General features: G+C 39.6%; 1 protein-coding gene and 2 long non-coding RNA genes across 5 annotated transcripts; all 3 read left to right on the forward strand.

Moving 5' to 3' along the window:
- The first annotated feature begins 12,997 nt into the window (after nt 1-12,997).
- On the forward strand, nt 12,998-14,107 carry LOC129150358 (uncharacterized). Its single transcript, XR_008557087.1, has 2 exons — nt 12,998-13,086; nt 13,936-14,107. It is a non-coding gene; the product is annotated as an uncharacterized LOC129150358 (long non-coding RNA).
- An 81-nt stretch (nt 14,108-14,188) lies between these two features.
- Nucleotides 14,189-22,677, forward strand: LOC103290213 (protein S100-A7-like). Its single transcript, XM_054720824.1, has 2 exons — nt 14,189-14,267; nt 22,234-22,677. Exon 2 carries the CDS (start codon nt 22,270-22,272, stop codon nt 22,573-22,575), a length of 306 nt encoding a protein of 101 aa, XP_054576799.1. The 5' UTR covers nt 14,189-14,267; nt 22,234-22,269; the 3' UTR covers nt 22,576-22,677.
- Nucleotides 22,678-38,871: 16,194 nt separating this feature from the next.
- On the forward strand, nt 38,872-99,899 carry LOC114233181 (uncharacterized). 3 transcript variants are annotated; one of them, XR_008556942.1, is made up of 4 exons: nt 38,872-39,234; nt 40,356-40,408; nt 44,286-44,337; nt 99,643-99,899. It is a non-coding gene; the product is annotated as an uncharacterized LOC114233181 (long non-coding RNA). The 3 variants fall into 3 exon arrangements; XR_008556943.1 differs by lacking the exon at nt 99,643-99,899 and adding an exon at nt 62,133-62,163; XR_003619327.2 differs by lacking the exon at nt 99,643-99,899 and adding an exon at nt 47,010-47,094.
- Nucleotides 99,900-144,179: the final 44,280 nt, after the last annotated feature.

The following is a 144,179-nucleotide window of genomic DNA, read 5'->3' on the forward strand; positions in this document are numbered from 1 at the left end:
GCAACCTTTTGAGCTTGGTGTGTCAAACTTCGCCAAAAAACTGAGCATAACTCGGGTAGTGTGTCACTTTGAGGAAAAAACATTATTTCGCAAATGTTTCATCCTCAGGAGCAGCAAATGTTTCATCCTCGGCATGCGTCCGCCTCAGCGGCCGCGTGTCATAGGTTCGCCATCACTGGTATAGAGAATGGATTGCTGGAGGAAATAATTTGAGACAGAGAAACCACAGGGAGTTTTAGGGGAACTATGGTTCACTCAAGAAACCAAAAAGATGTCCTTCCTCTTATTTACTTGGCCAACAACTAAATCATCTACATCGGAGAAAGATAAATATCATGTGATCTCACTCATTTGTGGAATATGATGAACAACATAAACTGATAAAGAAAAATAGAGGCAGAGTCATAGAAGCATTGAACAGACTGTCCAACTTAAGAGGGAAGGCAGGGGAGGGAAAGGGAGGGTAAGAGATCAACCAAAGAACTTGCATGCATGCATATGAGCATAACCACTGGACACAGACAGTAGGGGGGTGAGGGCATGTGCTGGGGGGGGTGGGAGCAGCTGGGGAGAGGTCAATGCGGGGGGAGACTTGTGTAATACTTTAAACAATAAAAATTTTAAAAAGAACGAAGAAATGCTACTTCCTCTGAAAAGCCTTTCTTTTCTACTCAGACATACCTAGTCACTCCTATAGTTCTTTGTTCATATCTCAATTAGTATTATTTATCAGGGAATGTTGTAAGGATTGTTTTGTTGTCTATCTCCCTACTACAATGAGCTTCTCTAGAAGGTCAGGGCCTGTGTCTTATTAATCTTGGAATCCTCAGCATTTAGGGCAATGCCTGACACAGGGTATCTATGAGAGACAAGATGAATATTTGTCACACATGGATGTAACGCATGAGAAAGTTAACCTTTCCCCCCAAACTGAACATTCACTATTAGCCAAATTAATTTTTGCAAAATTCCATGCACAATCATTTAATCACTTCAATTGAGGAAATAAGGAAATGAGACTCAATTAAAGAAGAAATTGTAGGTCTTTAAGCAATTGATAAAGACTAGAATTGGTTATGACTAGATAATCAAAATTTTTGAGTTAGTAAAAATGAGAAATGTTTATGGATGAAAACTTGTTGCAGAACATATTATAACAATGATATTGTGTGATTTACCTCAACTATGTTATGTGGATAGAAATTTCTTTAGTTCTGAGGGTTATCAATCGGGGTCAAAATCTCTGTTGCTACTGGGTGTTAATTTTCTGGGAAAAGAACTCAGTTTAGTCTATTTGGATTTTTGTTGCCTAATTTATAGTCAAGTTAACCATGGGTCACAAAAGTAAATGGCTATAGGGGCCAGGCAAGTAGCAGAGTGAACAAAGGCGACTGGTATAATAAACCAGGATGTTGGAAAGACTTGTGAACTAGAATCGTACCTAACACATCTCAAAGTGACAGCCCTAACTCTGATTCAACAGATTGCTGACATGCAGAAACTTGGGGTCAGTTTCTAATTTTTTTTATGAGAAGCCAAATATCTCAGTTTTTATGGAAATTTATCTACTGATGGGCACTTGGACTGTTTCCAGATCTTGGCTATTGTCCATAATGCTGCAATGAACATAGGGGTTTTCTTTCGAATTAGTGTTTCTATATACACTGAGTGGCCAGATTATTATGATCTCTGAACGCATAATAATCTGGCCACTCAGTGTATATTCAGTGTGTGTGTGTGTGTGTGTGTGTGTGTGTGTGTGTGTGTGTGTATGTTAAGAGGCCTGGTGCATGAATTCGTGCATGGGTGGGGTCCGGCCAGCCTGGCCAGGGGGAGGGGACATGGGCAGTTGGCCGGCTTGCTTGCTTGTCGAACTCCTGGTCGAGGGGACAATTTGCATATTAGCCTTTTATTATATAGGATATACACTGAGTGGCCAGATTATTATTCGTTCAGAGATCATAATAATCTGGCCACTCAGTGTATATAAAACACATAGACGTAGACAACAGTGTGGTGATTGACAGAGGGAAAGGGGGTGAGGTCTAGTTGGAGGTCTGACAAAGTTGGGGGGAAATGGGGACGAAAATAGACTATGCTTGGGATGATGGGCACACAATGCAGTGTGCAGATGGTATTTTATTGAGTTGTACCCTTGAAACCTGTATGGTTTTGTGTACCAATGTCACCCCGATAAACTTACTTAAATAAATTGATGCTGTATGGGTGAATCCTCTTCCAGCAATGACAGCCTAGGTTGTTTTGAACTAATTGAGAGAGGCTAGAGAAGCTGGACTTAGTATTACAATTTTTTAAAAAATGTAAAATCATGCAAAGCCAGCAAACCTATGAAGAATTGTGAGGTCAAGATCTGGGAGAGGATGAAAGTCCCTAGAGGTGAACCTGGTATTTGGGTCCATTTTTCTCCTAAAGGTGATGGCTGATTCTGAAGGCTGTCACTCAGAGGATGAAAACTGAAAGAGCTTTGGACAGACTCATGGAGGAGGCACACCGAAAATTGGAACTGAGTGTTTGCCAAAGTGTAAGGCAGTCAGTTTGGCCATGGAAGGGTTATACTGAGCAGTAACAGTGAACTGGAAATAGACCAGTTCTCACAGGCCTGAAAATAGCAGATTATCTCTATTTTCGGATTCAGTTAAGGAATTTAGGGGTTATAGTGCCCCTAACCTAGGTGCCTCATAAAAGTCTACCTACATTCTCTCTGAAGGAATATAGAATTACTAGAGGCCCAATGCACGAAATTCATGCAAGAATAGACCTTCCTTACCCGAGCTGCCAGCACCGGCTTTCCTCTGGCACCCGGAACCTGGGCTTCCCTCGCAGCCCCAGCTTCGTCCGGAAGGCTGTCTGGTCTAATTAGCATATTATGCTTTTATTATTATACAGTCTTTTGACAATTTTCATATAATGTCTGATGATCAATAATAATCAGGAAAGCAAAGAGATAGGATGTGACCAAAGCCCAAAAGAAAAACAGACAAGAGAAACAGACTCACAGGTGATCCAGATAATGGAGTTTTCAGACACAGACTTAAAAACCACCACCACTTGTATTTTTAAAATATCAAAGACAAGATGGAAAATGTCGACAGGGAACTAGAAACAATAATAATTATCCAAAAGAAATTTACAGAATTAAAACTATCTGGGCCATAAAAAAAACAAAAAAACAAACAAAAAAAACAATAACACACACATAGGTTATCAGATTTTGATCATTGCTCTAAACATTCTGAATGCAGGTGTAGCCTAATGACACCAGTGCAATAAATTGAAGATTGCCCTCATTTATAGGATAGCATAAAGCATTTGGCAAAGGTAATGAATTCTTTGTGGGCCACAAAGGATAGCAAAGATTATAGATATCAAAAAATATTGAGAGAATTGATGAGGTTCAATTAGCTTCAACAATGAGTTGGACCTTCAGTAACTCTTACAAGTATGACTTAACCAATCGAGATCTCCAATCCAAAAATCATACCTGAAAAATTTTGACAGGGAAATGCTGGGAGATAGTATAGTAGGCCTACAGAATCAAATACATCCAAGTTTGAAACCTGGGTCTGCTTTCAGTGGGTCAGTGGGTTTGGACCAGTTACCAAACTCTCTGAACATCAGCGAGTTCAAAAATATGGGTAATTGATTTGTTGAAGCTGTTAAAATCAGAAAGTGGCAGATCAAATTCCTGAGCCCAGTAGACCCATAGAGTAGGGAGGCAGTTCACTTACAGAGTTATTGGCATGGAGAGGGTTCATTCCTCTGTGTAGCACCTAGAGCCCTTCCCGCCCTGGTGCCTCCAATCACGTGCATTTCTTCATCCTATCCATTTATTCGTTCCTCTCACTTTGTCTTGGAGAGAGACAGAGAGTCTATTTCATGTAATTAATTACCACCATCTGGTATTAATATATTTCAATATGTTATCTGGCATATATTTAAATATATATGAGATAGTATATTTTAAAACTGCATTGATTTAAATTTATTCTGAAAGTATTAAAAAAATGACCTTTTTACTTTTCTCACAATATGTCCAGCATAAAATATCAGTATGACTTGTCTGTTCACACTGAAAGGAGAGCGGGTTACAGCTTCGTATTTGTGTGTCTGATGGCCTCCCATGTGATAGGCAAGATGGCTTAGCAGAGTCCTCGGTCATCAGCAAGACCCCCAACTGCTTCAGTCAATGCACAGAATGCTGGCAGAGGAAACACTTTTAAATTCATTCTCTGAAACCTTTAGTTTTTGGTCATTTTTACACCTTCTTTTTTTAAGTGTAAATTTCTACTATACCTTACCATATTGAAAGACAAGTATCATGAGTTATGCAAGATTCAAAAATATAATGTCTATATTACAAATTATTTTTAAATACCCATAATAGGGGAAATGCTATTTGATAAGAGACTTTCAGTAAACTAAAGAAACATATTAAAGAACAATTTTTATATAAAGAATACATTATATCAGCACTTTTTATTTTCAGTATATGTACTTCAACTATTAGTACTTAGAAGAATTTTAATGTGTTCTTTCTTTTACATGAAAAAGATATTGAACCTTTCTTCTTTACTTAAAACTATGTAAACATTTTGTATATGATCTCTTTTTATGCATTTTTGGCCTCAATTTTAACATCTCCTTATTATAAAGATGCTTTTCCTCCAGATTAACATAAAAATGGCAATATTCTTAAAGAATGGAGTTTGTATTATTTTCTGCACTAAGATAACAGTTTATCTTACAACATGCTTTCTAAATGTCAGGGTAAATTCTGTTGAACGATGAAATTTTTTGTTAAGCAAACAAACAAACTATATACAGGATGTCCCCTAAAATGTAGACACACTTTAACAGCTAATAGCTCTAAATTCCATTACATTTTGAAAATGAAATATATTTTTAATAAACACTGTATATACACTGTATACATTTTGGGGGACACCCTATATATAAATAAATTCGGAAGAAAAATATTCTTTTACTACCTCTTGCTATTTCCTTATTGGAAGTAAATTGTAATTCCGTAAGTATGCATTTGACCATTTATTAAAACCAGGCCTTGGGGATGTCAATGAGTGTGACAGTCCTTGCACTCACGGTGCTCTTGGATCCAGGTGCCCTGGGCACTTCCAGTGTCAGGAGGATGTTGGAGGAGGCATTCTCCCAGGTTACTTTGTGTTTTTCTTTTCCTCCCCTCCTCCTTCTTAATAAACTTTCATTTTTCGAGCAGTTTTATATTTACAGAGTCATTGGCAACAGTACAGAGATATTCCATATACTGCACACCCAGCTTCCCCGGTTATTCATATCTTACTTTGGCATAGTATATACAAATATAATTAACGAACCAATCCTGACACGTTGTTATTAACTAAAGTCTAGACTTTAGTCAGATTCCTTTAGCTTTCACCTAAAGTCCTTCAATGTTCTAGAATCCCACATTACATTCAGTTGCCATGTCTCCTTAACATTCCTCTGACAGTTTCTCAGACTCACCTTGTTTTTAATGATCTTTGATAGTTTGAGGAGTGGTTTGTTTTGCTTTAAAAAAAGACAAAAGGACTTGATCACAGGATGAGAATTATACCTCGTGATTATTTGTGTAGTTGAGGCAGGACTCCCACCAACTAGATAGCCCTGTGGTGAGGGCTGGCAGTTTCTTCCTTCAGCTCCTGAGCACTTCCACGGTGCCCTCCTAGGCTCTTCCCGCAGTCCGCTCAGGGCACCTCCATGCAGCAGCTGTATTTCAGACCACTTTCCTGACTCTGGGCAGTGAGGTTTGGCCTCTCCAACCCTTTTCTGGTCTACCTCATTTTGATTCTAAATATTTCTTTATGCCTAAAGTTCTAACCAACTCCTTTTAACTAGCAACGAAGTCCACATTTTTATCAGTAGAAATCTTGTGCCTCCTTACTCAAGGGCAGAGAGAACTCAGTCAAAACCACAACTGCCCGGCCTCTGCTTCCCGGAGTACAAAGAGCGGAGTTGTTTGCATTCCATCCTTCTTCCAGAAAGAAAAAAAAAAAAAGACAAAACAGTTGAGTTTACATTTAGAAATAGATTAAATGTTCATATTCCACTAGACATAGTCACAAAAGCAGAATATACCTTGTTAACAGAGGGGTGTACAAAATGCTGGAAGAGCACAAAGAAGGGAGAAACTAAATCTGTTGCTTAAGAAAAGGAAGAGGGGCAAGAAAGAGACCAGCGGAGACTAGAAAGCTTCTCATAGGTAGTATCTGAACTGGGTCTTCAATAACGTGTGATGGGTAGTGCCAGCATCTCAGAAAAAGTAATGAACTAAGCAAAGACGTGGGGGCATGAAATAGCATAATGTTTAAGGAACTGCAAGTCATCCTGAACTGGTGCAGAGGGAATATGAGGGGGTTGTGTGCGTTGAGAATGGAAAGGTAAGCAGAAATCAGTCAGATTGGGAATGTTGAATGCTGTGAGGTTAGATCACCTTGCTGGCAGAGTAGTGGGGTTTAAGATCTAGACCAGAAAGTCTAGGATAAGAAGGTCAGGAGTTAGTGCACTCAAGGAAGATGTCTATCATCCCAAATGAACCATTTGGTAAAATGGTAAAAAAGCACATTTAAATCTTGACTTTTAAGTGTTCCTGGCTTGCTGAGCCTGTGGGTTAACTAGGAGTTGGCAATGTAAGATTTAAGACTAGGTTATGTGAGACCTTAAAACTTTGGCTGCCTGGACGGAGATGCTCCTTGGTCAAAGAGAAGTCCAGGAGGCTATTTGCCCTCTAGTGGCAACCACAAAGGATTTTCTGCTTTGCTAGAAATAAGAATAGAATATACAGTACAGAACAGATCAACTCAGGAAGTTAGGGCTCACTATAGTATACTTTATGAGCTATTTGAATTAGTACCTAGACTTGAATATCTAGCTTAATACCCAAATCTAATGTGAGTTAGTTAAACCAGAAAAAAAGGTAATGTTTAACAATAAAAATCCATCAGACATAATACTAGGCTATTATCACTCTCATTGAAATTATGTACTACAGTTTTCCAAAATTATGCTTAATAGAAATGTAGCATTGTATTATAAATTATATATTTAAGATTTTAAGTGTCATATTTAATTATTATTAATGTGCAATATAGGAAAATATTTGGAGGTAGAGGGATGAGTTTTAGGCTCTCTGTTCATTTAGATTTTACACTTGCCATCTAAAGAACTTGGCTACACATTTTAGCATTATAGAGTTTCCAGTTCATTTCTTTTTCTTTTCCATATAAATGGTTTATATACTATTGATGAATCTTTGGCATCAGTTTTTAATTTTTAAAATGTTTAGTCTTCTGAGAAGAAATGTTTTCTCCTGCCTTTGCTAAAGGCATTTTACAGAAACATATCATTATTTATTTATAAGGGTAAGTCTCCAGAATAAGGTAACATTACCACTGGCCTTCTATTGCCTGTACACACATCAATGCATTCATAATTGATGGAATAGTCTACACTAGTGTTGCAGCTAGAACAAACTTGAGGTCAGATCTCTGAGAGAGCACATATCATTATATTTACTAAGAAATAAATAAGGGCATCTGTTTAAAATTATCTAAAGGAGACCTGTATATCAAATGGGTAGCGGGGAAGAGAATGAGGTGTGGGAAAGAAGAGAGAAAGCAAACTAAGGAAAACTCGTCTAGAAGAATATTTTGAATCATGCCTTGCTAAGAAAGTGGGTTTTGTTTTCTTTCTGACTTGTCTCTCTAGTTGGGGCAGGTTAATGATTGACCACTATGTAGTCTTTCTTCCGCCCCAGCAGTTGGGCCATCAAAGAAACTGAAAGTCTTTGAGAAACAATGGTATTAAATTGCTTTAGGAAATTCTGATCTGATGAACATCAAACAGGCAGGTGAGGTTTTTCCTGGAATGCTTCTGCACAGGTTTCCTTCTCTGGGAAGTGAAAGTATCTCACTAGAGAGTTCTCCATCCAATGGATGATGAATGATGAGGATGTAGAGTGACTGACAATAGAAAGAAATTCACTCCATGTGGCTAAGGGGAGGGGGAGGGTTACAAATTTCATAGTATAATGCCATTTTTTGTACAAAAATATATATTTGTGGATAGAAAGCAATCTGGATTTGCTCTAAATGCTAATAGGAATTTTCTCAGGTTAGTGGAATTGTGGATAATCTTAGCCCCTGCCAACCCTCTTCCAGTTATCTATGTTTTTAGAAAGAATTTTTAGCCCTGGCCGGTGTGGCTCAGTGGATAGAGTGTCAGCCTGCGGACGCAAGGGTCCCAGGTTTGATTCGGGTCAAGGGCATGTACCTTGGTTGCAGGCACATCCCCGGTAGGGGGTGTGCAGGAGACAGTTGATTGATGTTTCTCTCTCATCGATATTTCTAACTCTTTCTCCCTCTCCCTTCATCTCTGTAAAAATAAATGAAATATATTAAAAATAATTTTTAAAAAGGATACAAATGTTTTCTTAAAACAGAAAAGATAGCTATATTGTAGGTAGCTAATATATTTATGTATGTATATATGATTGATTTGAGTTTTAAAACGTAACATCCTGCTAGAGCTAAAAAAAAATATCAATGCTAGTCTGACTTTAGAGTGGCATAAACTTTTTGAATGTGTTAAAGTAAACAAAGAAAAAATATTGATTTATTTTATCCAATAAGTTTAAAAGCCTCTATAGGGCTTAAAGTGGAAATACTGTTTAAATAAGGATTAAAGACACATACCAAACTCAGATAAAATATTTACAATATACAGGACCAATTAAAAGTGTTTAGCACAGCATCTGGAACAAGGTAGGGGTTTAATAAATCTAAGCCATTATTTATATTAATAAATATAATCTATTTTATTGCATATCTATAAGAACAAAAATTATTCAAAATTGGACAATCAAGATGAACTAACAAGTTCCTGATCATGCAATGGCTAATAAACACATGGAATCAAGCACAAACCAATAGTTATAGACATGCATGTTAAAATTATACATGTATATGCAATTTATGAATATGTACGTCATTCATTACCTATCACAAGAACAAAAATTATTTAAAAAAAGAAAAAATAGTTTTCAGTACTGGCAAGTTTTCAGATAAATGGTTACTTATATGATATGCAAGTAAGAAAATGAATCAGTACAAACTTTGTAGATGATAACTGGTCAGTAAATATCAAAATCTTAAAAATACAGGGTGTTCCAAAAATGTATACATACTGTAACACCAATTTTGAAAATGAAATGTATTTTAATAAACACTGACTTTATAATTATTCCAAGTGTGTGTATACATTTTTTGAGACATCCTATATTTATACTTTTCAACCCCACAATCCCATGCCTAGAAATGTATCTTAAAGAAACAGCCAGGAATATTAACATTTTCTCTTTAAAGACCCAGTAATTTCACTTGTAGGGATTTAGCCTACAAATAAACTCTCACTTGTATAAAGTGACACAGTAGTGGGGTTATTTTTCCAGGTTTGTAATAAGAGATTGGAAGCAACCTAGGTCACCATCACTAGATATTGTGGAAGAATAACAAAGTGAAAAGGAATATGGCTATATAGGGGGGGAAAAAACAAAATTTAATAATTTTAAATTTAAAAATATACAGAATAGTGTACAAATGGGGAAACTAGGAATTCATTTCTATTTGTTTGTATAGTATCTATTTAAAGAAATGCTCTGAAAGGGTACCCAAGAAATTCATAACAGTGACTTTTGTGGGGTATGAGTGGATTAGGCAGATATAGAACAAAAATGAGAGGAAGAATATTCTCTCTTATTTAATTTTTGAATATGTGAATACATTATTTCTTAACTAAATGAGTGAACTGGATTTTAAAAAATAGTCACAGAATGCAGCTGAAAGTGTATAAGCCAAGTACCTCTTATTTTATTGATTTTTAAATTTTATTCTGATCTATGCATCCTTTATTCCATGACCAAATGCTGAGCCGCATCCAAGCAACAGTACCCAAAGTACCTTTTAAATGTCCAAACTGAATAAATACAATACCTGAAATTAACTGTGCTTATCTTTCCTCTCTGAGGACAGGAAAAATCCTTTTCTTCTCTTAGCATCCTCACATGAAAAAATGCCTGAAACATAATAGATATTCAATTAATTTTAGAGAAATTAATGAATCAATAAACGTTTAAAAGTTGTTAGTTACCAAGGAAAAGGTCACAAGGAATTCTCACTTTTAGGAGATTTATTTTCAACAAAAAGTAAAAAATACTTTTGATAGAAGAGTGAAAAGTTCCAAGGGTCCAAATAGTTATTATAAGTACTTACCTCCTTCATCAGCTCTAATCCTAAAGAGGCTGTTCATATAGATTATTAAAGCTAAGATAAAATCAAGTAAAATAACTGCAAGGCAATACACGGCCCCACTATGGTACCACCTAGGTTCATAAACCACGTTTATCATTTCCATTCAATAATGAGACAAATCTTTTTTCCTTTTCTTGCCAATGAGGGATATTAGGATATGTTCACAACTCAGCCATGACAGTTAATGAGGGATGGAGGACAATGAGCTTAGAATATGTCTATACACCATCAAAATCCCCCACAAAGCACACCACGTATTAAAAATGATCTAGTGCTAGTGTAATAATTAACACTAGGGGAAATGTTCGGGGGCAGAAAGGCAGGCTATGGAATGAGCAGGTGACTATACATTAGATTAGTGATTCTCAACACTGGCTGCACATTATAATCAACTGGGGAGCTTTTAAAAATACTGATGCCAGGGCTGCACTCCCAGAGAGTCTGATTAAATTTGTGTGGAGCACAGCCATTCCTTTTTTTTTTTTTTTTTAAAGCACCTGAGGTGATGCTGTTGGGGAGTCAGGGTTGAAAAACATTGCATTTGAATATGAGGAGGATGGAGAGAATTATTTTACAAGAAAAGATGACTTAATCAGCTTGTTCCACCCACTATAATGTATTCAGAAACAATTTTTTTTTTTAGATTAAACCCTTCCCTTTATTTCCTAATCTCCCGAACCCAGACTTTATCCAAAACTCCATGTCTGGACTATTAAGTTATTTCCTATAAGTCTGTCTCTTGCTTTCATTCTTACTTCATATTTCCACCTTGCGTAACAATAACAAATGTTTTTCCTTACATCAACAACTCTGCTATCTACAGAATGTATGCAATCTAAATTTCTCAGCATGGCTTCCACGCTGAGCTCTGACATCACCTAATGAAATCATTTTTGCTGTTTAGTTTGCTCGACTACATCGAATTAGTGGGGATTGATAACTTCTAAAGTACTTTTCAGCTCTAAAGTTTCAAGTTCTCTGGTTCAGAGTCATACCACCCACCCCACCAGTAGAGATCCAATCTTCCACTGCCCTGCTTATTTCCTGCTCTTTTCCCCTGCAGTGCTGTTTCCTCTCCTGAAAGTGTTTTCTTTCCCCGCAGCCTAGTAGATCCTCAGTCACCTGCCTCAAGCTCACCTCCTCCAGAGGCTTTCAGGAAATGACATCACTTTACATCCATCATATTCTTACTTTAAGATCCCTTTATTACTTTGTAGTACTGTAGACTCTCACTCAAAGTTTGGTCCAGGGACCAGCATCACTTGTATGCTTGTTATACATCCCAGCCCTCACCCAAGTCTGCATTTCCACCACATGCACATTGAGAGGCAATGGGTTATAACAGGTTATTAGCATCTTTTGTTTTCTAGTTAAGAATCCTATCTTTTAACTTTAACAAAAATTCAACTAAATTTTTTTGTATTTACTATTCACATAGCAGGCGTCCCTGAACTGTTTGTTGAATGAATGAATGAATGATTATTGTGTTTACCAAATACTATGATAGGAATAGTAAACTCAAAATGTATTATTAGAAGTTGATAAATAGAATGATAGACTTATGGAACTTTAAGGGTCTTAAGAGAACATCTCACTAAGTCTCCTTTCGCAGATGGAGAAAAGGGAGACCATGAAAGGGAATTGACTACAGCAGGGAGGACAAATTCAACATCTTTATTTTCAGGCTACACTCCCCAGTGTTCCAGTTTCAGTAGCAATGTATCAACAACCTTGAACGCCGCCAAAATAGATGTTTAGGGATTCACAAGCCTTTACGCCAAGATTATTCGTCATATTTTAGAATCCTTAACCATGTGTCTGAGAGAGCGCTAAGAGCTGGGGACACTGGAATGACCATGACCTAGTGCTTAGCTTTCTGGAGATTCCAGTCTAACGGACAGCAAGGCAGGACAGAGGAAAACAAAACAAGTACTGAAAAACTGAAGCCCTTTGGATTCATTTACCTTCTAGACCTTAAAAGCACTGTATAGTACAGCACAATGGAAACATGTAATAAAATGTCCGAATCGTGAATTTGGTACACGTCTTTTTTTCAGTTTTGAGCTCTTTCAAGCCCTCTGATTTCGCGCGCGTGAGCGTGTGCGTGTGATACCAGCACAATGCAGAGCACACAGTGAGGCCGCAATGAATTAAATTAACACTTTCAAAGTCCAACTTTTCTGCAGAAACAAGTTTTGTTTTCCCTTTTTTCTTGAGTCAGTGGCACAGGCGCAGTGAGTGGAAAGCAAGTCCTCCCTAACGGAACCCGGCCCAGCTCCCGGGCCTCCCTGCAGAGCGCTCGCCCGCGGGGAAGCTGGCAGAAGGCAGAGGCCGCGGGGCTGAGCGCAGCCGGGGCGGGAGCAGTGGGAACCCAGCCGGGCTCCTCCGGGGCCGGCGGCCCAGGGAGGGGCGGGGCGGGGCGAGGCCGGGCCGAGGCGCCTCCAGCCGGTCCGCGGGGCCGCGCAGCCCGCAGCGCATTCCGGCGTCCTCCTCCCGCGCGCCGCGCTCCCTCCCCCGACAGCTGATTCATTGGCTCGGCCGCCCAGACTGCCTGGCGCCGGCCGCGTGACGTCACCCATTCACCGAGCCCGCCTCCCCCCTCCGCTGGCGCCGGCCGGGCGGTCGCCCTGACAACGCAGACGCCAGCCGGCACAATGACTTCCAGCTGGAGCAGCCAAGCCTGCCTGAGCGCTCTCTCGCTCGCGCTGAGTTTAAGATCTCGGGGGTGGGTTTCTTTCTTTCTTTCTTTCTTCCCCCGCCCCCTCTCTCTTTTTCCGGCTCCTGCGGGTTCCCCCTGCCGGGAAGTGAACTCTCTCTGGTTTTCTAGGGCTTTGGTCCCAGTCTCTTGTGAAGCGCGCTTGTAAGGCGCCCTTCCTCCGTCGCAGGCTCCCGGGGCTCTGTGTTTTGCTGGGCATCATCCCACGCTGGGCTCGGCAGGCCTTGCTGGCGGTTGGGTTCAGCCCTTACAGCGCTAACACCTGCAGAGCTGAGGCTGCTGCCAAAAGGCGGAAAGCAGGAGAGGAAAAATTCATTGCCATAATAGTGAAAATGGTAAACCTCAGCTGTCTTAGAGAAGAATGCCTGAGTAGGTGTTGATTACCTCCCACAATCACAAAACTTTCTTTAAAAGAATTTGCACCATCCCCTCTTAAAACGCGGTGGTTCTTATTTTGCTTTTTCACGACAGCTAGGGACGTAATGCTTCCAAATGGATAAATATTTCCAGAACAGAAAATAAATCTGGGAAGTTGTGTTGTAAATTAGAATAGAGTGTGTGAGGATCTTATTGGGACCCAGGGAGAGGGAATGAAAGGGGAGGAAAGGGAAAGGAAAAGGAGGAGGGAGAGGGGGGAAGAGATGGTACAGCTTTGGAAGTTTCTTCCCAGTAGGGCAAATAATTCAGCACACAACACTTTCCCACCCTCACTCCAACCATGTAAGAATCTTGAAGCCCTGAAGGAGGGGGGGGTGCTGAAGGGAGGGGGAGTAGACAGTGCTGTTGACTAGAGTTGGGTGGGAGGTAATTCCTTACGCTTCATCTTACATTTTTGCCAAATCTCTTGCTTCAAAACAGCTGCATTTTTGGATGTAAGTCCACAACTGAGAACTAAGCGAAACCCACCCATGGATAGCATAAATCTGCATTGTTGAAGCTGCTCATCTGCAGGATCAATGAGCCCAGATGATGCAAACTCCCAGCTCTTGCAAAAATACCTCCAATAAAAACAAGCACTTTGGCCCCCTTTCTACTTCCTGTTAGTCCAGATTTCAGCATATTCTTTTGTGCTTTGTTATTTATTGATAATAAATTTGGTCATATCCTCAAACAGGTTTACAGCCCTTTGAAGGCAGAGAAAGACTCTTCCCTAAACTTTCAATATTCTGGTCCATCTGAATAGATGCACAGTGAGTATCAACTGATGATGGTACTAAGGAATGATTAATAATCCCACAAGGCATTTAGTTGGTCAAGTTATCATTTATTGGCTCATAATAATCCTTGGCTTCTCTGTTTTCAACACACTAGAATAGTTTTGTATGAAGAGACCTTTCTAGGAAGTAGTTGATGACCATTAATAAAAGTAACTAATATATTAGGATACAGTCCATGGTCAAGTTAGAAATATTTACTGTTCACATATTTCCCAGGGTTAATGCTGGTAGTAGTTAGCAGTTTATTAAAATAAACAAAACAAAAGAAAAAAACAAAAAAACCTTGAGTTCCTTTTGTTACCTATAAGAAATGAGGACTCAGTGAAACATTACTTTTCTAAAATTGCTACATATTTAAATGTGATTGTAATTGCTCCTTAGCATTTTAAAATTATAACATTGATACCAAATGCATTAGACTCCAAAGAACAGTCTATCAAGGTTGGCATTTTTATTTAAAATGGTCTATAACATAATGATGACTGATTATCCCATCCACATTGTTTGAATTCACATAAATGCCAGGTTTCAACATTAGGGAGAAAAATACTCCAGAGACCTAAAATAGATATGATTTGAATGTTTTATTTTCCTCTTCTTTTCTACCTCTCACTACACTTACAGGTATGCTTCTCAGTTATGGTGTTGCGAGAGAAATCAGTGAGTCCAATTTTCCCCAACACTAGTGAGAGTAGGATGGATCTTATGATATCTTTAGAAAATGAATTTTCTAAGACTCGCATAGGAGAATGAGTGGTTTTATTGGCATGGGATTATATTTCTCGGATTTCAAAGTCCCATTGTCCTGAAGCCAGTCATGGAAAATACATAGCTGGGGCTCCAGCAGAATCACATGCAGGGCCAGTGTCCAGAGTGTCCATTCCATGGTGGTTTGAGTCTGGTACAGCATTAGCTATTCACTGTCCATTAGTCCACTGTGTGGAGCCCACATGGCTATGGGCCAGGTGGGCAAGTGCAGAGAGTGCGAGCCCCTCAGGGAGCAAAAAAGGGGCAAACTTCTTTGTTCTGAGGTTAAGAATCTCTGATTTCTGGCCCTTGCAGTGGCCATACTTGTTCTGGCCGCTGACTTGGCTCCCAGGTGTGACTAACAGATACGCATCTTCCTACATTACCCAGACCTTACTGGGCATGTGTCTATTATCTAGATCAGTGGTTCTCAATCTTTCTAATGCTGAGACCCTTTAATACAGTTCCTCATGTTGTGGTGACCCCCAACCATAAAATTATTTTCGTTGCAACCTCATAACTGTAATTTTGCTACTGTTATGAATTGTAATGTAAATATCTGTGTTTTCCGATGGTCTTAGGCTCTACAGCAGCGGTTCTCAACCTGTCACGACCCCACAGGTTGAGAACCGCTAGCAGGGTCGCCTAAGACCATCGGAAAACACAGATATTTACATTATGATTCATAACAGTAGCAAAATTACAGTTATGAGGTAGCAACGAAAATAATTTTATCGTTGGGGGTCACCACAACATGAGGAACTGTATTAAAGGGTCGCGGCATTAGAAAGGTTGAGAACCACTGATCTAGACCCTTTCCCCAGCAATCTGCGGGGAACAAACTTGGAGAATGTTAACTGCAGCTTTCTGGCAAAGCTGTACAAACGGCATGCCTATACTATCTAATCTCCCCTTTGCTCCTTTCCTGTTAAATAATAACCAGGTTATTAATGGTACCAAGAGCACTAGCTGCCAGGGGTTTGGAACCCAAGCTATACTTTAGAAGTACCCTGTAATATTTTTAAAAATGCAGTTGGCTAGGTCCCTTCCCTAGAGATTTATATTTACCTGGTCTGGGGTGTTGCCAGGGCATCTATTTTTTTTTTTTTTAACTTTTTATTTTGAATAGTAGATTCACAAGAAGTTGCAAGATAGTAGAAAGGTTCCATATATCCTTCACTTTGTATCCACTATTGGTTACATTATACATAACTATAGTACAACAATAAAATCAGGACACTGACATTGGTATAAAGTGTTCTTGTAATTCTGTCATCTTATCATCTATATATTTCTTGAAACCACTGACACAATGAAGGCACAGAACTATTCCAGCACCACAAAGATCTTCCTTATGTAATCTCTTTATAGTCATCACCTCCCGCTCCACACACAATATCCTAACCCTCGGCAACCACTATTCTCCACCTCTATTTGTCACTTTGAGACTGTTATGTAAATTGCTTCTTCCAAACTTGTAATCTCCTGATTGGCTTTTTTCACTTAGCATAATGCCCTTGAAATCCATACGAGTTGTTCCATGTATCAATAGTTTATTCCTTTTTATTACTGAGAAGTATTTTATCCTATGAATGTACAACAATTTAATTATTCACCTATTGTAGGGCATGATGGTTGTTTTCCTTTTGATGGCTATTACAAATAAAGCTGCTACAAACATTTCTGTAAAGGTTTTTGTGTAGATACAAGTTTTTATTTCTCTGGATGAATGCTCAAGGAGTGTGACTGCTAGCTCATATGGTAAGTATATGTTTATTTTTTAAGAAACTGTCAAACTATTTTCTACTGTACTTGCTGTACTATTTTACTTTCCCAACAGCAATGCAGGGGAGATCCAGTTTCTACCATTCTTGCCAATATTTTTTATTTTAATTGTTCTGATAGGTGTGTAGGGGTATCTCACCAAGGTATTACTAATTTGCATTTTCCTAGTGATGTTGAACATCTTTTCATGCCATCCATATATCCTGTTACTTGCCATCCATATATCCTCTTCAGTGAAATATCTCTCCATGTATTTTGCCCATTTTCTTATTGGATAATATTTTTTTGTTACTGTTGAGTTTTGAGTTCTTCATGAATTTTAGATATGAGTCCTTTATCAGACATGTGATTTGCAAGTAATTCACCCCAGTCTTTTCATCCTTTAACAGGATATTTTGGAGAGCAAAGCTTTTAATTTTGATCAAGTCCAGTTATTATCATTGGAGTTCCCTTTGAGTCCCCACCTGTTACTGGTGGAAGTAGAATTCTTGGGGTGCCACTGGGAAAATAATTTCTGGGGACCCCCATGGGAGGATGAGGTTTTGTGGAAAGCTTTACTGATGATGTAAAATTAAGGGAGTTCTCCTCCAAGGTCCCATCACCCTCCATCCCATCAAGGAAAAAGCCCCATCTTGTCTTCAGCAGGGCTAGGATTAAAGCCACTGCCCAGAGCCCCCACTCCATATTAAAGCACAGCTCAGTCCAGCATCTGACTAGCTGCAGCCCACGTGTGTGGGGTCTGCATGGCCATGGGCCGTGCGGCTGCTAAGGCCCGGGCAGGCTAGCACACAGGTGAGTGAGGGTTACCACGGAACGAGCCAGAAATGGGGGGTGGCGAAGGGCGGGGGGTGGGGGGGAGAGGGAGGCAGAGGGAGGGAGATAAACTTTTGTCTGGGCATTATAATCAGGAGTTTAACTCATTAACCTTCAGGATTTCATGGGCTTGCAGTGGCTCTTCCCCTCTAGCCAGTTATCTTTTTCCCAGGTTTTACTGACAGACAAGCACCTTCCCTATGTCATGCCGACTTCAGTGTGCATGCACCATCTCCCCCTTTGCTTTCTTCTTATTATTAATATTAACAAACTAGCTAATTATGACAATAACATAATTGTTCCATTTTTTCTTTTCTTTTATGGAACATTCTTTTGGTGTCATGTCTAAGAACTCTCTACCAAGTCCTAGGTTCTATAGATTTTCTCCTATATGTTTTTTTCTAAATGTTTTACAGTTTTACATTTAAGATTATGATCCATTTTAAGTTAATTTTTATATAACTTTGAAGTTTAGATCATAGGTTTTATTGCCTATGAATATCCCAATTTGTTGATAAAGACTATTCTTCCTCCATTGAATTGCTTTTGTTCCTTTGCAAGTATCAGTTGGTAGTACTTGTGGGGTCTATTTCTGGCTTCTCTGTTTTCTGTTGATCTGTATATCCATCTCTCCACAAGTACCACACTGTCTTGGTAACAGTGACTATGAAATAAGCCTTGAATCTGAGTAGACTGATACTTCCAATATTTTTTTTTTGTACATTTTTAAGTTATTCTAGTTCCATTCCATACAAATTTTGGAATAATCTTAATTTATATTCACAATAAACCTTACTGGGATTTTGATAGGAATTGTGTTAAAACTGAATATCAATTTGAGAAGGTTGACATCTTTATTATGTATGAACATAGTATATATCTCCACTTATTTAGATCTTTACTTGATTTCTTTCATTTGCATTTTGTAGTTCTAGCATACAAGTTCCGAGCATGTTTAGACTTATACCTAAGTGTTTCACTTTGTAGAGCAATTGCATATGGTATTATATATTTTTTTCTGTTTACATGTGCTCTCTGCTAGTATATAGAGAGTTACTAATTTTTATATGTTGAGCTTGTATTCGGTGACCTTGATATACTCACTTATTTGTTCTTCCAGTATTTTGTTAACAATGATGAGATGGGACATCCTTGCTTTGTTCCTAATATTAGAGGGAAAGCATTCAGTCTTTCATCATTAAGTATGATGTTACTTATAGGTTTATTTATTTTTTTATCCATTTGAAGAAGTTCCCCCTAGTCCTAGTTTTCTGAGAGTTTTTATCATGAATGGATATTGAATTTTGTCAAGTGCTTTTTCTGCATCAATTGATAGAATGATATGGTTTTTCTTCCTAAGCCTGTTAATATGGTAGATTATATTGATTGATTTTTTAATGTTGAACTAGCCTTGTATCCAGGAATAAACACCAATGGATCATGATATCTTATCCTGTGCTGACATAGTGCTGAAATCTATGTGCTAAGATTTTGTTAAAGATTGTTACTTTATAAGAGATATTAGACTGTAGTTTTTGTATTCTCTTTGTCTGATTTTGATGTCAGGTTCATATTGGCTTTCTGATATTAATGAAAAAGTGTTCCTCTTATATTTTAGGGAAGAGAATATGTTAATTTTGGTGTTAATTTTTCTTTAAATGTTTGGTAGAATTCTATAGTAAAACAATCTGAGCTTCAAGATTTCTTTTTCTGAAGTTTTAAATTTATATATCTACTTTCCTTAATAGTTACAGGGCTACTGAAATATTTGAGTTGAAGTACTTTGTGATCTTCAAAGAATTGGATCATTTTATCTAAGTTTTCAAATTTATGTGTTTGATATTTTCTTGCTTTCCTTTGATGTCTGTAGTGATATCAGATATTAGAGCTTCATTCCTAATACTATTAATTTGTGTGTTCTCTCTTTTTGCTTTCAGTCTTGCTAGAAATTGGTCAATTTTGATTGATGTTTTTTCAAAGAACCATTTTTATGTTTTATGAATCTTCTTTACTTTTCTGTTTTTAATTTCATTGATTTCTACTCTATATTTACAATTTATCTGTTTTCACTGCATTCCAAAAATGTAGTATGTTGTATTTTCATTCAGTTCAATGAATTTTTTAATTTCCATTGAGATTTCCTCATTGATTATTTAGAAGTGTGTTGTTTCGTTTCCAAATGTTTATTTTCCTGTTACCTTTCTGCCCATGACTTCCAGTTTGATTTTTATTATGGTCAGAGAATGCACTGTCCAATGTAATTTTTAAAAATCCTCTGAGCTTTGTTTTAGGGCTTTATGCTCCTGTGGTGTAAGTTCTGTGTTTGCTTGAAAAGAGTGCTGCTGCTGTTGGGCAGAGTGTTCCGTAAGTGTCAATTAGCTTCTGCTGGGTGACGGTACTGTTGACTTCTTTAATATCTTTGCTGATTTTCTGTCTAGTTGTTCAATCAATTATTGAGAGAGGAGAGTTGAAGTCCCTCTGTAATTGTGGATTTGTCTGTTTTTCCTTTCTCTTTTAAAAATACATTTTTTTATTGATTTCAGAGAGAAAGGGAGAGGGAGAGAAAGGGAAAGGGAGAGAAAGATAGAAACATCAATGATGAGAGAGAATCATTGATCAGCTGCCCCTGTATGCCCCAGACTGGGGATCAAGCCTGCAACCCAGGCATGTGCCCTGACCGAGAATTGAACCGTGACCTCCTGGTTCATAGGTTGACACTCAACCACTGAGCTACACCAGCAGGGCAGTTTTTCCTTTCAGTTGTAACAGTTTTGTGTCACATACTTTACAGCTCTATTGTTCGGTTCATACTCATTTAAAATTGCTATGTCTCACCCAGCCAGCATGACTCAGTGGTTGAGCATCGATCTATAAACCAGGAGGTCATGGTTCTATTCCCAGTTAGGGCACATGCCTGGGTTTCAGGCTCGATCCCCAGTGTGGGGTGTGCAGGAGGCAGCCAATCAATGATTCTCTCTCATCATTGATGTTTCTATCTTTCTCTCCCTTTCCTTTCCTCCCTGAAATCAATAAAAGTACATTTCTCTTGATCTTTTTTAAAATGACTGGAACAACACACCTGGGAATGCCACAAAAATGGGAAACTAAGCATTCAATATTACAGGATGGTTCCAAATTTTTTTTAAAAAGTTTGATTTGCTAATCTTTACATTGTAACCGCAGAGCTAGTGATTTTGAGTGCAGTCTGTTTGACAGCAGTGATACAAGCAAGGTACAATAGACAGTAGAACCAGGGGCCTAAAAAGATTGCAGGCAAGTCAGAATTTCAGTAAATACCCAAAGTGCATCTCATCATTTATTACATAGCTCTGGGGCACTTAAGCACTGTTATCAGTTGCATGAATCACCATGGCAATTGATGACTGTAAAAACTCAATATATATACCCTCCCCTGTAGTGTTTTAAAACTTTTGGTTCTGAAAAATACCTTTTGAACTGTGCCGTGCCAGCACAGCCAAGGGTTCGGCAAGCCTGAGGGAGGGCGGTGAAGGATGTAGAAAAGACAGACAAAGAGAATAAGCTGGGTCTAGGTGGATCTCCTGTGCCTGGCTGAGGCCACAGAGAAAAAGATCCAGACTGCAAGCTGATGCTTTACTTTATAGTCAGAGGTAAACAAGGTAGTGGTCACCATAGTTACAATGTTCTTGTGAGTTTCACTTGTTTTGGCAGCACTTGCTGCACCTCCCACAGCCCATTAGCTACCCAGGTAAGATCTAGGGGGCTCATAAGGTCAAGCTTAATTATGCTAAGAGGGCTGTGCCCCCTATAGCCGCTCCCTACATTGAACTATCTGTCTCATTCTATCTCTGTCTGTTTTTCTACTAAATTTAGGCAGCAAGGAAGCATTCTTTCTTTTCTGTAATTTAAAATCTTTTTGTCAGGTTTAAATTACTTGGGAAAATCTGAATATTGACTCCTGACAAAGCAGAAGTCCATAATCCATCCATTTTCTAAGCATTTATGCCAAACTAAAATCCTTTCACGTCTCCCTATTAGTATGTTCACATTCACTCCTAGGACTGTATCTCCAGAAGCGAGAGAGGGTATCTCAGCCTATGGTCAGTTTTGCACTGTGATGAAGAGAACCTGTCAGATGTGAACTGGGGCTACCAGTCTCATAATAGACCACTTACTAACATTAGACCAATGCTAAGAGTAAAGCAGAATGATAGGAAATGTTAATGATAAATGAACATATATGTAGATATACATGTATGTGTGTATTATATATACACATAAAATATAGATAAATATAATATATATGTGTGTGTATATGTGTGCATATATATATACACACACACACACACACATATATATATATATATATATATATATATACACACACACACACACACATATATATGTAATAAATATAGCCCACTTTTCCCCTATGTCCCCACCTCCACACACCTTCATGGTGCGCTCTCATTCATTTGCTACCAGCACTAGTTCATATTCATGTCCCTTCGACTCAGTGGGAGACTCCCAACCACTGGGCATGGGCTGAGTAGAAAGTTATCCTACAGCCATGCATTTAAAAAAAAGAAATAACCACACTCATCCTTCTCCTCAGTGACACTTTCTCAGCTCTGCTTCCTTGAACACCAAGATGAGCTACACTCACCCTGAGAAGTACGTGATGAGCATGGTCGACCTGTTCCACAAACACAGCAAACCGGACGACATGATTGACGAGCCGGGCCTGCTGATGTTGCTGAAGGAGAATTTCCCTAACTTTGTCAAGGCCTGTGAGAGAAGGGGCAAAAATTACTTGTCCCATGTCTTTGAGGAAAAGGATCAGAATAAGGATAAGAAGATCCAGTTTTCGGAGTTTCTGTGCTTGGTGGGGGACATAGCCATGGACTACCACAGGCAGAGCCACGGAGCCCTGCCCTGTTCGGGGGGAAGACAGTGAGCGTGCCCAGCCCCAGGCCGCCAGAAACCACAAGAAATAATAAAGTGTCCCTTTTGTCCAGAAAAAAAAAGAGAAAGAAATAAAGAAATAACCTTACAATCATTTGAAACAAAGCCAAGTATTACTTTTAAAAAGCTACCTGCTTTCAATTAAGCAGGAAATTATCTAAGAAGCCACTTAATTTGCTTTGGTCTGTAGTCCCGCAACTGCTTTATGCTGAGTGGAGCATGAAATTAAATATGTAACAACTATCCTAATGGTAATGTTTCAGAATGCTAGCGTTGGAGAATCTTAGGTATTCTGAGGGGTAACAAATACAAAAACATACAAATCATAGACTGTGGCTGCATTGGGTTTGAGAAAAACAAACTATTATTAATGTCCTCTATGTATTTATATATATATATAGTTATATAGGTTATATATATTTTAAAACTATTAAGTTTAAAAATGATTTTTCTATTATACATACAGGAAGGGTAGTCATACATGTATGGAGAAATCTCTCTGACAATAAAATGCTCCCCCAACCCCCACCCATGGAAATTCTTACACTATTTTCTTGGGTCCAACTGTAAAGTGGATTATTGAAGGATCTAGTAAAGGAGAAGGTCATAGTGAATTTTTAACATTTGTTGAATAAATGCTAATACTAATCCCTTGTTTGAGGTATTCATCTTTGTTAAGAGCCAAGAATACATACTGTTTGCAATGGAGAAAGTGTTTATGTAGACATATAAGGGCACTAGTTTATGCAGGAGATTTTAGAAGCATTACTAAAGTGACACTTCAATCCGTACTTAACAATGTTGTAAATGCTAGATGGTTCTCAGAGACTCCTATTTATTTAAACGTTTTTTACAACTTTGAAACTATTTTTATACTAGATAAATCTTTTCAAACACTAATCATATTACATGTAAACGTTTAAAAAATCTCTGTATAAATGCAGATAAAAGCATCCTTGTCCTTTTGTAGTTTGTATTCCAAAAGAATCCTTTCCTTTCTTTCTTTCTTTCTTTTTTTTTTAAAAAAAAAAAAACACCCCAAAACTAGGGTAGACATCCTGCCAGGTTTACCAGGAAATTTTGACAAACAAATAGAAGAATTTGGTATCTTTGTCCCCATGTGTGAAGCCGGACAAGGTTGAACTGAGATAGCTTGCAAAGTTCCAAAGTTACTCTGGCACTCATTAATTTTATGCTAAAGATGCTTAAAATTCTAATTTCTATCATTGAGTCTAACAACACTTGATGATATTGTTAAAAATACTAATAGTTTTATAAGTTATTATCTACAAAAATTCTCCGGAAACCTATATCATGGCGATTTATGGAGCTTTGGATATTTTTCTAGGACAAATAGTTTCCCTTCTTCTTCAGTTGTTCTTCAGCTTTTCTTGATCAGAGAAAGAGCATAGAGCTTAATCACATAGGATCCTTGAGCCAAAATTTGTGTGACCTGGTTTAATTTGTGTAAATATAGAGAGATGCTTACCTTCTTTTTTTTAAAAAAAGTACATTTTTATTGATTTCTGAGAGGAAGGGAGAGGGAGCGGGGGGAGGGGAGGAGGAGGAGAAGAGAGATTTGTTGTTCCATTTATTTATGCATGCTTGTCTGCGCCTTGACCAGACGAAACCTTGGAATATTGGTGAGACAGTCAGTAATCCAGGACAAGTGGAACAGGGAAACTGAGACAGACAGATGAACAAACTGACAGTTGTACTTTAGCTCCAGACCCAGAAAAGCAGCACAATCAGGTGGGCGACACCAGGACCAGCTGCGCTCACTGAGGACACGGTGCCCGGACACTAACCAATCAGTGGAGACCACGACCCTGGAGGAGCACAGCTAAGACTGATTACTCTTCTGCTGAAACCCTCCCCGGAGACCTCCCTAAGGTTCCCTCCTGTGAGAAAGAGAAAACGCCAAAACAGAGGACCCAGTTCACGCTCTTCCTCTGGGGAGCAGCCCCCATATTCCCTTTCCTCTCTTCTTCCCTCACTTTCCCCCACAGGCCTGCATCTCCTTATCTCTAAGGGGCCCCACCAGACTGCAACTTGGGGGGCAATGGGCAGTGGCAGCTCCCTGCAGACTAGTCCCCTGAACCTGATCCCTAGGCCCCCTCTTCTCTGACTTCCCAGAGAGCCAGGGCAGCCCAGCCTAGGCTCTCCTGTTGCTGCTTCTGTGCTACGTTCCCACATAGTCACCTGGACTCGTGTTGTGAAATTTTTCCTGCACAAAGTCAAGAACCCACACGCTACGAACCAACCTAGATAGACCTGCTCAGGGCCAGGTCCCCTTTTCTCGTAACGTTGGGCTGATGCTCTAACCAACTGAGTTACCCAGCCAGGGCAAAATACAAATTTAAAGATAAAAAATAAATGCCTTTCTATAGCCAGGGGTGTGATTTGTTTATATACACAGCGGTTTACTTTTCCAATTAATGAGTGGGCCTTTATGCATGAATGCCCATTAGTGTTAATGAATAATGCGTGTGTGGTTTAATAGATTGCTGTGCTGAACGCATGGCGCTCCCTGCTGATATCGTTGTAGTAATAGGTTATTATTTAATAGGAGAGGAGTAAAGGGGAAGACTAGATATAGGCATGCCATTCATACAGCTTTGCCAAAAAGCTACATTTAGCACTCTCAAGTCTATTCCCTGCTAATTAATGGCGGGAGGGGCCAGACAAAGTCAGTCTAGACGAGTGCCCAGTAAGGTCTGAGTGACATGGGAAGGTACTTGCCTATCAATGAAACCTGAGAGCGAGTCAGTGGCCAGAATGGATGTGGACACTGCAAGCACGCAACATCGACATATATAAACTTCCAAACAAAGGAAATGCTCGCGCTCTCACGGGCTGAGCCTTCTTGAGGCTCTTGTTGGCAGGGGCACCTCCCTGTGCCTGCCTTGTGCACCTCCATGTGGGGCTCCACACATGGACCGATGGGCTTTCATCTGGCCAGAAACTGAACCATACCCGTCTGCCACGTGGAACGGAAGCTCTGGACACTGGCCCTGTTTCTGACTTTGCTGAACTCCCAGCTGCCCCTCTTTCAGGAATGGCTTGGGGGAAATGGGGCTTTGGAACTTGAGAAATGTAACTCCATGCAAATAAAGCCTTCTTCCACTTTCCTCCCGGGGCGGGGGGCTTCTGAAGACATTTCTTTGAGCGGCCCCTCAAGAGCCTCATTCCCACTCATGTGGGGAAGTCCGGCCCTTAATTCCTTGTCATCACTGCCACAAAACAGACCTGTATGTTATCATTTGTACGTGTGACATCTCAAGAAAATGAATTAACCCAGTATTTAAGAAACACTTGGAGATAATGTTTTACTAGGGAATAATTGGGCAATATTTTTTAAAATCTAAACTTGGAAAAGAGATATTTAATTGAAAGGAGTGAATTTGAAGACAGGACTTAAAAACACATTCGGAAACTTGAAATTCTCTGGTCAAAATTGGTCAAATTTAGATCAGAGCAGAGATGCCATTTGATCTTAGGGATGTGGGACTGTGTTACCTATCCAGATATTCACTCCTGAGAGCCTGGCAGGCCCCAGGAAATATAGTTTCTTGTTTATTTTCATGGGAAGTTGCATGGAAAATATAATTAGAAAATAAAAATAAATTTGGTTTCAGGGAGGAGTAACCAACTCTTAGCTGGTAAAATGTACTAGGTTTCCTAAATCAATTAACAAAACCTTAGGGATTACTCCATCGACATGGCATGCCCTCTGACGAAAGGCCGCAGGAAATAAAAAACTTTTACTCTCTGGTCATTCCCTGTGGCTGCCACCCAAAGAAGAAAGAATAGAACCACCAAGCTATGTTCTGTGGAATTTGTGTGTAAGTTTTCTTCCTCCCTTTACCTCATATTGGGGCCTCTCTCTCTCTCTCTCTCTCTCTCTCTCTCTCTCTCTCTCTCTTACACACACACACACACACACACACACACACACACACTATTTTTTCTCCAACTTGGGAGATATGTAGGGTGATAGGCAGCAAATATTATTGATGTGTACTATACACATATTTTATGTGTATGCCCACAACTGCTTAAACTATATTTCTAGAAGACAGTTACGATGCCAGTGCCAGCTTCTCAATGTGAAGTTACTCCTTGCCAGCGTTTGAATGCTGGCCTTTCCCTACTTAGCAAAGTCTAAGCACACAGCAAATGAGCTAAAGTTTTTGAAAGGGAATTCCCTTGGGAAGTCACGGAAACAGAACATTATTTTAGGAAAAAATGAGAATGAATCACTAGTTTTCTTATCTAACTTTCTATAGTTAGAAAAACCTAGATTCAGTTCTCTTCTGTCTCTATTATGCTCTATTATGACTCAGTTTTGCTTATTTGTAAAACAGGTACAGGAATATCTGTCTCTTTGCAACTAATTGGAATCTATATATACCTATATATATAAAAGCCTAAGTGACCATTATGACCAGATGACCAGCCAGTAGCTATGACACACACTGACCACCAGGGGACAGACACTCACTGCAGGAGCTGCCCCCTGGAGGTCAGTGCGCTCCCACAGCCAACCTCCTGCGGTCCCTTCCCCTGGCTGGCCTGCCCTGATTGACCCCAATTGGCCCTGATCGCTGGCCAGGCCGAGGGACCCACCCATGCATGAATTCGTGCACCGGGCCTCTAGTGTTGTATAAGATAAATATTGTAATGTTTAAAAGAATAGTATTTTTAACAAAGACATGCACTATGAAATATCACTAATCAACACCATTAAAATGATTGCATAAAATGAGTGCACGAATTTTGTGCATTTGGGTGGGGGGGGGGGAGTTCCCTCAGCCCGGCCTGTGCCCTCTTGCAGTCCAGGAGCCCTCGGGGGATGTCCGACTAATGGCTTAGGGAACGGGCCTAAGCAGTCGGACATCCTTAGCGCTGCTGTGGAGGTGGGAGAGGCTCCTGCCACTGCCACTGCACTCACCAGCTGTGAACCCGGCTTCTGGCTGCATGGCGCTCCCCCTGTGGGAGCGTACTGACTACCAGGAGGCAGCTCTTGCATTGAGCGTCTGCCCGCTGGTGGTCAGTGTGCATCATAGTGACCATTCATTCTGCCATTTGGTCTATTTGCATATTAGCCTCTTATTATATAAGATTATTGTATTATTTTCCATATGTACAACTGTAAACCTGCTTTTGCTCCACCCTGAATATAGTATGCATACCCCTTGTCTATCCTCCCTTGCTAATTGATTACTCTGTCCTGCTGAGTCTGAAGGTAACCTCAGAATCTTTGTCAATATAGGACCCGTGATGTCCCTATCAGTTAACCTAAATTGCATTTTAAAGAAAGTGGGGCCCTATTAACCTTGGATAATCATGGATATTTATGCTTAAACTTACCACATAGAGGAATTCAAAGATAGAAGTTTCCCCAAAAGAGATGTCACTCTTATTCTGGAACACTACAATGTGTAATCTAGTATGTGATAGAAGAGAAAGTAGATATATGAGAAGAGGATTATACAAAGAAATCTATACTAATAAAAGCCTAGGCGGCCCTTGTGTCATCACAAGATGGCTGTCACAAGATGGCCACGCCCACGTTGTCACAAGATGGCTACCCCCATGTCGTCACAAGATGGCCACCACAAGATGGTTGTCACAATATGGCTGCCACAAGATGGCCAGCAAGGGAGGGCAGTTGGGAACAACCAGGCCAGCAGGGGAAGGTAGTTGGGAGTGACTGGGCCAGCAGGGGAAGCAGGTGGGGGCGATCAGGCTGGCAGGGGAGCAGTTAAGCATCAATCAGGCCAGCAGGGGAGCGGTTAGGGGGCAATCGGGCAGGCAGGCAGAGGCAGTTAAGGGCAATCAGGCAGGCAGACAGGCAAGTGGTCAGCCAGCAGTCCTGGATTGTGAGAGGGATGTCTGGCAGTTGGACATCCCCCGAGGGGTCCCAGATTGGAGAGGGTGCAGGCTGGGCTGAGGGACACCCCCTCCAGTGCACGATTTTGTGCACCAGGCCTCTAGTTGTCTATAATTTACATAGCAGTATTGTTGCTAATGTAGTTAGAAAGGGAGGGGATAAGGAAGGAAGGAAAAGAACTATCTTCTGACTGTTCGTCTGTACACTGTCAAAGTAGGGCTGGGCTTGAAATAAAGATCTCTTAATTTCAACTTATTTAATGACTTTTATTTATTCATAAAAAAATCTGGGTTTATATGTAATTTGTGAAGCTGGCAGTGGGCATGCAAAGATGGATAAGATGTGGTCCCTGTCCTCAAGGGGGACTCCAAGTCTAATGAGGAAAGTGGAAGGTAAACAGAGCATCACAATTCAATGTGGACTTGCTGCAGTAGTCAGGTATCTAGTAAATGTACTGACCACTAGACTATAGTGCCTCTCTCTTACACACCAGGGGACTAGAGTTTCATGTTCAAATACACCTTTTAATTTAGAAAATAAAATCTATTGATATTCAATTATTAAAAAGGTGTACCAGTATCTTGCTTTGTTGAAATGTATATGTTCTATGTAGAAAACATTTTAGAAATAGAATTTATGCCTGAAATTAGTTCACACTGTGCATTGTCAGCACTCCATTTTATCATAAATGCTTCACTGCTATAATGACTACTTAAAAAAAAAAAAAACACCCTGAGGTTTTAGGCTTGTTTTAAAACTAAATCATGGTTTTATGCACTCCTTCAACATGTAATTACCAATCACTTACTATGGCTAAAACACTGGTAGACTCTTTGATGGATATATTTATAGTCTAGTAGAGGAAACAAAATGTGTATCCTGGTAATATTATTACAAGGAGGAAAGTAAGATGTACCAAAAAGGAGTTACAAATGACTATAGATCAAATGTTTGTTTTCACCTAAATTTCATATGTTGAAAACCTAATGCCCAAAATGATAGTATAAGGAGTGGGGCCTTTGGGAGGTGATTAGGTCATGAGGATGGGGACCTCATGAATGGGATTAGTGACCATATAAAAGAGGCCCCAAAGAGCTCCCTTGACCCTTCTGTCATGTGAGAACACAGAAAATCAACCTCTTCAAATTCAGAGGGGGCTTTCACTAGAACCTGACCATGCTGGCACCCTGGTCTTGAACTTGCAGCTTCCCAAACTGGGAGAAATAAATTTCTGTTGTTAATAAGCCACTGTGGTATTTTTGTTGGAAGCAGCTTGAACAGACTAAGGCACAAATAGTATATACCACTGAAGTTCAAGGTAGGGGAGATTACTTCTAGCCTTGTGGAACTAGGGTATGGATTAGAGATAGTTCATAGAAATGGCACACGAGTTAGGACTTGAAGTAAAAAACAAAATCTATTATCTATCTATCTATCTATCTATCTATCTATCATCTATCTATCTATCTATCTAATCTATCATCTCTCTATCAATACACACACAGGTAGTATCCTAATAAAGAGGGAATATGCTAATTGACCCTCATGATGTCACAAAGATGGCAGCACCCACAGCCAATAAGGAGGGAATATGCTAATTGACTGCCACACCCTCAAATATGGCAGCACCTACAGCCACAAGATGGTGGCGCCCAGTCCCCTCAGCCCCACCAGGGCGGCAGGCATGCCTAGGCGGGCCTGGCTGTTCTGCGCGCCTGCTTCCAGAGTCCCCCAGTCCCGTCAGCCCCCCAGCCACCCAGGGCCGGCCCGAGGTGCAGGCAAGCCTCCGATGGCCACCCGAGGCTCAGGTAACCAGGGCAGTGGCAGCAGCAGAGGTGTGATGGGGTGTCACCTTCCTCTGATCACCGGGTCGCCTCCCGCCCCTGAGGGCTCCCGGACTGTGAGAGGGGGCAGGCCGGGCTGAGGGACCCCCCCGCTCCAGTGCATGAATTTTCATGCACTAGGCCTCAAGTTTTAATAGAAGTATAGTACACAAACAAAAAAGTATTGTGTACAGCTGAAATTTTTCACAGAATATATATATATCCCAGTAATGCATTCAGATCAAGAACTAGACTATTTATTATTAGCACTTAGTTTTACATTTAGGTCTATGATACATCCTGAGATTTAAAAATAAAATAAAGTGTAAGGTAGGAGTCAAGGATCATCCCCTCCCATATGTTTACTTAATAATTTTACTACCATTTATTGAAAACAGTTTCCTTTTCTAAATTAAATGAATGCAGAATATTTACCAAAATAAATTTAACTCCATACATATGGGTCTATTTCTGCACTCTGTTCTGTCTTAATGGTGTCCTTTAATGAACGTACATTCTGGATGGTAATATATATGTTAAAATACATATACATAACTTTATAGTTAGAAGTTATTGGTCCTATTTATGAGATTTTTGCTTACTCCAAGGTCATGAAGATATTCTCATGTATTTTCTTCTAAAAGCTTTTTTATTTTTATTTTACCTTTCACATTTAGACCTACAGTCTCTCTGTGACAGATTTTTACATGTGTATGCTATGAGGTAAGAACAAAGATTTACTTTTTGTTCATGCCTTATCCAGTTGATCTAGAACCATTTGTAGAAAAGTTTGTCATTTCCCCCACTGCATTGCAGTGAGTAGCCCCTTTGTCATAAATCAAATGACCACACATTTTATGTTTTTAGTTTCTGGACTCTGTTCTGTTCTCTTGATCTATTACTCTATTTTTATGGCAATCTATACTGTCTTAATGAACATAGCTTTATAATAAGTCTTGACATCTGGAGTGTGTCCAGCTTTCTTCTCGTTCAGGATTTGTTGAGATGATTTTTAGCTTTTAACACTTCCACATAAATATCACATTTCATTTGTCAATTTCAATGAATATACAAAAATCTGCTATTGATTTCATTAGAATTGTATCCACCTATTGTTAAATTTGGGAGCATTGTTAGCTCTACAGTATCGAGCCTTTTGATTCATGAACATGGTAACCTTCCATTTGTGTGTAAGTACATCTCTCCATATAATTTTGTAGTTTTCCACGCAGACATCATGCAGGTTTTTTTAGGTTTATGCCTAGCATTGGGTTTTTGAAATATTTATGATGATGTTTTAACTTGACTAGACTACAGTCCCTCCTACGCTGGACTAGCTCTTCAATCAAACACTCTCTGGGTCTTAGAGTGAAGGTGTTTTGCATATATAATTAGTCACCGTCATCACTTTGGCTTCAGTAAGGAAGACTGCCCTGGATAACGGGGTGGACCTGACTGAATGAGTTGGAAGGCCTCAGAATCAGGGCTGAGGTTCTTTCATAGCGAGAAGGGATTCTGTCTGTGGATATAGCTTTGGCCCTAGCCCATGAAGTTTTACTTTGCTCATGATCCTTCCTGACTGCCCAGCCTACGGATGGGATGTTGGGATTGCTTAGTCACCCCCACAACTGTAAGCCAATTTTCTGTAACAAATTACTTAGCTACCTAGCTAGCTATCATCTAACTATTTATCTAATGATCTATCATCTATCTCCTACTGGTTCTACTTTTCTGACCCAAATTCAGATTTTGCTACTGGAAGTGGTTCTAGAAGAACAGAATCTTAAGGATGATTTCTCTGAATTGTTGCAAGGTAACCCAATGGAATGGATTATATAGCAAAATAATTACTTATTTTTTGCATTTGGATGCCCCTAATCAAATACCACTACCTCAGAAATATTAAACGTTTTTAATCAAGGTCAGGGCAGATAGCACAGGGCAGAGTCAGGATTCAAACCCAGATCTATCAGACTAAGGTCTTAACAGCTATGCCATGCTGCCTTCCCAAAAGGCACTGGTGATTTCATTAGATAGAAATGAATGTTTTAATGCTCATACCCTATTGTAACGCTACATGTCTAAGCAAATGACTTTTTCTCATTTTGGTATTCTTGATTATATGGTTTGGGGGATGTTGGATAATGGGGAGAAATATAGTGGGATCGACCAGCATATTCTGATAAGGTCTGGAATATTTGGTTCTACTCAAATCTTCATCTACTTCTTTCTTAGTGTCTTGTTTTCACTTTCCTGATGTCAAAGAGCATATTAATTGGCTCATATTCAAACGCCAAAGAAACTTAAAAGCCAGAGAGAATGCATTTAAAAACAATTTGCTTGCTGTTCCAGCAGACTAATATTTATGAGTCTTCTCTTCTTAGAAGGCAGGATGAGCACTAGCTGCTCTAATGGACTTGATTTCCTTGGTCAGCGTGGGCAGAAAGTATTTGCATAGAGATTTGCAGAAACAATACCTGCTGCATTTTAATTTTTACAGAGATTGAAAGAATGTGTGAGCTGAATGCACCCCAGGTGAACTTCACAGCCCTAATCTCCAAGGGAACCAGGAACTTAATGATGCCTCAGCCAACTCGGAGCAAATGCACCCAGAGCAGACTGGGTCGGACCAGGCAAGCGGAGCACAGAGCTCAGTCCTCTGGAGAACGGTTTGTCTCTCTAATTCTACAGTGTAGGGTTTGGAGAGTCTGTTAGGGGGGGAAAAACAGCCTAAGGAAAAAAGAGGGAGCAAGAAATGGCAAAACTTTGAGTTCAACACGAATTAAAGGTAAAAAGTGTGGGAGTAGAGAAAGCACCAAAGATGTGGCCAGGAGGGGTCAGGAAGAGCGACAGCTTGACTCTGCTTCTCTGTATGGCAATAGAAAGATTTCTGGCTCTTTCACTGTGCCTTAGACATCAACCTGGGGTGCGTTCTTGGGAGGAACATTTAAATAATTAATGTACTTCCTTGTGCTGACCTTGGCATTTGCAGAAGGCTGAGCGCATTTGTATTTTCATATCTCACACGAATCCAGCGATGGAGTTGTGTCTATTTCCCAGACAAGCCGAGTCCAATGACTTGTCTGAGACCCCCAAGGAGCCTGAGAGTCACAGCTCTTGTATACTTCTTAAGCAGTGTCTTGAAGAAACATTTCCAAAATCAAATAACATTTGATTTCTGATTTCAAATAACATTTTGAAATAGGCAAGGCAAGTGTTATGATGGTAAATGTGCCTCGATGAGGAAACTGAGGCTTAGGGAGGTGAGTGACACCACAATTCAGCCATGGAAGGCAGAAACCTGGGGCCACACCCATCCTATTCCTTCTGGGCTGTGACCTTCACCTCCTTGCTCTCTCCCGGGAATGTCCACCTCTAACTCCAACTCCTGAGCTACGTATGGCTTCACCAGGAGAATGGAGGGAATCCCCTACCCTACAAGCTTTTGGGAGGAGGCACAAGGTCACCGCAGCCAAAGCTGAACCTGGGCTGGTACCTGCGGGGCTCACATCAGCCTGGAGCCACTAGAAAAGGAGCTGGCAAGATGCCCACCAGCTCAGAAAAAGACTCTCTTCCCACTGGACAAGAAAAGCTGCTTTGCAAATACTACGTATTTGGAGGGTGTGTCCTACAGATTCACCGGGTGAAAGTAATCCAGCCATCATTGTCTTTGGTTCAGCCATTTCTCAGTTTGAGAGAGGCCCTCTGTCTCTCCTTCATTGACAAAGCCATCTGCTAAACAGTCCTCTGTTAAACAAAACATCCACTGCATTTTGCTCTACCAATAGGCTACTGAGAGGTAATAATAATAATAGCTGTCATCGATTGAGCGCTTACAAAGAGAGGAAATGCTCTATTTACATTGCTTCATTAAAACCTCTGAGGTCATTACAAATTTACAAAAGGGAAAATGAGCCTGGGCCAGCTAGATGGAGGTGCCTGAAGTTACCTACTTAGCCATGAGCCGGAGCAGGGCCTGGGTGTGCCATGTAGTGTTGTGCACGCTTGACTTTTCTTAATTCCATGTACTTTTTGTCAGGGCAGGAAGGAAGGTCCTTTTATACTGTACTTAGAAACTGGTTGTTGCCCTACTAAAGATGCTTCTATTGAACCTTCTCAGGGAAGGAGCAGAGTCCTGTTTCCTTCTATTGACCACCTGAGCAGGCACCTTGCACTTTAATATTACCTCACACCTGAGGCTCTCCCAAGCTTATTAGACTGCATCCTAAGGTGAGGAAAATTCGTTTTAAGCATTGTTGCTTAATGGACTGCAAAGCAACAGAAACACCTACAGTGTGCCTAGCACTGTCTGGGTCCCAGGAAAATGAAAGTAAATTAAAGCTGACCCTATCTTCCAGGAGCTTTTAGCTTTGGAGAAAACATGACATTCAAATGCAGTAGATAGACATTTTTAGACAGACCCTACCTTGTGACAATAAATAGAATAAATAATGCAAAGCATAGATATTTGAAATAATTTGACAAAATGTGCTGTGTAGTAATATAGAGCAATGACCATTCGGAAAAAAGATGACAAGTAGGATTTGAATAGTACCAAGGAATATTTGATAACAACATTTACCCTCCTATTAATGATAACTTTGAAAGTTAGTTTGCTCCATGAAAGGCACATTTAAAAAGTGTTCACATTGTCACATAAATATTTTTTATATAGATTTAGGGAGGGGTGGTCAAGGAAGTCAATCATACAATTTAATAAATTCTGATAAAGTCAGATGAAAAATACCATTTCCAAGTGTAAATATTCCATGAACTAATATAAAACATTACTCCTTAGAATAGTTATTGGGAAATACCAAGAATTCACCAAATGTTAGATATTATTATTATCTCTTTGCTGAAGTGTCTATCTGCTGGGGAAAAAAAATTCACCAAAAGAAGTGCTAAATATGTTATATAGTGCATACTGTTCTGTGATTGAGTTAGATTCCATACAGTATATTACCTTTTCCATTTTGTATTTTTGTCAATAAAAGTAAAGTGTCTTTGGAAGGATGCATAGTTTTGTAGGCCAGCTCAATAACTACTAGTATACCCCCTCAGATAATTACCAGTAGTTACTTCACAAATTCACACACTTATAAAAGAACAGATATCCTTTTAAGTAATTAAAAATGTTTTCTAAATAGTTGTTTATATTCAAAGTCTGTTATCTTGCATGAACATTCTCCAAAAACATGTACCAGGCATTTTTCTTATATTTTCGGTTGTCAATCGGAAATGTACTTAGAATTTCCCACAGCATCAGTTTTCTTTGTAAGTTTTTCAACACATTTCATATCCTTTGATAACAAATAATGTCTTGTTCTGCATTTACTTTCAAGAAAATGACTTCTTCTGCGGTTTTGTACCTTTAACTCATATTAAAAATACAGTAATAAGCCTGTCACAGGAACTATCTGTGTGTCAAACTGAATGTAGCATTTGAAAAATTCATTTAAGTTGAGAAAGGTTTCATTCCTGACTGAGCACTGCTGACATTAAGTTGTTGAATTACCTGACCAGGTAACATTCTCAGTAATGGTTGTTTTGCTCAAATGACTTGCATTTTGTGGAATCTGAGTTACTCGGAGGTCAGACCATCACTTGCAAGGTGAGGAAACATTTTTGAAAAGTTTTTTCAATACCAAGAAAAACATGAACTGAATAAGTAGACAGTGGGGTGGAACAAATTGCCTATCAGGACAAATTTGCTAGCAGCCCATTCCCTAGAAAGGCGTCTATGTGTGTGATTTTCATTCCTTTTTGTATTCTTAAAGCCAATATTATGAAAGGAGTGCATTCTCATAAAAATTTGGAAATTATGTATTTTAGTGCTTCTAGTTTTAATTGTTTTTATTTTTCAATTACAGTTGCATACAATATTATATTAGTTTCAGGTGTACACCCCAGTGATTAGACATTATATAGCTTACGAAGTGATCATCCCATTAAATCTCATACCCATCTGACACCCTATATAGTTTTTAGAATATTATTGACTATATTCCCTATGCTGTACTTTACATCCCCATGACTATTCTGTAACAACCAATTTGTACTTTTTAATCCCTTAGTGCTTCTTTTGTTGGATTCTTTTCCAGCAGATATAAGCTACCGGTTTATTGAGATTTTATCCTGTAATTTGTTTAGAATGTATTTTCAGGTACATATTCTATTTGTAGATCAGACATTGACAGTTACAAGGCACTTAAATTATTTTATTCTGATTATCAAAATTTAAGCCCTTGAAATAGGATAGTGAGCTAATAATGCATTCCACATTCCAGCATCTCATTTGGTGATCAATGTAATCAGAATCAGTGATGATAGCCCAACTATATACTTGTCAAAATAAACTTATTAAAAACACATTAGTACTAAATGAAATTTTGTATTGATTTGTCATTTGTTTTATTAATAGAAAACTTTACACCTGCTCTCAAATCATCTAATAAAAAAAAATACCTGTTTCCCAGACAGATTGAAGTTCAATGATTAGTACAATTCCTCTGTGTGCATGGGTGAGAGGATACTAGCTCATCCGCATGCAACATTGGCATGCTTACTTTCAGAAAAACAAAGAGGAGAGCAGCTATGGAAATCAATTGATATTCCTGAACAGGTTGGAGTTGATATGCAAATGGGTAAACACAGTGTTTCCATTCTTAACAAGCTACATAGAATAACACCAGCAGGGGTTTGATACTGTATTTCCTTCTGCTTTAGCTTTGTTGTCATTTAAGAAGCTGTGAGACTAGGAATCTCTAAGAGATACATTAAGGGACTCAAAACCCCAGTAGAGAACTGTGTAACAATTAGCAATCATACAAACAACAACAACAACAACAACAAAGCATGTAATAATACAAGCAATACAAGAAGGTATTACAAAATGGCTTTACAAATTTGGCATGATATTAGTTGAGTATGACTTTGTTATATCATGAGTAATATAATGCTTACAGATATTTTTAAATAGTGTATAAATTGAACTGATCTGGAGCTAGTTAGGTAATAGTTTTTGTTTTTTAATTAATCACTGTCTTACTCAATATCTCCCCAGGAGTCTGATATACATTGGAATTTATTTGGGAGGGGAAGGATAGGGGGAGGTTATTTCTAATGGTCCCTCACTAAAATGTAAGTACAGAAAAATCCCTGGTTTATGTAGCTCTACTCTTTGGCACATCTCTGCATTGAGTTTTAGAATTGCAGGAAAAAACAGTCAGGAGTCAGTAAAATTAGAGATTTAAGGTCATTATTTTACCAAATGGAAACAGGCCTATCAGATCCTGTCTCATCTCCCGATGAGCAGTTACCTTCCCCTACAGCTTCACCAGCCGTCCCCCAGTAGGAGGCATACGGCCTCCCTGTGTTTAGAACTAGCCCTGACTTTAGAAAGTCAAGGTTCCGTGACATTAGATTTAACAAACCTAAAAGTTACACTTGCTATTGGTACTCTGACCTGGAACCTAATTATGGATTTCTGGTTAGCACCTGGTGTCCAAGTCTCACCTTGCTAATAATCCCTGTTATCCCTGACTAGTAAAGAGATGGGTCCTATTATCTCTGTAACCCAGAAGCAAAATACAATTATATGGAAAGGGAGGTATAAAATATACAGGAGAAGAACACAGGAGGTTTGGATGTCTCCTGGGTCCTTATCTATGGGCATCTGTGCTCAAAACATGTCCTCAACCCTAGAGAATGAATTTGGTTCTAGGTCCCAACTTCCAGTCAGCATCCTTTTATTGTAGTTAATCTAATCTGCTCATCTAATTATAAAAACAAAGCAAGTACCAGTGCCAATTTCATTAAATTATATGGCTTGGCCGTCTGAACATGAACCCCATACAGGACTTCACTCTAGTCCCCATGTATCTGTCCTCTAGCTTTTTGTTTTTTCTTACTCTGTTGAACCTGATGATGTAGCAAAATGAAGTTTTGTATACGTACCTTAGAAAATAAATGGTAGTGATTGGATGGTTAGGGTTGGTCTGTTCACTAGAATAAATACATTCAAGCAGGAATGATATATTTGATGGGATGGTCTCAATTTAGGAAACAGAAGGCCCTGAGCCTTCTGAGCCTTCTCTCATGATCCTAAATTGGCCATTGCAGTGTCAAAATTCACAAGATACAGGGCCTTTTCAAAGGCAGAAAATGGGGAGTGGTAGGGGGGGAGAGAAAGCTTGCTTAAGCCTTTCCTTTGTTAAGTAGCTGTTGCAACCCCTTTGTGCTTGTGTCTGTGAGAAGCCCCAGCAGACATTCACTTAAGCTCATTGAACTGGTCAGGATCACATGGCCAAACCTCTGCTCTAAAGGAGGCTAGAAAGCCAATATCCTGATTTTTGTCTTCATAGTAGGATGTAAGCAAGAGAAAAGAGTTAGGAATGGTTGTTGTGTCTGCAGCATGTGGTCTTCTCATTTCTGCTTATTCAGCCTTCAAGACAGGTCCTCTGAACCTTTAGCTCTTAATATTAGTTCTTCATATTTTACTCCCTTATGCTTTTGGTTATATTTTTCTGTGCATGTGTTTTGTTCCTTAGTATCCCTCCATCCCCAATGGGGTGAAGTCCAAGTTCCAGATCCCAGCACGGAGACCCTTCATGCCCAGCCCCTGCCGCCTTCCAGCTTCCTGAACTTCCATCTTCTTAAAGACACAGCTGTTCCACCACTCGGATTCTCTTATTGTTTTCTAACCGTGGCATATGGTCTCATGCCCATGTTGCCTCAAATGCATAGTGTTTACTCACTAATCAAGATAATTTCAATCAATATCTTTTCCGGGAAGCTTCCCAAGGGCCACCCTCTTGATCAGTGCTGACCTGCTGCCTCATAATGGTTTTCTTACATGTCAGTGTGCTTCCACACGCAAGCATTTCTTGGTCTAGTGCGACAGAAATATAGGAACAGTGCCGGGCACAGGGTAAGAATTTATTTATTTATTTATTTATTTATTTATTTATTTATTTATTTATTTATTGTTTATTGTTTAAAGTATTACATGTAGTAGTTCATATATCTCCTTTTTTTTTTTTTCTCCATTGACCTTCCCCCAGCCTCCCCTACCCCCTGTCGCATACCACATGATCTCACTCATTTATGGAAAATAAAGAACATTATAACCTGATGAACAAAAAGATAGATACAGAGGCAGTAAAGCACCGAACAGACTGTCAAATTACAGTGGGAAAGCAAGGGAGTGTTGGGGAGGGAGGGAAAGAGATCATCCAAAGGACTTGTTTGCATGCATATAAGCACAACCAATGGACACAAGACACTGGGGGGGCGGTGGGTGGTGGGATGAGGGCATGCCACAGGGTAAGCATTTAATAGGTGTGCAATGAAAGAGACTCTGGGAAGCTTGAGGGAAAGAACTATCTTTTAGGATTTCCTTGTTTCCCCCGACAGGAACCTAACACAGTTAATAATTAATAACCCAAGATCATTTGTTAGAACAAACTAATTTGATTAGTTAATTAGTCAAATGAGGGAAAACATTTTTAGCCTTACATTGATTGTGATTAACACTGTTGTTAGCCCGTTATTTTATTGGTTATGTAAGACACCAGTTGCCCTATACAATAGATTGAACAGGATAACTCTTTTATTCCTCTCCCAAGTATGTGCCTCTGTGTGTGTGCTAGTGTGACTTTCTTAACTTTATTTTTCTTTCTTCTGATTTCCTCACCATCAATGATGGTAGTTTTATATTCCTTATTGTTTGTCTGTTCATGTCTGATTAACATTACCACCTGGTATAAGACTTGTCTCTGACTCAGTGGAGCAGGAGCCGTCTTTATATCCAACAGCTGGGATAAGTCTACATATTCTAGCATGGAAGTCATTTAATATTCACAGCCCTCACCTCTGGCAGCAGCTATTGTTCATAATGCCATAAAGCTTGATTAGCCAAGGCATGAAGAATTATTTCCCCCCCAAAGACTTCTCATTCTATTAAAAATGACAATACTGAATTTACATTGCTTATTACATACTAATATAGATAGCAGAACATTCTCTGATTTGTTTTACCCCTTTCCATAGGATTTGATAACTACAGAGTGTCTATGGAAGTTGACACAGAGACTTACGGAGTAGTAAGTAGCAAGTCAGCTAACTTGCTGTGAAGTAAAAGAGTACCTTCAATGTAAGAGGGACCACCTAAATTGTGGCAGAAGTATTTATTATGCATATTTATGCTTTCTGATTGAGATATAACTGACATATAACATTGTATTACTTTCAGGTGTACAGCATAATGATTTGTTATCCTATATAATAAAAGGCTAATATGCAAATCGGCTGAACAGTGGAATGACTGGTCGTTATGATGCGCACTGACCACCAGGGGGCAGATGCTCAATGCAGGAGTTGCCCCCTGGTGGTTAGTGCATTCCCACAGGAGGAAGCTCCACTCAGCCAGAAGCCCTGAGCCGGGCTCATGGCTGACGAGCGCAGCGGCAGTGGTGGGAGCTTCTCCCGCCTCTGCGGCAGCCCTAAGGATGTCCGACTGATGGCTTAGGCCCACTCCCCTGAGGGCTCCCAGACTGCGAGAGGGTGCAGGCTGGGCTGAGGGACACCCCCAACCCCTCAGCCCACGAATTTCGTGCACCGGGCCTCTAGTATGTTTATATTGTAAAATCATTGTCATAATACATGTAGTTAACATCCATCATCACACATAGCTAAAAACTTTTTTTTATGTGTGTGATGAGAACTTTTAAGATCTATTCTCTTAGCAACTTTCAAATATACAATACAATATTGTTAACTATGGTCACCATGCTGTACATTATCACCCCAGGATTTATTTATTTTGCATCTGAAAGTTTTGCCTTTTGGTATCTCTACCTATTCTTATATTTATTTTTGTATTCTCAATATATATACATTTTTATGTTTGAGCTATTGATGCCTCTTGGGAATACAAGCCTGTGAAATTGCAATTACTTAGGTGGGCCATATTAGATTGTAAAAACAGCAACAAACCTATTCTGCCTGTTTTACTCTGAGCTGTTTATAAAGCAAAATTGGGAAACTGGTGGTTTACTATTCTTACTCTTTCAGAAAAGATTTAGTAGTAACTGCAAAAAAAAACATATCCTCTGGGAATTAGTCAGATGTAAGAATGAAGCCAGATACGGTTGCGTGACGTTGGGTATGTTGTTTAACTTTTACATCTATAAAATAGGGCTAATATTTCTTATATTAAGGGTGGCATGGGTGGTGCAGTCACTGGTGGCCATTACTGTTAGTATTATTACCACTTTTACTGCTTCTAATGTCCCTCAAGAACTGCCTGAGAAAAGGCCCACTCCTTGCTCACACAGAGCTTTCACTGGACTAGGGGTGGAAAACTAGGGGTGTTTTATACACTAATTATACCACAGGCAGCATAATTTTAGGTCAATAATCTATACTAATAAAAGGGTAATATGCTAATTAGACCAGACATCTTCCAGACGTCTTCTGGACGTCCTTCCGGACAAAGCCACGTTGGCGGGGCCAAGGCAGAGGTAGTTAGGGGTGATCAGGCCAGCGGGGGAGAGCAGTTAGGGGGATCAGGCCAGTAGCAGAAAGCATTTAGGGGGATCAGGTTGGCAGGCAAGAGCAGTTAGGGGGTTCAGGCCAGCAGGGGAGAGCAGTTAGGGCAATCAGGCTGGCAGGGGAAAGCAGTTAGGGGGTTCAGGCCAGCAGAGGAGAGCAGTTAGGGCAATCAGGCTGGCAGGGGTGAGCAGTTAGGGTGATCAGGCCAGCAGGGGAGAGTAGTTAGGGGCGGTCAGGTTGGCATGCAGAGTGGTTAGGGTGATCAGGCAGGCAGGTGAGTGATTAAGAGCCAGAGGTCCCAGATTGCGAGAGGGATGTCCAACTGCTGGGCCTAAACTGGCAGTTGGACATCCCCCGAGGGGTCCCGGACTGGGGAGGGTGCAGGCCGGGCTGAGGACCCCGGCCCCTCGTGCAAGAATTTTGTGCACTGGGCATCTAGTGAAAGTATAAACAAAACATTGTGCGATTAGAAAATGGGTAAATTTGGACTACACGAAGACATCAGAAAAAGCTTCATGAGGAAGAGTCTGTGCCGTGCCTTTGGAAATGAGCAGGACCTTACTAGATAAAGAGGAAAGGGGCTGATTTTCATGATCAGACCCCAGCCTGCTCTTTCTGTAACCTGTGTGCTCGCAATGGTTTCTACTGCATTCCTTTTCCTCTCTGTACCGAGTACCTTCACCAGAAAATGATATGATATTGTCTGTGGGGGAGACACTCTCCATGACTGTATTTGTGTGTAACTCTTGTGTGGAGGGCATGTGGAAGGTCATGTGGTGATAAGGCACTACTGCGTTATGTTCTGTTTGTAAAGGTCAGAATCCTACTGGATTTGAGTGAGAACCGGATGTCTTGAAAGGAGTGTCTCGGGCTGGACAGCCCGAAGCCAGAGAGTTAAGTCCAGGTGGGCTGCGGGATGTCTCTCTTGGCCTGGCCCATGAAGTGAGCCAGACAGTGGGAGGGTGATTCCCTTTGGAAGGCAGAAGCACTCTCCCCACAGAGACAGGTTGGCCGTAGGGAGTTAGGAAACCCAGGTGACGTAGAGTTGTCCTTTGATGCTCTGAATGAGCCGGCCCTTGATGTGAGTCAGCTGTACCTTGTAGGGCCAAGCACACCTGGGTTTGAATTCCTGCTGGGTCATTTACCAACAGTTGATTTTGGGCAAGTGACTAAATCCTCTGAGTCTTGTTGCACCACTTATAAAGCATGAATGATAAAATCTTGCTATGATTGATGTGAGGATAAAGTGAAATAGCTCCTAGACATGGAAAGCTCCTAGACACAGAGTCATAGCGTGTCAGTGCCCCTTACTCCTCCCCTTGCCCATTTTCTCCATTTGCTGTGCCCCTGCCAGCCTTGTACTTTAATCCAGAATAAAGACTTAAGTATTCCAGTCAGTATCAGCTAAGCTAAGAGACACTAAGAAAAGAGTTTTTAGCCAGGAATGACCCAGAATATTAAAGGGAGAGCACGCATTCCTGGGGGTCAGCCTGGGGTGGCTATGGTAACCAAAAGGAGAGAGCCCCAAAGAGATTAAACACGGGTAAAGGGGGAGGTGAGGGAGAATCAGTACCCTGAGCAGCCAACCTTGCTCACTAGGAGGCTGCCCGGCCAGTGCAAAATTTTAATGGCTCTGAGTTTTACTAGCGGAGGACATACATATCTTCATGTAAAATGAAATAAACATACAGCTTCCCCTAATGGCATTTTGAAATGGAAACTTTTGCCTCACATGAATATTATATTTTCATTTAGCCCCTCCTCCATGTCTACTATGTAAAACAAACAAACAAAATCAGAAGAGAAAAAAATATGCCTGGCTAGGTGGTTATTTTCTTTACAGTGAATCCGTCAGCTTCTGTGTGATTGAGATGCAATCCGTTTCTGCTACACCTCTCATTTAGTCCCAGGAAACAGTCCCAGTTGTCTAAGGAGTCAACACCTTCTGACAGGCACCATCTGGCCAGCCATTCATTGCCTCCCACAATGCCGCTCATGAATTTGCCGCTACCCATGACCAGTGACACTGTGGAGAGCTGATGTAGCTTAAAGCAATATTGTTTTCCCTGTTTGGGTCACCCCGGGATCACCAAGCATGAGTTCTATAGGCAATGTGCTACCTGGATTTAATACTTGAGGACATTTTGGAAATTTAAAGTTGAGGATTATAAATAGCAAAAGAATAAAGGTTTTAACTTGTAAGTAAATAATAAATTATGAAATATTTTTTTTGCTGGGTTTGAGGATGGAAAACAATGTAGAAAATTACCCTTTGGGAATACATTTCTTGAGGAGTGACTAACAAATGGAGAGTCATGATCTAGATTTATTTATTGGGTTACATCTGAAAATCTCTTCTGCTTTCTTGCTGTATTAATTACTTTTATTATTTAATCAGTTTCTCTTGTTTCATATCCTTATACCCAGAAGTCCCATGGACTAGTAAAAAGAAGAGAGAATCTGAAGACAATGCAAGAATGTAAGTAACAACTTGTACTATTTCTATTTACATGACCTTGCACTTTTGCTTCTGAATATTTCTTTTCTTTGGTTTTACCAATTGACAATGGGACAAAAGTCCAGAAATAACTCTCCTAATCTCACGTAGTCTCTGAAAGGTACAGTTTCTATAAATGTCAGATAAAATAACACATGTGAAAAAATATATACTTCTTCATTGAGCATGTACTTTGAGTTATGCAATATTACACCAAAATATAAAGTATTAAACTTGCTCACAAGGAGCTTGTGGTTCAGTGGAGAGATGGATACAAAAAGAAAAAAAAAAAACTATGACAAACCATTATGATTCCTAAAATCAAGGTCTGAGGAACCATGATAACACTAGAGGAGTCCAACAGAGGAGACAGGGTATTTTGGGCAGAGGGACAAGCATGTGGAAAAACAGAGAGGTGAGAGGCAGAGAAAAGGCAAGAGAAAAGGCAGGACCTGACATAATAAGAGTAATTCACTGCAACTGGGAAACTGAGGCAAGAAGAGGTTTAAGCAACTTGCCTAAAGTCACATAGCTGACAAGAAGCAAATCATCCAGTCTTCTGACTTCTTTATTAAGATCAAACTGCCTACCTACAGTTGGGGACAGCATTTACTCAGCTGATTTTGTGCAACCTCTGTATTCATGACCAGTTTTTGTTTGCTATGGAAAGCCATGTGGGCAATGGAAAGTGTTGTAGAGTTTTAAACAGGGGACCCAGATGACTAGAAACTCCATGAAAGACTCTGTCAGGGGAGGTGGGAGGAATGATAGAGCACACTGAGCCAGGATATCAGAAACTCACTCCAGATTCTATAAGAATAGACTCATGCTGGAGATGATAAGAAAAAACTAGAAGAGCAACAGTGAAGGTAAAGAGGAGTGGAACCATCAGAAAAACCAAGTGTGGAATAGCAAGGCTTGTGGGCATGAGAGTTAAATTAATTCAAAAGATCAGATAAATGTTCCAATCTGTTTCAGGCTCATGTGTTTCAGGTTCATTTTTTTTCCCTTCTAGTTTTCCTAAAAGTAAGGTCTTCTTACCCATTTTGTGAATTATTTGACCCAATGTGAGTCTTGGAAGAATTCTTCTGAAATGTTTCTGATGGCAAAAATGTTCCCAATAGCATCACATTTCTAGAGTAATTCTTCTTCCAAACTTTGAGCTCTATGAAGGCAGAAACCAGCACTACTTACCAACCCTGTTGTATCCCTAGTACATGTTTGTCACAGAATTGATGTTCAATAACTACTTGTTGAATGTATTGATTGATGATAAATTATGTAGTGCCATGCACACAAGGTGCCTGAGAGGTCAGGTAATAGATAGATCTAGACAGTAAAGTAAATAAGTTCCATCAATGTAAGCTAGTTCAATAATGGTAATAAAAATAACCTATACTAGTCAAAGAGAAATATGCAAATTGACCATACCTCCACAACGCCCATCAGCCAATCAGGCGTGAGTATGCAAATTAACCCAACAAAGATAGTGGGTTAATTTGCATATGCAGGTGCCCTGTAGGCCCACATGTAGGCCCTGAGCTGCCTTGGCTCCGAGCGGCCGGGGGCGAGGTGGCAGAGGCTTGAGCAGGGTCTGAGCAGAGCCAGGGGCAGGGGGAGGGCCCTGCCCAAGCTATAGCAGAGACTTGATTAGAGCCGGGGGGCCCTGCCCAAGCCACAGCGGAGACTTGAGCAGGCCTGGAGACAGGGGATATGCCAGCCTTGGCTTGCCAGCAGTCCTGCCTCTGCGCATGAGCTGCAGAGGAAACACCTTTTCTGACCGCTCATTGGCTAAGCTCCCTGTATGCCACCACTTGCAGTATTCTTGGTAACTTGGGTAATAAGAATCCAAAAAGGTAATCTAGGGTTTTTCCACCTCACTCCTGGAGGAAAAAAATGAAGGTCCACTGCTGGAGGGCTAAGAAATGTCATATCCTGTCTGAGCTGGTTTGGCTCAGTGGATAGAGCCTCAGCCTGCCGACTGCAGGGTCTGGGTTCGATTCTGATCAAGGGCATGTACTTAGGTTGCAGCCTCCTCCTTGGCCGGGGCCCAGGTCAGGACTCATGCAGGAGGCAACCAATCAAATTGTCCCTCTCACACTGATGTTTCTCTCTATCTCTCCCTCTCTCTCTAAAAATCAATAGAAATATATCCTCAGGTGAGGATAAGAAAGAAAGAAAGAAATGTCATATCCTATGAAAGACACATCTTGAAAATGCCTAAGAAAGTTGTCATTTTTTCATGGTGAAGGAACTGGAGTCCATGTTGATGAAAACACCTTGGTGGCTGTGGTGGCTGGCAGTGGCTGTAGCAGCAGGGGATGGGGCTGGCGCCTTCCCCTGATCAGCCTGGTCGCCTCCTGCAGAGGGAGGCCAGACTGCAGCTTAAGCCCGCTCCCCATGTCCTAAGCTGTCAGTAGGATATCCCCTGAGGGCTCCCAGTCTGTGAGAGGGGGCAGGCTGGGCTGAGGGACTCCCCCACCCCAGTGCATGAATTTCGTGCACCGGGCCCCTCGTAACAATAATAATAATGGAAAACATTTGTTGCATTCTTGTTAGTACCACACACTATGATAAATGCACGTTGTTTGCCATATCTGATTTAATTATTATAGCAACCCTTTGTGGGTGCTGTTTTTATTCTCATTTTGCAGATGGAGGAAAATGAACCTTAGAAATTACAGATCCTGGGTTATTATTTAGGTGCAAAAACCCACATTCTAAATTATGCTGGATTTAATGTCCCACTGAATAAAGGAAGTTCTGTGAAAGCTGACTATTTAAATAGGTTAATTCTTTCTTTTAGCCTTACATTTTTTTATGACTTTCATCCCTGGATTATTCCACATCACTTCTCACTTACATACACCTAGATTTTACAGGCATAGATGCTATCTAGCCTCCCCTCTCCCCAGTCCTTCTCTCCTTCCTTCCTAAATGATGATATGTAGTCACGGTGTTGAAGTGAATGGGCTGAGCGGTTAGTATATGGCGTGAGATACCAATACATTTAACACAGACCTATGAGCATCTTTTCCTTTCTTTGTGAATTATCTCCTTCCTAATGAATTTATTCATTATTCATTGCAAACGGGGTACTATTACAAAAGCAAACCTCATATACATATAGCAGTGCAGATATAATGTTTGCTCAGCTTTTTGGTCTCTGATGCATAGCTGTATGTATCATGTTTCTGCCACTGTGAGCTAGTCTTTGAATAGGGCTCTACTTTTTAAAAAAATCCTCACCCAAGAAGGATATTTTTTCCATTGATTTGATTCCTCCCCCTACCCCCCTCTCCCAACAAAACCAAGCCAAACCCTAGAGGACATTTTTCCATTGATTTTTTTTTTTTTTTTTTTAGGGAGAGCAAAAAGGATGGAGGGAGGGAGAAAGAGACATGGATTGGTTGCCTCACTCATGTGCCACTGCGCCACACCAGCCAGGACTTTCCATTGATTTTTTGAGAAAGAGAGAGACATTGATGTGAGAAAGACACATTGATTGGTTGCCTCCCTCAGGCAGGGAAGTATGTGCCCTTGACCAGTAATCTAAGCCAGGACCCTTTGGTCCTCAGGCTGGCTCACACTCCACCCACTGAGCAACTGGCCAGGGCTAAATATGGCTCTACTTTTTAAAGGTTAATACTGCAATCCAGGTTTCCCTCACTATCCAAAATAGTGTTCCTATGAAACCTTTCGTAAACTGAGATAGCGTGAAGCAAATACCTTTGGACACATCTTGCTAATGCGCAGAACAAATGGAGATGAAGCACGGATGCCCACAGACACAATCCAAAGCTATGGTGGCTTGATGCTGAAATGTTGAGTGTGGTCCCTGGGAAGGAGTGTGGCGGTGCGGCTCTCTCTGCTGGGGTGACACCTCCCCCACAACAGCGCACTGCAAGACCAATGCTGAATGGTACTTTAGCTTTTTGTCTATTTTTAGTAAAAGTGAAAATCCTGTCGGATTTCTTTTGCTTAGCAAAACCAGGCACTAATATAGGTCTTTTGACTTTTCGTTTTTTTCTGTAGGTTTTTAATATTTATAAATTAAGAATTGGGGAGGGGATAAGATATTTCAAACCAACATTATTAGAAAATAGAATCTCCTAATGTAGGTCTTTTGTAAAAGCGAAGTGGCATATGAGAATTGTTTAAAAAGCCGGGGATACCTGTATACATTAATTTAATTGCAGATTACGGTAATGTGCTCCAATTTCACTAATACTATGGCTAGCTAGCCTTTTAAAAAAAAGGAAAAACTTTTTATAATAACTTGCACTCCGAATTCAAGATGTCTCTTATTTGTGATATTAATTCCCCTTGTGCCTTGGACTTTGTTTTTTTTTTTTTTATTTCACCTCCAAAATTACATTGAAAACATCTGCTAAGGCCTTATTTAAACAGCTAGTTAATGCTTTATAAAGCTCAGAGGTGCGTCCATCTGTTCCAGGAGCATTCTCTTTTCTCAAGAGCTCTATCATATTTTCTACCTCTCTGACAGCTGATTTTTCTTCAAAACTCTTAATTTCTATTTCTGTCACTAGTAGAGAATCTTACATTAAAGTTTGAAACTGATTTTTCTTCCTCTTGCTTGGTTAAGATCAAGTTATTTCCTTCTTTTTAAAAATATATATGTTTTTATTGATTTCAGAGAGAGGAAGGATAAAGGATAGAGAGATAGAAACATCAATGATGAAAGAGAATCATGGATCAGCTGCCTCCTGCACGCCCCCACTGGGGATCAAGCCTGCAACCTGAGCATGTACCCTGACCGGGAATCGAACTGTGACCTCCTGGTTTGTAAGTCAATGCTCAACCACTGAGCCACGCTGGCTGGGCAAGTTACCAGTATTTCCTTCTTTTTCAAGTCTTACTTTAATCTTTCACATTTGTTTTAGTTTCCAGAGCCAAGATGTCTTTCCTCCCATCATCATAACCAAAGAGAAGTCAGGAGATGGTTCTGATGGATTTAATCTCCAGCATCTTGCTCCTTGAGCCCCTCCAGGCTGCTCCCCAGTATATAGGACTCAATGCAAACTCTCACATCTGCTCCTCAGGAATGTTTATGTGCCCCTTACTAGAGCACGCAGGCCGATTGTGGTACCACCTCAATCTTCCCTCTTTGGACTGTTTCATCTTTCTCCTTGACAAGGAGGAACCACTCCTCTGCATTTCCTGACTGAGCAAAACCCATTTCCAGATAATCAACTGGTCCTATGGAAGGCCCTGTTGAGCCTGAGAAGCCAGAGGAGGCTCTTTCTTTCCCTCCACCCTTTTTTTGGGTGGGCACACTCAAGGCATAACAACTGCTGTCTCCACATAATCACTTCACTATTTCTCTTTCCGTCCCCTATGTCCATTCTTTTGAATTTTCAAAATAAGTAAAAGGGCTCAGGAGTTACATAATCAATTCTGATAATTTTTTTTTTTTTTTTGGTAAACTGTGCATGTGGGGATCTGTTTTATATTTTGTTGGGTATCTGAGCCCTAGTGCATTGGCACCTCACTTGAAAGAGAGATACGATGAGTTCTCATCTAACTTCCAGTTACACTTTCCTCATTGCATAATTTTGTTACATGACGGCAATTCAGATGTTGTCATGTGTGTTCTGCCCTTATTACAGAAAATCAGACGACATCCTGCAGATATTTATCCTACCTAATAAAAGAGCAATATGCAAATTGACTGCACCTTTGCTACGCCCAAGCCATGCCCACCAGCCAATCAGGGTGAATATGCAAATTAACCCAACCAAGATGGCGGTTAATTTGCATATCAAGACATCGTAGAAAGATGCCAAGTGCTGCAGAAAGGAGCGAAGCTGCGGAGAAGCAAGCAAGCAGGGCAGGGGAGAAGGAAGAGAAGCAGGTGGGGCAGGGAGAGGGAAGAGAAGCAGGCAGGGTGGGGAGAGGGAAGAGAAGCAGGCAGAGCGGGGAGAAGGAAGAGAAGCAGGCGAGGCGGGGGAGAAGGAAGAGAAACAGGCGGGGCAGGGGAGAGCGCAGCAGGAAGCCCTATTGCAGGAATCTTCCTGCAATGGGCTACTAGTTCCTTACATAATCAAAGATTAATATACCCCAATGGCTGTTTGTTGTTTGTTTGTTTGTTCATTTGTTCTGGGGGAGTGCCCACCAAGATCTAACAACCATCTCCTTCTTCCACATGGTCCTGTTACCCAGGACCCTCACATTGCCTCTCCTGAGGAGCTTCCCAGGACTCTGGAACACTCTTTGTCCCACATGCCCATTTGTGTTTTTTCTAATCATAAGAAGGTTCTCATTGTTGTCATTGCTATAGTTGTTTTAATCTGTGAGGAAACTAAGAATTGAATTCTCATTTACAGCTCTGACCAGTTTGGCTCAGTGGATAGAGCGTCAGCCTGTGGACTGAAGGGTCCCAGGTTCAATTCTGGTCAAGGGCATGTACCTTGGTTCTGAGCACATCCCCAGTAGGGGGTGTGCAGGAGGCAGCTGATCGATGTTACTCTCTCATCGATGTTTCTAGCTCTCTATCCCTCTTCCTTCCTCTCTGTAAAAAGTCAATAAAATATATTTAAAATTTTTTCATTTACACGGATTTCTTTTTTTCTGATGTGAGAATCCTAATTCCCTCAACTTCCTCTGTATTTGTCATGTATCGCTCTCCTGATTTTCTTGCATATTCTCTAAGAGGCAGCTACACACTTAGTCTTCTTTCTTTTGCCCTTTCAGCTGAAGAGGCTGCTGGAAGGAGGAGGTACCTCACACATTTCACACTAGCTCAAACATTAAAGAAGTTTAATTTTGGGGGAACTTGGGAACTTAAGAAAAAGACTTATCTCACTCAAGATTGCCTGAGAACCAGTTATGTCCCTTGGTGTCGGATTCCCTCTCAAAATAGAGCTCTTGTGTCTCAGAAACTAAGCATAGTTTTCCATTTGGTTCTCAACCAAAGAAAATACTGTCAGTTCCAGTGAGTCAAATACAAGACTCTCTGTGCCAGTCCATTAAAAGAAAAATCACCCAACTGATGACAGTAGACAAACCCACAGTGAAAAAAGAAATGTGGTATTACTTCACATTGAAGTAGGCATGGCTATTTTTGTTTATCACAAAGAAATTAAAAACAAAATGACTCCCCATACTGTTGTATGTACATACACAATGGGAGCTCTATTTCTTCATAAACTGGTATGCCTAGAGAGCCAGTTGAAAAGGAAGGGCTAGTAACAGAACTTGAACATTATGCCAACACTTCCTGTCCTTTGGGACATTCTTGCTCAGTGGATTGGGAATTTTGTAGTTGTTTCTGCTTCTGATGATCCCTGCAGTTTTAGGCAGGTGTTTCTTTGTGGCCCCGTTATTTCACTACGAAGTGGAATGGTACCCGCAGGACTGTTGGAGAGTTTGTTAGTGAAATGGAGATACTGTTGAGCAAGGTGTCTGCAGGAAATATCTGCTAGAGGTGAAGCAAGTCTACGTTTCATGTTTTTAAAAGGAGGCCCACGGATGGCCATCTCTAGAGAGAACTGTGGAGGAGATGCATGGTGTTCTTGGTCGTCCTCCCTGTTGACCTTTGGAGCCTTTGGTTCTTTGGGTTCTCAGTCAGCTCTGACACTTATTTTAATTTCTCCTCTCAGTTAAAGCACCAGCGGAGGGCAATCTCCTCAGAATGTTAGCCAATACCAACACTGGATAGCCCTCTAAATAGCATTAGTGTTTTATTGTCAGCTCTTGCTAAAGAGCTAAATCCGAAGATGGGAATTTCCAGTGACAGAATTTCAGTTACAAGTGGAAAGGGAAACATTTCCCATTGTCTCAAACTCATAGTTGACCACTTACTCCATCCACTATTAAGGAAGTCTCAGATCCAAGAATATATTGCAAGATGGTAATGATTTCACAGGCAAGCACTGGCAAACTCTATAATATCCCTGTTGTCAAAAATTAGAAACAGAGCTTCTAATTTGCTTCATGGGTTCGTGGGTCATCCTGGCTGGAATCTTTCCTGGAGACCCTTTAGAGTTTTACTTTATGTCTGTTTTCCTGGCAAGGCATGATGTACATTTCCTACTGCCTCTGGAGCTCTGGAGCATCTGGAACGTTTTCCTCTCCCTTCACAAATTGCTTTGAAGAAACTTAGTAGCAGTACCCAGGACATTTATTTTCCTGCAAAGCAGCTGGGAATGGATAAGAGCAGAATGAACTTTCTCATGTTTTCCAGTGAATCAAGTATTTCCATTCCACTTCTCCTTACACTTTGAGACATCATTTCTCCTAAGAGATTTTTATAATACCAAATGCAAGGCACAAAACCAAAGTTCATTATGCATAAAAATATGTATTACAAAATTACTCCTAACTTTGAGAATCATTAAGGCTTTTCCCATTATGTAGTGACTTTGTCTTATTTTCTTTATGTAGCCCCACCTTCATAAATCCCCACCTTCTCTTCTCAGCTCCACAACCCAGAGCAATCACCTAACATCTCTTACTCTCACTATCAAATACCTGGCACTTGCTCACGTACTGGTCTATGTTAAGTTTGTGTTGTTACCTTCCTCACCATTTTACATTGCATTGATTATGCATTGTAACTTCATGACATTTCAACAGATATTTATTCTTCTGGTCAAACAAAAGTCTAACAACTATGGTACTTCAATCCTCTATTTGATTATAAACATTGGACCAATTACATATATGCATGTAGGTTCTTGTGGTTATTTTCTTCAGCATCCCCAACAATCAGTCATTAATGTTAACAAAGCAAAACATGGTTGCAGAAAAAGAGGATCTGGGGTACATACCGATGCTGATCGCATGCCTACTGGTACCCAATGTAGACATGGGTCACATGGACTACAACATGGCCCCATGGTGACCATTGTTTGGGACCTGATAGAAGATAACTGCAAACAGCAATATAAAAATAAATATTTTAAGGACTCCTGGAGTATAGTTTAAAATAATAAAGTATGTAACTATTGATTGCTAGTCATAAACAATTAGAAATATCCAATTAGAAACAGTAACAGTATCCTTTAAAAAGAGTTCACAAAAAAACCTAAGTAAATCACTTCTCTTTGCTCAAGTCCAATCAAATTTACATGGATACATGTATAAATGAAAACCAGTTATACTTTATTATTTAGCTCCACATATAAATGTAAAGTGATCAATGTAATAAGGAAAATTATATATTTGCATATCATCTATTATTCATTGTCCACAGAGAATGAAATCCGAGTTACCCTCTATCATTCTCAACTTAATATTTGGTTCTCTTAAATATCATCATAAGAATTTTTTTTTATAATATCAAAAAGTGAGTCCAGAAACTTATTCATTGTATATCAAGAATGTGTTAGTCATTATATTATATAATTTCAACTCTTATTTTATCTTTGAAACCATAGTCTGAAGTTAGGTAGTTACCTTTATTATTTTTAGAAGAGAAAAGCAAAGTCCAGAGAGGCTAAATAATTTATATATAGCTACACTTAGGGAATACTGGGACTAGGGTTCAGTGCTAGTTCTGTAAACTCCAGAATCCATTATTTCCCACTACACCAAAATACAAAAACAGAAAACATTTTGGGAAATCACAAGTTTGCATAATGTCAGACTTAACAAAGACATTTCTAAGGTGCAAAATATTCATTAATGGAAGCAATAATCTTTAGTTAAATAAACAAATTGACATGTCTGTAATAGGTTATTTTTCTAAGCCTTGATAAACATTTACTGGTCTGGTATTTTATATCCTTTTCTCTCCACTTTCCTACCCATCACCTTTGCTCGACCCAAGCTATATAAACCTGCCCAATTTTCTATTCATGTTTGTCCTGCTGAGAACCTCAGTAATCCTGGACCTGCTCCCCACATGCCTGTGGATCTGTTTTACGTGAAAGGTGTATTTCTTAAACAAAAAACAGATTTATTCTGTGAAAAAAACTGAACGGGGAGATTGCAGACTCAGAGAAATCAGGTATCACCATATGTGAGGGTGGGGCAATGGGTTGGAAAAAGGACTTGCATAGCAATGCATAGGACATGGGACTAGTGTCAGAGGCAGAGAGCCCAGGGCTCAGAAGAGTCCTATGCTTGACTGAATGCTCTGCTGCTGCCATCTTGAGATTCTTAATGATTTTATCTTTGAACTTGTGTTTTGTAAGTGAAGTTCAATGGGATGATGGGACATGAATGTGAGCAGAAGAGACACACATAATGTGTATGTCCAATGTTCTTTGCTGCCCCATTCAAGAACAGGGTTTGTGATGATCCATGAGCACAGAATTCCAGTGGACCCAGGTATGTAGTAGGTAAGCAAGACTTAAAGTGAGTACAAGGCAAGCATGTTAAGTCTGTGAGTTTCCTGAGGCACGGAAAGCCTCAAGGACCATGCATGGTTTCTGTTCAAGTCAGAACTCTCAAATGCAGAAAAAGGGCCATTGCATTCTAAGAAACACGACCACCAAGGAGCCCTATCATGTTCTTTTTAAAAATATATATATTTTTATTGATTTCAGAGAGGAAGGGAGAGGGAGAGAGAGATAGAAACATCTATGATGAAAGAGAATCATTGATTGGCTGCCTCTGGGCATGTGCCCTGACCAGGAATCTAACCATAACTTCCTGGTTCATAGGTCAACGCTCAACCATTGAGCCATGTTGTCAGGCTCATGTCCTTTCTTATTCCTGTTATTTTCCAATATTAGCAAACTGTTTATAATGAAAATGGAGACATAGAAGGAAAGAAAGAGCAACTCATAATTCTTTTTATTTTCCAGTTCTAGCTTACTCATCAGGAACTGAAGGTAGAGAATGTTGGTAGAATGTGTGCCTATCAGGAAGTAAAATGAAAACAATTTTTTGTATGTGCAGCATTTCCATTGCTTTGGTAAGAATGGTATATATGTGCAAGTACAAGTTATGAAACAAAAATTATGTAATTTCAGTGATTCTGCTTAAGAGTTAAATGTTCCTATATTTGCATTAAAAACTGGCATTGCACAATATAAAGATGGACAGTAACATTCATGCTAATAATGTAAAATTTAATTTGTTTTTACATAAAACAACTTTAAATAGCAACTAAAAAACACCATGACAAATCAGGAGAAAGATTGCAGAAGGAAAAAAAGCTTTATAATTTAGTAACTTTAATGGCACTTTTCCTGCTTTTGGAACAAGGGGCCCACATTTACATTTGGCACTGGACCTTGCAATGTAGCCCGTCCTGGTGGGATGCCTTGCCTCTCTCCCTGAAGGCCAGTGGCCAGGAATATATCCCAGTGAGGGACATTGGTAGTTCCTACTCTGGAGACATTGTAGGAAACAACCATGGACTTAGGAGTTCATCAATGTAGAATGGTCTTTTCCCCAATCCACTCTAGAGAGAAATCTATGAGGGTGTGGGCCCTTCCATACACACTGGATTTCCCATTGGTGTTAGGTCCTCACTCTATGAGCAGACAACCAAAGGACCAGCAAACACGGGAGGAAAGCATCCAACTGGAAGGACAGCAGTCAGGTAAACATCAGATCCCCAGGAAAAATAGAGGGCATACTTAGAACAAATTACTGAAATTCTTATACAATCAAGCATTTGGGGAAAAAAATATCAATGATTAATATGCAGAAAACTATGCAACTCTAAAAAAAAGTTGATGGAGTAGAAGAAATATCCTCAGAATGTACTGCATCACCTTTCTCTTGACCTTATAAAGCTAATACTCTCTGTGGGTTTAAATGAGATTGTTCTGTGACTGTGTTTGGAGGATTGGGTGAGGAGAAGTAGAGTAGAGGAACTCATCCATCATCTAGCATAAGAAGGAGTCAATAGATGATGTCTGACACTGATAAATCAGGGACCCACAGGGTAGCATATTACGGAGGAACATGGAGATAAACTCCACAAGAAATAGACAAAGAAGGGGAGCATGGCTAGAGGGTGGGAGGGGATGAGATAGCAAACAGAGGACAGTTATTTTTCTTCATAAATGGTTTACTTCTATGTAATTTTTAAACTCTGTACATATATTGCATTGATAAATCTTTAGAGTAAAGGAAAAGAAATACCAGAAGATGAAAAGAAAAGGATATTGGTTATCTCACAGAACTTCCAGGAAGGCTGGGTAGCTAGCGATGGTTAGTGGTTGGGCAGGAACAAATGAAGTGTCCCGGTGAGGATGATGCTGGTACCTCTGTCAAACAGTGCAAGGCCCACTGGCCCTGCCTTAGTTGCTGCAGCGTCACAGGACATTATGGGTAGCACACATTTTGCACTGTTCCCACATCTTTCTCTCATGGCTACCAGGTCCTGGGTGTTGGGTGTTGGCATCTCATTGACTGAGAGTAGGTCACGTGCCCACAAATGACAACCAGGTGGGTGGAGATGAAAAAAGAAAAAAGGCCTTTTCGTGTAGGAATTGTCTGTTTCTAGGAAGGAGATTCAGATGTTGGACAGGGGAAATAATGTTAAGGGTGCACTATGGTTATTTCCTGATGAAAGTACCGACCACTCACAAATATCTTATTTTTTCCCTCTCTGTCAGTCAAATTTTTAGGGAACCTTAAGCTTTGAGGGCTTTAATAAAGGGGAGGGTACATGGTTGTCTATCTATCTATCTATCTATCTATCTATCTATCTATCTATCTATCTATCTATCATCTATCTATCTATCTACTTATCATCGATTATTTATCTTTATCTCTATCATCTGTTTCTCTCTCCACCTAATATTTCCCTATCAGTGAATCTACATATCTCACACTAGGTCCAAGTATTGTCATTAGTAGAACAATGATATGACACAGCAGATACTCTGGAAAAGTGTGTGGGTACGTGTGTGTCCAGTGGAGTAATTAGAAACACAATTTCCGAAGGAAACCAGAGGACTCTACAAATAAAAAAACCTACAAACAGATAAAAATGATCATGATGCCTACAAAGGAAAATATAACATCTCCCAGAAGAAAACAATGCCTTCTCCCAATTTCCCCTTCACGAGTAAGAAGAGTGAGCATCACTTTTCCAAATAATTCCAGTAACAAAGCACAAAGATTGGGACATGCCAGGGACTTGCCTGTAATTTCATAGGGAATGTATGTGATGTTCATTACAAGACTCTGGGGTACATAAGAGGGCTCTGCATCAAGGAACATACAAAAGGAGAAATCAATGCAAGACCTGTCATTTTTTTCAACCAAATCACAGTTGGGAATTTGGTGACAGGAATTTCAGCTTTTATCTGCCATTTGTTGAGTTGGCTTATTAAACGTAAGTTCCTATTAACTAACTTTTATCCTAGTGATATTGGGCTTTCAACAACACTAAGAGGGTTGACAGACATATTTGTTGCATATTTTATGTATTCTGAAAAGGCTTGGCATTGTGAGGAGCCAGGTTGGGAAGGGAAGGAATGGATATGCCAGCAAAATTGGTATTCTAGGAAAACAATCTAAGAAATGTGCTGCAAAGGGCTAGCCATGATGTTCTAGAATCTAGATAATGAGTGTGCATTACACATTTTTATATATACATCTACAGTACATTGTATATGGGCAAACACGCACAGCAATATCTTGAATTTGAGCAAGTAAAATGTTTCCAGCGTTCTTTCTCTTGCTAATTCCCTAAGCTGCTAGGTTTGTTGTTGCTGTAGGATTTTCATTAAACCCCTCTGAGCATACTCCTCCACCTGAATTTAAAGTAATTTGCATTTCCTCTTGTGTGAAACCAATTCACTACAGGTAGAGACCTAAGTAATTACAAATATCGGATGCAATTTTCAATTGCATTTCTTGTCTGAAAGTGGTATTCATCGAAAAATATAACTTTAGGTGAGCATATCAAGAGTCTGTTTGCTTGAAGAACAAAACCCTTGCAGATAGTTGGTGAGTTGTGCTCAGGTGAAAAAGTCAGTCTAGTGTCTGCATTTAATGAAGTGGTGAAGAAAAATCATTAATTCAAATTTTTGGAGAAATATGTTCATGCTGGGCAGAGAGGAAAAGAGGATTTAAACAGGTGGCCATGATATTTGGGAAAAAGCCCGATTGATTTTTAAACTGCAATTCAGAGTGAAGAACAGAATGTTGTTACTAGCAGCGTCTGGCAGGCAGCTCAGTGGAACATTTAGCCTAGCTAGAATCAGGCTTCATACCAACCCGACGAGGTTTATTTCCAAATTGGAAATCTGACTGAGATGTAGGAAGCAGTATGTGCATGGTTATAACTTGAAGCTGGCCAAGCAGTTCTTGACTATCCACTGTGTTAAGGCCCTGTAACTGTCTACAGGTGATTTGGGGGTGAGATGGGGAGGTGGTGTATGGGAAGAAAGTCAGAGAAGTTCACAATTAAATTAAAGTAATTAAGACATACTTCTTACTTTAAAAAAGTTGAATAGAAACATTCTGGCTAGAAAGGCATCTCTTATAAATCAGATAACCCAGTGGGCTCTTCTGTCACTTGAATTTTATCTGTCTCCATTGTGCCCATGGGTGTAAGTCCTATTCCATGGGTCTACACAGAAAAATGTAATCCTTCTTCCCCGTGACATCCCTTCATACTTTTGAAGGAAGCTATGATGTGTTCTGTAAGTATCTCTTTTGAAGATCAGATATTCTTGTTTCCTTCAAGCATTCCTCCTCACAAAATTTCAGCCCTTTCATCATCCTGTAATGCTTCTCTAAATTCATTCACTTATTAAATATTTAGTATGCCAGGCATGCCTACATCTAGGGTACAGAAATAAATAAGAAACAGTCCCTCCATAAAAGAGTTCTGGGGCCGTAACCGGTTTGGCTCAGTGGATAGAGCGTCGGCCTGCGGACTCAAGGGTCCCAGGTTTGATTCCAGTCAAGGGCATGTACCTTGGTTGCGGGCACATCCCCAGTAGGAGGTGTGCAGGAGGCGGCTGATCGATGTTTCTCTCTCATCGATGTTTCTGACTCTCTATCTCTTTCCCTTCCTTTCTGTAAAAAATCAATAAAATATATTTAAAAAAAAAAATTGTTCTGGGGCTAGTGGATGAGACAAGTGAAAAAATGTGTACCATAATACGTGCTATAATGGAGATATGCATGGAGTATTATGGGATAATTATGTGTCCCTTTTGTAAAGAAATAAGCAAAATGTCTCTGGTCATGTCTGACTGGTACAGAACAGAAAGGATTTCTCTTATCTTAGAATTTTTAAATATCCCATCTGTAACTATACTCTTGTGCTCCTTTTTACATGTTATGACTTTGATCTCTCTTTATCATACTTATCAAAAATTTTATTTTATTGATTCTTACTTTTATTAATATCTACTTTTATTCAATTCCTTCTACTATAAAAATACTTATTGTTTCCAGGTTTAGAGTTTATTAATTAATTTTCAGCCCTCTTGATCTCTAGTATATTCTAAGTCTGTGCATTTCCTTTGGGTGCTGCTTTAGCCACACTCCATAGGTTTTGGTGTATGAGGGTCTTGTGGTTGCTCAGTTATAAACAATTTATAAAGTTAGATTTGTCTAACCCCGTGGTCGGCAAACTGCGGCTCGCGAGCCACATTCGGCTCTTTGGCCCTTTGAGTGTGGCTCTTCCACAAAATACCACGGCCTGGACGAGTCTATTTTGAAGAAGTGGCGTTAGAAGAAGTTTAAGTTTAAGAAATTTGGCTCTCAAAAGAAATTTCAATCGTTGTACTGTTGATATTTGACACTGTTGATTAATGAGTTTGCCGACCACTGGTCTAACCTCAGAGTTCTCTCAATGACTCCAAAGACCCCATCATGCAAAAGCCCTTCACTAGTTTCTGCTGTCCCTGCTTAGAGGACACTTGGAGCAATTGCCCCTGCAGAGGGTCACTCTCCCTGCAGCATCCCCCTCCCTCCAGCTGTTTTAAAAGGAGCACCAGCATCCCCTCTAATTAGGGCAGACAATGAGGGGAGCTGGCAAATGGGTATGTTTTTGTTAGCTATGCTGCCAATATGAAGAACAGAGTTCTGAGAAGACCCCTTGCCAGAACAACTAGTTAAAACAAGACCATGATTACCCCTAGATTTCATCAGAATATGATGAGGTGCATCATTAAGCAATGCAGGAAGGGGGTGGACTTGTGTAAATCTATTCTCCTACTCACTCAAAGCAGTCAAGTGCAGCATGAGCACAGGTGATCCTCATCAAGCTTTGTTTCCGGTGGATGCCTGCTGGCTGGCCCTTAAGAAAATAATGTAGCCCCTTTGTTACTCTTTCTCTGTTCCCTTTCCTTTGTAAAATCACTTGTTTCTATCACCATTCCTTTAGGACACACTGCTTTTATGCTCCTGAAAAGTTGCCCCTTAAAAAGGATCTGGAAACTAAGATCGAAATGATTGATACTTGACATATATCTCACCTAGACTTACGGTCGTTTTAAAGAGAACACAAAACCTCAAGTTGAAGGAAACCAGCATGTATTTGTAGACTTCAGCATGAATGGTGTGAGGGACAATTTGGAGTCAGTAGGAGATCCAGACTCTAATGAGGATGGGCCTTGGATAGTATCTTAAATGTGTGGAGAGGGCAGGGAGTGGTTCTCAACTAGGGGACATTTGCCACCAGGGGACATTTGATACTGTCTGGAGACCTTTTGGCTTGTGGTAAGGGGCTGAGGGATGCTGCTAATCATCCTGCAATGTATAGGACAGCCCCTCACAACCGAGCATTAGCCGGCCCACAGTGCCAGTAGTTCTGAGGCTGAGGAACCTGGTTGTAGAGTGACATATACAGTGAGTCCTCACCTAACATCATCGATAGGTTCTTGGAAACTGACTTTTAAGTGAAATCAACTTTTGATAGAAACAAGAGTTATGTTCCTAGTGCACATTTCTGGTCCCAAAAACATCCCCAAATGTCTAAATGAAGACCCCAAACACTTCTAATATTAAACACTGAAATAAATATGAGCTATACATACATTTAAGAAGAGTGACTAAAAACAGATAATGAGGCCCAGCCGGCATGTCTCAGCGGTTGAGCATCGAACTATGAACCAGGAGGTCAGAGTTCAATTCCCAGTTGGGGCACATGCCCCGGTTTCGGGCTCGATCCTCAGTGTGGGGAGTGCAGGAGGCAGCTGATCAATGATACTTTCTCATCATTGACGATTCCATCTCTCCCTCTCCCTTCCTCTCTGAAATCAATAAGAATACCTGGTATATTAAAAAAAGACAAACACAAAAAAACCCACAACAGATAATGAGTTCCCAACCTGCTTATCCAGTCAGGGTCATGGTGGGCGGAGTCTCTCCTGGGAGCTCATGGCCCCAGGCAGGACTCACTCTGGACAGGACACCCTTCCTTGGCAGGGTGCAGTCACACTCACTCTTACTCACACGGGGACAATGTAGCCACACCAATTCACCCATCTGCACATCTTTGGGATGTGGGAGGAAACCAGAGTCCACGGAGAAAACCCACGCAGACATGAGGAGAACATGCCCACTCTGCACAGACAGGGGCCCAGGCCGTCAGCCGATTTTTCTTTCTCATCAATGTTATAATGAAACTATTTGAACAAGAAAATGTTATGTGAGGGAGGACTTGCTCTATTTGGTAGTGACACTGTCCCCATGTTGGAAAGAACAGGGAATTTCAGTGTGCCAGCTGGAGACACCTTCTGTGAAAAAAAGGGTCCCCACTCCTCAGCAATGAGGAGGGTTATTGTCTCACTTCCCAGTGTAGACAGATCGTTTGCTTTCCTTGAAAATTTTTTTTAAAAAATACAGATTTTTATGTGAAACTTCTATATTTTAAAATACAGCAATGAATCCAAATGAACAAGTTTGAGAGAGCCACGCGAGAAATCACCGTGGTGGACTGGCTTCTGAGTGGCTACTTCCAAGCCCTGAGCTGGACAGCCCTGTCCCAGCAGTGAACTTGTGCGTTGTAAATCCAGGGCTGCAAGGTCCCCGGGAAAGGTTCTGGTCACCATCCTCCTGTCTGCAAAGAGCATGACTGGACTCCCGAGGCAGGAGCCAAGGATGGGTCCTTCTCAGCTCTGTGTGGGGTTGAACTATTGACGCTCTAAACTTGCTCTCTTAACTACTTAATATAGTTTCCCCAGAACTATTTTACCCTTTCCTCTTGTAAAAGTCTCTTGGGCTCCATATACACATTTCAGATCCTGGACTTTTCTCTTACTAATTCAAATATCTACCTGACAGAGTTGTTGAACCGATTAAATAAGATAACATACATGGAAGTTCATAATGTAGAGTTGACTGGCACTAAAAGAAATGTGAGTTGACCCTAAATACAAAGACAATTCTTGGCTTTTTGAATGGGAGTGTAGGTATTTTTTTTAACTGGATATAATTAGTGACCAGCTCCTGGGATAATGAGCTGAGTTCACTTGCTTGAATTTGGAGGGTAAACACATGTTCTTTGTGTCTGGGAGGTATGCTTGAGAGTTCCTTTGTCTCTCCCTGCTTTGGGGGAAAGCAAATTTGGCATGGCCTTTGAATGTCTGCCTCCCCCACACTTTTTTAGTATGGAAGCTTTGTAAATTCGCCTTGTTAAAAACAAGTACCATCTTCATACCTGCTGAAACCTAATTCTCATCCAGGGGCTATGTAATGAACAAAGAGGGTGGTAATACCAACGGGGCAGACAGCCCAGCCCACGCAGGTACACTGGCATGGCTGAGCCCGGGGGGTGGGGGGGGGAGGCTGTTTGTATGGAACCCTTTTTCCTGTGACTCTTTCACCTCCCCCAGCCCAGCCCGAGCCATGAGAAGAAGCGTGTTGTCAACGAGACAGGCCAATTTTACCTATCTTACACAATAGTGCATTACAGACTTTCCAAGAAGGCGCCATTCAGGGTGAATCACCAAATTCAGGATGAAAAGCTTTTGATTTGCAAAAGCGCTCAAGCATTTCCCTTAGAGCTGGAGATGGCAGGGCAGGAACCGAGGTGCATGCAGCTGCTTCACCTTTGGGCCAGGTGCGCTGGCAAGCTCCCTGCGGTGGAGCAGGGCTAATGCAGCCAGCAATCACAGGCGCCTTTGTCACACCCTGGGTGCCAGGGCCCGTGAGTGCCTTATTTAAAGCAGAAGAGAAAGACAAAGTGCTGGTGATGGTGGGGTATAGATACGCGTGGAATTGAGTCAAAGCATGAACTGCGAGTTAATAGCAACTGAAGTTAATTTAAAATTTTCAGGTCTTCAATTGAATTTTATCAACACAGGTTAAAAGGGGATAAGAGAGAATGCCAGGTTAAGGATTACAACATTTAAGAGGATTTCAACTACAAATACAGAAAATCTATGTAAAGGGATTTAGACCTTTGCTATTCAAAGTTTGGTCTCAGAACTGGCAGTATCACCATCACCTGGGAGCTTGTCAGAATTGCAGAATCCACAGCCCCAGCCCAGACCTTCTGAGTCAGTATCTGCAACTTTAATAAGACACACAGGTTATTTGCATACACATTATAGTTTGAGAAGCACAGCCTCAAACAAGGACTCTGTAGTGTTTCCTTAATCTCAGATAACAGGTAGTCTAGAAATAAGTGGTCCTGTGGTTGGTTAACTGAGTGAAATCAAGAAGGACCTGGGTGTTTTCCATTTTTCTGCTCTGCTACACTAGGTGTGCTTACTTTATACTTCGCCCGTGGTCACAAGATGGCTGCAGAAGCTCCAGCCATCACCTTGCACAGCTGAGTGAAAGGGTCAGAAATGGAAGCATCTTCTCACCTATGCCTTTTCAACAGCAAAGAAACACTTTCCAGAAGCCACTTAGTAGATTTCCCTTCATGGTATAGGTCTCATATCTAATTGTCTAGAATTGCAATCACTTGCCAGTCACTGGCAAGGATATTAGAATAATGATAACTGGCTAAGGCTGGTGAACATTTAACCCCTAGGATCGGGTAGGGGCCTGGACTCCCTTGAAGGACATGTATGTAAACATGTGAAAACATGGATTTTTGTAACTTGAAAGAACCACAAGGAAGCTGGCGAGCAGCATTTGGGTAAGAGAGAGAGCTGGTGGGAAAAGCAGCAGTGTGTGCTGCAGGAATTCTTTTGAGGCTGTTCTTGGGACATTCGGAATTTACTCTTGAATATTTGTTTGAGAGTTTGAAAAAGAACTGTTGCTGAGCTTTTCCTCTATGACTGATCCAAGAGATATTGTCCTAGTGACATACGTATGCAGCTTGGACAATTTGTGCCACAGGAAATTCCAATTGATAGAATAATGCAATCATAATACTTTAGGACTAGACTAAGAGAGGCTTTTTGGGTTATTTAACATAGTGCCCTTAATCTATAGATAAGCAAAGGGTCCAAATGATCTGTACATTGGTCAGTTTTGTTGGGACTGGAGTATAGTCTATCTTTATAGGCTATCATCCTGATGGAGGTGGTTCATCATTTTAGTGTGACATCTGGAATTTGAAGAAGTAGATCATTTTACGTTTTTGGGGAACGTGAATGATTATGTAGAATGAATCACATAGAGGCCATTTTAAGACCATCTAAGAGAAATAGGATTCAAATGAGCAGGTCTTAGGAGCCCAGATGCCACTAAACCATGGGACCTACAAGGTCAGGGCTCTATCTGATGCAGCCTGTAGGTACTTGACAAGTGTTTGTGAAACAATTAACAGAGTGCATAAATGACTTAAGTAAAGAGAACTGTCATGTGACCTACCTTCACCGGAAACGTTCTTATTTGGTATACATTGTTTTTATTGACTTACTCTGAATTAGTGGGACAGAACCAATGGATACAGAGTTTATATTTTTTCTTTCCAACTCTTATTTCCAAGGTGCTGAGAGAAAAAAGGCAAATACAACATTAGACTGCATTAATAAACAGATAATATTTTGGTCAAGTAACTGTCTTCACACTGTCCTTTGTGTTGCTTCTGACTACATTGGGAGTGTTTTATTATTTCCTAACACCATGTTTTAAGGAGAATATTAAGGGTCCAGTGATGGCAATGAAAATAATTTTAAAAATTAGGGCCAGACATTATATTAAATACTTTAATATTTTTTTCATTAAATTATTACAAAATCACTGGGAGGTAGATATGTCAAAAATGTGGAAACAGGAGCTCAGAGAAATGAATTGACCTAAGAACAGCGACTAAACAGTGGAACTGAGATTTGAATCATGTGACTCTAAATAATAGCTAATCTAGCTAAGCATTTATTATATGTGAGGCATTGTTCTAAGTGTATTTATTATTTCATTAATACTTACAAAAAGTCTACGAAATGGGAAATTTTACAAGCAAGGAAACTAATGCTTAGAGAGGTTGATTAACCTACCTGTGTCTTCACAAGTATTCCTGATAGCCTTGGGCATGAATGAATCTGACCTCAGAGCACCAGGTCTCATCACCATGGTAGTGCCTGTGAGTGGTGGAGCACAATATTATCTCCTGTGTTGCTCAAGAGAACAGAATTAGACTAGAAGAACTTCTAAGAATTAGTCTATGCCAACAATAGACTTGTCTGTATCAACTACAAGGAAGCTGGCGAGTGGCAATGAACATCACAGACAAGGAGATGTAGCTGAATTACTGCATAGAACTAGAGGTAGGATTGGGTCTTTTAAAAGTCTCAAGAATAGGGCTCCGTACATAGCCTACATCTTTTTCTAGGCAATTGTATTTTCAGTACTGGGTCACTCACTTGATTAGAAATGTGTATTTTGCAAAGGAAAGGGATAGCATTGGAGTAGGGGTTGGGGAACCTTTTATCTCCCAAGGGCCACTTGGATATTTATAGCATAATTCGAGGGCCATACAAAATTATCACCTTAAAAATTAGCCTGCTATATTTGGTCAAACATTGAATTAACTCATCCCTAATGCCTTGGCAGGGCCAGACCAAATGATTTCATGGGCCTTATATGGCCCGTGGGCCGGACATTCACCACCCCCTGGTCTAGAGAAAGAAAAAGAAAAATTCATTTTCATACCCTTTGCTCTCCGACACTCCTACCCCACCTCTAAATGTTATACTCAGACCCATTACTTGCAATTTACTGTAGATGACATTCTTTTTCACATCTGGACAGGTCAGTCTCCAAACTTTCCCTTTTAAATAGAGTTGGGCCAGTGTTTAGATATATCACCACTTCCCTCAAACTCCAACATTTATAATGGAAATGCTTGTGTAGTAAAGTTGAGAGCAATAGTTGAAGCTTGGGTAACACATTACTTCGGTAAGTAGTTGCTTAATCTGCAAAGTTAAAATTATAGTCAATGTTAGCTCTGATCAGCTTTGAGAAATGTGCACACATTTAATGTTTGCCCAGAGAAACATTTTCAAATGTCTTGGTTCGGTTTGGTTCCATTCTGGGGAGAAAGATACTTTAGCAACTTGAAACTTTACTCAGCGAAGTAATCCTGTCTTTGAAACAGTGGGCTGGGGCTCCAAAGGCAAGCTTCTCGGGCTAATCCTGAGCACTTTCTCTTTTGTCACTCTCACTTCCTATTCCCCCCTTTTCTCCTACACTCGCCTTCCTTCTGTTGTCTATCTGTTCACATTGAAAACCACTGGTTTCAAAATGCACCTGTAGCTATTAATTTTGCATGTGTCTGATTTTATGGGTTTGTGAAGCTCCTGAAATTAAAGTAATTTTAAATGGGTTTTAATTACTAATGCTTTGGGCCATTACCTTTAGTAAAGTCAGCAAAACAATGAGGGTTACCTTAGTTTGTCTCTTTGAGGAATGTACTCTTTTGGGCTCTGACTAAACAAGAACAATTTTAACTAGAAGAATAAATAAAGAATATAAAACCACTGCTATATTAGAATGTCTGAATTTATTTCTCTTTCAAAAACAGCCACCTTTGATTTCAGGAATGGAATTTAAAATGTGCACAAAATGAGTTTTGTTTGTCAGTAAAATCTCGTATTTTTCAAAGGTAGAGAGGGTCCAAGTGGTAATATTATGTTATGTAAGTGCTGAAACAGAGGATAAATTATGACCAGAGGGTTTGAATTGTGTTCTTAGCCCCACACAGAGTACTTTGTATTTAACATTAGAGAAATGGGGTTACTTCTCAATAGTGTCCTCTTGTAAAAATAAGGGTAATCAACTCCTCGTTGAAAAGTGAAGGAATAATGAGATAATGTTCGAAATGAATTTTAAGTTTCTACCTATAGAGGTTGAAGGTAAAAAAAAAAACAAAGAAAATCTAAAAAACAAAAACACAGCCCACTGCAATGTCTGTGACTATTTCCATCCCAGGAGAGAAGGCTATTCACGTTGTTCCCAGTGGAATGTTCTGTTCAATTGGGCCATCACTTGAGCGGTTTGATAATAATAAGCTTAGATTGCCTGCAGATACAAATGGGAAAGGTTGATTAAGTCATTTAGTCTCTTGACAATTTTTCGAACCAAGTGATTTCTATAAAGAGCAGTCTTAAACTGCACAGTGCATGGACTAGTCAAATAACCAAGGTTCTGAGTTCCGCCTATTGCACCTTCTCCCAGAAAATATTGCAAGATTTTGACTATTTTCTCTGAAAATTAATATCAAATTTCCTTTATCTAGATGTATGTTATTCTTATCAATGATTCCCAAGTGGTCTCTAATACCTCTTTTATTCCCTTTAGTTGAAAATGTGCTAAAATACACCCAGGTGATAGAAATACCCAGGTGATGGTTGCCAGCTGGTGAATTCATTAATCACTTACATTAATTGTGTAGTATGGCAGATATAAGAATCTTTCTAAGCAGAACATTAAATCTATATCTCAATGTCCAAATATATTAATATAAAACATAATTAGAAAGAAAACAGTTCAGAAAGAGAAAAGTAATTTTTCCTTCTAGTTTCTCTCTAGAATTTACTTCCCACTCATATTTAAGCAGCTCCCAATAATCTTATTTAAACCACACTGTGTCTAAATGTGCAAGGTCAAGTAAAAATACAAGCAATTATTTATTAATAACAATAATATACCATGTCTATCTAATATTTTACAGTTTCCAAAAGGCTTAAACTCACTCTTCTTTATAATATCTGCTTAGGTTTTTTCAAAAGATTTAAAAATAATCAATGTATTGTCCAATCTTCATAACAGAAGTCAACTATTTTTTACTTAGTGATCGTTGGGTTCATCTATTTGAAATTTTAAAAAGTAGATGGCATCTAAAAACACTCCTGAAGGTCAGATTCCAAGGTTGTGCATAGGTACTGCTATGGGCACATGTACACGCATATGTACAAAGAACTTGGATAGAAGGAAAATGAACCAGTAGGAGGAAAACAGCTGAAGAATAAAACATAGCTGTGTAACAGTGGACAAGGCAAGTGACATCTCTTTTAGTTTTATGGCTGCTTCCAAAATGTGTGTTTTTCTTTGTTATATACAATTTAAGTTCCATGTGATTCTTAGAAGGTTGGAATACATTTTGGTATAAAATTTCTTATTCTGATTAATCGTAAATATAGATCACTCTTTAAAAAATAAAGCTGATAACTTGTTTTCTCAGATAAACAGGAACAGTGAAATTGACCATGGGGAATTTCAAAAAGGAAGCCAGGGAAAGGGGGATTTGCAAGGTGAAATGAAGGTATTTAATAAGGTCCTAGACATGAGCAATAGTTAGACAGTGCTTGTGATTACTAAATCACAGAACTTCAGCAACCAAGAGGTCCTCAGCTCATCTTTAATTTCTTTGTCTATGCATCTTGGGCAATGAAATGTATGTAAAGTCCCTTGAAAATGTCTCCACAATTATTATTTTATCATTATTGTACCCTGGATCTCTTTTTAAAAAATAAATATATTTTATTGATTTCCGGAAGGAAGGAGAGAGAGAGAGAGAGAGAAACAGCAATAATGAGAGAGAATCATTGATTGGATGCTTCTTGCCTGCCCCCTACTGGGGATTGAGCCCACAATCCAGGCATGTGCCCTGACTGAGAATGCAGCTGTGACCTCCTGGTTCATAAGTTGACACAAAAACCACTTAGCCACACTGGCTGGGCTACCCTTGGTCTCTTGATTTCAGCTACACAGATCCTTTTCACTTCCCCAAAGATTTAAGGTTCCTTTCTGCCTCAAGGCCTTTGCAAATGTTGCACTTTGTTGAAACATTCACCAACAGTATTGACCTAAAATATGTTCTATCTGCCGGAACTGTCCATGATACAGCTGGTTCTACAGATGTGGGGTGTGACACACAGGATTCCATCGAAATCCTTCAAGTGAGCCACTGGGACATGCTGTCAAGGAAATTGCAGAGCAAGGGGATGGCATACAATTGAGATGGGAACCTTGGTAATAGCTAAGCAGCCAGAGGAGGCATCCAAGGTCATGAAATGGTCATGAAAGGACAGAGAAATGGTCATGGAAATAGGAATATCAACTTAGGGTAATGTTTGGCAGGACAAAGCTAATAAGTAAACAGATACTATGAGTATTGGGCACTGTGCTAAGCACAGTTTCAACAAGTAGAACACTTCATAGGCTTTCTCATATTCATTAATTCATTTATTCACTCATCTATTATTTCCTTCTATTCATTCTACAAATATGCATGTGTACCTAAGTGCCTGGTACTAATCACATAGAAATAAACAAACACTATCCCTTTTCTATCACAAAGCTTACATTATAGGGGAAGAGGGAGTGGAGTGAAGAGAGAGAAGAAACAAATTAAAAATTTATATATATAAAAGCCCAGCGACCGGAATGGCGGAATGACCAGACGACTGGAATGACTGATGGCAATGATGTGCACTGCGGCAGCCAACCAGCCTGATCTGGGCCCCAATTGTACCCCCATCCCGCCGGCCCCGCCCCCGATAGGCCCCCAACACCCTGATTGAGGGTGGGGCTGGCCAGTCAACCACCCACGACCCCTCTCCCCCACTGGCCCAGCCCGATGGGCCCCTATCAGGGTGGGCCGGCCGGACCTCACCTGTACACAAATTGGTGCAACAGGTCTCTAGTAAATATATAACTTCCGTTCAAGATGGCTGTTCAAGAATGCTGTACTTGGCACCTCCAACAAACACATCAAAATTAAAACTAAATTACAGAACAACATTCAGAACACCTGAAATCTAACTGAACAGAAGTTCTATAAGAATAGAAAGAAGAAGCCACAGCAAGACTGGTAAACAAAATAGACTTTAAAACAAAAGCTATAACAATAGACAAACAAGGACCCAGCACTCCACTTCTGGGTATTTATTCAATGAAACCCAAAACATGAAATAAAAAAGACATATACATTTACATGTTTATTGCAGCCTTATTTACAACTAGAGACCCAGTGCACAGATTCGTGCACTGGTGGAGTCCCTCAGTGTGGGCTGTGGGGATCAGGCTGAAACCAGCAGTCCAATACCGCCTGCCGCTCCTGCCTGCTGCTCCTGCTCATCCTGGCCCCACTGCAACTGCCACCACTGCAACTTGGTAGGCTCACTGCCTCTTCGCTAAAGTCTCTGTGCACCTGTCCTAGGGGATACTGGTGCGCCCATGACCAAGAAGCAGCTGCAGGCTGGCACCCAGTCAATCCCGATGCCGATCTTGATCCTGTTCCTTATCTGGATGGGGGAGGGGCGTGCAAAGAAAGTGTCCGTAGGAAAAGCTTGCGCTGTCACAGCTCTGCTTACCAACTGTGAGCCCGGCATCTGGCACCTGTCGATCAGTTGAGTGGCACTCCCACTGTGGAAGCACAATGACCATCAGGGGGCAGCTCCTGCATTGAGCGTCTGCACCCTGGTGGTCAGTATGCATCATAGCAACCAGTCAACCGGTCTACTGGTCGAATAGTTGACTGGTCGAACAGTTGACTGGCCGAATGGTTTCTTAGGCTTTTATATATATAGATAGCCAAGATATGGAAGCAACCTAAGTGTCCATCAATAGATGAATGGATAAAGAAGTGGTGCAATGGAATATGATTCAGAAATAAAGAGAATAAAAGTTTGCCACCTGCAGCAACACAGATGGACCTAGAGGGTATTATGCTAGGTGAAATAAGTGAGACAGAGAAAGACACATGGCAGATTATTTCACTTATATGTGGAATCTAGAAAACAAAATAGACAAGTATGCAGAAAAGAGGCAGACTCACAGATGCAGGGACCATTTTGGCAGTTGTCAGATGGGATGGGTGAATGAAGTGAAAGGATTCAGAAGTACAAATTGGTGGTTGCACAATGGTGATGGGAATGTAGTATACAGCATAGGTAATATAGTCAATAATATTGTCATGACTATGCATGGTGTCAGATGGGTGCTGGATTTATCACAGTGATCACTTCATAGGTTATACAAATATCTAATCCCAGGGTTGTTCACCTAAAACTATTAAATATGGTACATCACCTGTAGTTTAAAAATAAAACAATAAAAATAAATATATAATATCAGGTAGTAGTAAATGCTATGAAAAAACACACACAAAGCAAGTTAAAAGGCTAGAAAGATCAGATGGTGTGACTTAGGGTAGGAAAGGCAAGGAAATCTCTCTGATGGGGGGATATTTAAATTGAGAACAGAATGAAATGAGGCCTGAGATATTAGAAATTGTGCTGATTGATGAGATGGTAATGATGGTGATGGTGATGATGATGATAATGGTACCAACGGAGGAGAGAGTTATAAGAAGGAGAAAATGGTCAGCAGTTCAAATGCAATAGAGATGTCAAAACAAGGACAATAAAGTATTCATTGGATTGTTAGATAAAACAAGTAAGGAGGTTAGTGACCCTAAAGAGAATAATTGCAGTGACTTGTTTGGGAGGAAAATAATTGTAGATGATTAAGGAATAGGAGAGTAATAGGAAATGGATATAGGGTAGATGTTTCAAAAGAGTTTAGCAATGAAAAAAAGGATAACTATGGGAGTATTTAGACACAAAATGATATAAAACTAGTTTTTTGGGGTTTGTTCCCCTATACACCAGCGTTTCTCAACCTTTTGGGCTCAATAATTCTTTGTTGTGGGGCTGGCAAGGGGACTGCCCTGTGCATTGTAGGATGTTCAACAGCATCTCTGATTCTACCTAATATATGTCAATGTCATCTCCTTCACCCAGTTGTGAGAACCAAAATTGTCTCTAAATAATAAATGACCCCTGGAGGCAAAATTGCCCAAGGTTGAGAATGACTGCTCTAGACTGAGGTGATCTGTGTATTTTAAGATAATATAGAAAAGGTCTGGGGAGGGAGAGAAGAAAGATATTGGAAAGGGAGTGTTTTGATGTGAGGGGTACAGTCAGGAAGCGCAATAGGTTTTCCCTGCAAGCGATAAAAGCCAGACCTAGAAAGACTATTAGTAAATGCCTTGTTTTATGAGTTTCGGAACAAATGTTGCCATTCTAAATTAAGAAGAGAGCATTCAAGCTGAAAATTAAAAGAAAAATTATGTTTATTGTAACAATTTGAATACCTGTATGCAAACTCTCAAGGTAAAGCAGTATTATTAAAACACAGAAATCATTGGTTATCCTTTTACATATTAGTAGAATTCAGACAAATGAGCATAGTTTCAACTAGAGAGTCAATCATGTGATTCACAGATTGCTCCTTAGCCTGGGAAGTCCTTAAATTGGGATTGAAGACAGATGTTTCTGATGTGACTCATGCATTTTTACCACTTTCTCATGGGCATGGACTGAGTTTATTCCTCTCTGTTTTTTGGTGATGTCAGTGTCTTGTTTACACAGGATGAGCCTGCCTAAGTCAAAACTAGCTCTAAGTCACGTGGTAGATGGTAAAAATACATAGATGGCTTTCTCTTTAGATAGAATCTAGTTGGAAGCTCTAGGGGAATCAACTTGATTTCTGGGTTGAGAATATGAACTTTAGTTATTTGAAGATGTTCTAGAATAATAGAATTTCAGAGTTGAAAAGGATTGTCACAATTACTTTCACAAACATTTTACCATTTCGCAAGTTGCCATTTCAAGCACTGCACATTCAAAATAATCAAAAGTTGGGTTTCTTCTAGGGAGAGAACAAATGTGAATATATTAGTTGGCAACTACATACTTTTTCCTCCTAAACTAAAATCAAATCTTAATCTATACCTGAAAAGACAACTGGCATTTATTGAGAACCTACTACATAGAGAGAACCATTGTAGTTATTTTGAGATGTGATTTCCTTGAAGTGTTATGACAACTCAGTGAACCAGGCATTATCCCCATATTCAAGCAAGAAAAACTAGCAATCACAAAACCATACTGCAAAATGCAACAATATAAAAATAGCTGTTTTATGTCCAGAGTTGATCTCTGGCCAATCTTCCCTCAGTGATTTTTACCAGTCTCTGATAAGATCTCAACTTCTTTTTAACAGTAAATACATAAACTGAACTACTTTTGGACTGATATTCAGGCAATTTATTTCATCCATCTAGTTTCTATCTAATAGAGTTAAGATATGTGATTTTGGCGGCCCACTTTATGTCTTGTAGAGTGCGCTTCAACCTCTTCTGGCAGACCTTTCTAGCATCACACTATGGAAATGATCTATTTGATGGTCATATCGGATGTCACTAAGACACAATCTTCTCTGAGATTTGAAATAAAAACTTGGGTTTGGCCATGGGCCTCCAAATGAGGAGATCGTTATATTCTTTGAGTTCAGTAAAGTTTTTGCAAGTAAATTTATTGTGTTATGAGATTTGTTTAGATTTATTACATCCAAACGAAACAAAAAATCCCCAAATCATTATTTTCTTGCGAGTAACTAATTTCTATTATAAGGAAGGACCCTTTCCTTGAATGGATAGCTCTGGTTTAATTTATACATTTCCTTAACTTTCAGATAACTGTTACTATGTACTAGTTATATATGTTATATGTGTGCATATCTACATATGTGTATATATTATATATATATGTGTTTATATACCTGTGTACACATATAATATATACACATACATATATACACATATGTATATATAACATATATACATCTACTGCTCCAAATGTTTGCTTCCTTTTCATTTGGCTCTCAAGAGCCAAATAAGACACAATAACTTGCTGAGTATATTTAGCTGCAGGAAAAAGAAGATTTCTGATATGCTTCAATGCTCCCAAACATTAAAAAGGGATACACTGGAGTGATTAAAAAGAAATCTGTGGACGTAAGCTTCAGGAATTTCAGTGCACAAGCATCCTGTGATTCTCTAATTCAGCATCTCACTCAACCGAACAAGGGATCTCTCCCCAATGCGCCTGCACATGAAATTACTTGGAAGACACAGTTGTGTGGGCCGGTGGGGAGAGATCGATGAGTGGTTTCTGTGTCTGTGAGGTGGTCAGAGAGAGAGGCAAACCCCTTCCCCCCACTCCCATGGCTCCATGTGCCACTCTTCCTCCATAAAGGACAATTTGCTTTTCATGTAGTAATGAAGAACAATGTTTCACAGACAAAGGAGCTTCTAGTTTATTATTGTGCTGTCTTTGACTAGAGCTAGATGCTGGGAAAAATGGTAATTCACAGTGTGAATGCTTCTTTTCCAGCAGTAAGGGTTATGGCTGAACATGTACATTGTATATTGCACATGGTACAATAGTGAACACTGTGAGAACGAGGAAAGAATGAATTACAGCTCTTTTTTGTTGTTGTTGTTGCTGGCCAAGAAACCAGGAATTTCCTCACAATGATTTGTACTTATGTCAGTGTGTATATGGGTGATTCCTTAGCAATATACACTGCTGGATTCTGATAAATGACTTTAGGTGTTAAAATTAATGTATAAAATCTACCACGATGCTCTTAGAACACCTGTGTTCTCCTGCTTTCCCCTCAGTAAACTGATACAAGGCACAGGTGGTGCCTCATTAACTTATTTCATGCAAATAAAAACATATTGCATGATTTCTTCTCCTTAACTATATAATCACTGAAACATGATTGTGCTGATTAATGCACCAAACTTCGGGAGGCCAGAATTCAGCATCTTTTGTCAGTTTCCTTATGCAAAAGGGATTTACAGTCCATGTAAATTTGATTTTAATGAAGAGTAGTGGAATCTCTCTCGCTCATGTAAGAGGTCTGTTTTCCTCTACTTTGTCTTTTTTTTTTTTAATGCCATAGAACACTCCGTGATATGGAATTGGAAAAAACGGTATGGCCAAATTTCCCATGTTGACGCACAATTAGAAGCCCAGAAGAGGAACTATCTCAAATAAGCATGCTTCATTGTTTTGATTCAGTGTTCAGATACTCTTATCAATAATTTCCAGAAAATGGCATTGATTTGCTTTGGAAGCAGTAATGGAAAGATAGGGACTGTGTAGCGGAATGCTTTCAGATTTCTAAAATCATACTGGAACAGTCCGAGCATTCCAGCACAACTATACACAGTACCATGCTGTGCTTAGGGGGGATGGCAAGTCCGATTTTAAAAGTCTTTTGTGATATTATTTCTATGTTTTTAATTTATTGAATTAAAGCCAGGTTTATTCAATTAAAATAATACACTTCAAGGTTAACTGCCATTTGCTGTTCATTTAAGCAAGCTATTGTACAGTTATGTAAATTTCATGAACAGAGACACTACTTGAGTGTCTTAATTACAAGCAAAAAGTGCCATTTAAATATGAATTAAGTTACCAGTGTTTCCTGTTCCTATATTTCCCATCTTCTTAAAATCTAAGGGCTACCCAAGGATCTGCACTGTGTCCTAAGCTTTTTCTTTTACCCTGTGAAAGAAAAATACCCCATTACTAAATATCATTTTAATAAGCTCAGAAACAAGTGAAAATGTCGTTATTTCATTGATCAGTCACCAGAGCAATATCTGTATAAGAGGGTGCCAATTTTTCCCAGCTGGCCACTGACAGTCATTTTTATGTTGTTACTGAAATTTCAAAAGTATTCCATCTTCTACTAGGGGAAATAATTTGCTACATGTGTCATTTGCTCAAATTCACTATATATAAGAATTCATATTTTATAGAATAGCCTTTTTCAAATCTACCCTTTTATAATGCATCTAAACATTCAGTTTTCAGACTCTAACACTGGGATGTGCGTAGTTTTACCACCCTTTTATCTTTGTTGAAAGAAATGTCCATTTTAAATTTAGAACTGTCACTGTAGTTGTGTTTAGCAAAAGTGACTCATGACCTGACACTCGGCTGATTTCTGTGAATTAATTCCCCATGCACCTCGGACTTACTGACATTGTTTTTGTTTGCCTCTATATTTTTGGATGGTCCCTGTGTATAAAAATGACCCAGAGACCAATCTGGCATTAATCACGAAGGCAGGGAAGGGTTCCCAATTAGTTAATGAAAACCACAACTCAGTTCTGTGCAGTCAGTTCCCAGCTCCTATCTGGCCAGAGCCATAAGGCTGCCTCCTGGGAAGATATTCCCAGCCGCCCCCCAAGGTAGCTCCCGCTCGCTGCTCCCCCCAGGAGTGAGAAGTTCACTATTCACTCAGTGCTTGCATCATCCTTTCCAACATGTTCCCACTGATACATTAAAGGAATTAATTGCTCATAATGATCTCACCATCTGTTAACAGAGGTTCATACCTACAGGCTGGTGGCATGCGGTGGTTCTATTCAGGGATCAATAGGCAATGCCGGGCGAGCGCTTTCCCACATTGCCTGCCTTGACGCGCTGAAAGGGGGAGGAGAGCTCGGTGCCGGCCATCTGCTCCTTGTCTTTCTGTGCAAGACCTTGATGCGGTCCAGCACAGCTCTGATCTGACTCCAGTCCGATTGGAATGTGGCTGATCTGAGAGCCTCTCAAAGCTGTGAAAGTGAGTCAAAAGGAGATGCCCATTGTCCGGCATGGCTGAAAGAAAATGATCACTTTAAAATTCATAACTCCCAGGTGCCTGCCATCTATTCATGGGAAAAACCCTCTGAACTTCTCTTCATTAAAGAAAGAGAGGGGAGTCTTGCTAAAAAAGAGAGAAAAGGAAGTAGTTTGTGGGAATGTGCAGGGGATTTTCAGGCTAAACAAATGAGGAATTTGGCATTTTTTTACTTGTATTAAAAGCGCTGTGTAGGGAAGGAGAAAGTCTTATTTAAAAAAAAAAAAAAAGTGGTGGGGGAGGACACGGAATGCCTGCCTGGGGCCCTGTAGCAACTTACACTGAGCATTTTCATTTTCTCCCGGAGAACGCAAAGGTCACCTTCCCTTTTTACTTTTGTTACCTGGAGCTGAGAAAATTTTCCCATTTGATAGTGGACAACATTCTTAGTCAATCCCCATTCTTATTCCACTGGGGTGCAATTTGGATGGGACTTTAGGAAAGGATGAGAGCCTGAGAAATTCCTTAACATGGTACAGGACGTCAATGGACATAATGGAATTCAAATCTATCAGGTGTTTCTCAGGAGGAGTTTATTAGCAGGGTATTTCTTAGTAGCACAGTTCTGTCGGTGCCTAAACAACGGAAGGGCAGTGAAGAAATAGTAAGGAAATAAAAGTAAAACCTCTATGCCCAGGCATCTGAAGATCAATCTGCGTTCCAGAGCTGTGGGAACCCAGGACTGTCGGATCAACTACTCTTCCCTATTGGTCATTGCAGGAAATTGATGTTGAATCAGAACCACATTGGAATTCAAAGAGGATTTATAAATTAATAAATTGAGAGCCAAACAAAAGTACGAAAATAGAGAGCGCTATGTTCTGTCCCCTGAAAATCTTTTATTTTACAGACAATGACCTTAAAAGCTTAAGTGACTAGCTCAAAGTTATATGTAGTCATAGAACATGGGCTGTAACTTGAACTTACTTGCAATTTTCTTTCTATACTTCATGCTGTCCACTTAGTGGTGTGGGGGTTAAAATTATTTTTTTTCTCAGCTTTCTCTATTTAAAATATAGATTGGTATTGCCAACCTAAATCATTTAATAGTTCCTTTTAAAATTAATTCTGAGGTAAATGAATTCAGTAGAGTAGCAGGATAATTTTCAGAAATTGCTTGCATTTTTATATACCAATAATAAACTAACAAGAAAGGGAAATTAATAAAACAATCCCATTTATTTACAATTGCATACAAATAAAATAAAATAAAATAAAATAAAATAAAATAAAATACCTAGGAGTACATCCAACCAAGAAAGTAAAAGACCTATGTTCAGATAATTGTAAGACAGTGAAGAAAGAAATTGAAAGAGATACAAAAAAAGAGAAACATATATCTTGCTCATGGATAGGAAGAATTAACATTGTTAAAATGTCCACACTACCCAAAGCAATCTATATAGATTCAATGTAATTCCTATCAAAACACCAATGGCATTTTTTACAGAACTAGAACAAATAATTCAAAAATGTATCTGGTACTCCAAAATACCTGGAATAGCCACAGCAATCTGAGAAAGAACTAAGTTGAAGGTATCACACTACCTGTTATCAAACTATACTACAAGGCTATAGTAATCAAAACAGCATAGTACTGGCATAAGAACAGACACATAGATCAATGAAACAGAATAGAGAGCTCAGAAATAAACAGGCACATATCTGGTCAATTAATATATGACAAAGGAGGCAATGGCAACAATCAAGTAATGTCAGTTTAGTCAATAAATGGTGTTGGAAAATTGGACAGATACATGCAAAAAAAAAAAAGAAACTAGACCACCTTCTTATACCATTTATAAGAATAAAGTAGAAATGGATTAAAGACTTAAATGTAAGACTTGAAACCATGAAACTCCTAGAAGAAGACATAGGCAATAAGCATTTCTCTTAGTAATTTTTTTTTCTGACATTTCTCCTTGGGCAAAGGAAACTAAAATAAATAAATAGGATTACACCAAACTAAAGAGTTTTACATAGCAAAGGAAACTATCAACAAAAAGAAAAGACAACCTACTGACTAGGAGAATATACTTGCCAATGATATAACCAATGAGAGGTTAATATTCAAAACTTATAAAGAACTCATACAACTCAAAACCAAAAAACCTAAACAATCCAATTAAAAAGTGTGCAGAGGACCTGAATAGACAGATGACCAATAGACATGTAAAAAGATGCTTAATGTCACTAATCATCAGAGAAATGCAAATGAAAGCCACAATGAGATATCACCTCACACCTTTCAGAATGGCTATCATCAATAAAAAATCAATAAACAAAAAGTGTTGGCACGGATGTAGAAAAAGGGAACCCTTGTGCATATTTGCTGGGGATGCAGATTGGTACAGGAACTATGTAAACAGTATGGAGGTTCCTAAAAAATTAAAAATGGAACTGCTTTATGATCCAACAATTCTATTTCTGGGTATATATTTGAAGAAACCCAAAACACTGATTTGAAATAATACATGCACCCCTCTGTTAATTGCAGCATTGTTTATAAGAGCCAAGATGTGGAAGCAGCCCAAGTGCCCATCAATAGAAGAGTAGATAATGAAGAGGAGGTACATATATAAGGGGTGGGCAAAACTAGGTTTACAGTTATTCATATGGAAAATAACACAATAATAAATAAATAATAATACAAAAATAAACTCTGTGTTTTGTGTACTCACATCTATAAGCCTACTTTTGCCTACTCCTTTACCATGGAATTTTACTTGACCATAAAAAAGAATAAAATCTTACCATTTGCAACAGCATAGATAGATCTACAGGGTATTATGCTAAGTGAAATACATCAGGCAGTGAAAGACAGATATCATATGATTTCACTTGTATGTGGAATCTAAAACACAATATAAATGAATAAACAAAATAAAAACAGATATAGATGCAGAGAACAGATTGATGGTTGCCAGAGGGGAGGGGCTTGGGGGGCTAGGTGAAAAGGTAAAGGGATTAAGTGTACAAATTGGTGGTTACAAAATAGTCATGAGGATGTAAAGTACAGAATAGAGAATCCTATCTAATAAATAGGGAATATGCTAATTGACCATCACACCCTCACAAAGGTGGCACTCACAGCCAATAAGGAGGGAATATGCTAATTGACTGCCACTCCCTCAAAGATGGCGATGCCCACAGCCACAAGATGGTGGCGCCCAGTCCCCTCAACCCCGTCAGGGTGGCAGGTGCATGGCACGGCCAGGCCCATCCCCAGGCGGGTCTGGCCACTCTACGCGCCTGCCTCCGGAGTCCCCCAGTCCCCTCAGCCCCCCAACTGCTCAGGGCTGGCCCGAGGTGCAGGCAAGCCTCGGATGGCGGCTGCCCAGCTGCCCAGGGCTGGCCTGAGGTGCAGGCAAGCCTTGGATGGTGGCTGCCCAGCCGCCTAGGGCTGTCTGAGGCTCAGGTAACCAGGGCCAGCCGAGGCTTGCGCTGCCTGCAGTGGCAGCAGCAGAGGTGTGATGGGGGCATTGCCTTCCCCTGATCGGTGGGTCATCTCCTGCCCCTGAGGGCTCCCAGACTGTGAGAGGGGGCAGGCCGGGCTGAGGGACCTCCCCTCCAGTGCATGACTTTTCATGCACCAGGCCTGTAGTATAGTCAATAATATTATAACTATGTATGGTGCCAGGAAGGTACTTGAAATATTGGGGGATCACTTTGTAAAGTATATAATTATCTAACCACTATTCTATACACCTGAAACCAATACAAAATAATATTGAATGTGAACTGTAATTAAAAAATAAAATTAAAATAAATAAATTCTGAGATTTTAGTAAGATTATGAAAACTAATGTTCATCACTAACACATACAAAATAGAAAATTGATCAAGTAATATCAGACAGAAAATATTGCAGTAGATGGCAGACCCTGTTGGTGAAACCTGGTGGCAAAGTCCAGTTCTCTTGGACATAAATAACCAAATAAAGGAGGAAGAAGGAAGGGTAAGAATTGGCAATAACCAGTGCTGAGTAAGAAAATCACTCCCTTGATAAGCATGAAGTCAAAAGGAGTGGATGATGGAAAGGAGATAAAGGACTCTAGAAATTATAATAGACTTCTGGAAATGAGAGAAGGTATGCCTAACAGAACAAGTGCTGTTGGTCTTTCTTACCAAACTAAAGTCCACCACCTAAATACATCCCCCTCCCCTTTCCCCAGTGGAAATTTAGATTCAATTTATTGAGGGACTTTGTTTTACTTGACTTTTCACTGCAGTGGATGGGAACAAAATTTTTTTTTAATAGAATTGTGATACTGTCATGTTTTTTCCCCCCTCTAAGCATTTTTTTTTATTAAACTCTTTCAAACTCTTAAAATACTAATGTTCAGAATTATTCTGAATTCAGTAGAGCATTGCTTTTCACCAGTTTATCCCTAGGAGCTAAGTAGAATGAAGGCAAGTGATAGTTCTGGCAGCATAGGCCAAACAATCCCATTGTTTTTGTAGTAGATTTAAGTGGAAAACGAGAAATCAAGGTCAATTATATATTTGTTCAGTGATCCAATTTGATTCATAAATTACTACTTATTTGAACCTATAGTTAGGTTAGCATTGGTGAAATAGAGGTGGATTCCCCCACCCCCTCCTCATGTATAGTATAAGTAGATTGACATTTGGGATGAAGATTGCCAGCAGCCAAAAGGGAATGGCTAACAGTCAAGTATTTCAGCTTCAGTCTGGAGCTTCAGAGGAAACCTTGAGTTTATTACAGAAAAAATTAAAAAATACTGTATAGGTAAACCAAAGGAAGAAATGAATTACCCATAATCCCCCTGTTCGGGATAACTACTGCTAACTTTCTAGAGTATACGTTAAACAACAACGAAATCAGATCACAATATTTACATTATTTTACATGGTATTGAAATATAAAACTAAAGGTATTTGAGCATTTTTGACCCATTAACAAAAATGGCAATATACATATGGGTCAACGTAAAAGCTTTTCACTCAGTGATGCATTGTGAACCTCTTCCCTTTTCCATAAGTAGGCATCCGAATCCATTTTTAATGATTTCACATATGGTTTAGAAACTATCTGAATAAGTATTTCTGAAATTTTGAGTGTCCCAGCTCTTTTCAAGATTGTATTTAGAAGTCCATACAGTTTTCAGAGTAGAACTAAAACAATTTATGCCATAGGAATAAAGTTCATTACACATTTACTTAAACACTTATATTATCCTCTTTCAATGAAATGATGGCCCTCTTCCTCGATTCGTAATGGAAAACTTGTATGTAAGAGGCTATTTTCTCAACTGTTGGACTAGGAGGAACATAGTTAATAAAAATGTGCCTTCAGAATGAGGCATACAGCCCTGGCTCATGTGGCTCAGGTGGTCAAGACACATACCTGGGTTGCCAGCTTGACCCCCGGTAGGGGGCATGCAGGAGGCAGCTGATCAATGTTTTATTCTCATATCAATGCGCTCTCTCTCTCTCTCTCTCTCTCTCTCTCTCTCTCTCTCTCTCCTCTCTCTCTTTCCCTCCCTTCCTTTCTGTCTGAAAACCAATTTTTAAAAAATCTTTAAAATAAAAGATAAGAATTAGGCATACAGCCCTGGCCGATATGCCTCAGTTGGTTGAGTGTTATCCCATGCACGGATAGGTTGCTGGTTAGACTCCCTATCAGGGCACATGCCCAGGTAGGGGACTCATTCCCTAGGAGGGGAGCATGCAGGAGGCAGCCAATCCATGTTTCTCTCTCTCTCTCCCTCTCAAATCAATAAAAATAAATTTTAAAAAAGTGAGGCATACAAAGGTACCTAGATCAAACTATGACAATGAGCAAAAGTAATACACCTAAAAACAACAAAATCTCAAACCAACAAATCACAAAAATACAATGAGGCATAGTACAGAAGTCAAAAGCTGTTTGTATCTTTAATGGATTTGGATGACAAATGCCCTTGGAGGGACCACAGGGAGCTATGTTATGACTTCAGGGCTGTGGTCCCCAAAGTTTTTCCTTTAAGATTCAAATCCTTAGGGTATCCTGACTCCTAGAGAAATATACTGTGAATGTTGTTTATGTCAACTTTATTTCTAATATTTCTTTTTTTTTCTTTCAAATGCTGTTTGAGACATGATAGCTCGATCTCCTTAAGTCTGTCCTTGTTTTTCAGGGTTTTTCCCACAGACTGTTATTATGGTCAGAAATGCCTGTCTTTTCTATAGATGAATGCATTTTCTTTTTTTCCTTTCAAAGATTCTACAGAGAAATTTCCTCCTCTTATTCAGTTTTTGAAAATAGTTTTTTTAAACTTGCCCTTGCCATTGTAATCAATTTACATTGGCTCAATCATTCAACTCAACTTTGCTCTCATGTCTTGTGTTTAAAATTAATAAAGATTTTAAAAGCACACAACAAAATCAAATACACGTAAATGCCACCCTACCCCCACCCTCCAGTTCTCACAAAAACAAGGCTTGTGGGGTTAGCTGATCTCTGGGTTTTATTTTCCCTTCTCTCTTTTCTTTTCTTTCTTTCTTTTTATTTAACTGCATGGAATGTAAAAGTTTATTGGGGGCAAGAGGTTCAATGACTATTTTTCCCTCAAACAAATTAATCTTGTATAACCTGCATTATAAAGGCTATCTTTAAAAAGAGGAGGAAATAATCATAGGGGCCTTATTTGGAACTCTTGTGGGTTTGAGTTCACATTTGCACCAGCCAGAGATTTTCAATTAGCAGTGCCTTAGAAAACAGGGACCCCTGCCTTTGTCAGTGTCCCGTGGAAGAAGAAGAGCAAATAGATTGGAAAAGGTCTTATGGCTCAAGCTCCTGGGAAAATGTAACAGGTGTTACAGCTCAGCTGGGTGTGAGATTTATGAAAAAAGCCCACTCAGACTTTGCCCATAGAATTCTGCTTTCTAGCCAGGGCTTCAAGTAGGAAGAAACTAATGACTTCATTACCATCTCAATTCTGGGAAATGTCTGGTCCAGACCTGAATCATTAAAGGAAAGGTATAGCACTCTGGGTGACCTTACAAGATCAAAATGCTATTTAGAACAAGTCCATTAGTCAGAGCCATAAACCTGAAAGAACACACCCATTAGGAATCACACTTTGGTCATAAAATGAGGGTAAACAAAAACACAAACAAAATAAGCCCATACAGATAAGGAGGGAGAAAGAAGAAAAACAGCCATAACCCGCAATCATCATGCTGCACTATTCCCTCCACACCCTTTGAAGGGCCTTCACTTCCAGCGCTTCTTCCTTCACTCTGGGTTGTGACACATTAAATGGCTCCTGTGGCTTTCCCGTTTTCAGTGGATTATAATTGGAGGGTGAGGTAGAAGCCAGGAGTGATGTCCAATTCCCAAGCAGCGGAGGGTGAAGTAAATCTCTTCAGTACTAATAGTACTTAATAGTGTTAACAGTAGTAGTACTTACCTGGTAGCAATTAACAGTAAATTTTTTATTAGATAATCGCCTCTCTTATTAATCTGCAATGGAAAAAGCATAGCACATGCGAGTCTATCTCCTGTCCTATTTATTTCTACAAACAATCCTTCCTGGCCATTGTATTGCATTTTATTTTATGTTGCTACTCCATTGAAAAAGAACTCAATTACAGTAACCTTCTCACAGTCTACTTATCTCTAAATGCCAGTCCCCTAGTGGGGGGGTCCTCCACCCCCATAGGACTCAGTTTTATTATTCTCCAACATGCTCTGATTTCCAGAACACCTCTGAGGGGGAAAAAAAGTCAAAGACACATTGTTCATAAGGCCAAAGCTTTAAGAGTTGTGAACTTCCTGAGAAAACATGCTTCACATTTAAGTCTCTAATCACAATTTCTCTTATAAAGTATGAGGTGATGCATTCCCAGGAGATCTGAGACCCATTATGTCCTGGAAGACATGCTGACCCTTGAACTAACGCTGGTCACCAAGAAGGAATTAGGTTGGGTTGTTCTGACTCTATAGGCATTGCAGCCAAATGGGATGACAGTATTCGAGCAAAGTAATTTGGATGACAGAGGGCAATAAATACTGCTGAGTATGACAAAATCACCAAGTAAGGGTTGCAATTTCTGCTCATTACATACTCAGCTAATTTCTGCCCATCATTGCAAATATTATTAGGGTTATAATATATTTGGGAGCTTATTGTAGGGACCATGACGTGGCCTATTTAATACTCAAAAACAATTATTTATGATGTTTGCGACATTATTTCATGATGAAGGCTTTAGATCAGAGATTAGAAATTTTCTGAAAGAAGTGTTTGTTAGTACAAAATACTAGTATTGCTAAAGAACTATGTCAAAGGAAATCTTGCAGAGATATGCTCATATATACCTGTAACATTTCTCTCCTTTGGTATTTTGCTTCTACTTATTTCTCTCTTTGTCAGTGTAAACATGTGTGACTGAGTAGGTTTAAAAGTCTTGCAGTAGTAGGTTTTATCATTTATAAATTAATGTACAATTTATAAATTAATTTCACCTGTACTACCTCACTCAGCTCTTTACACCAGTCCCTGGAGATAGGCAGATAAGAATACTAAGGTTAGAGAATTTGTTACTTAGGCTTAAAACCAGGTCTCCTGGCATTTCATCCAATGCTCTTCCATTGCTTTGAACTCCTGAGGACAATCTGGACTTTAGTCATGCTGGCCATGATTTTGATATAATCTCAAAATACTGCTTAACACAGTTTCACACAGCGATCTTTAACATGTTCTTTATGATGACACTTTAAAAAATATCGTTTTACTTACTATTCCTACCTTAGACTCAGAACAAGGTTTTAAGTTAGAAAATGGTTAGAGTTATTAAGGGTACCTGAAGGTTAGTGATTCATAAAAAACAATAGGATCTCTGGCTTCGTGGAGAAGGAACTAAGGAAGGGAGTGTTTATGTGGAAGAAAATGTCTTGATTGTGAGGGCAAATCCTGAAGATATTCTACTGGGCCCTTTGTAAATGGCCATTATCACTCTATTTTCCTCTGGCTGCAGAGATGAACACATCCTGGGTGCTCAGTGAACAATCAGGAGCATAGGGAAGTTTGACCTAAAGTCTTTGCTGGGTTAGCAGAAAGCAGTGACAGGGTTAAACACTTTTGCTTGGGTTTCTAAATCCCTAGTGAGGAAAAGAACTGCAGGAGTTAGGACAACTTTTGAAGCTGCTAAGAGAATTAAGGAGCTATGGATAAGCTACAGATGGAAAAAAATGCTGAAAGAAAAAGAAAAAAATAGACTTAAAGTGAGGTCGAAAGTTGTTATTCAAACCTGAAATAAAATCTGGTTTATAATGAGATTAACGAATTAGGGTTATAAGTAAATAATAATAATAATTGCTAGTTTTTTTAATGTTTGCAACATTCCCAGCACTGCATCAGCACAAGGAAAATAGAGATAAATAAGATACTCCCCGGCTTTGAAGGAAATAAATGAGAGAAAGTTTGTAAAGTATTAAAATCACACAACACTGTACCAAGGCAAAGGATTAGCTGGTTGTATATTGCGATGAGCTTCAGATTGGATTGGCGGTTGGACTTGCAAAAGCTCAGATACTCATCCCTGAGCTATGAGACCTGAGGCTCATTCAAAATAAACGTGCAAGGAATGAAACATTAACGAGCCAGTCACGAGATGAGGGCACCATTCCTGTTCTGCTCCATCTTTTGAACTGGTCATGGCACTTCCTGGTTCGCTGTAATGACCATGGGAATCACAGAGTAAGCTGCCTTTGCACAAGAATCACTTGACCATTTTACAAAAATGGAGAGTATCAATATGGATTTACTGACATTTTTACTCTTGCTACTGATGTGTATTAAGTAACAAAATGAAGTGATGCTACTAAAGAACTATCAGGATTGCAATATGATTATTAAAAATAGGTTTGAGCCTATTTTTTAAAAGTTACTACTTATTTTCAGCTGGCATGCTCCATCTGAGTTGGTTTTTATTTTAGAAGTTGGCAGAACCAGGAACTGTGCTATGTTATTATTAGATATTATTTCTAGCTTGGAATTTTGGTGACATAATATAATTAGACTGTGTGCCATCTATTTCTCCTGCATGCTTATTTTATCCTCACTTGCCAATATAAATAGTAAAATAACAAAATCAAACTGCAGTTTTATTCCAATCTCCATTTTATGTTATTTGACATTAACTTTTCTACAGTTAATATTAGCTCAGATAATGAGGCACAAAGATAAGATTACTTCATATTTACATGGTGCCTTTCCTTCCGAGGATTACAAAGCAGAAGTTTAAAAGGCTTATTAAATTTATATTCCTCTACAAGTGTAGTGCAACATTATTAATCTCATTTTGCAGACAGGTAAACTGAGGTGCAAATGTTAGAAAGTTACATTTTTAATTAGTTTCTTAAAACAACAAATTTTTAAACATTTTCCCATGAGTTAAAGGAGAAAATAAGTTATTTTTATATGCTTAGTTTAGACTTTTTATTTTTATACTTTACCATGACAAGATGGTAAGGAGAGTGACAAGTTACAAACTCTCAGGGTACATGTCAGTCATTAATTATTAAAAGCTATCAAATGTTGGAGGGGTTTGAACAACCCAATACATTTGTATTGTACCCTGTATTTCCTGGGTGCTAAATGTCTCATCAGAGGTCATTTTGGTGGGCAGCAGTAGTGAATTGCATTAAGCAGGAATTCTATCTATATTCCATTTCCATGAATATCATTGTACCTCAGATCTGCTGCACAAATTGAGTTTTATTTTATTTGCTACTTTAGAGTCAGTTTATAGGTAAAGAGATTGCATAGTCCCTGACAAATAGAAAATGCTAAATATGGTGTTCAAAAATCATGTTATTACAATCTAAGCTTCTCTTTCCATTTGGCATCTGCTAAGGCCCAGTATTAGATGACCAAGAGCGGAGTTCTAGGGCCCTTGCAGAATCCTGTAGCTAAAGGAAGAAGAATTGAAAAGGCCATTTTACCTCCCTAATTTATTTCTCTTTTCTGTAGTTTTGTAGAAACTTGGTCATTCTATTTTATTTTTTTGGTATTTTTTTCTTTTTTTAAAATTTTTCTTTATTGATTAAGGTATTACATGTGTGTCCTTATCTCTCCATTACTCCCCCTCACTCCCCCACCCCCACTCATGCCCTCACCCCCCTGTTGTCTGTGTCCATTGGTTAGGCTTATATATGCATGCATATAAGTCCTTTGGTTAATCTCTCAACCTGCCCCCCGCCCCCTGCCCCTTGCCCTACCTTCCCTCTGAGGTTTGATGGTCTGATTGATGCTTCTCTGTCTCTGGATCTGTTTTTGTTCATCAGTTTATGTTGTTCATTATATACCATAAATGAGTGAGATCATGTGATATTTATCTTTCTCTGACTGACTTATTTCACTTAGCATAATGCTCTCCAGTTCCATCCATGCTGTTGCAAATGGTAAACATTCCTTCTTTTTTGCTGCAGCGTAGTATTCCATTGTGTAGATGTACCACAGTTTTTTAATCCACTCATCTGCTGATGGGCACTTAGGCTGTTTCCAAATCTTAGCTATGGTGAATTATGCTGCTATGAACATAGGGGTGCATATATCCTTTCTGATTGGTGTTTCTAGTTTCTTAGGATATATCCTAGAAGTGGGATCACTGGGTCAAATGGGAGTTCCATTTTTAGTTTTTTGAGGAAAGTCCATACTGTTCTTCACAGTGGCTGCACCAGTCTGCATTCCCACCAGCAGTGCACGAGGGTTCCTTTTTCTCTGCATCCTCACCAGCACTTGTCTTTCTTGATTTGTTGATGATAGCCATTCTGACAGGTGTGAGATGGTACCGCATTGTCATTGTCGTTTTGATTTGCATCTCTCAGATAATTAGTGACTTTGAGCATGTTTTCATATGTCTCTTGGCCTTCCTTCTGTCTTCTTTCGAAAAGATTCTATTTAGGTCCGTTGCCCATTTTTTGATTGGGTTGTTATCTTCCTTTTGTTAAGTTGTATGAATTCCCTGTAGATGTTGGAGATTAAACCCTTATCGGTGATAACATTGGCAAATATGTTCTCCCATGCAGTGGGCTTTTTTGTTGTTTTGTTGATGGTTTCTTTTCCTGTGCAAAAGCTTTTTATTTTGATGTAGTCCCATTTGTTTATTTTCTCTTTAGTTTCCATTGCCCTAGGAGCAGTATCAGTAAAGAAATTGCTTCAGCATATGTCTGAGATTTTGCTGCCTGTGGATTCCTCTAGTATTTTTATGGTTTCCCGTCTTATGTTTAAGTCCTTTATCCATTTTGAGTTTATTTTGGTGTATGGTGTAAGTTGGTGGTCTAGTTTCATTTTTTTTTGCATGTATCTGTCCAATTTTCCCAACACCATTTATTGAAGAGACTATCTTGACTCCATTGTATGTTCATACCTCCTTTGTCGAATATTAACTGAGCATAACTTGGTCATTTTAATTGCCTCTCTAGAGTATCTCTAATTGATAAGTCTGATAACAAATTACTAAACCCAATACATAGCATAAGAAGAAGTTAATATATAGATGCCCAATATCTAGAGAACATAAATGCTTTCCCAGATAATAGTAGGATAGGAGGTAGAGAAACTCCATAAAATGAGATTAATGCATTAGGGTTACAACTAAATAAAGTGATGCTACTAAAGAATGATCAGGATTACAATATGATTATTAAAAAAGGTTTGAGCCTATTTTTTAAAAGTTATTACTTATTTTCAGCTGGCATGCTCGATCTGAGTTGGTTTTTCACAGTATGAAGATATTTACATGAAGAAAAATAAATGTTTTAAAAAGGATTACATTTTCACAATTATTTTTATTGTAATGTTCATGAATGCAATTCAATAATTGTGTGGTACTGAGTTCTGTGAATAAAAAAATAAGAAATTAAAAAACGGTTCATAACAGAATAAAAGATAAAAAAATGTAATCATCCCAAAAGATGCAGAAAGAGCATTTGACAATGTTCAATATCCATTCATGAAAACAATTCTCAATAAGATAGGTATACCTAAAAATATGTGGAATTTTATGCAGAGAGTAGAATGGTGGTTACTAGGGATGGGGAGTTGGGGGAAATGGGAAGATGTTTTGTCAAGGGTATAAAGTTGCACTTATGTATTATGAATAAGTCTAGAGAGCTAATGTATAGCATGATGAATATAGTTAATACTAGAGACCCAGTGCACGAAATTTGAAATAATGGAAATTTAGTAATATGGATAGTCATGTAAAATGAAAGGTTTCCGTATTGAAGGATTAAATGCTGAGATATATGTGAATTAACTTGACTTTTGTGTGTGTGTGTGTCCCTCAACCCAGCCTGCACCCTCTTCAATCTGGGACCCTTCGAGGGATGTCCAACTGCCCATTGGGATCAGGCCTAAACGGGCAGTCAGACATCCCTCTCACAATCCAGAACTGCTGGCTCTCAACAGCTCACCTGCCTGCCAGCCTGATCACCCCCTAACCACTCCCCTGCCAGCCTGATTGATGCTTAACTTCTCCCCTGCCAGCCCAATTGCCCCTAACTGCCCTCCCCTGCTGGCCTGGTTGCCCCTAACTGCCCTCTCCTGCTGGCCTGGTTGCCCCCAACTGTCCTTCCCTGCAGGCCTGGTAACCCCCAACTGCCCTCCCCTGCAGGCCTGGTTGCCCCCAACTGTCCTCCCCTGCAGGCCTGGTTCCCCAAAACTGTCCTCTCCTGCAGGCCTGGTTCCCCCCAACTGCCCTCCCTCCCCTGTAGGCCTGGGTCCCCCACCCAACTGCCCTCTCCTGCAGGCCTGGTCACCCCCCAATTACCCTCCCCTGCAGACCTGGGTCCCCTCCAACTGTCCTCCCCTGTAGGTCTGGTTGCCCCCAACTGCCCTCCTCTGCCAGCCCAGTCACCTCTAACTACCCTCCCCTGTAGGCCTGATCGCCCCCAACTGCCCTCCCTTGCTGGCCATCTTGTGGTAGCCATCTTATGTCCACATGGGGGCAGCCATCTTTGACCACATGGGGGCAGCCATCTTGTGTGTGGGAGTGATGGTCAATTTGCATATTACCTCTTTATTATATAGGATTATTGTATTGAAATGGGAAATTTGTTAACAGAGTAGATTTCATCTCTTATCACACACATACACATACACAAAATGGTAACTGTGAGAAGATAATGTTAATTAGCTTGACTATAGTAAAAATTTCACTATGCATATTAAGTCATCACGTTATACAACTTACATAAATGCAACTTTTAGCCCTCGCCAGTTTACTCAGTGGTTAGAGCATTGGTCCGTGGACCTAGGGTCCTGGGTTCAATTCCCAGACAAGGGCAGGTACCTCAAATGCAGATTCCATCCCTGGCCCTGGGAGGCAACCAATCAATGTGTCTCTCTCAGGTCGATGTTTCTTTATCTCTCTTCCCCTCCCCACTACCTACCACTCTCTCTAAAAATCAATGGAAAAAATATATCCTCACTACTCAGGTGAGGATAAAAACATGCAACTTTTATTTAAAAATTGCTCAGATAATCTTTTAAAACTATGACAGTTTCTGTATCTAGTTGTCCTTATTTGCACATGCAAATCTATATACATGGACTTTACCTGCCTGTTTGTTTTTCCTGGGAATATAGAGATACTAATATTTTAGATGTTTGGAAAACTTACTGCTTAATTTGTGACTTATCCAAATAAATTAAGCTTTAAGTGATATGCTGGGGTCAGCTTTCTAAGGTTAGTACTAAAATAATAAGCCACTAATTGTGGATCCAATTTTCCCATTTATTTGTGTCATTTCCTATGCATGGTTATCTTGTGTAGACAGAAGGAAAAGATTTAAAGTCTGAACATAACAAATTCAGAACAACAGATTCTAGAAACTAACAAAACTCATAATAATGGAAATTTAGTAATATAGATAGTCATGTAAAATGAAAGGTTTCCGTAATGAAGGATTAAATGCTGAGATATATGTGAATTAATGTGACTTTTGTTGAGGGCAAGGTTGGCAAAGAAATCACCTACATAGAGTGTCACCTTTGATGATGAAGCATAAAGAGTGGTTATCATACATACTGCAAAACCAGGGCATGTAGAGAAAGGGCATGTGACTTGCAGCTGGGTGATCTGGGCTATAATTCTAGCTCTGCACTCACTAACTCTGTAATCCTAGAACAATACTTTTTTTTTTGAACCTTGAAAATAAACTTTCTTTGAACCATTTTTATCATCTCTAATATGGGGAAAGTAATTCCTATTTATCCCAGAGGGAGCGGGGGAACAAATGTACTATATTGTACTGTGATGTACTATAAAAAAATGTTTTCATTATTACTTTATTTTGGGTTCAGGCATGAGAACTAGGTACCAAAAGATGCAAGGTAATTAAAATTTGTTACCAAATGTAGAAAACTGATTTCATATCAGTACATCTTATAATTTGCATTTTTTTTTCACATAGCCAGCAGATTGTTCAGTACCTAGTTACCAAAAATTGCTTTATCTGGGGTAGAAAATGAATATCTATCCTTCAGATTTGTAGATATCTGTTTTTCAGAAGGGGAAAACATGACTGGCTACTGATAGCAGAAAACCATCTGGGGGTAAGGAGGACTCTTACGGGCCTGGCTCCACTAAACCCCAGCTGGTTTCCTGAGTCAGGTGTTTTGAGAACTGATGTATGACAGTATCCAGGCATAGAAATATGAACAATCTTATTCTCAAACTTTTAACCTGAGTAAATGCACCACAGTATTCCAATGTATTTCTAAGATGTTTCTGCTCTATGGCAACCAGTGGGTAGGAAGGGGCTCTTTTTTTTTTTTTTTTTTTGTGGGATCAGGTTCTTATCTATCACCTTCAAAATCTTATGACATTTTTCATTTCCCTCTTCTTGTTCTACTTATTACATACTGCCATGAATTCTAATTATCCAAGTAACTATCTTTTTAACTTCACTAAGATGACTTTTCTAGTATATCATGGACTTAAATACAATTCTGTCTCTAAAACTTACCAACTGTAGAATTTTGAGCAAGTTACTTAAATTTTTCAAAGCCTAGTTTTCTTCATTTGCCAAGCAGGGATGATATTTCCAAGCTCAAAATGCTGTTGTAAGTATTAGTTGGAATAATGTATGCCAATATGGTGCATAGTAGTCATGTATAAATATTAGTTTTTTTCTTAAAAACAATTTGTTATATCTCCCACATTGCTTCAATCATAGTAGATACTCAATAAATGTTTGTTGAATCAAAAAGTAGTGGTGACGTCTAGTGACCCCCATCTGTGCAATGATGGTCTTCCTGTCCTAGTTATGAGGAGATGGTTTGACTGCACCATGGCTTCTACCTTCCTGACTCCAGGTGCACTCTAGATTTGACAATCTAGTTTCCACTGAAGACTTCAACACACCTGGCCCCAGTGAAGCAAGATTTGGAGGAAAATTGCTGTGTATTTTGGGACTGGAAAACTCTGCAGCAGCAGGGAGAACTCTCTAAAAATGCGAAGTAAGCATTGGTAGTGAGAAAAATAAATCACACTCACTTAGGGACACTGACTACAGCATTTTCTGAAAGAAAGACTTGAAATAGGCTATGCTCAAGTTTGCTTGTATGACTTCAGCTCTGGACTCATCATAAACCATTAAATATGTTCTGAACTCTCCTGAAAATGCAGTCCCCAATGCCGTTCAAGAGAGTAGATAAGATTTTGGAGACTTGATACATTGACTAAGATGTGGGGCAGCCTCATGATTGGTCTCATAAGACAGAAATATCTGCTTTAGGATTTAGAAGAGCTCATTCTCAAAACTCGTGGAAATCAAAGGAAGAAAATTTGCCAAAGTCTTTTGCAAAGCAATCTACATATTTCCCCCATTTTTCACATGAACCACAAGGAGACCAAAATGGGGTCATAGTGGTAGAGCTTACTTTATGAATAGAAAGTGTGGGATGGGGAATGATGTGGTGAAGGTTTTGGGAAGAGCATGCATATTCAACTCAACCCCATTACTCCACAGACTTCATAAAGTTTTCTCTGACCTTTTACTTTCATTTCTCCCTTTCTGAACAAACAAACAAACAAACAAGCCCTATAAAATCTCAAGATTCCCTTCAACAGAGAGCCACAGGTGTCCTTAATAAAACTTACAGTAGAAGAACCAGGAAAAAATATAAAGCCTTCTGTGATCTGAGACTGCACACATGAGTTAGACTTTTGAATATGTCATTAAAATAGTCAGAATGATGAAGGAGAGCTCTTAGTCCATGGCATGAATACCTCCTGGCATATTATTTTCCACGTTAGGAAGGAAAAATCTATCTAACATCAATGGAGCATTTAAAGCCAAAGAGAAAATCTCAGCAGTATAATTTAGTAACCATCTAACCATCTTTAAATAAAACCGGAACTTATTTTCAATCACTAGATAGGAATCTTCTCAGAATGATCAACCATGTGGGATTAAAACTGCTACAAAGAGAATTGTTTCCACACTCATCTAGGGAATAACAGAGCACCCTTAAGGCAATTCAGAGGATCTACAGGGCCCCAAACTTGAATCCAAGATCCAAGTAGTAACTAACTGTCCCTACTTAGTCACTGTTTAAAACTAGCTTAACTGTCCAATGAAGGCTTCTATTTTCATCAGAGCCTGTCTCAACGGTACAGTATGTTCACCTGAAATGTCTAATAACATCATCATTTTGCCTACTCCTATTTCTGCATAAGATCCCCTTTACTTTCTAGACCCTTCTAAAACCTCATCTCCCAAGGACAGGTCTTGCTGAGAGCCTATGACTCTAGGACGCTGTCCACCTACGTACCATTCTCCCAGCTTCATAGACAGCTCTTCGTCCCCATGGGAAGCCTACCCATATTCCTGCTGCAGTGCATGGTCTTCCTGCTATATTCACTATACTTGGTGAGCAGAGAAATACACGTTCAATTTTAAAGAGCAAAGATCTAGTATTGCCTCTATCCCAGAGGCCTGTGCTAATATAAACCCTGGTGATTAAAAGGGGAGCAGGGGACATTTGGGTATAGATATGGCATGGTCCATGGACAAGAATTTTACAAAGTAACAGACACAGGAGAATGATAGGGACTCATTACAGCAGTACGTGACTCTGTGAAGCTGTTTGATGTTCTTAGGCTTATGTCTGACAAGTTACTGATTTTTTTGTCCTTAGAAATGTATTTGTGATAGCTGAACTAACACAAAAAACTGCTACATATTTTAGTGAAGATACTAAACTTTAAACAAAATCAATTTAATATATTTATACATAATATTATTAAACAACAATAGTAATAATTATTAACTAGCAATACATTAATTGCTTATAATACTCAACCTCTACAACTTATTTGCCCTGCACTGTACCAAGCACATCACACATGCTAACTCATTTAATATTCATAATAAGCCTGTATGACATTCATTATTACTATCCCTCTTTCCAGATGAGAAAACTGAAGTGTATGGAGTTTAAATGAAATGCCCCAAATCTTGCCCTTTGAAAATCCATGAGCCAGGTACCAAACTGAAACATTACAATTGAATAGCCTCTACTCTAAATCTCTGGGCTATTGATAACCAGGCAGTGATTCTCAAAAGGTGATTTCTGTACTAAGGGAAGTTACACTGCACAAAATAAAGACAGGAAAAGGGAAGTCCATGTCTTTGTGACTTCTCTGTATGCAATCTTTTCCTGCTGATTTTATTGAGCTAAAATTGACATATTACATGTATTAGTTTATGCCAGTGGTCGGCAAACTCATTAGTCAACAGAGCCAAATATCAACAGTACAATGACTGAAATTTCTTTTGAGAGCCAAATTTTTTAAACTTAAACTGCTTCTAATGCCACTTCTTCAAAATAGATTTGCCCAGGCTGTGATATTTTGTGGAAGAGCCACACTCAAGGGGCCAAAGAGCCGCATGTGGCTCGTTAGCCGCAGTTTGCCAACCACGGGTTTATGCTATACAATGTAATGATTTCATATATGTACTAGTGGCCCAGTGCATGAAATTCGTGCACATTAAAAGGGAATTAATTAGCGGAAATATTTTAATATTGCTATTTGCCCTTTCTCTATAATAGAACTGTCAGAGATGAAAGAAAATTAGTAAAATGTATATGAAAATCTCCCTCCTGTCAGTCTGGGGCGCGCTACGGGACCTAGAGTCAAGTCCCTGCCCACCACCTGCACACACTTCAAAAATGCAGGAGACCCAGCCCCAGCCAGCCCCATCCTCATTGGGTGAGACCCAGATCTGGCCATCCCCACCCCCATCAAGCACCTCTTCGTGGGGGGCACAACCTCAGGTCCCCTGGTCCAGTGCCAGGTGGGGTGCATAGTCTCAGGTCCCCCATCAAGGCCCACTGGGCGGGGGGGTGCAGCCTCAGGTCCCCCGGCCTGGCACTGGGGTGGGGGGAGCACAGACTGAGGTCTCCCAGCCCAGAGCTGGGGCAGAGGGCGTGGCCTGAGGTCCCACCTCAAGCCCCACCAGGTGAGGGGCACGGCCTGAGGTCCCCATGGTGCAGAGGCATGGCCTAAGGTCCCCTGTCAAGCCCCATGGGGCAGGGGTCGTGGCCTGAGGTCTCCTGGCCTGGCGCCAGGGCAAGGGGCGCGGCCTGAGGTCTCCAGGCCCAGCACCAGGGTGGGGGGAGTGGCCTGGGGTCCCCTGTCAAGCCCTGCAGGACGGGAGACACGGCTTGAGATACCTCACCCCAGCCAGGTGCCATGCAGCCTCAGGTCCCTGCTGTTTGGTCATGACATTATGGCATCCCAGCTAATTTGCATATCCCTCTATTATATAGATAGATATATTTCAAATGATTCCCACAATAAGTTTGTTTAATATTCATCACCTCGGATAGTTTAAAAAATTATTTTTGTTGTTGCGATGAGAACTTTTAAGATCTATTCTTTTAGCAACTTTCAAATATACTAAATAGCGTTGTTAACTACATTTACATTACATTACATTCCTTAACTTATTTATCATATAGGTGGAAGTTTGTACCATTTGACCACCTTCACCCATTTTTCCCATATCTGGCAGGCCCACCTCCAGCAACCACCAACCTACAATCTGTTTCTATGAAATCAGTTTGTTTTTTTTTTATTGATTTAGATTCAACATATAAGTGAGATATCATACAGTATTTGTCTTTCTTTCTCTGACATTTTACTTATCATAATGCTTTAAAGGCCCATCCATGTTGTTGCAAATGACAGGATTTCCTTTTTTATGGTTGAATAATATTCATATATATATATATATATATATATATATATATATATAGACACACACACACACACACACACACACACACACACACACACACACATATATATATATATATATATATATATATATATATGTATATATATATATATATCAATCACATTTTTTATCCACTCACCTGTCGATAAGCATTTAAGTTGTTTCCATGTCTTGACTATTGTTAAGAATAATGCTGCAGTGTACATCAGAGAGCAGATATCTTTTTGAGATTATGTTTTTATTTTCTTTGGAAATATATCCAGAAGTGGGCTTGCTGGATTACATAAAAGTTGCATTTTTATTATTTTGAGGAACCTCCATCCTGTTTTTCATTGTGGCTGCACAAAATTACATTCTCTATATCCTTGCCAACACTTTTCATCTCTTGTCCTTTTGATAATAGCAATTGTAACAGGTGTGAGGTTAGATCTCATTGTGGTTTTGATTTGCATTTCCCTGATGATTAGAACTGTTAAGTACCTTTTCATATGTCTGTTAGTCATTTGGATGTCTTCTTTGAAAAAATGTCTATTCAGATACTTGGTCAATTTTTTATTAGATTGTTTTTGCTATTGAGTTGTGTGCATTATTAATATATTTTGGATATAAACCCCTTATCATATAGATGATTTGCAAATATTTTCCTCCACTTGGTAGGCTGCCTTTTTATTTTGGTGATGGTTTTCTTTGCTGTGCAGAAATTCGTTTTTAATTTTCTGTAGCTCCACTTTTTTATTTTTGCTTTTGTTGCCTTTGCTTTTGGTGTCAAATCCAAAAAATCATCTCCAAGACCATTGGAGCTTGATTCCTTCATCCTGTTCCACTATACCAACTGTCCGAGCCCCCTGCCAGTGACTGGACCTTCTTGGACGCCAGGTATTGGAAGACGGAGGAGACATGAGAAGTTGTAGGTATATAAGAGAGTCTTAATTGTAGGAACCAGTGGCCATGTAGCCATTGCTAACAAGGAGCCACTAGACAAAAAAGTTCTTCAAATAAAGTCCCACACAGTAGCCATACACCGGCTAGATAACAATACACCTCTCCCACATAGCAGCAGCAGCCTCTGTACCCACAGCAGTAGCCTACTGGTCAGTAATACATCTTCCCCATAATACAGCAGCATCTAACACAGGAGCTAGCCTCAACCAGCAGTTGCACACTGCCAGCTGGTCAGTAACATACTTTATAACTAAGACAAAAGAGGCTTCTTGCCAATTAGTAATCTCAGTCTTTTGGGTTATAGAAGGGCATGCTTGCACAGTGTACATACAGATTACTGTGGCCTTGCTCTGGCACTGGTGTATAGCATCTCAACCTTGAACATTTTGATTAAGATTCCCACACTCAGAGTGGCCTTGAACATCCTGTGTACTCTGAACATGGCGTCTACACTTCAATTGGCCTTGAGCATCCAGTGTACATCCAGTATACCCCACAAAGTCCAATGTCATAGAGTTTACTCCCTTATGTTTTCTTTGAGGAGTTCTGGTTTTCAATTTTCTGTTATTTATACAGGAATTTCAGAACTCTAGAATTGAGATACAAAAAGCCAGTATTATTAAAGAGGGAGTGATTCACTACAAATCTCTCATCTTCATCAAATCACAATGTTTACTGGTAAATGCAGTGTCACAAGAATGAGAATATAATGGTATGTGCCTGAGTTGTCATGTGACTCACCCCTCTCCTCCATGTTGAGCCACCATGCTCTGAGAAACAGATCATCCAATATGTAGGTAAAGAAGGGTAAGGAGTCCAAATCTGTATAGAAATGTAGTTAAGTGACTGAAGCAACAGGAACTGGTGGCAAAGGAGAAGAACCTGAGCTGTCAAACTACAGTTGGGGACATTGGACACTTTATGGAACCTTGATTACTTCCCACCTGCTGGACTGAAAGGGTTGTTGTGAAGGACAGAAAACTGTTTTTTTATCTTGATTCTGCAGGGCTTGTTTGCAAATATGCTTCCTGTACTGTTTGTTTACTCTTTTTTCTTTGTCCTAAATCTGCAGGACAAGATGATTTTTTCCTTTGATATGTATTTTAAATTAACACTGCCTGTCCTCATCCCAAGTTGGCTTCTATTTGTTCCTATATTCTCCAAGCACCCCCACCGATCTCTATTATGACATGTGAGAAAATCATACTAAAAATACATTTGCACTGTATTGGGAAAGCATGATCTTAAAAATTATAAGTAAGTGTATCTGTTTGTATTATTACCAGGTCACATCCTCCTTTTGTGCTACATTTAGATGCTGGAAGGGAGAATTTGTCATCCATGAAAGAGGAGCCAGATGCTGATGCACACAGCTGATCCCCAAAGCACAAATCAGATTCTGTATATGAAAAGTAGGAGTATTCTGGTTTGAAACAAAACTGGATAGGAAACATCAACTAAAATGACAAAAGAGAAAATACAGTGGACCTTTGAACAATGCCGGGACTAGGGACGCTGACTCAGTACACCTTACCATGCAATAAAGAAATCCTATCTAATAAAAGAGTAATATGCAAATTTACCATCACACAAAGACACAAGATGGCCGTTCCCATGTGGTCAAAGATGGCTGCCCCCATGTGGACAAAGATGGCTGCCACAAGATGGCTGCCACAAGATGGCTGCCACAAGATGACCACCACAAGATGGCTGCCACAAGATGACCACCACAAGATGGCCTGCAGGGGAAGGCAGTTGTGGGCATTTAGGGGTGACCAGGCCAGCAGAGGAGGGCAGTTGGGGATGACCAGGCCAGCAAGGGAGGGCAGTTAGGGGGGGACCCAGGCCTGTAGGGGAGGGCAGTTGGGGGGACCCAGGTCTGCAGGGAAGGGCAGTAGTGGGCGATCAAGCAAGCAGGGAGGGCAGTTAGGGGTGACTGGGCCAGCAGAGGAGGGCAGTTGGGGAGACCAGGTCAGCAGGGGAGGGCAGTTTGGGGAGACCAGGACTGCAGGGGAGGGCAGTTGCAGGGGACTAGGCCTGCAAGGAAGGGCAGTTGTGGACGATCAGGCTAGCAGGGAGGGCAGTTGGGGGAGACCAGGTCAGCAGGGGAGGGCAGATGGGGGGAATGAGCCTTGCAGGAGAGGGCAGTTGTGGGGGGGGGGCAAGGCCTGCAGGGGAAGATAGTTGGGGGGGACCAGGCCTGCAGGGGAGGGCAGTTGTGAGCCAGCAGTCCTGGATTGTGAGAGGGACGTCCAACCGCCTGTTTAGGTCCAATCCCAGTTGGATTGGGCCTAAATAGGCGATCTGACATCCCTCAAGGGGTCCCAGATTGGAGAGGGTGCAGGCTTGGCTGAGGGACACCCCCGCCCCCGTGCACGAATTTCGTGCACCAGGCCTCTAGTCCACATATAATTTTTGACTCTCTAAAAACTTAACTACTACTAGCCTACTGAACAAAAACCTTTTCAAAACAGAATGAGTAAATGAACATATTTTTGCATTCTTACAATAAAATGAGCTAGCTAATGTTATTAAGAAAATCATAAGGAAAAAAGAATACATTTACAGAACTGTACATATTTATTGAAAAAAATCCACATGTAAGTGTATGGTTCCAAGTTGTTCCAAGTTGTTCAAGTATGTCCAAATGGCCTAAATGAGTATTTCTAGTCTATCTTAAGTGCATTTACATAGCTTACAATTATTATCTAATTATTGTTTGGTTGGAATTGCAGATCAGACGGAGAAGTGGCTATACCTCAGTAGAGTAGGCCATTGAACATCTCCCTTTCAATGCTTCCAGAATGAGAAGTCAACAATGATCGATCTATCTATCTATCTATCTATCTATCTATGGCTAATACATAGATAATATATATATTTTAATACTGTCTATTAACATGTGTACACACACACATTTAGGGATAGCAGCATAGGAGATACGTCTTTGAACTGCACTTCTGTCATACCCTTTTACTTGGTCACTTTTCCCCCAATCCTATACTAAGGGAACATTTCTTGGAGAAGGAAAAGAAACGCGTTATCTTTTGAATTCTAACAAGAATTTGATTTATTATAAAGCAGAAAAGACATTTAATTTTTTTCTTGGAATTTGATATGTCCATCATGACACTATTGTTTAGTAGGAGCAAAAGTTGCACCTAACATAGATTTTTCATATTTGTTTTTTGTTTTTGGTTATAAATTGAGGTAAAAGTTTGGATGGAATTTGAGCAATGGCTACTTGATATGCTGTATATTTTCCTGCTCATTAGTTTGTGCACATGGGTGGAAAGCCTGTCACTTTCCACAGTACCTGGGCGCACAGATACTTTGTTGTATGTATTGCTTTTAAAGAAGCCTTTTGGAAGCTCTGTTAGCATTTTGAAAATATAAGTATATATTTTAAAAATCTAGATGATTTAATCTACTTAATAACCCCCTTCACTGATCACTTCACTTCCTTTTGTTATTCAAACAGACTTTTCACAAAGAGCATCCAAGTAAAAACAAAATAAAACAAGAAATGATTGTATAAAGAGAAAAATAGCATATGCTGAGCATTTTCCCAAAAATAATAAGCATGCCTCTGTTAAGAATTGCATTGCAATAGAATAGAATTTTTCCCCTTCACCTATGGAGACACTAGCAGTTTTGGACTCCTGAGTTATATTACGTTTGATAACTACCTATTGAATTAGTGAATTTCCATTTGGTTATAAAATTTTCCTGATAAAGCACCATTATTTCTGTGGCTATGAGGCAAAGTATAATCTGATTATGTAGCTGCTTTTATTATAGCTGTAGCTAATGTGATGACATATACCATATTATTACAAAAATGCTTTGTGGTGTTCTTCATTTTTGAAAAGGGGCAGGTAGGCTCAGAGAAAAAACAACAGGAGCAGATCAACAAAGAATGTCCTTAAAAAGCTTGTCGGCCCCACCTTGTGTAATGCAATTTGTTCTCCTGGGAATAATGAAGAAAACAGGGGCTCTTCCCTTCTTCGTAAATCAGGAAGGCACACCCTGTGTCTGAAATCAGAAATCACCTGTCTAGGAGGACACCTGTCAACAGGAGCAGACAATGAAGATGAGCTCATTAGGCCTGATTTGTTATCTTATTTGGACTGAGTTCACACCTAAGCCATTCAATTCTAATACAGTATTTGAGCAACTACTAAGTATAGTACTATGCTAGATGGTGTAGATACAATGGTAAAAATACCATGATCCCTATAGTTAAGGAGCTCATGTCATTTAATAATTACAACACAATGTAGTGGTAATTATTCATCCCAACCCACTTATATCTGAAAGTTTGCGGCCACAGACTGACTCACCCAGACTAATCATCTTATGAATGTATATCATTGTTTGTAACAATTTCTAAGTGAGGGTTATGGCAAGGTCATCACAAACCCATTGGCAATGTTACAATGAGAGCAAAATCCCAAAACCCAAGCCTCTTAACATATACTATACTATATGAGTTAGCAGTATTGTTTCATCTTAGTGCACAAGAGATAAAAACAGGGTGATAAAACTTGAATTAACAGATAACCTAATTACTTGAAATTTTATTTTATCTTACCTTTAGCAAAAAGAAGCAAACCATATTCCTATGAAGTTCATGGAATAAACTTTGTAAAATTTCCTTCCCTACTTTTACTTTCTATATCTACAGCATACCTAAAGTCCTAGATAGATATTGTGAAATGTTATGATACTTTGAGGCACTGGAAAATAGTGAATCATTAAAAAAGAAGATTAAGCCTGGCTACCGTGGCTCAGTGGTTGAGGGTCAAACTATGAACCGGGAGGTCACGGTTTGATTCCTGGTTGGAGCACATGCCCTGATTGCAGGCTCGATCCCCCGTGTGGGGTGTGCAGGAGGAGGCAGCTGATCAATGATTCTCTCTCATCATTGATATTTCTATCTATCTCTCCTCCCTTTCTCTCTGAAATCAATAAAGATATCATAAAAAAAGAAAAAAAAAAAGATCAAGCCCAAGCCAGTTTGGCTCAGTGGATAGAGCATTGGCATGCAGACTGAAAGATCCTGGATTTGATTCCAGCCAAGGGCATGTATCTGGGTTGCAGGCTTGATCCCAGCCTTGGTTGGGGCATGTACTGGAGGCAACCAGTTAATGTGTCTTTCTCACATTGATGTTTCTCTCTCTATGTCTCTCCCCCTCCCTTCTACTCTCTCTAAAAATCAATGGAAAAATATCCATAGATGAGGATTAACACAAAATAAAATAAGAATGGAGCACTTCTTTGGAGAAATAAAGATGCCCCAGTCTTTCCTAAAGATGTGCTTCCTCCTTAAAAAAAAAAAAAAAAAGATCAAATTATGTTCAGTTTCCTACACAGTAAGAAAAGAAGAGTAAAGTGTTTAAAAAAGATTTTCAGGGACAACTTCAAGTGTACCAACATTCACATTATGGATGTACTAGAAGGATAGGAGACAGAGCAAGATATTGAAAACCTATTTGAAGAAATAATGAAAGGAAACTTCCCCTAGCTGGTGAAGAAATAGACTTACAAGTCCTGGAAGTGCAGAGGGTCCCAAACAAGAGAAACCCAAAGAGGCCCACACTAAGACACAACATAACTAAAATGCCAAAGGTTAAAGACAAAGAGAGAGTCTTAAAAGCAGCAAAAGAAAAACAGTTAGTTACCTACAAGGGAGTGCCCATAAGACTATCAGCTGATTTCTCAACAGAAACTTTGCAGACGAGAAGGGAGTGGCAAGAAATATTCAAAGTGATGAATAGCAAGGACCCACAACCAAGATGATTCTACCCAGCAAAGCTATCATTTAGAATTGAAGGTCAGATAAAGAGCTTCACAGACAAGAAAAAGCTAAAGGAGTTTATCACCACCAAACCAGTATTACATGAAATGTTGAAGGATATTTTGGAGGAGGAGGAGGAGGAAGAAGAAGATGAAAAAGAGGAAGAAGAAGAAGAAGAAGAAGAAGAAGAAGAAGAAGAAGAAGAAGGAGGAGGAGGAGGAGGAGGAGGAGGAGGAGGAAGAGGAGGAGGAGGAAGAGGAGGAGGAGGAGGAGGAGGAGGAGATGGAGAAGGAGATGGAGAAGGAGAAGGAGAAATATGAACAATAGAATGGCAATAAATACATATCTATCAACCATTGTATCTAAAAATCAAAATAAATGAACAAGGAATCTATGATAATGAACAAAATAAACTGATGAGTAAAATAGAACCAGAGGCTTGGAAACATGGGAAAAGGCTGATGAATCTCAGAGGGAAGGGGAGAAGGGGAGCGGGAAATGATTAACGATAGAACTTATATACATATATGCATTAACTATGGACACAGACAATAGGGTGGTGAAGGCCTGGGGTGGGGCAGGAACTGGGTGGAGGGGGAAAATGGAGGTAAAACGGGGGACATCTGTAATACTCTCAACAATAAAGATTTTTTAAAAAGATTTTCAGTGGGGTTGGAATACCAAATATTTGTTTTGTTGATCTCAGGATAAGCAAAAAATCAATTTTACCAGAGCCTCTCATTTCCACCATTCCAGTTCATTTAAATTTGTACATGGACATACTGATCACTCTGAATTGGTTTTTATTCTACCAGAGATAAGTTATAGTTGAGTTTTGTAGCCATAAGGTGCAGAGGGATTTTTTTGTCTTTAAAAGTGAATCTTTTCATTTAATATTATCCAGTGCACTTAAAATTACTGAAGCTATTCTGCTGAAGACTCTGTCATTCTGTATCAGTGATACATAAGATAAGAGAATTCTCATTTGATAGGATCTTTCTCTGGAAAATCACTGTGTGTCATTCAGGAAACTGAAAGGCAAACTCCACTTGGATGATGCCATTGTTTTTGCTCAAACCTATAAGATTGTCAAAGTTAAAATTTTAGTTTAAGTTCAGACCTTGGATGCATAGTGACAAACTAATACTTTGGAGAAACAATAATTGACTTACAGGTGGGTATTATTTTATTAATTTGGTTATTAGTTCTCATTTATATCCCTTGGAAAATTTAGATATTTTTCCTTCTTAAGGAACGGTTTCCAGGTAAATGAGTTATGATGGTGAGGCTATATGATATATTGAAAACTATGAATTTTGGGTCCAAGCAGATATGTGTATGAGTAGCTAAAACTCTCAAAATCTTGTTTTCCAAATTTGTAAAACTGCTATAATAACATCAATCTACCTCATGAGGTTTTTGTATAGATTGATATTAATATATATAAAACACCAAGTAGATAATATATAGTATTCAAACAATGTTATTATTTGATTATGTTAGCTCTTCATGGAACACTAGCCACCACATAAATGATGTTTTATGAGTGGAAAAATGTTTTCGGTCAAACATATTAGGGCTGGGAAACTAATGACAAACATATTAGGGTTGGGGAATCTTTGCTTCTGCAGAAATGAGTTTAAGTGAATTTCATTCATAGATTGTATTTCTGGTTCTGATTTCAGTTCTGCTGAAAGGACATTGACAAGTCCTTCCTCCATTAAATTCTTAAGATGAACTTCAAGGGCTTTTTCAGATTAAATGTTATGTTTCTATATTCTTTGTATTTAGCCTAAATTTTCCAGTTTGGGGCTATGTCTTTTGGATCATTTCCTTCAGCTATCAAAAGACCCCCCCCCTTTTTTGGGGGGGGTCTCTTTGGCTAGTAATCATTCCCTTATCTCATAGCAAAAGTTTTGACAGGGTTGTCTATATTAATTATCTTTCCTTCCTTGCTTTTTATTCTAACTTACAATGTCTCCAATTGGGCCTATATCCATACATTTTGCTGAAACTATCATTGACAATGATTTCCATCTTGTCAAATCTTTTGATTAATTCTCCATCTTTATTTTACTCATATGATCTGGTTAACTGTTCCCTATTTGAATCAATTATTTCTCTAATCTTTCATGCACCATAATTATCTGATATTTTCTCTTACTCATTGGATGGTATCCTCTGCTGGCTTTTTTTCTTCTCAGTCTCTAAGCCAATGTGTTTAATAGAAATATACCATGAGCCACATATGTGATTTTAAATGTACTCGTACTTAATTTCCACATTAAAAAATAAAGAGACAGATAAAATTAATTTTAATAATATATTTTAAATTAACCCAATATATCCAAAATATTATTTCAACAAGTAATCAATGTTAAATGAGATACTTTATATTCTTTTTAAAATATTTATATTTAAAGTTTTCATAATCTGGTGGGTATTTTACACTTAGAGTGCATCTCAATTTGGAGTAACATATTTCAATAGCTTCAAAGCTATTGGCTACTAAGAGCTACTATATTGGACAGTACAGCTCTAAGTGTTGGAGCCTTTTATATTCTCTGTGTACAGACTTTCTCAGTGACCTGGGTGAGCATATGTTATTTATATGCTGGTTCAGTCATTCAATAAGTATTTACTGGGTGCCTTATATGTGCCAGACTACTGTGTTCTAAATACCAGGGGACTCAGTAGTGAACAAAATAGTCAGAAACCCCCACCCTAATAGAGCGGATTCTCTAGTGAGAGGGAGCAGACAATAGACAAGATAACTGAGTTACTATTACTGCTCATATGAGCCTATCCAACGGTTAAGTTCAACAGGGGGTTGGGGCATGCGTGGGGAGAGGGGTGGGATGGGAATGGGGGGATGAGGACAAATATGTGACACCTTAATCAATAAAGAAATTTTAAAAAAAAGAAAAAAAAAAAGAAGGTGCTATGGCAGGTACAGAGGAGTGGCAGAAAAGTGGGAAGTGGAGTTAGAGAGTCAAAGAGTCAGATGATGTAGGGCTATTGTGTACTGTTGAGAAAACTTCAGCTTTTACTACATTGAGATGGGAAACCATTAGAAGGCTCTGAGCAAAAGAATACATGATATGACTCAAGTTGTGAGGAAGATTTTGGCTGCTGTTTTGAAAACATACAATAGATCAGGGAGGAAGCAATGTGATCAGATAGGAGGCTGTTCTAATCTAGGAGATGACAGCAGCTTTGATCTGTTACAGGGGAAGTGTTAAGAAGGTGTCAAATTCTGAAAGAGCTTTAGGCCAGGTATAGAAATATGGGAATCATCAGCACATATCTACTTTGTCCAATAGGGTAGCCATTTGTTATATATATACTGGTAGTTATTTAAATTTAAGATAAAATAAAAATTCAGCTCCTTGGAAACACTAGTCTAGCCTTATCTCAAGTGCTCAATATCCTCACATGTGGTGAGTGGCTAGTGCGTTGGACTTTGTAGCTATAGTGCATTTTCATCCTCAAAGAAAGTTCTATTGGGCAACATTGATGTAGATGACATTTAGAGCTCTGCCCTCCCGTCTCTCAAATCAACTGCCTGCTAGAAGCCCCCACTGAATAATTAGATTATCCTTATATTCATATATGTCAAATAAGCATCAGATACATAACATGGCCAGTGTTCTTGATTCCAGTCTTCAGTCTCTGGTTCCCATTCCCCAGCCTGCTTTGATTTCATTTTTTTTTTGCCATCTTAGTAAGTGGAGTCACCATCTCTACTACTGTCCAACTACTATTCCTGATTCCTACCTTTCTCTCCCCACCCCCACCTGTCACTTCCAATCCATCAGCAGGTAGATTTGATTCTACCTCCAAGACATATACTGCTATGACCACCCTTAGCATCTCCACTTCCATCACATCGTCTTTTACTGGACAATTCAGAAAGCATCTGAGTTAGTGTTTTTCAATTCTTACTGTACATTAGAACCACCTGGAAGTTTAACACCAAAATGAAACAAAACAATAAATAGAAGGGCCTGGGCTGTATTCCCTGCACGCTGGGGGGCTTGGCTTTGTAACAGCTTCTTAGGTGGGACCAGGGTAGAGGACCACTTTTCCCCTGTCCTTCCCACCACTTCCCATTGTCTTCTCTCCATGTACGAGCCAGAGTGACCTTTTAAAATAATAAATTGGATCATGTCATTGCCTCACTAGAAACTTCCTCATGATCTCCCATTGCTCTGAGAAGAATTTGAAGCTCCTACAAGGTCCGGCCCTGCGTGTTTCTCCCATCTGCTTTTGCCTGGTGGACCGCCCCCCCCCCCCCCCACATCACTGCTACTTCTGAGAGGTGCTCTGTCCGTCTTATCTTAAACAGCCCTTTCCTCCTCCCCCAGCATCTATCCCAGTCACTCTCCCTCACCTATTTTCTTTATGGAATGTATTATGTCTGTAATGATCATATTTGATACTTTTCAGATCTGTTGTCTATCTCCCTGACTAGAACATAAACTTCATGAGAGCAAGGAACTTTGTTGTCTTCTATTTATGTATCTCGAGCACCCAAAACAGAACCGGGCAACAAATAAATATTTTTGAATGACCTCTTCATTTGTTTTATGATAACACATATTTTTAAAGATTCTTTTTAGAGTCTTCAGAGAAAAGACGATGGCAGCAGTGATGATAAAGATGATGATAATGAACATGGCGACTGCTCTGACTTATAGAGTGCTTGCTATGCGCCAGGCACTGTGCTTATTCAAGCCTTGCTGCAGTCTCTGAGAGGGCACAATACACCCATTTTACAGACCAGAACACTGGGACTTAGGAAGGCTAAGTAACTTGGTTAGGACCGCCAAGGTGGTAAGCGTGAGAAGCCAGAACTGGAACCGAGATATGTTTAAGGCCAAGGTCATGATTCTTAAAAACAAAACAAAACAAAACAAGAAAATCAAACCTGTGGCTATTGACTAAATACGTATGAAATAAATAGATTAAATGGCAACGGGCACATTTTAAAGAGTTGTCAAACACTGATATTTCGTTTGACCAGGAAAAGCAGTAAACGTCATCTTCTTTCCCCATACAGCGGTTGGGCCACTGTTGTATCCTTTTTGCCCTCTGTGCTGTCCTGCATTCCTCTTTCTGCCAGTTATTTGTGCAACATGCAGTTCTAGCCGAAAGAATTCCATCTCCTAGCAGCTACCAGGGTTACTTGCAGCCTCAATGATCTTCCTTTGAGAGAGGAAAAAAATCCCCTAACTTTGTAACACAGTCCAGCGATGCATGAGAAGCCTTTGTCAGACTGTGTGTGTGTGTGTGTTGTGTTGGGGTGGGGGGGTGGTAGAAGAAGGAAAACAAAAATACCGTTCTCCGGAACGTCTCCTAGGACTAGTGAAAAATGCTAATTCTGACAACAGAAAAATCATTTGAAAATCAGTGCACCTTTGAATTATATTAGAAATGAGATTAAAATGAGAAGTGGTGAAAGAAAATAATTACGTTCTTCGAATCCAGCAGCATCTTATCCCCTCCGGCTCTGCTCTCCAAGATGTTATGACGCCCCAGACATTTTCCCAGGGATGATTTCCCTGTGGCTCACTGCGGACATGCTCTGTGCTCAGGTGTCAGGAAAGGATAGGGAGGGCTGCCTGGCTTTTTATTCCCCCAGAACACAGTGCGGGGAAGTGGGAGCCTTCCCTCCTCTTTTAAAAAGGCCCCAAGGTGCAGTGTTTTTAGTTTTAATTACTCCAAGATGAATGTGCTTACAACTTCAGCCTCGACTAGACGGGGCTGACCTGGGTGCTCAATGAGATCAGGTTCAAGGTGGACCAGGGCGCTGGTACAACCGGCATTTCTCCCTCTGGGCACAGGCGTGCATCCGCACGGGCGGGAGCTCCTCGCCCCGCAGCCTGGAGTCCACTCTCCCGCGTGGGGGGGAAGCGGTGGGCCTTGGGAATGCGCTCTGGGACCAGGGAGAGGACCTCCGGACGCGCTGTCGGTCCTCAGCCCGCCTCGCTCCCAAGTCCCCAGGCCTCCCCCACCCCGAAGGAGGAAGCCCCGCTCTTTCAGGCTTCGGAGGCATTTCTGCATTCTTCCCGGGCAGATTAGGGCCCTCCCGGCGCCCCTTCTCCCGGCGCCTCTGCCAGGAGCGGGGGCGGAGCCGCGCCGCCGGCGGCCCAGATGGCCGGGCAGCCCCGAGCGGGGACACTTTCTCAGGCTTTCAAAAAGAGCACTTTCTTTCCTGCCTAATATTTAGCTCCTTCAAATGCAAATAGGAGGTTTCGCTCCAAGGTTAGCATAACAATTATGGGAAAGCTTTAAATCTGATGCGTTTGTTTACAGGATGAAAGGCGGGCAGGATCCGAGAGCTCCGAGGCCCCGGCCTTTCAGCAACTATTTTCTAACTAGTGAACTGCAAGTCAATTTTAGATCACAAAGAAACCAATTTATATTACGGTGTAGGCTAATTTTGGAGGGAGTTCTACATGATCAATGCCCACCCCCCCCCCCCCCCACCTCCCTTTTCGCGGTGCAGTGCGGTGCGAGGTAATTGGTGTTAGGGATGCGCGGGAAGGTCTTCATTACCGGGGACGATGGGAACCGGGGATGAGGCCAACGCAGGTATAGAATTTTCCAGCGACTTTGGTGGGGTTTTGGCAAACATGCATAAATACATCTTTTTAAAGAGTTCATTTTCTTTTCGAGTTGGAGGCATTTCAAAAAGGGTTGTGTGGCTTTCAGTACTGTTGATGGGTATCAGACTGAGACTTCGTGGCATCCTCTCCCTATAAAATCATTCATTTCCACGCAATGACAGTTGAGAACTGAGCTGGGCCCATTAGGTGTCTCAGATCTGCTTCGGCGTTGGGGGTGGGGGTGGGGGAAAGACCACCATCGAGGCCTCATGGTGAGCAAGAAAGAAATCGTAGGCCTTTCGACAAGACAAACAACAATACAACCTCTTTCTTATTTGACTCTCAGCCGGCCCAGGAAACTTTCCCCAGACCTTCCTCCTGGGACCTTCCTCCCACTTGTCACACACACACGGAAAGGGGAGCTCTTGCCTGCGATGTTGTGAGATCTCAGCCTATTAGGGTTCTTGTCACCATGAGACTCGGGAGAGAATGAAGACTCCTGGGAGCTTATTAAATGCATGGGCTTCATTAACAATATATTGGCAGATGTTTTGTAAAACTGCAATCTACAGTGCCTACAACACAGAAAGTTCATGAGCACATGGTATTTAACAGCATTATCCCATTTTGGGAGCATTTATTGACCACCACAAAGATGCCATTTTCAATGCTACGTTAAGCTACAAAAAATTTTTTTAAAAAAAATCTTGCAGTGTTTCTACAGGTGAGCTGAAATGTCTGCCCTGACATTGGGACCAGGGCAAGCATACATGTGCTGTGATCTGACAGGTATAAAGCAGTGGTTTCCAACTTGAGTATGTAGCAGACCCCGAGAGCCTGGTTAAAACACAGGTGGCCGGTCCTCACCCCCAAAGCGCCTGATTGAGTTGTCTGGGGCTGGAGCCTGAGAATTTCCATTTCTCACAAGTTGCTGGGGGGTGCTGAAGCCCTCCCTCAGGACCACCCTCCGAGAACCACTAGCCTACCCGAGTCATAAGAGTTGTGCAATTTTGAGAGAACCCACTATGATAAAAGAGTTTCCTTTTTGCAAGAATACTGATAGCTTAGAGAAAAACAGTAGTTAACTGATTGAACCATCCACTATAGGGATTAAGTAAGGCTGAGAAACTATTCTTAAATTTAATTATTTCTGCAATATAGGTTTTAACGATTGTTGGCTTGACCTATTTAGGAACTCAAAGTGAGCAGTCTTCCTGAGTTAAATAGATGAACCTTAGACATATTTGTTTTCTGATCTTCAGATACACCGAGACCCACTGCACCGAATTTGCACCTTGGCCTTCTTAGTAACCGTACCCCTTTCATCACTTACCCTATGCTTTGGTTTCTTCTGGAGTGTTCTCTTTGTCTGAAATTATCAACAGGCTCCTTCTTCGTTATTAAAATCCTTCTCCAAACACAACTCCTGAAATAAGCCTTGAAGACAGAGACATAGAGAATTTATGAAATCTTAACCGTTATAAAATGAAATCTTAAGACTCCTCACTTTCCTAATCAGTTAATTTAATCGAACATACATGTATGCTTATGTTTAGAGTCTGTATTTGATCTCTGTGTCATCAGTATGTGCATTTCCCCCTGTTCCATTTTAAATTGCATATGCTATGAGGGGGACATTTTTATTTGTTTAAATCCTCACCCAAGGATATTTTTCCATTTATTTTTAGAGAAAATGGGAGAGGGAAAAACAGAGAGAAACCTTGTTGTGAGAGAGACACATTGATTGGTTGCCTCCCTGGCCAGGGAGGAGCCTGCAACTGAGGTTTGTGCCCTTGACCTGAATCAAACCCAGGACCTTTCAGTCCCCAGACTAACTCTATCCACTGAGCCAGACCAGCTAGGGCTGAGGGAAACATTTTAATTCTGACTTTCATAGTGTCTCATATAGAGCCACACAGAAATAGATACATAAAAGCAAATTATTTTGATGATGATGATGTCTCATTAAATGGCTTAACATTAAGTTAGGCTCTGTTTACATGCTGCTAAAATATGTGGATAAAAATATATCTTCTGTATAAAGTCACACATTATGTTAGCCATTTGACCATGGACATCTGCCATGCTGGTTGAGAAACAAGTAGTAAACTTAAATTACATGACAAATTTTTCTCGTCACGTTTTTATATTTAGTAAGAAAACATATAGCTCAAAAGTCATATGTAAATCATTGTATAAAATAAAAGAACACCCAACATGGATCTCTTGCCTCATAGGCATCTCCTGCTGGAGGACATCCTTTAGGGGATAAGGGAGCTTTCCCAATAACTAGTTCTGTGCCACTGTGTGTTGAGGATGGAGGGCAATGTTGTTGAAATATGCTTTCTTAAGTAAGTCATGGTACCCTTCCCTCATTGGCAGTGTGATGGGTGGATGATCTTTATGGTTCGTTCTGGATTACGTACATAGCATTTGCTTTGGTTTACTTAAGTCACATAATATGTACACATGCAAGAAGGTCAGCATTAGCTTAAACAGGTCACTCTACTAGTATTGTGATAATATTGTCAACACCTTTTAAAATTATTGTGATCTCCTCTACATATGTTACGATCTCTTTGGATTTGTGGAAAATGCTATGATGATTGTTTTTCATTATAAAAGAGTCAATTTCTTTGAGCAACCGCTATTTCTACCTGGGCATTCAAGTCATTGAGGATACATTTAATTTAGGGACAGGGCAGAATTTCTTTACCCTTGCCGTTATCCTATGTCACAGCTGACTGCTTTAGTGCCAATAAAATGCTAAGGGCTCTGGTTTTTACTGGGCAAAGCACTGAGTGGCAAAGTCATTCCTATTAAATATTAACATCATTTACTAAGAATATAATTAGAAATAAAATAAACTAGCATATAAAATTTGTATCTTAATCACCCTCTGCTCTTGTTCAGGTGTTGAGAGATCATTCTCTTGGTCCTAAATATAAATAGGGTTTTAAAGGCATTAAGCTATCATCACAGAGAGGCAGTGGACATTTCCACAGGTATTTAAGAGTCTTGAACTTTTTGGAAGTCAAGTGAAGAGTGTAATAAGAAATGTGTGTGAGTGAGTGTGTGTGTGTGTGTGTGTGTGTGTGTGTGTGTCCCTGTATTGTGAGCCCAGAAAATGGAAGTGGGAAATCAGATGTAAAACAGAAAGTGGAAAATAAGAATAAATAAGACTCTAGGGTATTTTCTAGTTCTGAAATAAAACCACATTTTGAATCCAATAAGTCAATTATATATGAATATAGCATAGAGGGCAGATATCCAGATATAACAGATTATACTCTCCAGAGGGAAAGGGGGAATTAACCAGAATAGAGGCCTCTGGAGCAGGGGTATTCATTAGATAATATTGGTAAAGCTTAAATTCATTTATTCTGCTGGACTATTTACCAATTCTCCTGCTGGTGTGCATTTGGGTTGTTTCCATTTATTTTTGATATTACAGTGCTGCTGTGATCATTATTATGCTTGTTTTCTGGTGCAAAGGTACTAGGTTATCTCTAGAGCACCTCCCGATTGTGATGCATTATTAATGTCTATTCTGTCTAGTTTCTAATTTTCATTAATAAAATAATAACCTTAAGCTGATTTCCTGCATTTGAACAGTAGAATTGTTAGGTGAAGGATATGTAGCTCTTTAACTTTGCAAGCTAAATGCCAAAATTGTTTTCCAAAAACTATATAGTCCTATCATAGTTTAAAAGAATTTCTGTTGCTCTGTATTCTTCCTAACATATTGAATTGCTAGAATTTTAAACTTTGTCAGTTTGAGGATGGCAAAATTTTACCTCACTCTGGTTTTTAACAAATTTACTATTTTAACCATTTGTAAGTGTGCCATTCAGTAGTGTTGAGTATGTTCTCATTCTTGTGAAATTGATCTCACGACTTTTTCATCTTGCAACACTGAAACTCTCTACCCATTAAGCAACTCTCTATTTCCCTCTCTCCCCAGCCCCTGGCAACCACCATTGTACTTCCTATACCTTATTAATTTGACTACTCTAGGTACCTCATATAAAAGAAATCATACACTATTAAAGCATACTAGTACATATATCAAACAACTCATACATTATCTTTTGTGACTGACTTCATTTCACTTAACATAATGTCCTCAAGGTTCATCCATGTTGTAATATGCATCAAAATTTCTTTCCTTTTTAAAGACAAAATAATATACCATTGTATGTACATACACTGGACATTTAGATTGTTTCCACCTCTTGGCTATTGTGAATAATGCTGCTATGAACTTGGTGGGGCAAATAGGTCTTGTGTTCTTGCTTTTAAATATTGTAGATATATATCTAGAAGAAGAATTACTGGATCACATTGCAATTCTATTTTTAATTTTTTGAGGAACAGCCATACTATTTTTCATAGCAGCTGCACCATTTTACACATTCTCATCAATAGTGCACAAGGTTTCTTATTTCTCCACATCCTTGCCAACATTTGTTACTATCTGATTTGCTGATAGTATCAATTCTATAGTGTATAAGGTGATATCTCATTGTGGTTTTGATTTATATTTCTCTAATGATTAGTGTTGAGTACCTTTTCATATGCCTGCTGACAATTTTTATATCCTCTTTGAATATATGTCTATTCAAGTTCTTTGTCCATTTTTAAAACTTAAATTTATTTAAATTAACTAAAAAGATCCACCCATTTCTCCCAACCTCCACCCACTACATCTGGCAACCACCAATCTGCTTTGTTTATCTATGAGCTTATGGGTATTTTTTTGTATGTTTGTATTTTTATTTTTTTAGATTTCACATATAATAGAGATTACATGATATTTGTCTTTCTCTAACTTATTTTACTTAGTATAATGCTCTTGAGGTCCACCCGTGTTGTCTCAAATATCAAAGATTTCATTTTTTTTTCATGGCTGAATAACATTCCAATATATGTATGTATATATAACAATTTCTTTGTCCATTCAACCATTGATGGACACTTAAATTGTTTCCATATCTTGATTATTATACATAATGCTGCAATGAACATAGAGGTGCATATATCTTTTCCAGTTAGTGTTTTTCTTTTCTTTGGATAAGTACCCAGATGTGTAATTGCTAGATAATATGATAGTCCTACTTTTAAAATTTTGAGGAACCTCCACATTGTTTTCCACAGTGGCTGCACCAATCTGCATTCCCACTAACAGTGCACAAGGGTGCCCTTTTCTTCACATCCTCACCCTTGTTGACAGGTATGAGAGGATTTGCCATTGTGGTTTTGATTTGCATTTTACCTGATGATTAATGATGTTAAGCACCTTTTTCATGTACATGTTGGTCATCCATATATCTTCTTTGGGAAAATGTCTATTCAGACCTTCTGCCCATGTTTAAATTAGATTTTCTTTGCCATTGTGTTGTGCGAGTTCTTTACATATTTTGGATATTAGCCCCTTGTCAGATATATGATTAGCAAATATTTTCTCCCACTTATTTTGTCGATGGTTTCATTTGCTATGCAGAAGCTTTTTTGTTTGATGTAGTCCCCTTATTTATGTTTGCTTTTGTTGCTTTCACTTTTGGTGTCAGATTTAAAAAATTATTGCCAAGTCTTAGGTCAAGGTTATTGCCTGTGTTTTTTGGTTTCCTTTCATTTGTCTTTAATCCATTTTGAGTTAATTTTTGTGCATAGTGTAAGATAGATACTGAGTTTTATTCTTTTGCATGTGGTTGTCCAGTTTTCCCAACACCATATTTTGAAGAGACTATCCTGTCCTCATTCTATATTCTTGACTCCTTTGTCATAAATAAATTGTCCATATATGCGTAAGTATTTTGCTGGGCTCTCTATTTTGTTTCATAGAACTATGTGTCTGTTTTTATGCCAATACCATACTGTCTTAATTACTATAGCTTCATAATATAGTTTGAAAATCAGGGATTATGATGTCTGAAATATTGTTCTTCTTTTCCAAGATTGTTTTGGCTATTTGGGATCTTTCGTGGTTCCATACATATTTTAGGATTGTTTGTTCTCTTTCTGTGAAAAAATACCATTGGAATTTTGATAGGGATTGCATTGCATATGTATATTGCTTTGGCTAGAATGCATTTTAACTATATCAGTTCTTCCAATCCATGAATATAAATTCTTTCTATGTGTCTTCTTTACTTTCTTTCATTAAAGTCTTGTAGCTTTTAATATACATATCTTTCACCTCCTTAGTTAAATTTATTCTTAGGTATCTTATTCTTTTTGATTATAAATGAGATTGTTTTCTTGACTTTTCTTTTTTTACTTTGTTATTAATGTACAGAAATGCAACATATTTTTGTGTATTAATTTTGTATCTACACTTTCTTAATTGGTCTATTAGCTCTAACAGTTTTTTTGATGGAGTCTTTAAGGTTTCCTATATATCCTATATAATAAAGAGGTAATATGCAAATTGACCATCACTCTAACACACAAGATGGCCTCCCCCATGTGGTCAAAGATGGCTGCCCCCATGTGGACACAAGATGGCCACCACAAGATGGCCAGCAGAGGAAGGCAGTTGTGGGCAATCAGGCCTGCAAGGTTAGGCAGTTGGGGGCGATCAGGCCAGCAAGGGAGGACAGTTAAGGGTGACAGGCCAGCAGAGGAGAGCAGTTGGGGGTGACCAGGCTTGCAGGGGAGGACAGTTGGGGGCTCCCAGGCCTGCAGGGGAGGGCAGTTGGGGGCAACCAGGCTGGCAAGGAAGGGCAGTTAGGGACGACCAGGCTGGCAAGGGAGGGCAGTTAGGGGTGACCAGGCCAGCAGGGGAGGGCAGTTGGGGGCAATTAGGCCAGCAGGGGAGCAGTTAGGCATCGATCAAGCTGGCAGGGGATGATCAGGCTGGCAGGCAGAAGCAGTTAGGGGCAATCAGGCAGGCAGGCAGGCAAGCAGTTGGTAGCCAGCCGTCCTGAATTGTGAGAGGGATGTCCAACTGCTTGTTTAGGCCCGATCTCACTGGGGTCGGGCCGAAATGGGTAGTCAGACAACCCTCGAGAGATCCCAGATTGGAGAGGGTGCAGGCTGGGCTGAGGAACACACACGCCTTGTGCACGAATTTCGTCCACCGGCCTTCTATTAATATATTATCTGCAAATAGTGAAAATTTTACTTCTTTCTTTCCAATTTGGATGCCTCTTCTATATTTTCCCACCTAATTGCTCTGGCTGTGACTTCTAATACTATCTATCTATCTATCTATCTATCTATCTATCTATCTATCTATGCCTAAGTGACTGTTACGGCCGAACAACTGGAATGACTGGTCGACCAGTTGCTATGATGTGCATTGACCCTCAGGGGGCAGACACTCAATGCAGGAGCTGCCCCCTGGTGATCAGTGCACTCCCACAGCCAACCTCCCCTGTCCAGCCAACATCCCATGGCCCCTCCCCCGCTGCCAGCCAACTTCCCACAGCCCCTCCCCCTGGCCAGCTGGCCACCCTGATTGGCCCGATGGGGGGGCCAGCTGGCCAACCTCCCGAAGCCCCTCCCCCTAGCTAGCCAGCCAACCTCCTGTGGCCCTTCCCCCCAGCAAGCTGGCCCCCCCGACCCTGGCTAACTTCCCGCGGCCCCTCTCCCCTGCTGGTTGCCCCCCCCCCCACTAGACCCCAATTGGGGTCCAGCTGGCCAACCTCCCGGGGCTCCTCTCCCTGGCCGGCCAGCCCCCCGATAGGCCTTGATCACTGGCCAGGCCAAGGGACCCCACCTGTGCATGAATTCGTGCATCGGGCCTTTGGTGTTGAATAAGAGTGATGAGAGTGGGTACCCTTGTATTGTTTCTGATTTTAGAGGAAAAGCTTTCAGCTTTTCACCATTTAGTATGATGTTAGCTGTGGGCTTGTCATATATGACCTTTATTATATTGAGGTATGTTTCCTCTATACCTGCTTTGTTGAGAGTTTTTATCATAAATGGATGTTGACAAAGGCTTTTTCTGTGTTCTCTTTAAAGGTGTTTCTATTTAAGCACTTTGCCCATTTAAAAAAAATATTTTTATTGATTTCAGAGAGGAAGAGAGAGGGAGAAAGAGATAGAAACATCAATGATGAGAGAGAATTATTGATCAGCTGCCTCCTGCCCGCCCCATACTGGGGTTCAAGCACACAAGCTGGGTATGTTCCCTGACCAGGAATTAAACCGTCACCTCCTGGTTCATAGGTCAATGCTCAGCGACTGAGTAATGCTGGCCAGGCACTTTGCCCATTTTTTAATCAGGTTAGTTGTTTAGTTTTTGTTGTTGTTTTCATTGAGTTGTAGGAGTTCTTTGCATATTCTTTATATTAACCTTCTATCAGATATATGATTTTCAAATATTTCCCCCATTTTTATAGGATGCCTTTTCACTTTGTTGATTGTTATTTGATGAAGAAGTTTTTAATTTTGATATAGTCTGATTTATCTATTTTTACTTTTATGTCTGTGCATTTGGTGTAAAATGGGCATTTTAAAATTAATGGATTTGTTTTGGTAAGGAATAATATGTATTTGTATTCATGAATGAGATTGGCCTTTAAATGTTCTATCTTATGCTTTCCATTCCTGGTTTTGTATCAAAATTATCATAGTATTTTTAAATGACCTGAGGGTAGTTTTTTCCTTTCATATTTTCTGAAATATTATGTATAAGATGGGAATCATGTGTCCTTGAATAACGACTAAAACTTGCTTGGGCCTGGTGTTTTATTTGAGAATATTTCAAACTATTGAGTCATTTTCTTTAATGATTTTAAAACTATTTAAATGGACTTTTTCTTTTAGAGTTCATTTGTAAGGTATATATATTTTTTCTAAGAATCTATTTCAACTCTTTTAGTAAAGTTGCTAATATTCTTTTAGTTTTTAAAAAATGTTTGCTATATCTATAATTATGCACTCTTTTATTTCCATATTTTTTATTTGTATGCTCTCTTTTATTAGTGAAGCTTGCCAGAGGCTGTCAATTTAATTAGTCTTTTCTAAAAGGTGAGCTTGTGTCTATGGTCCTTTATTGTATGTTTTTTCTTTTATTTCATTAATTTCTGTTTTTACTTTTATTACTTCATTCCACATACTTTGTCTGAATTCTTTCTATTCTTCAAAACTCCTTAAATTGTCTACTTAATTCAGTAATTTTCAGTTTTTCTTTCCTTGTAATATAGATATTAAATGCATTAAATTTTCCATCTAAATATTTTACTGAGCTACTGAAAAGCATATTTTTATTTTTAAGCATAACAGCATTTCAACAAGATTTCTGTTAGTATTGCTTTTTGTAACTACTGATTACTACATTTTCATGAAAGAACATTTCAGATTTTTGCAAGTGATCCACATGTGGTTTAAGAACATTAGTATTTGCCAGTTATTTGGAATAGTTTTATATAGTTTATAATATTGAGACTTTGTGTTTATATTCATATTCATTTCTTCACTTGTTTATTAATGAGAAAGGTGTTTTGAAATCTCTTGTTATGATGACATTTGTAAACTCACCATTATAATTCTCTAAAGTTACATTTTATACATTTTGAAACCTTATTTTGGGTACATTGAAGTTTAAATGACATGTTTTGGTGAGTTGAACCTTTTACACTATTGTGTGTGTATCTCAAATATTTTTTGTCTTAAAGTATGTAGTTTCTGACCTTTTTTCCCTTAAAGTATATAGTTTCTGACCATGAATACTATTTATCCTACAGATATCTAAATTTTTAAAAATTTAGTCTGAAATGCCCTGGCTTTTAACATGAAGTTTATTCTTTTTGAAATGGTTGGGATTAATAATACATTTGGATTTATCTTCTCATGTATCCTCTGCTTAATTTCTATGCTGGTATTTCTTTTTATTTTAGTGCTTAATAATCTGAAAGTAATCTCTTTCTCATCCAACAATTAGTCATCTGAGAATATTTGAACTCCTATTACATTTTTATTGTCTCGATTGCTATTATTTTCTGGTGGCTTTTTTTTAATAAACCCCACAAAATAGATATTATAATTGGATATTTTAAGTGTCTTTTTAAAAATGTCAACCCAAGCTTTCTACTTTCTTCTCTTACCTTTCTTGTCTCTGAGACTTTCTTTTTTGCTCATTTTATATTTTCTAAATTAAATCTTACAGGTATGACTTTATTGAGCCTCTATTAATAGTACATACTCAATGCTTATTTTGTCCATGTTCTTTATTTTAAAGGTATAATTTCCATTTTTTTTTTCCCCAGAGAATTTTTCTTCAGTCCTGAAGGACGTAGCTCCTTGCATGGGCTTTGGTGGAGGTCCTGGGGCAGCACCCACAGGTCTAAATAGAGGTGGGGTGTTCGGTCCTTCGGGGCTACCTGGGAATGATACCTGACCACCATGCTGTGAATGACACAATTCACACAGTGGTGGAGTTTCACGTGCAGCTTGGGAAGCGCTTAGGCGTGAAGACACTCGCTTCGGAAATGTCCCCAACAGCTGCGGCCTCTAATGTGTTTCTAATGATGAACTCCTTAGTGGCCTCGTCCTTGGACACGCATCTAGCGCAAGAGATGCAGTGAACAGGCTGCACATGGCCTCGGCCTTTTTTGGCACAACTGTTGTTCCTTCTTTCCTTGGTCACCTTGGAAGTGAGGACACGAGCGAGGCACCCATGTTCTTAAATTACAACTTGACTCTACATCAGTGATTTTCTACTGGTGTGCTGCTGAATTGTAGTAATTAGTTTATGTACCATGAGATGAAAAAGGTTGAAAATCGCTACTTATATAGAAACTAGCTTGATGGTTGTTTTTCCTTAGCACTTTTGCTATTATTTTGCTCTGTTCTGGCTTCTGTTATTAAAGTCAGCTGTATGTCTAATTTTTATTTTTGTTAATTTGTCTCTGTGTTCTTTTAAGACTTTCTTTTGTCTTTGATGCTGTGCAGATTTTTGTATTATGTCCGGAGATGAATTTTTCTTTATTTATTCTGCTTTAGATATATTAGAAATTTGAGAGTTTGCATTTTTTAATTATAAAACAAACCTTAGCCAATATTTAAAAAATATTGTCTGTCCCCCATTCTTCTAGTTATTTTTATAGTATGTCAATTATTAAATAATAGGTTATTTCTTTTTATTGCCCACTCATTTAACTAGCTCTTTCATATTTTTTCCTCTTTATTCCTCAGGGCTTCATTCTGTATAATTTCTCCATGTTTACCTTCTAGTGTACTAATTTTGTCTTCAGCTTTGTCTTTCCCGCTTTCTTGTTTATTAAATGTTTAATTTCAGTTATTATATATCTTATTTCTATAGGATGTATATAGTTATTTTTCAGATACAGCTCATTTTGATAGTCTTATTCTTTTGAAATAATTCCAATGTTCTCATTGTTTCAACATGTTAAATATAATTAATTTATATTCAATTCTGCATCTGATAATTCCAATGTCTGTTGTTTTTGTGGGTTTGCTTTTGTTTGTTTGTCCAAGTGTTAGTTCATGGCTGATACAGCGTGGTATTTTATTTTTAATTGTGGGTATTTAACTTCTGGTTGCAGATGTTCCAGTAGGCCTGAGTTGAAAATGGTTCCTCTAAATATGGATTTATCTTTGTTTAAACCAGGTTCATGGAGTCAATAACAATGAAGTATTCTTTAAAAATAATTTTTAGCTTGTTCATATAAATAGTATGAATTCTAGTCCAAATGATACATGAACACTGGTTTATGATTATGAAGTCTTAATGAGGACTTTCCCCCCTCTATCCCAAGTCAAGAAACTAATAGGCAAATTTCAACTCCATCTTCCTATGTGTTTTTTTTTTCCCTTCTTAGTTTACTCTTTGTTATCTGTTTACAGGAGGATCTAATCTAGCATCTACTAGGTGTACCAGTTAATATTGCGGATTTTTTTCAATAGATGGAGTTACACATATGTTGATTTATATGTGATTTGATATGTATGCTATTTTGTTGTATTGACAACAAGCTTCAAAACTTCAAATGTCAAATTTGCTGAAGGTGTTAACATAGATATTTTTACGCTTAAAATGTTGAATTTTGTGCCAAAAAAAAGAGCATTTGTGGGAAGTTTTAATTCATTACTTTATTTTGAAGTACAGTGCTGCTGAATACTTCAGGAAGCTTATGGTGAACATGCTTCATCTGAAGATATTTGTGAATGTTGGTTTAAATGCTTCAAAAATGATGATTTTGATGTGAAAGACAAAGAACATCCAGGTCAACCGAAAAAGTTTGAAGACTAACAATTACAAGCATTATTGGATGAAGATGGGTGTCAAACTCAAAAACAACTTGCAGAAAGATTAAACGTTGCTCAGCAAATGATTTCTGATTGTTTACAAGCAATGGGAAAGATTTTAGAGGAAGGAAAATGGGTGCCACATCAACTAAACGAAAGACAAATGGAAAACCAAAAAGTCATTAGTAAAATGTTGCTTCAATGGCACGAAAGGAAGTCTTTTTTTGCATCGAATTGTGACTGGCAATGAAAAGTGGATTTATTTTGAGAATCCCAAATGCACAAAATCATGGGTTGATCCAGGTCTACCATCAACATTGACTGCACGGCCAAATCGCTTTGAAAAGAAGACAAAGCTCTGCATTTGGTGGGATCAGGAAGGTGTGGTGTATTATGAGCTTCTAAAATCAGGTGAAACCATTAATACTGATCACTATGGACAACAAATAATCAATTTGAACCACACTTTGATCATGAAATGACCAGAATGGGCCAGAAGACACGGCAAAGTAATTTTGCTTCCTGATGACACACCATCACACACTTCAAAACCAGTTAAAGACACATTAAAAGATCTTGCCTGGGAAGTATTAACCTACCCTCTGTATTCGCCAGACCTTGCTCCTTCAGATTACCACTTGTTCTGATCGATAGCACACGCACTTTCTGAGCAGTACTTTAAAACATATGAAGAAGTGGAAAATTGGGTCTCTGAATGGTTTGCCTCAAAACAAGAAAAGTTCTATTGGGATGGTATCCACAAATTACCTGAAAGATGGGGAAATGTGTAGCTAGCGATGGACATTACTTTGAATAAAGCACTTTTGCTGTTTCTCTTGAAATTATCTTGTTTTCTTTGATTACAAAATCTGCCATTATTAACTGGTACACCTAGTATTCTGCAAAGCAACTGTGGGCTTGGTCTCCTGCTTTCCATGAAAGAATGGAGCTATATGACATAATGGTTGGGCGGATGGTCCTTAAGACCATTGTTAATTTCAAGGCTTGGTTAACTCTGGATTTAATATTTCTAGATGTTTTCAGCCTTTTGGGATAGCCATCGAAAGCATATATGCATAACCCCTAGACACAGACTACTGAGAGGTGATGGCCAGACGGAAGGGGGTAGGGTGGGGGATGGGTAGAGTTGGGGTGGAGGATGGGGACATTTGTAATAGTGTCAATAATAAAAAATTGAGCCGAAACCGGTTTGGCTCAGTGGAGAGAGCGTCGGTCTGCGGACTGAAAGGTCCCAGGTTCGATTCCGGTCAAGGGCATGTACATTGGTTGCGGGCACATCCCCAGGTAGGGGGTGTGCAGGAGGCAGCTGGTCGATGTTTCTCTCTCATCGATGTTTCTAACTCTCTGTCCCTCTCCCTTCCTCTCTGTAAAAAAATCAATAAAATGTATTTAAAATAATAATAATAATAAATTGTTTTAAAAAGAAAAAAAATGTTGGAGCTCAGTTATATACTTATTTAAAATATATATTAAAACAAAACATTTTATAATAATAATTTGAAAATTATTTTCTAAACATATTACCATTATTTCAATTTAGGAAGATAAAGGGCTATGGCAAGTTTGTTTTCAAGTATTATAGAGAGGGCCTTAAGAATCTCTAATGAGAAAAAAAATCAAACTTTTTCCAATTTGCTGACCATAAGAGAACAATGCACTTAGAACTATTACCTGGCCAGGGAAAACCAAATCAATATTCTAGTTCTGAGAATGAAATTTTTAACTTCAGTAATTTTTACCTTATTTCCCTTATAGTGGCTTAGCTTTAGTATACTTAATGCATAGAACAAAGGGAAGGGATGCGAATGACTTCACCCAGAAAACCTGAATGTCTTGTTTCCTTAAAACTGACTTTATTAACTATAAGACTGTATATCATCAACACTGGTTTTCAAGTATTTTCAAATGTTTGTGTTTATTTCTCTATTTGTGAAAAAGAAGACTACTTATAAAAGGGATAGTACATTGGCAGTAAAATAAGAGAAATCAGCTTTCATTCTAGGGAAATGGTGTGTATATCTGATTTCCTTTTAAGCAATTTCAGATTACTGGATATATGTATAATGGGTGGCAATTTTTAATCATTGAAAATAATAACCTCATGTTTTTTATTAGTCCCTTGGCTTTAATAGGCAATTTAAATAATGCTTTAGCTAATAGTTTTGTTGTTTTTAGTGAGAAGGAAACAATATTTTGCTATTATTCAATAAAATCATACTGCCTCTTAATGATCTGTTATCAATACGTTTCTTGTCTTCTTTTATTCTGCATAGTGTCTGCCATTTAGAATTCAGAAGATTAATTATTATTTTTAAAGAATTGATCATAAAATTCTAGTTTGGTTATATAGCTATCAGCTGATGCTTTATTCTCTATAGTCTTTTAGAATGAGCATATTTTTAAAAAATATATTTTATTGACTTTTTACAGAAAGGAAGGGAGAGGGATGGAGAGTTAGAAACATCGATGAGAGAGAAACATCGATCATCTGCCTCCTGCACACCCCCTTTCTGGGGATGTGCCCGCAACCAAGGTACATGCCCTTGACCGGAATCAAACCTGGGGACCCTTCAGTCCGCAGGCCAACACTCTATCCACTGAGCCAAACCGGTTAGGGCTAGAATGGCCATATTTTTAAGCTTGTGCTCATTTAACAGAAACCATACTATTTGGTCTAGAAGATAAAATATTCATATTTATTATTTACAAAGATAAAATGCAAAACTGTGGTAAATTATTTTATAGCTTGGATTTAGTGCCTTATTTTTTCTCACTGCTATGAGAAAACTAGAGGCCCACTGCATGACATTCGTGCACTTGGTGGAAGGGGGGCGTCCCTCAGCCTGGCCTGTGCCCTCTCGCAGTCAGGGAGCCCTGGGGGGATGTCCGACTGACGGCTTAGGCCCACTCCCCGCGGACATCCTTAGCGCTGCTGCGGAGGCAGGCCATTGCACTTGCCAGCTATCAGCCTGGCTTGTGGCTGAGTGGCGCTCCCCCTGTGGGAGTGCACTGATCACCAGGGGGCAGCTCCTGTGTTGAGCGTCTGCCCCTGGTGGTCAGTGCACTTCATAGTGACCGGTCATTCTGCTGTTTGGTCGATTTGCATATTAGCCTTTTATTATATAGGATAGCTTTATAAATGTCTGTCTCTCTTAGAGTGTGTACCCTGGGGTCAGTATGGGGATGCCTATTACTTTTGTCTGGGTTGGAACCTGGTCAGTGTGTGTTGTGGGGATTCTCTGAGTCTCAGTTGTTTTGCATAAAATATAGCTTGGATTCTGGTTTTATGTCACTTGATAAGAGTACATATTGTCTTATTAAAATATTGATAATCTGCAAGATTGTTAAAATACACAGGTTTTTAAACTCAATTTCTGTTTGTTTCTTTTGTGAATTATCCCACTTTTTAAAAATAATCCTCACTAGAGGATATTTTTCCCATTGATGTTCAGACACCATGGAAGGGAAGGAGGAGCGGGGAGAGAGAGAGAGAGAGAGAAAGAGAGAGAGAGAAACATCATCATGAGAGAGACACATTGATTGGTTGCCTCTGCTTCCTGCACGCATTCTGACCTAGGCCAGGGATGGAACCCAAAACCGAAATATGTACCTATGACAGGGAATCGAACCGGAGACCCTTCTGTCCATGGGCTGATGCTCTAACTGAGCAAAACTGGCCAGGGCCACTATTGTACTTTTAGTAGAACTCACAATAATATTTTTCTTCAAAGAAAGAGGTACATCAAAATTATGTGGCTTTTAAAAAACTTACACTTGATCAATTTGGTTCCTCAATTCTTTCCTATTTGAAAAAGCATAAATGTATGGACATAATGGGGGTACGTAGAACAAAATTATCATAAACCAGAACAGCATAATGCATTTAATAATCCCTCAGAAATAAAGTCCTACATAATGTACAAAAGAAGGAGAGCTTAACTAAAATATAGCCATTGTGAACAGAAATTGGGTTCAAACTGACAAACTCGTGGTCATATTTCTTTATTATAGTGGCTGAGAGGTGGAAGGGAGAAAGTGGAAGGAATAATATGAGCATATCACACCATAAACTGATATACTAAATCCAATGTTAATAACCTTTAAAGAGTCTTAAACTTAAGAGATTGGTCCTTTGACATTTGATTTTTTCATCTTTCTTCTTCCTCGTTATTTCACTGGTTTTAACATTGGCTAGATTTCAGAGTCACTAGAGTAATTTTTAAAAATAAATATAATACTCCTGTACTATTGAATAATAATTTTTAGGATATCTGCATTTGTAAAAGCTCCCCTAGATGAATATGATTATTATGGAGCACTGGTCCATTTTCTATTAGTACCATCTAAAATCTCTTTCTTGTGTTTGTAAATGAGTTCATGTCAAAATGGCAATTAATTCACAATATTCCATTTCCCAGTTAACTATTGATATAACCTACACATGTAAGATCTTGCCAGAGAGGTGAAATACACATTAGTAAATCATCTCCAAAATAAGAAATAAATTGAATTTTTGATGAATTCTGATGTCTAAATATATGTAGGTGAGGAAAGTCATAGTCCTGCCTTTGAAAGCCTGCAAAGCAAATGCTTCATGAAGGACTAAGAGGTATCATTGATTATAGCAAGTTTCTACATCTTTTCCTGTACATTTATTGCTCTTGTCAGTTTTCTAAGTAGAAAACACATTTGTGACCTTCAAACAGAGCTCTGGTTAACAGGAAGCTTGTGAAGAAAATGCCCTTTTTGGTATAGCTCTGTATATATGGAACTCAGTCATGAGAGAAATACATTCTTGGAAAAATATTAACTCACATTCAAATAGTTTTGTGTTCTTTTTAAAAAATGTATTCAGCTGGAACTTGTTAGCATTTCAAAGGAGAGAAGTCACTCACTAATTAGTATTGGAGGTGGTGAAAGAAATAATGTGTGAGTGTCTGTGTGTGTGTATGTATGTATGTGTAGGAGGAGATAGAAATTAAGGAAGAGTAGACTTTTTCTTTATTTAATTCCCATGCTCCCACACCATTTTTATCAGATTTACTTTTCTTTGTGATGAACTTTCTCAGATACATTAATAAGATTTTATTTTTTTCTACAGAATCTGATGTTCATTTATTTATTTGATTTACATATAATGCAGAGCTACTTTGTTCTTCTTCCATCTAAGTTATAAGTCTACTAAATCTTTGATAAATTTAGTCTCTTTTCTCTAGATTTTTCAAAGTGTAATAGATCTTTTAGAACTATTCACAGAATTTATATTCAATAATGTAGTTTATTACCACAATAAGTTCTAAATTAAGGGACTCTAATAGTGCACAGTGACAAGATTGAGGAAGTTTTGGTGCCCTTTAGAATGGGTTCAGAAAGTCCAATGAGGAATTATCTGTCAAACTGTTTTATTTAAAAAAGAAAGGGATGCCAGCCAGAGCAGCCAACAAATAAACAAACAAACAAAACAACAACAACAAAAACCTCAAACTAAGTGCTGTGGTGAAGGTGAAGCAATAAGAACTCTTATGCATTGCTGGTGGGATGGAAACTTTTGGAAAACTTTTTCCAGTCTCCAGTAAAGCTAAACATACAAATACCTTATGATCCAGTAGTCCCACTCTTATGTATACACCCCCATACATTTCTGCTTATGTATACAAGAATATGTCTAAGACTTTTCAAAGCTGCCTTGTAGTGGGTCAGATATATTTTCCAAATGTCCATCAACACATCAACATTCAAATAAATAAGCAATTGTGATATACTCAGGCTTTGGAATAGTATGCAACAATAAAAATGAACAAACTACAAATACACAAAAGAATGGATCAATCATAAAAATATAATACTGAGCAGAAGACATACATGATGGAATATATTCTATCTGAATTGAATTACATCAGTAAAAAACATATTTTAGGTACACATAATTATATAATAAAACCTTAAAGAAAGTCAAAGATGTAGATATGCATTTCAGGGATATTGGTTACAGCTGTAGGAAGGGAGGATTTATATTGAAGAAGGGACAAGTCTGGGATTTTCTTATGTTTTACCATGAGTGTGGGTTGTATTGCTGTTTGTTTCAGTAGTTCATTAAGGTGCATATTTGTTTTATGCACTTTTAAATGTACAGTTGACCATTGAACAACATGGGTGTCAAGGTCACTACCCCCCACAAGTTGAAAATCTCCCTATAACTTTTGACTCTATAGTTGGCCCTGTACATCTGTGGATTCAACCAACCATTAATGGAAAACAGTATTTTCCATTACTGTATGAAGTCTATGATTATGACTCCACAGTTGTAAATCTGTAGTTGAATATCAGAGGTTGAAAATCTGTAGGTGAGAATGGGAAAATATTGTTTCTCATCAGCATTTGGTTTAATCTACAGATGCAAATCTTGCAGATATGAAAAGCTGACTATATTTAATCTGCCTATAAGTGGACCTGCTTAGTTCAAACCCCTGTTGTTCAAGAATGAGCTGTATTGTATTTGACAGGTTAAAATAAAGTACTTGAACTATTTTTAAAAAGGAAATTAAGGCACAACCACAGGTGTTGATGTGAAGCAAGTTTCAGGGTCTGACAAATTTACAAAAGAAAGGACAACCTCTGCTAATTGCATTTTGCTCTTTACCCATCATGCTGTGCCTTATTATTATCACACATGAAGCCAGCTAAGCATGCTGAGGAGACCCCCTGCCATTATTTAAGGGGTGAAATAAGGTTGGAGAGGAAGCTTTAAGTCTGAATCTCATAATTTGGGCCAGGATAAGTTAGCTGCTATAGTTACTTGTGTGTGTGTGTGCGCGCCTGTGCATGTGCGTGCGTGAGTGCATGTGTGTGTGTGTGTGTGTGTGTGTGTGTGTGTGTGTTCATATGTTAATTCTATTCCAGTGTAATGAGGGAAGTGCTGGAATTCAGCACCAGCCAAATACCTAGTGTGCACTTCAACCCCTATGCATAATGAATGTAAAATGCTGGTCGTAATAGATAGATTGAAAGAAAAACGCCTTCATCTTGGCATGCTAGAGATTTGTAATCACATTTGGATTCTCAAAGTGCTGCTTGATTGGAGATTAATGTGTGGGAGGATTGACCTTTCTTGCAAGAGCCATTGTTTTTGCACTAAATGTGTGAAAAACAAATTTCAAATAGCTGCCCTATTGAACTTCTCTTGTGATTCATATTATCACCCTTTTAGATTTCTCAGCAACAATGGCACTTATTAAACTCACTGGGTCTTTTTTTCTTCGTCTCATCTTCTAAGCACTTTTGTTTTTCTTCCAGGGGATAGAATTTTCTACCAACAGAAAGCTCAATTTCTTCACATTTCTCATACTGTCACCATACGATTTCCTGATTAACTTGTACTGGAGTCCCAAGAATGTCCATTTTAGAAAATCAAGGAAGCCTTTGGGGTCATTGCTGTAGAGGTTGCTCACTAATTCCTAGGGGAGAGGCCAATATTTTCTTTTCTCAGCAGTAGAATTGATTGGTTATACATTTTCTAAATAGATCTTTCTCCAGCCTTGTTTTTTTTCCATAATAAATGTTTCCTATATGGTGCCTTGTATACAAATGTGATGGTTTTTCTTGTTATAACTATCAAATTGCAACAGAGTAGATTTGGGTTTGGGTCATATTCTTAAAGGGTTAACCTCCTTAAAATTATTAAGTAAATGAAATAGAAGTGATCTCACTGACCTATACTTTGAAGAATCTATGAGGAAAAAAATGATCCAAACTACTTTCCACACTATTCTGTAGTTCCAGTGTGGTTCACTTTATTTTAAGTGCTGTTTTAACTTGAGGCTGGGATGGAGTGTGAGGGAAGTAAATAGCAGTCTTCCAAATCAGGGTCAAGCAATTACTGCTCTTTATATTTCTGAGGTTCCTCTGAATGTAAGTAATTTTCTTTTCCATTATGTATGCTGTATTTAATCTTATAACAACCTTGATATGTGTAGCTGACTTGACTTATTTTAAATATTTGGAAGATATTTAGAGCATTGGAAACTTCCTACTCAATAGTAATGAATGCGAACAGAAAAATCAAATATTCATAATAAATCTTTTACCAAATCTAATCAACTAATAAACAATAATATATCCCTATAGTAAGTTGAGACATTTTAATGTTAAATGAAATATTTTTTAAAAATTAATTTTAGAGAGAAAGGGGGAGAGAAACATCGATTGGTTGCTTCATACATACTCCAACTGAGGATCAAACTCACAGCCTTGGCATATGCCCTGACTGGGTATCAAACCCACCACCGTTTGATGTTCAGGACAATGCTCCAACCAACTGAGCCACACCTGCCAGCGCTAAATGGCATCTTTTTCTATCTCACAGGAACATTTCTTTTTTGAAGTCTGGAATGGGGTAGAAGGAGTGTAAAAAGGCTTTAACACATTTAAATTTTAATTCTGCGGTTTAAGGTTCTTAAAAAGCATTTCTGAAGGAAAATTTCTGTTTCAGTGTTTCATCGGTATTATTCACATAATTTTAAGAGCACACCAAAAAGTATATCATTTCAATAAGTACATACTCAATATTTTTTCTAGAAGCTTTATCTTTGAAAATCAATTTTTGCGTGTGTGTTGTTTTCCCTAAGGCTGACTTGTAAAAGCAACATCCTTTTAGTCATTTTCCTTTCTTTTCATAAACCACTTGGGGAGAGATTGTCAGTTACCTTACATTTAAAAATGGCTCCTTGTTCCTGAAGAATCACAAAGACAAGGGCACATACTGACTTTAAACAATCTTATGAGCAAATTGATGGGACATTTGAACTGTTAAAAAATCATCTCACGGGGTGTTTATAGAGACTCTTATTCTGAGAATAGATAGAAGTATGCACATTCTTTAGTGTCACTGGGGAGTCTGAGTAACATGCCATCCAACCTGACAGTGATGACTCTTGTTATCTGGTCGAATATGAGACAAAGTGACCAACTTCCTGTGATACTTTTGCTGCTCTCAAAAAGCTGCCTCCCTAGATGGTGGCCTTTGTCATCTGTTAACTTGTCTTACCTTGGAGAGGAGACAAGGGACCCGTCACTGCCATCAGGCTGTAGTTTATCCTGGCTCCATCAAGATGTTTTCCAAGTCAGAAGCTAAATGCTGACCGACACACTTGAAACCTTATCAGTAAAAACATGAAGGATAAAAGGTGGACAGAAGAGAGAGAATATTGGGGAGAATTCATGGGCATTTCAGCATCAATTGAACACATTTGAAACCTGTGCAAAAAACATGACCCCTAGATTGAGTTAAGGACAGACATTGGGAGATGCAGAGATATATATGATGCGGGGAGAGTAGTGAGTTATGGGGATGTAGATAGTGTAGGGAGATGAGAAGTAGACTCAGAAGAGCATCTTCTAACCTTGCTAACATAAACTTTGTTAATTATGAATGTAAAGATGCTTGAAATGATGCCTCCCACTCCATGATTCAGTCTGATTTCTCTGGATAATGTGTATGCAGTGGTGTGGGTGGCAGGGCATGTTACATAGGAATACACAACAACCTCACAATGCTGGCAGGATGCAATTTAGTAGGTAGTCTTGTTGGGGCTATCCCTGTTTCCATCCCTGTGTGTATGTACATACAGTTAGATATCAATACACACACACATCTACACATGTGTACACACAAAGAAACCACTTGGTGGTGACACACAGGGATTTTCCAGATGCTAAAGAAAAGTGGGCAGAACACACATTCATACTATTGGTCATGTTAGTCAATGGCGGGGTGACTGAGCCATGGGGTCTGCTCTGTGTCTAGGGCTGAATTTTCAGTGTCTGAGGTGAGAAGCTTAGATTGACTAGTGACCCATCTCAGCCTGTGCAGCTGATTAATAAGTAATTATCTTATAACCAAGTGTTGAACTCTATCCAGGTCTGTGGATGGCTGGCCTATTTTCCCCTCCAGAAGTTCAAGGCTCAAACAAATTTCTCATTGCTTTCTATGATGCATAGAGGAATTTAAAGAAAACTGCTGAAAGCTTGTTGGCCACTTGATCTGGAAGGAAGCACAGTAGGTCCTTTGAAAGATGCTCATTCTCTCTGTGTCCCCTGTGATGTCAAAGTCCTGACTCTGTAGAGGAGCAATTTGTCAGTGAAGAAGGAATTTTGGTGAAGAGGTTTGCCAATGATTAGACGGAGGTGTGAGTTTTGGTTCTTCTGCCATAGGCCCTGGTCCCCCTGCTGGCAATTGCAGAACTGATTTCTTCCTGCAAGTCTGTGCCTACAAAACTGAGATCTGGGAATAATGGGAGGAGGGAAACCATTCATCCCCTGCTTTGTATGGTAGCAGGCAAATTTGAGCTTGACCACTGGGACTCACTGGGTGCTGTTTTTCCTTAGAGATACAGAAGATGCTTTATTTTGAGTCATCTTTGAATCTGCAGTTGTGCCTATTCCAGTGCTGGATCTTTAGAACAATCCAGAGTTAATCAGTCTTAAGCAGAATATTGAAATGAATAACGTTTGTTTGGGGGGCTTGTTGCTCCCTTTTACTTACGTTTTAAATTTTAAATGCCTTTTACTCTGTTTGGTGTCACCCCAATTTCTCAGATGACTAATCATTTCATGTAGCCAAGGATCCTTCCTCAAAGTAGCCAAAACATCAGATAATAAAACCACAGCTCTGTTAAGATACAAAGATAGCTGAATTTCTTCATAAAATCTAGAAGCATTTGCATTTTAAAAACGCAGATCCAGTTGCTGAGAAAGCCAGAGGACTAGACCTTTAATGACAGATTGTTGTATTTATTTTTATGTCTGGGTAAGGGAGATATTTGGGGTCAAGGAAAGTTTCCTGGATTACACCATTCTGGCACTGTCATATGTACTTGTAAGGTAAGTTCCTAGTCATAAATGTGATGTATTCCAATGAAAGACATTGCTCTGCAAATGAAATGAGGGTATCAAAAGTGTTTGCAATTTTCCCATGTTCAAATGTAAGTTACTCTTCATCATACAATTTTGCTTTTCATTTTATCAGCAACCTCTAAAATGCTTTCCAAGGGTTATTTTAAATAATGATTAATTACATGCAAGCATTAAAGCGATGAAAACAGCCTCAGCCTCTTTGAGGCTCATAGTTCTAAATAAGGAGATCCTGAATGGATGCCATTGCAGACATCACCACCACCACCATCATCACCGTCACCATCCATAATAACAGTTTACATGTAAATGGTACCACTTTCCAGAGAGGTCGGCGTCTGATAATTTGATTGCTCTCACAACATCTTATTGATGACAGAGGACAGTTGTGGTTTACGAAATCATGGTAATTATCATGCTCTACATTCTGGCTGTCTAGCCTTGCTGATGCCTCAGCTTTCTCTCCTTGCCCATTTTCTCTGCCTAGAGTTGTGTAGCCACAGCTCAGTAAATGGAAGAAACCATGCAGCCTTGAGTCTATGCAGAGCAGAGCTATCCATCCTCCATCAGTTGCCACTCAGCCTCATCTTGGGAAACATTACACTTAATTTCAGTTCATCCTCTGTTTGTTGTCTCATCCTTTTTTCCATTTTTTTTTTTTGTTTGTTCTCTCTCCTCTCCTAGTATCCCATTGCCTCCCCCATCTCCATTCTCTGTATGTTTTCTGTTTCACCAGCCAGTTCAGATATCTGTTGTTCCTTAGTCTGTCTTATCTTGGAAGATTATACAAGATAAACTAGTCACATAGAGATGCATGTGGGAAACAGCTCTTTAACTTTCAAAAGAGAAGAAGGATATACCCTGCTCAGTTTTTAGGGTACAGTTTTTTAAATTAATTGATATTTTGCTACCGTTGGTGACTATTAGCATGTATTTGGCCACTTAGTTAGGTAGAAGTGACTATTGTATTTTCTAGTTCAGCTTCCTTAGCCTCCATTTAGGTTCCATCAAAACTGGAATAGGAGGGGAAATCTTGAGGGTTTCAAGGCATAGCTTTTGGGGTGGGTAGGTAAGAGGAAAAACTGAAGCCTCTGTGCTGGTCAGGTGCATGCATCCAAGCCAGTGGAATAATAGCCAGTAGCCCATGTTGGTCGAGCACATGCTCTATGCCAACCACTGTTGAAAGCACATTACTTATACTAACTAACGTAGGAGATAGGCATGGAGAGCTCTTAATTATTAAATTTCCTGTATTCTATGACATAGTTAGTTTCTGCCTTTTTGTATTTGCTTTATTTCTCCTAAGGTTCTTCATAAAAAAAAATTTCCCCGTTTTCAAATTCCTCATCCCTGAAATATAAGGGTAAGGATTCTCCCACACCTTAGACAGGGTTGAGATGGTTGCTATTGATAGATCCTCCCTTCCCCCAACTGATGGACGGAGTATGACGTAAACTCCACCTGCAGCCAGACATTCCTGAACACCTTATATGGACTGTACATTGAACCACCAATCAGCACCTGCCATATACCCTAAGCCCCCAATTCCTAAGTCCCTAGGCCCCTAACCATGTACCTTACATGAACCCACCAATCAGCGTGTGCTGAGTGCCCTAAGCCCCGTCCCCTCTTTTCCTCCCCTTAAAAGGCACTCTCACCCCGGCACTCTCTCTCTCTCTCTCTCTCTCTCTCTCTCTCTCTCTTTCTCTCTCTCTCCTTTTCCCTTCTGGAATATGGCCCGGTAGGGTGATCTCCAATAAAGCCTGTATCCTGGTATCCCACGGTCTCCGGCCCTCTATTTAATCTTTTAGCTATTACAGTGGGGTGGCGTTTCCATGAAGGGCAGATTAAATTTCAGCATTGAAACATTAAATTGGGTAATAAGATGAGTGTTTCTCTGTTTAAAATGTTCTTTCTAGTCTATCATTTCTTTTTTTGTATTTCTGAAGATATTATAAAAAGAATCATTCTTTGGTAAAAATTGAATCTGAGTAGATTCTGATAGCCATGGGGAATTTGGGAAGAATTGGTATCCCTTGAGCAAAGTTTCTATGGTGCTGGGTGGTTCTGCCTGCTGGCTGGTCTTTATTCTGGTCACTCTCAAAACAAAGAACATCTTCTAGGTATATATTTTTTTGGATATATATTCATTTTTGAGGGAGGAAAACATTTTTTAGATGGTCAGAAGTTTGCAACAACCTCTTGTTTTTTGAGAAAAGGTATACCTTAAAATTAAAAAACAAACAACAACAACAACAACAAAAAACTACACACACAAAACCACACAACAAAAACAAACAGAAGCCCAGAGTACTTATAAAATGTAAGAATTTTTTTCACACGATAGAAACTGGATTCTCTTGGCCTCTACTGAGGAGATGTTTTAATGTTCCCCTCTTTTTTCAAAATAACCTTTTATATTCTAGTGCTTGCAAAAAATACCTTTGATTCTCACTTGGCCTCTTTCACTGAATTGGAAATTTTGGTTCCATTCTCTTAGCAGGTAAATAGCCGTAAAACCATTCATGGTTCTGTCAGGGTAGAGAAGAGTTGAAAAGCATTACATATGTTCCAAGTTACGAGAGGCCACTCTTATGCTGTTTTCAAGTGGTTCCTTCCCCTCCCTTCTTCTATTAAGGGCTCAGCCACAATAGAGCTTTAATCAGCTTCATTGATTTAAAGCTAATTTGCACTTGGCTTCAAGGTTAAGGTCCACAGCACAGGCTGAAGACCTTTAAATCAGGAGTCAGAATGAAAAGTCGTAGGTACATCATATTGTCTGCTGTGCATAAGAATGACAGCTCTTGATGGCTGCGAATTAACTATTGGGAAAAAGGCACAAAGCCAGTTTTTCTTCCGTGTTAATATAACCTCTGCTGGCCAAGTAACACAGCCTTGCTATCAACATTTCTGCTTCATCATGTAAATTGATAGAGTTGGCCGAAAATACTTTGGTATTGTGATGTTTGCAGCCATCAATTTCTGCTTCGTTTCAGTTGGATTTCAACCTAATTGCCAAACTGATTCCATCTGTAATAACTTTTAACATTTATTTTTCCCAAAGGGGGAAAAAATGTCTTGTCTGTATTCTGCAATTAAGAAGGTGATGAAATATTCAATGTATGTCTACACTCTGACTAAATTCTTTTGTTAACTTTATCAGATAAACTATAAAATATTAACCAGGCTCACTGTTTGAGCATGTGCAGATGGCATGATATTTACCAGACATGTTTTCAATACACATTTAATTTTATAAATTGAATTAACTATTACATGGCTAATTTTTTCCTCTCTTTTCTAAATTGATGCAACAAGCAACAGTATTGTTGGCTGTATGTACTATACTAGAACATTTGCAGATAATTACATAAACTTAGCTGTGTATATAATAAATAACATTTCCTGCAAACTTAACCACATGAAATCAAATCAAGCAGAAATAATGCTATTTTCTAAGCAAAATTATGCTGACTAGCAATGTGCTGGCTCTCTCTCTCTCTTTCTCTCTTTTTTTAACAGCTAAGTTTTTCAAATTTTCTGGAACATTTAAATAGGTAAGTTCATTTTACCCACCTCTCTTATCCTTCACACAACTGGCCTTAAATATTCATAGCCATATCCTCACTGCTATTCCCAAATATACTAATTTAAATGGACACATAATACTTCACTTCAAGCAGATTTTTCTCAGAATATGGTTTGGACTGAATCAAGGCCAAATTCTTAATCATGATATAAAGCTATTTTTAATGAAGCACCATGTACCCTCCCTTCTAGCTAATGAACAAAAGGCTTGGTTATTGATGAGCTGGTAAAATATCAAAATAGGTCTGCCTAGCTGAGCACAGGGACTTACAAAGCTATTCTTCATTCAGCGCCATCAAGGATCTCATGATCTATCTAGGAAGGAGAAAAACATGAAAGGAAACAGTTATAATTCCGTGTGATACATGTTATATGGAAGGTGCCCTGTAGAGATTAGAGAAAGAAGGTAGTATGGCTAATTCTGGGAGTCAGGGAGAAAGTGATGGAGGCGATAACGAGTTAGCTGAGATTTAAATGGTTGTCCATGTGGACCAGGGCCCAGGAAAGGACACTAGCAGAGAGAACAGCCTGTGTGAAGTGATGAATGTTTGAATACCATGGCAAATGTGTGAAAATGAAAAGACCATAAAGGAGTAGTGGGAGATGGAGGGTAGAAGAGGAGAAATAGGAGGGTATTTGCAGTCCCGACTCTGCGGGTGGTATGAACAGGTCCTGTTGATGTCATGACTCTGTCTATGGCCCATGCAACCATAGGAATAGGACTGCTGGGAACTATGTGACATCAGGCAAAAAGGGCGCAGTGGACAGGACAGAGGCAAGGATGGGGGGTGTGTGTGACTGAATTCCTGAGGTCCCCAGAAATTACTTAGAGAGCTGCATCTCAGGAGCAGAATGGAATTCAGTGATGTGCAGGATGGGGAGGAACGGTTTCCAAAGCAATTCATTTTGAATATGAGACCTTATTTTGTACCATCAGTTGGTGAGTAGGGACTCAACAGCTACAGGCATATATCATATTTAAGTTTATACCAACTCCAAAGCTGTGGAATCATTTAATCATGTTTCACTTTGCACTCACTGCCTCCCCCATTAATCGACTGTGTAAACATAATTACTTGAAGTGTCACATAGTATAAAATGATCACTTCCAGAAAAACAGCAAGGAATTCTACCCATGACCAGGAGTTTGTGGTTAAGCCCAGAGAATTCAAAGGACCAGAGGTGAGTAAGGATTTCTTTTTTTTTTTTTTTTCTAGTTTTTTTTTTTTTAAATTTCTTTATTGATTAAGGTGTCACATATTTGTCCTCATCCCCCCATTCCCATCCCACCCCCCTCCCCACGCATGCCCCAACCCCCTGTTGAACTTAACCGTTGGATAGGCTCATATGCATGCACACAAGTCCTTTGGTTGAACTCTCCTCCTCCCCCCACCCTCCCCTATCCTCCCTCTGAGGCCCGATAGTCCGATCGATGCCTCCTTGTTTCTGGTTCTGTTCTTGTTCCTCAGTCTATGTTGTTCATCATTTCCCCTAGATGAGCGAGATCATATGTCACTAGATATATACTTATAAGAACTGAATGTGAGACGAGCAATAATGGTTATGCTGACAGGCAAATGAATCAGTCTGTAGTGAGTTTCTTTCTGGACCAACAGTTCTTTTGAGACCCAATTTCAATGTCCACCAGTTCCTTATGTGTACATGTCAGCACTGACCCCTCAGCTCTGGATGGTGGACAAATGGTGGTAATGGAGGTCCGAGTCCCTCTGGTTTGGTCTCGGCCAGACCCAGGGGCACGGCTTCACCCGGACTAAGGGGCACGTGGCCTCATCCAGACCCAAGGGGCGCGTGGCCTCCCCCGGGCCCGGGACCCAGCCTCACCCAGATGGATCCAGGGGCACACGGCCTCACCCGGACCCAGGATCCGGCTTCACCCGTACCCAGGGGCGCAAGGCCTCACCCGGACCCAGGGGCACATGGCCTCACCCGGGCCCAGGGACCCAGCCTCATCCGGGTCCAGTGGCGCGTGGTCTCACCTGGACCCGGGGGCGCGTGGCCTCACCCGGGCCCAGGGACCCAGCCACACCCGGGTCCAGGGGCGCGTGGCCTCTCCCAGACCCAGGGGTGCGTGGCCTCACCCGGATCCAGGGACGCGTGGTCTCACCCGGACCCAGGGGCGCGTGGCCTCTCCCAGACCCAGGGGCACGTGGCCTCACCCGGACCCGGGACCCAGCCTCACCCGGATCCAGGGACGCGTGGCCTCACCCGGACCCAGGGGCGCGTGGCCTCTCCCAGACCCAGGGGCACGTGGCCTCACCCGGGCCTAGGTGCTCGAGACCTCACCCAGATCCAGGGACACATGGTCTCACCCGGACCCAGGGGCGCGTGGCCTCTCCCAGACCCAGGGGCACATGGCCTCACCTGGACCTAGGTGCGAGAGGCCTCACCCGGATCCAGGGACACATGGCCTCACCCGGACCCAAGGGCGCGTGGCCTCTCCCAGACCCAGGGGCACGTGGCCTCACCCGGGCCTAAGTGCGCGAGGCCTCACCCGGATCCAGGGACACATGGCCTCACCTGGACCCAGGGGCGCTTGGCCTCTCCCAGACCCAGGGGCGTGTGGCCTCACCCGGACCTAGGCGCGCGAGGCCTCACCCGGATCCAGGGACACAGGGCCTCACCCAGACCCGGGGGCACGTGGCCTCTCCCAGACCCAGGGGCACGTGGCGTCACCCGGACCTAGGTGCGCGAGACCTCACCCGGATCCAGGGACACATGGTCTCACCCGGACCCAGGGGCGCGTGGCCTCTCCCAGACCCAGGGGCACGTGGCCTCACCCGGGCCTAAGTGCGAGAGGCCTCACCCGGATCCAGGGACACATGGCCTCACCTGGACCCAGGGGCACGTGGCCTCTCCCAGACCCAGGGGCATGTGGCGTCACCCGGACCTAGGTGCGCGAGACCTCACCCGGATCCAGGGACTCATGGTCTCACCCGGACCCAGGGGCGCGTGGCCTCTCCCAGACCCAGGGGCACGTGGCCTCACCCGGGCCTAGGCGCGCGAGGCCTCACCCGGATCCAGGGACACATGGCCTCACCCGGACCCAGGGGCGCGTGGCCTCTCCCAGACCCAGGGGCACGTGGCCGTGAGTAAGGATTTCAATAGCTTTTATTCGAGTTGGGGACACAAAACACGAATACACCATATTTTAAATAAGAAAAGCATTAAATTATTCAAAAGAACACAATTTAGCATTAGAGGATGGCTTTAGATGCAAAAAGGGCACTTATAACACTGAGGCAATATCATGGCATGTACTTTTTTGCAGAATGTATCAGTCCATAGTACGGTTGACAACCCACTTCAATTTGTTCATGTAAGTTAAACATAAAACACACGTTTCATAGATAAGCTGAGACAATAATGATGGGTTAGCTCAAAGGAAGGAAGGGAGATGAAGCTAAAAAGACACTGTGTAATAGAAGTGCAACACAAAATTGGGTTGAAGCTAACATTTGTTCACACAAAGGAGCAGAGATGTACACAAGGACTGAATTTTCAAAAAAAGCAAAGAATGAGTTTGGGGAAACATTGTTTTAACATCGCTGCTTATTTGCAGTATATTACATTAAAACAATAGTTTTTAATTCCCAAGGTAACTAATATACCAATCTCTCACTACCACATTTGATTTACAGAACATTATTGGCACCCTCAAGGGCAGCCTCAGGCAAAACTGCAGAAGACCAATGCTCAGCACCCCCACGCTCCCCTTTCAACCCTTCTCTGCTTTAGCCATGGCTGCCTGCCCACTTGGGCCTCAGAGTTATTACCACCTCCCTCACAATCCCCTGTAGACATCTGCTCTAGGAAAAACAAACAAATGTATTCACACTGTGGTGCTAAAACATGAGAAGATTAATTTTAACTCTGTGTAGAGCATTCACATTATCACTATGGGCTGAGCCTTTACCTAAAGGAAAGACACTGACTTGCATGTTGAGGCTCAAACTAGCTCAGAAAAGAAACAGGCTTGTGGAGATTGATCTTTCCTCTAACTCCGAGCTCACATTATGGACATAGTCACCTGCTGTAGCTACTGCCTTTGTCATCTCTTATCTGTATTATGACAACAGTCTTCTGGTTGGTCTTTTCATTTTCAAGTTTTTTTACCATAACAGGGCCTAGAAAGCAAAAATTTATATAAGCATGTATGTCAGAATTATATTTTAATTACTACTTCATTCCTGGAGTTTGTAATTGTTTATCAAGACAAATTAGAATGTTTAACCTAGTAACAGTTGAAATTTATTTTTTAACTACTGAGAATATACCCTCTCAGTGGATTATTCTAACTTATTTCTCAGTAATTTCTCTACACTGTCCAAGCCAACACTTACCCACTAAATCTGGAAGTTCTTCTATACAGTCATGCTCTGCATAATGACAAAATGACCAACCATATATATGACAGTGGTCTGACAACATTATAATGTAGCTGAAAAATTCATATTGCCTAGTGACTTCACAGTCATCACCACTTGGTAGCAGAAGGCATTACCCAAGTGTTTGTGGTGATGCTGGTGTAAACAAACCTACTGAGCTGCCAGTCACATAAAAGTCTAACACATATAATTATGTATAGTGCATAATACTTGATAATGATAATAAATGACTTGTAGCTGGTTTGTGTATTTATTATACTGCACTTTTTATTATTACTGTAGAATGTATTCTTTGTACTTATAAAAAAGCTTGCTTTAAGAGAATATGTCATGATTCCTCTTGTGCTTGATTTAGTCTCATGTTGTTTGGTTCATCGTGGCCCCTAAGCATACAAAATCCACTGCTAATGTTGCCGATAAGAGGACACATCGAGTTACTGACCTGGAAACAAAATTAAGAGTGGATAAAGACTACAAAGGTGGAAAATCTGTGATGGTACTTGCTCACCAGTCAGGCATGTCCCATTCCACCATAGCTGCAACCTTGAAGAACAAGAACAAAGTGATAGAAACTATTAAAGGATCTGCTTCATTAAAGACAATGAGATGAACAAAAATTTGAGAAGGGCCTATATCAGACATGGAGAAACTTTTAATGACCTGGATTGAAAAGTAGACACAGAAGATTATATAGAAGAACTTCCAGATTTAGTGGGTAAGTGTTGGCTTGGACAGTGTAGAGAAATTACTGAGAAATAAGTTAGAATAATCCACTGAGAGGGTATATTCTCAGTAGTTAAAAAATAAATTTCAACTATTACTAGGTTAAACATTCTAATTTGTCTTGATAAACAATTACAAACTCCAGGAATGAAGTAGTAATTAAAATATAATTCTGACATACATGCTTATATAAACTTTTAATGACCTGGATTGAAAAGTAGATCCTCAGCATCATGAGGATCATTCTCAAAGCAAAAAACTGTGTTTTTGTTTTTGTTTTTTTTTTTGTTTTTGTGATATTTAAAGAAAAAGCTGGACTTGACCACAATGTTGAATTTACTGCTAGCTCTGGGTGGTTGATTAAGAATTATTATTCATTCTATAATGTGAAAGTGAATGGTGAATCTGCTAATGCTGATGTGAAGGCAGCTGAAGAGTTTTTGGAAACTCTAGATAAGCTTATTGTGGAGAAAATTTACTTGCCAGAGCAAATATTCAATATTGACGAAACCTCCCCATTCTGGAAATAGACACCTGAAAGAATTTTCATCCAAAAGGAGGTCAAGACAATGCCAGATTTCAAGGCTTTTAAGGACAAGATAATGGTCTTGCTTTGGGACAATGTTGCAAACTAGAAATTGAAACCCTTTGTGATCTGCACAGTGAGAACCCCAGGGCCTTCAAGCACATCAATAAGCACACACTGCCAGTGAACTAAAGGAGCAGTGAGAGGTCATGGGTGACTCAGCTCCTCTTCCAAGGTGCCCTCCTGAATTGCTATGCAAGTGAAATGGAGAATCACTATTTGGAGAATAACATACTTTTCAAGATTTTGCTTATTGTTGATAATGCTTCCAGAATATCTTCCTTTTATTGGTTATCTTCATCTCAAAATCAAAGTGATGTTTCTCCCTCCAAACACCACCTCTTTGATCCAACCAATAGCTCAAGGAGGACCTATTTTAAGGTCTGTTACCTAAGGAGGACTTTGTTTAGGCTATTGCTTTAACTGAGGAAGACACCGGTGCACTTCTGGAAGGCTTATTACATGGGTGACTGTGTCAAGAACCTTGCTTGGGTGTGGAGTGATGCCAACAAGGAGTATATATTATATATGGAATCTGGAAGGGTACACTCAAGAGGTTCATCTATCACTTCCAAAGATTTGCCAAGGGTGAGGAGATTGCAAAAAATGAACAAGGCTGTGGTTGAGACAGAAATAACTTTAACCTGAGTGTGGATGAAGATGACATTGAGGTCCTCCTAGCAGTGGTTCCTGAGGAACTGAGTAAAGAGGAATTGTTGGAACTAGAACAGGACCACATAGCTAAAATAGAGGCAAGAGAAAAGGAAACTGCAGGAGAAGAAAAAGAAGAGCCCCAAGTAAATTCATGGTGACAGGGTTAGCAGAAGCTTTTGCAAACCTCAGCAAGCTCCTTAAAATGTTTGAAAACAAGGAACCCAACACAAAAGGTTTTCATTAATAGAAAGAACTATTCGTGGTGCATTATCTGCTAATAATTATCTAGGATGAAAAAAAGAGACTA

Source organism: Eptesicus fuscus, chromosome 9 (genome assembly GCF_027574615.1).
Source record: "Eptesicus fuscus isolate TK198812 chromosome 9, DD_ASM_mEF_20220401, whole genome shotgun sequence".
In the NCBI taxonomy this organism is placed as follows: Eukaryota; Metazoa; Chordata; class Mammalia; order Chiroptera; family Vespertilionidae; genus Eptesicus; species Eptesicus fuscus.

Excerpts from the sequence above, each read along its gene's own strand:
- LOC103290213 (XM_054720824.1), top strand. The coding sequence starts at position 22,270 with ATGAGCTACACTCACCCTGAGAAGTACGTGATGAGCATGGTCGACCTG.